The 144,179-nt window shown below is 42.9% G+C and overlaps 1 protein-coding gene and 1 long non-coding RNA gene across 2 annotated transcripts; one reads left to right on the top strand and one right to left on the bottom strand.

The window, feature by feature from the left end:
* Positions 1–61,013: 61,013 nt before the first annotated feature.
* Positions 61,014–100,294, bottom strand: IGF2 (insulin like growth factor 2). The gene is made up of 4 exons (XM_040410743.1): positions 99,968–100,294; positions 74,286–74,448; positions 64,430–64,596; positions 61,014–64,032 (listed from the first exon to the last, which is right to left on the bottom strand). The coding sequence occupies exons 1-4, from the start codon at positions 100,025–100,027 to the stop codon at positions 63,802–63,804; spliced, it is 621 nt and encodes a 206-aa protein (XP_040266677.1). The 5' UTR covers positions 100,028–100,294; the 3' UTR covers positions 61,014–63,801.
* Positions 92,016–118,989, top strand: LOC120981202. Its single transcript, XR_005774639.1, has 4 exons — positions 92,016–92,500; positions 92,604–92,652; positions 102,288–102,361; positions 118,936–118,989. It is a non-coding gene; the product is annotated as an uncharacterized LOC120981202 (long non-coding RNA).
* Positions 118,990–144,179: the final 25,190 nt, after the last annotated feature.

Raw genomic sequence — 144,179 nt, 5'->3', positions numbered from 1 at the left:
TGCTCTACGTCTAGCTGCTGGTGAGTAGTTTCTTCACTATGAGGGTGAAGAAAGCTGCTCATCAGCGACTCTAGACTCAGGCTGCTGCTGATGGAGCTGGTACTGCTCCTGCCACCCAACCCCTCCCCAGCAGCCATGGCAGTGGAACGTGCGCGCAGAGGGCCCCCCCGTTCATACCTGCGAGAGGATGGACTATGGCGCAGATAGTCAGCGGCCAACTGACTATATAGGATGTCTCTATAGTAGTTCAGTTTGTCCTCCCTTCCAGTGGGTGTAAAAAAGGCCCCCATTTTGGACTGGTAGCGAGGGTCCAACAAGGTGGAGAGCCAGAAGTCATCCCTCTGCCGAATGATGACAATTCAGCTGTCACTACTGTGGGGTTTTGCTCTGGTAGACAGGCTAGCGGATGCAGTATAGAGGCAATCACAAAGTCTTTAACTTAAACAGTTCAGTGTTTATTCACACATAAGGAAAAACAAAATGACCGTTCACAGTCTTGATGTTTGTTTACACCAAGCAATGTCCATAGAACAAAATCTTCACCTGGTTAGCAGTTTTCCATCCGCAGTCCACAGCAGGCTTTAGGGGCCTGTTTCCCGGCATGCAGCTCTCAGCCCTTTAGCACGGCACAAATTCGCTGTCCCAAAACACAGAAACTCCCCAGCTTCTCTGTCAGATGGAGGATAAACCACACCCAGCTGAGACTGCTGGCTGGGTTTTATATAGGCCAAAAAAGACCCGGCCTGGAGCATGGGAGCAGCCACCCAACCAGCACTGGCTACTCCCAGTAAGAGCCGGCCCAGATTTACAGCCATACTAACAACAAAACAGTGTCAGTCAGCACTAGCTACCGCTGACACTTAAGACTACCGGCTCTTACCTCACCGAGGCCAGGAATCTCGGGGACACATACCTTACATCAATGACGGCCCCTTGCGCCTTCCTACACTACCCAAGCAAGTGAGCATGCAGCGGGCCATTTGCGCGAGTGACTCAGAGGGACTCCATGCCTCCATTTCCACTGCCACGGTGTGTCTGGGTCCTCTGGCTCATCTTCTTCATCGCCCTGTAGCTCCTCTGGCTGGTCCTACTCCTCCTGCTCCTCCTCTCCTGTCACCTGTGTAGAAAAACCACCCATTTCGCTACACATTGCTTGTGCTCCAATGTCCTCCTCCTCCTCCAGTTCAGCCTCCACAGGGCTCATGTGGCCGTGAGATCTAGGCGCCACATCTCCATTCCTTTGATTAGCTAGATTTACCAGTATCTGTTCCAGGACATGAAGCAGTGGAATGATGTTGTTTATCGCGTAGTCCTGGCGACTGACAAATAACGTGGCCTCCTCAAAGGGCCTAAGCAAATGGCAGGTGTCACGCATGAGCTGCTAATGGCTGATGTTGAAGTTACGCAGGGGAGTACTCCTGTCCACTTGGATCATCAAGAAATCGTTTATGGCCTTTCTCTGTTCGTATAGTCGGTTCAACATATGAAGGGTGGAATTCCAACAGGTGAAAACGTCGCATATCAGCCTATGTTGGGCGATGCTGTTCTGCCGCTGCAGCTCAAGGAGGGTATGCTTTGCGGTGTACAAGTGGCTAAAGTGCATGCAAAGTTCCCTGGCCATTTTTTGGATGTCTTGCAGATGGGTGGAAGACTTTAGGAACCACTTGACAACCAGATTAAACACTTGTGCTATGAAGGGCGCATGGCTCAGCCCTCCTTGACACAGCACCGAAACCATATTCTTCCCGTTGTCGGTCACCATGGTTTCGATTTTGAGTTGTCGCAGAGAAAGCCAGGATTCTATTTCTGGCTGAAGGACACGGAGCAGTTCCTCCCCTGTGTGACTCTGTTTGCCCACGAAAACCAGGAGCAGAACAGCGTGACACCGCTAAACCCTGCACACAGGGTGTACATAGTAATCATGGGGTCCCATAGCAAAACTCAGAATTGGACCCCCCAAAAGGGTTAAAATGGCAGAACTGGAGTCAGTTTGAGCAATGTATCAGCTATATAGCTGACACCAAAAGGTGATCACTGTGTTACACATCTACGTAGCAGAGTAGGAAACAGTAAAAAAAAAAAAATAGTGTAAAGTAGAACTGGCTTAGTTGCCTTTGGCAATTTTCCAAAGGAGCTCTCCAAAATGAAAGGTGGAATCAGATCGGTTGCTATGGGCAACTAAGCCAGTTCTACTTTACACTAGTTTGGTAAATCTATATATATACACTGAATAAAAATATAAACCAAAAAACACTTTCAGTTTTGCTCCCATTTTGCATGAGCTGAACTCAAACATCTGAAACATTTTCTACATACACAAAAGACCAATTACTCTCTAATATTGTTCACAAATCTGTCTAAATCTGTGTTAGTGAGCACTTCTCCTTTGCAGAGATAATCTATCCCACCTCACAGGTGTGGCATATTAAGGTGCTGATCAGACAGCATGACTATTGCACAGGTGCGCCTTAGACTGCCCACAATAAAAGGACACTCTGAAATGTGCAGTTTGATCACACAGCACAATGCCACAGATGTCGCAACGTTTGAGGGAGATTGCAATTGGCATGCTGACTGCAGGAATGTCTACCAGACCTGTTGCCCGTGCAATGAATGTTCATTTCAGGGAAATGTAGCGTTGCCTGTTGCCGTCAGGGAAATGTAGCGTCCCTGGCCAAAAGCACTTGTCCATGTGTCAGTCGTTAGGTGGACCTTCCCAATAACTGCGTTGGTCAGGGCACGGCTGATGTTACGGAACACATGCTGGTGTAAGGTGGGGACGGCACACTGGGAAAAATAATGGCGCCAGTGTAGGCCTAAAGTAAATATATCTTTGCACAAAATGCCTGTATTTCAAATGGCTGTATTTCAAATGCCTGATTCAAACCCCTGTATGTAGAAGGGTATCTCACACGGTCTGAACCAGTATAGGCCTGAAGTAAATATATCTTTGCACAAAATGGCTGTATTTCAAATGGCTATATTTCAAATGGCTGTTCTTCAAATGGCTGAATCAAACCCCTGTATGTATGAGGGGGATATCACACGCCCTGAATCAGTGTAGGCCTGAATTAAAGATTTATTTGCACAAAATGGCTATATTTCAAATGGCTGTATTTCAAATGGCTGAATCAAACCCCTGTTTGTAGGGGGTATCTCACACGGTCTGAACCAGTGTAGGCCTGAAGTAAAAGTATCTTTGCATAAAATGGCTATGTTTCAAATGGCTGTATTTCAAATTGCTGAATCAAACCCCTGTATGTATAGGGGGATCACACACACCCTGAACCAGTGTAGGCCTGAAGTAAATATATCTTTGCACAAAATGGCTGTATTTCAAATGCCTGATTCAAACCACTGTATGTAGGGGGGTATCTCACACGGTCTGAAGCAGTGTAGGCCTGATGTAAATATATATTTGCACAAAATGGCTGCATTTCAAATGGCTGTATTTCAAATGGCTGAATCAAACCCCTGTATGTATAGGGGGGATCACACATGCCCTGAACCAGTGTAGGCCTGAAGTAAATATATCTTTGCACAAAATGGCTGTATTTCAAATGGCTGTATTTCAAATGGCTGAATCCAACCCCTGTATGTATAGGGGGGATCACACACGGTCTGAACTAGTGTAGGGCTGAAGTAAATATATCTTTGCACAAAATGGTTGTATTTCAAATGGCTGTATTTCAAATGGCTGAATCAAACCCCTGTATGTATAGGGGGGATTTCACATGCCCTGAATCAGTGTAGGCCTGAAGTAAATAAATCTTTGCACAAAATGGCTATATTTCAAATGGCTGTATTTCAAATGGCTGAATCAAACACCTGTATGTATAGGGGGGATCACACACGCCCTGAATCAGTGTAGGCCTGAAGTAAATATATCTTTGCACAAAATGGCTGTATTTCAAATGGCTGTATTTCAAATGGCTGTATTTCAAATGGCTGAATCAAACCTCTGTATGTATAGGGGGATCTCACACGCCCGGAATCAGTGTAGGCCTGAAGTAAATATATGTTTGCACAAAATGGCTATATTTCTAATGGCTGTATTTCAAATGGCTGTATTTCAAATGGCTGAATCAAACCCCTGTATGTATAGGGAGGATCTCACACGCCCTGAATCAGTGTAGGCCTGAATTAAAGATTTATTTGCACAAAATGGCTGTATTTCAAATGGCTGTATTTTAAATGCCTGATACAAACCCCTGTATGTAGGGGGGTATCTCACACAGTCAGAACCAGTGTAGGCCTGAAGTAAATATATCTTTGCACAAAATGGCTGTATTTCAAATTTCTGTATTTCAAATGGCTGAATCAAACCTCTGTATGTATAGGGGGGATCTCACACGCCCTGAATCAGTGTAGGTCGGAAGTAAATATACAGTTGCAAGAAAAAGTATGTGAACCCTTTGGAATTATATGGATTTCTGCACAAATTCGTCATAAAATGTGATCTGATCTTCATTTAAGTCACAACAATAGACAATCACAGTCTGCTTAAACTAATAACACACAAAGAATTAAATGTTACCATGTTTTTATTGAACACACCATGTAAACATTCACAGTGCAGGTGGAAAAAGTATGTGAAACCTTGGATTTAATAACTGGTTGAACCTCCTTTGGCAGCAATAACTTCAACCAAACATTTCCTGTAGTTGCAGATCAGACGTGCACAACGGTCAGGAGTAATTCTTGACCATTCCTCTTTACAGAACTGTTTCAGTTCAGCAATATTCTTGGGATGTCTGGTGTGAATCGCCTTCTAGAGGTCATGCCATAGCATCTTAATCAGGTTGAGGTCAGGACTGACTGGGCCACTCCAGAAGGCGTATTTTCTTCAGTTTAAGCCATTCTGCTGTTGATTTACATCTATGCTTTGGGTCGTTGTCCTGTTGCAACACCCATCTTCTGTTGAGCTTCAGCTGGTGGACAGATGGCCTTAATTTCTCTTGCAAAATGTCTTGATAAACTTGGGAATTCAAATTTCCTTCGATGATAGCAATCCGTCCAGGCACTGACATAGCAAAGCCGCCCCAAACCATGATGCCCCCACCACCATACTTCACAGTTGGGATGAGGTTTTGATGTTGGTGTGCTGTGCCTCTTTTTTTCCACACATAGTGTTGTGTGTTTCTTCCAAACAACTCAACTTTGGTTTAATCTGTCCACAGAATATTTTGCCAGTACTGCTGTGGAACATCCAGGTGCTCTTCTGCAAACTGTAAACGTACAGCAATGTTTTTTTGGACAGCAGTGGCTTCCTTTATGGTATCCTCTCATGAAATCCAATCTTGTTTAGTGTTTTACGTATCGTAGATTCGCTAACAGGGATGTTAGCATATGCCAGAGACTTTTGTAAGTCTTTAGCTGACACTCTAGAATTCTTCTTCACCTCATTGAGAAGTCTGCGCTGTGCTCTTGCAGTCATCTTTACAGGATGGCCACTCCTAGGGAGAGTAGCAGCAGTGCTCCATTTATAGACAATTTGGCTTACCATGGACTGATGAACAGCAAGGCTTTTGGAGATAATTTTATAACCCTTTCCAGCTTTATGCAAGTCAACAATTCTTAATCGTAGGTCTTCTGAGAGCTCTTTTGTGCGAGGCATCATTCACATCAGGCAATGCTTCTTGTGAAAAGCAAACCCAGAACTGGTGTGTGTTTTTTTTTATAGGGCAGGGCAGCTGTAACCAACACCTCCAATTTAATCTCATTGATTGGACTCCAGTTGGCTGACACCTCACTCCAATTAGCTCTTGGAGATGTCATTAGTCTAGGGGTTCACATACTTTTTCCACCTGCACTGTGAATGTTTACATGGTGTGTTCAATAAAAACATAGTAAAATGTAATTCTTTGTGTGTTATTAGTTTAAGCAGACTGTGATTGTCTATTGTTGTGACTTAGATGAAGATCAGATCACATTTTATGACCAATTTGTGCAGAAATCCATATCATTCTAAAGGGTTCATATACTTTTTCTTGCAACTGTATCTTTGCACAAAATGGCTATATTTCAAATGGCTGTATTTCAAATGTCTGTATTTCAAATGGCTGAATAAAAACCGCTGTATGTATACGGGGGATCTCACACGCCCTGAATCAGTGTAGGCCTGAAGTAAATATATATTTGGACAAAATGGCTATATTTCAAATGGCTCTATTTCGAATGGCTGAATCAAACCCCTGTATGTAGAGGGGGGATCTCACACGCCCTGAATCAGTGTAGGCCTGAAGTAAATATATCTTTGCACAAAATGGCTATATTTCAAATTGCTGTATTTCAAATGGCTGAATCAAACCCCTGTATGTATAGGGGGGATCACACACGCCCTGAACCAGTGTAGGCCTGAAGTAAATATATCTTTGCACAAAATGGCTGTATTTCAAATGGCTGTATTTCAAATGCCTGATTCAAACCCTTGTATGTAGGGGGGTATCTCACACGGTCGGAACCAGTGTAGGCCTGAAGTAAATATATCTTTGCACAAAATGGCTATATTTCAAATGGCTGTATTTCAAATGGCTGTATTTCAAATGGCTGAATCAAATTCCTGTATATATAGGGGGGATATCACATGCCCTGAATCAGTGTAGGCCTGAATTAATGATTTCTTTGCACAAAATGGCTATATTTCAAATGGCTGTATTTCAAATGGCTGAATACAACCCCTGTATGTATAGGGGGGATCTCACACGCCCTGAACCAGTGTACGCCTGAAGTAAATATATATTTTCACAAAATGGCTGTATTTCAAATGGCTGTATTTCAAATGGCTGAATCAAACCCCTGTATGTAGGGGGGTATCTCACACGGTCTGAACCAGTGTAGGCCTGAAGATAATATAGCTTTGCACACATCGGCTGTATTGCAATTGGCTGTATTTCAAATGGCTGTATTTCAAATGGCTGAATCAAACCCCTGTATGTATAAGGGGGATCTCACACGCCCTGAATCAGTGTAGGCCTGAAGTAAATATATCTTTGCACAAAATGGCTGTATTTCAAATGGCTATATTTCAAATGCCTGATTCCAACCCCTGTATGTAGGGGGGTATCTCACACGGTCTGAACCAGTGTAGGCCTGAAGTAAATATATCTTTGCACAAAATGGCTATATTTCAAATGGCTGTATTTCAAATGGCTGTATTTCAAATGGCTGAATTAAACCCCTGTATGTATAGGGGGGATATCACATGCCCTGAATCAGTGTAGGCCTGAATTAATAATTTCTTTGCACAAAATGGCTATATTTCAAATGGCTGTATTTCAAATGGCTGAATCAAACCCCTGTATGTATAGGGGGGATCTCACACGCCCTGAACCAGTGTACGCCTGAAGTAAATATATCTTTTCACAAAATGGCTGTATTTCAAATGGCTGTATTTCAAATGGCTGAATCAAACCCCTGTATGTAGGGGGGTATCTCACACGGTCTGAACCAGTGTAGGCCTGAAGATAATATATCTTTGCACACATTGGCTGTATTGCAATTGGCTGTATTTCAAATGGCTGTATTTCAAATGGTTTTTCAAACCCCAGAATATGATGGGTGTATTTCTACCTTAAATTGCACACTGACTAATACAGATGTTGTAGATTGCCAAAAAAGTCATTTTCTGCTAACAGAATATGAAAGCTGTATATATTAAACTTGAATTTAACACTTGCAGATCTGGAAAATACCGTTTTTTTGAAGAACAAATTTGTGTTTTTCAAACTTCAGAAAATGATGGATGTTTTTCTACCTTAAATTGCACACTGACTAATACAGATGTTGTAGATTGCCCAAAAAGTATTTTTTTGCTAACAGAATATGAATGCTGTATATATTAAACTTGAATTTAACACTTGCAGATCTGGAAAATACAGTTTTTTGAAGAAAAAAAAAGTGTGTTTTTTAAACCCTAGAAAATGATGGGTGTATTTCTACCTTAAATTGCACACTGACTAATACAGAAGTTGTAGATTGCCCAAAAAGTATTTTTTTGCTAACAGAATATGAATGCTGTATATTTTAAACTTGAATTTAACACTTGCAGATCTGGAAAATACTGTTTTTTGAAAAACAAAGTGTGTTTTTCAAACCACAGAAAATGATGGGTGTGTTTCTACCTTAAATTGCACACTGACTAATACAGATGTTGTAGTTTGCCCCAAAAAAATGGTGAATTGCAATGTCCCAAAAGCTCAGATGCAGTGCTGGTGCACTGAGCATGCATAAAATGGCCGCCGCCACCCACCTAACTAACAGAATTATAAAAGTTCTTTTTTTTTGGTCAATGGCCTCAGGGCAGGGTTAAACGATTGTGTCCTGCACCCACACAACTATTTCTAGGTAGATCGCAGAGTTAGATTCTCTCCTATTCAATCCCTGAAATCACAAGTCCAGCAGCATCATCTCCCTACACTTGTAACAGCAGAGTGACGTGCAGCGCTACGTGACTCAAGCTTATATAGAGCCTGGGTCACATGCTGCTCTAGCCGATCACAGTCATGCCATTAGTAGGCATGGCTGTGATGGCCTCTTGGGGCAAGTAGTATGACGCTTTTTGATTGGCTGCTGTGCAGCCTTTCAAAAAGCGCCAAGGAAGCGCAGAACACTGAACCGGAATTTTTACGGAAATGTTCGGGTCCGGGGTCCAAAAATCCTAAGGTTCGGTAGGAACCCGAACTTTATAGTTCGGGTTCGCTCAACCCTACCTATAATCTAACTGGCCAACAGTAAAATTGTTATATGGTGACAGCTTAATGTACCTCCATCCACATTATAAATTGTTCTTTTCTGTACGGTGAATGCATAATTTTTGGGGCCTGTAGTCCACTGGCCTGCAGTAAAATTGATATCAATTGACTGTCTAATATACCTCCGGCCACATAATCACTTGATCTTTTATGTATGGTGGAATGCATAATTTTTGGAGCCTGTAATCTAACTGGCCAACAGTAAAATTGTTATAGTAATGCCCTCTGTGCCCCCTCCAGAGTAGTAATTCCCTCTGTGCCCCCTCTATAGTAGAAATGCCCTCTGTGGCCCCTCTATAGTAATAAAGACCTCTGTGCCCCCTTTATAGTAATAATGTCCTCTGTGCCCCCTCCACAGTAACAAAGACCTCTGTGTCCCCTCCATAGTAATAAAGACCTTTGTGCCCCATTCATAGTAATAAAGTCCTCTTTGCCCCCTCCATAGTAATAAAGTCCTCTGTGCCCCCTCTGTATTAAAAACAAAAAAACACAGTAACTACTCACTTTGTCCCGTTCCTGAAGCTCACAGTCCTCTCTTCTCTGCAGGCACAGATTGCTCTGCAGCACTGTGTGGGCAGAGCTTATGTAGATTACTGGTCTGCAGGCTCCACCCACCAAGGCCGGAAGCGGGATCTGTGCCTGCAGACTGAATGGTGGAGTGGGAAGAATTCTTCCTGCTTCACCATTCAGATCGTTGGTTGCCTTATTCAGGGGAGGAGCGCGGGGAGTTGAGCGGTGAGTGACAGGACCCAGCTCCCTGCGCTCCAGCAATGAGCGCTTACATCTGTATTGATGGAAGCGCTCATTGCTTCTGGCCTCTGGCAGCTGTGCTGTGGGCCTCCGCAGGAGCTGTGGGCCCCGGCACTTGCCAGGGTATGCCGGGTGCTCACGCTGGCCTTGAGCACAGTGGGCATTACTACTATTAAGGGGGCACAATGGGCATTATTACTATAAAGGGGGCACAATGGGGATTATTACTATGAAGGGGACACAATGGGGATTATTATTATGAAGGGGGCACAATGGGATTATTACTGTGAAGGGGGCACAATGGGGATTATTACTGTGAAGGGGGCACAAAGAAGGCATTACAACTGTGAAAGGGCCACAGAGAGGGCATAACTACTGTGAGGGGGGCATAATGTAAGCATAACTACTGTGAGGGGGCACACATCAGTACAAAACTACTGTGAAGGTTGTACAATGAGTGCAATACTACTGTCAGGGGGTACAATTTTTATAAAGTATTGGGGGGGGTGCCATAGAAGGGACCCGCCCCGGGTGACAAACACTCTTTGCACACCACTGCTGCTGACAGATAGTTATGGACGAACATCAGGCGGGACGATTCGCGATCGCGCAAACGCAATCAAATGTTCGCGATCCGCAAGTTCACGGCGGGCCCCATTCACTTTAATGGCAGGTGAACCTGAAAAGCCTTCAGGTCATATTTGCAGGCACCAAATACTTACAAGAAGTGCACAAATCGTCCCACAACATGGACAGTGACATACCAGAGGGGGATCAATGGCAACAATTCCCCCCAAAAATATGTATTTTAATCAGGGGCCATTTTTATGCATCTTAAAGGGAAATTCTCAGAAATGTGCCCTGTTGGAGCCTAGAAAAATGTAATTTTAGGCCACGGGAGTATGGTCCTTAAAAATTAGGCATTCACCTGAAATAAAAGAAATTGTGATTATGTGGCACGAGGTACATTATGCGGTCAATGGATAAAAATTTTAATTCAGGCCACTGGAGTACAGGCCCCAAACATTAGGCATTCACCGGACAGAAAAGAACAAGTAATTATGTGGCTGGAGGTATATTAGACGGTCATTCGATATCAATTTTACTGCAGGCCAGTGGACTACAGGCCCCAAACATTAGGCATTTACCGAACAGAAAAGAACAAGTAATTATGTTGTGGCCGGAGGTATATTAGACGATCATTGGATATCAATTTTACTGCAGGCCAGTGGACTACAGGCCCCAAAAATATTTAATTTACCGTACAGAAAAGAACAATTGATAATGTGGCTGGAGGTAAATTAGCCGGTCACTGTATAGCAATTTTACTGTTGGCCAGTTAGATTAAAGGCCCCAAAAATTATGCATTTACCGTACATAAATGATCAAGTGATTATGTGGCTGGAGGTATATTAGACGGGCAACGGATATCAATTTTACTGCAGGCCAGTGGAGTACAGGCCCCAAACATTAGGCATTCACTGGACAGAAAAGAACAAGTAATTATGTGGCTGGAGGTATATTAGACGGTCATTGGATATCAATTTTACTGCAGGCCAGTACAAATAGATGTCAAATACATATGTTCAAAAGAACAAAAAATATAAAATTGGATTAAAAACATGGCTAACGAAATCCCCCGTCTTGAAAAACCCCAAAATGATAATAGTTGAAATTCGATAACACCTGGTCATCACAGGTGTTGAATTCCTCTGAGGTCCCAAACATAAGGCATTCACCGGACAGAAAAGAACAAGTAATTATGTGGCTGGAGGTATATATGTAGGTCATTCAATATTAATTATATTGCAGGCCAGTGTAGTACAGGCCCCAAACATTAGGCATTCACCGGACAGAAAAGAACAAGTAATTATGTGGATGGAGGTACATTAGGCGGTCACCGTATAACAATTTTACTGTTGGCCAGTTAGATTACAGGCCCCAAAAATTATGCATTCACCGTACATAAAAGATCAAGTGACTATGTGGCCGGAGGTATATTAGACAGTCAATTGATATCAATTTTACTGCAGGCCAGTGGACTACAGGCCCCAAAAATATTTAATTCACCGTACAGAAAAGAACAATTGATAATGTGGCTGGAGGTAAATTAGCCGGTCACTGTATAGCAATTTTACTGTTGGCCAGTTAGATTAAAGGCCCCAAAAATTATGCATTTACCGTACATAAATGATCAAGTGATTATGTGGCTGGAGGTATATTAGACGGGCAACGGATATCAATTTTACTGCAGGCCAGTGGAGTACAGGCCCAAAACATTAGGCATTCACTGGACAGAAAAGAACAAGTAATTATGTGGCTGGAGGTATATTAGACGGTCATTGGATATCAATTTTACTGCAGGCCAGTACAAATAGATGTCAAATACATATGTTCAAAAGAACAAAAAATATAAAATTGGATTAAAAACATGGCTAACGAAATCCCCCGTCTTGAAAAACCCCAAAATGATAATAGTTGAAATTCGATAACACCTGGTCATCACAGGTGTTGAATTCCTCTGAGGTCCCAAACATTAGGCATTCACCGGACAGAAAAGAACAAGTAATTATGTGGCTGGAGGTATATATGTAGGTCATTCAATATTAATTATACTGCAGGCCAGTGTAGTACAGGCCCCAAAAATTATTCATTCACCGTACAGAAAAGAACAATTGATAATGTGGCTGGAGGTACATTAGGCGGTCACCGTATAACAATTTTACTGTTGGCCAGTTAGATTACAGGCTCCAAAAATTATGCATTCCACCATACATAAAAGATCAAGTGATTATGTGGCCGGAGGTATATTAGACAGTCAATTGATATCAATTTTACTGCAGGCCAGTGGACTACAGGCCCCAAAAATTATGCATTCACCGTACAGAAAAGAACAATTTATAATGTGGATGGATGTACATTAGGCGGTCACTGTATAACAATTTTACTGTTGGCCAGTTAGATTATAGGCCCCAAAAGTTATGCATTCAATGTACATAAATGATCAAGGGATTATGTGGCCGGAGGTATATTAGACGGTCAATGGATATCAATTTTACAGCAGGCTAGTGTACTACAGGCCTCAAAGATTATTCATTCAACGTACAGAAAAGCACAATTGATAATGTGGCTGGAGGTAAATTAGGCGATCACCATATAACAATTTTACTGTTGGCCAGTTAGATTAAAGGCCCCAAAAATTTTGCATTCACCGTACATAAATGATCAAGTGATTATGTGGCTGGAGGTATATTAGAGGGCCATTCAATATCAATTTTACTGCAGGCCAGTGTAGTACAGGCCCCAAACATTAGGCATTCACCGAACATAAAAGAACAAGTAATTATGTGGCTGGAGGTAGATTACACAGTTATTGGATATCAATTTTCCTGCAGGCCAGTACAAATACATGTCAAATACATATGTTTAAAAGAACAAAAAATATAAAATTGGATTAAAAACATGGCTAACGAATACCCCCCGCTTGAAAAAAAACCAAATGATAATAGTCTAAATTCGATAACACGTGGTCGTCACAGGTGTTGAATTCCTCTGTGGCCCCAAACATTAGGCATTCACCGGACAGAAAAGGCCTTTTATGCCACTGTATTTACATAAAACAGAGACCATTATTTGTTCTGGGTGGTGGCGGATATGTGTGGGCTGGCTGTGAGGTAGTCCACACTGTCGTGAGCTAGGCGAGTGCGCTTATCGGTCACAATAACCTCCTGCTGCGCTGAACGTCCTTTCGGACAGGACACTTGACGAGGGGCAAACCAAGAGTTCCATGGCAAATTGTGCCAGCTCTGGCCACGGGTCAAGCCTTCACACCCAGTAGTCAAGGGGTTCCTTGCTTCTCAGAGCGTCCACATCGGCCGTTAACCCGATGTAGTCGGACACCTGTCGGTCTAGGCATTCCCTGAGGCTGGATCCGGAGGGCGGCTGTCGATGGGTTGGCTGCAAGAATTATCTCATATCCGAAGTGACCAACACATCTTCAAACCGCCCTCTTCTTGCATGCGCTGTAGGATTGGTACTCGCAACTAGAGATGGCCTTGCGGTTCGCCCGGAGGTCGTTTCGCGGCAAACTTTGCGTGTTCGCGATTCGCCGAACATGCGAACATATGGAGAAATTTGCGCCCGGCATATTCTTTTACATTGTGAAGAACTTTTACCCATGACACATCCATCAGGTGGTACAGTACAGCCAATTGAGACATTTCAGCACATGGACATACCTCCTACCTTATAAATAAACCTGATCTGGCCGCCATTTTACATTCAGTGTTTTGCCAGTGTAGGGAGAGGTTGCTGTGTGGAGCAGGGACAGGTTGTTAGGGACACCAAAACGCTAGCTAACAGGGCCACAAAAGTCATTTTAAGCACTAGTATAGGTGTGCTATCGATATGTGTGATACACAGAGGGGTGCGATATACTTATAATATACTTTTATAATGAGTCAAAAACACATAGATCTATATAGTGATCACCTGGAAGTCAGGGGCTAGGGCCTTACTAGGGCCATTTTTATATAGGGTAAGGTTCCGGACGGGGTAGCTCTTATCAGGGCAGGTGGTCTGTTGTTAGGCTATCAGGGCCAGAAAAGCACCCCCCTGTAGGGCAATATCAGGGACAGTTCTTTGCCCACCCTGTCCTTCAATACCACATCATCATCTAGCCCAGGGATTGATGTTTTTTTGCTTTCCCTCCTGGATTCATCGATGTGCACTGGAACCCCCGGATTGTGGTAGGACATATGGTTTCTGATTTCGTGCCGCCAAGGACCTGATTTAGTGCCGCCGAGCACTTGTTATTGCCTACCACATCTATGCTTTTTGGTTAACTTTAATAATTTCATTTATTTTCATTTTGAGGGATATCTTTTCCATTCACACATCCGCAAAATGAGTCCGCATCCGTTCCGCAATTTTGCGGAACGGGTTCAGACCCATTTATTTTCAATGGGGCCGGAATGTGCTGTCCGCATCCGCGGATCCGCACTTCCGCATCTGTGCTTCCGTTTCCGGCAAATAAATAGAACATGGCCTATTCTTGTCCGCAATTGCAGACAAGATTAGGCATTTTCTTTTATAGTGCCAGCGATGTGCAGTCCACAAATTGCAAAACACGGATCCGCAAAACACTTACGGACGTGTGAATGGACCCTCATAGTAAAATTATTAACGGTTACAGTTCTGCTGCGATACTGCAGGTATATAGAGGGACAAGCGTTATTGGAACAAATAATTTCTACTGGTGTAATATAGTCGTCCCAAAAAAAAACTGATTGAAGCAGGGTGTTATATACCAATATACTTTCTTTATAGTGCATTTGGGTGCTGTATAGTGCATTTGAGCATGCGCGTACGCGAAAATTATATTGCCGATATTTCGCATTGAAAACAAAAATGAATGGAGATCGCAAATTCGAATAATACATCTGATATGTCACTGTCCATGTTGTGGGACTTTTTGTGCACTTCTAGTAATTATTTCTTGGCTGCAAATATGAGCTGAAGGTTTTTCAGGTTCGCCTGCCATTAAAATGAATGGGACCCGCTGCGAACTTGCGGTTCGCGAACATTTGATCGCATTCGCACGATCGCATTTGCGAACCGCCTCGGCAGATGTTCGTCCATCACTACTCGCAACTGATTCTCTGTGGGTGGAAATTCCTCTGCCAGCGCCCGCAACAGCAGAATGCAGCATCTCTCGCAGCACGGCCTGGAAAATCTGCATTCTGACAGCCCTCTGTGATGCTGGTAACATGTCCTCTGTGATGCTGGTAACATGTGTTTGTACTGGAGGTCTAAGTACGTTGCCACCCAGTACTGGTCCTTGCTCTTTATGCTTTTTATATGGGGTCCCTCTTCAAACACTGGAGCAAGAAGGCCCCCATTTGCACTAAATTGGAAGTGGTGGAGCGGCCTGGCTCCTGCTCATCGCCCAGGAGAATGTTGTCCTCGGTCTCCTCCCCCCATCCATGAACAACACCAGGGATCCCAGAAAAGTTTAAACCCTGCTCTTCTTGCTTCTCCTCCTCCTCCTCCCCCCAGGCACCATCCTCCTCTGACTCCTCTTTAGACTACTGCTGACTCAGATGGAGTAGCCCCCCCTGGGAACACATTCAGCATTGCGACTTCCTCATCTTCCTGCTCCTGCTCCTCGACGGCTTGATCAATGACACAACGCAATGCACGCTCCAGAAATAAGGAGTAAGGTACGATGTCACTGATGGTGCCCTGTCTGTGATTGACCAGTTTAGTGATCTCATCGAATGGCTGCAGAAGTCTGCATGCATCGCACATGAGCAGCAACTGGCGCGGTGAAAAAAAAACAAGCTCCCAGAACCTGTCCTGCCGCAGAGTTCATACAGGTAGTCGTTAACGGCACGGATAAGCCTATGAAGCATATACAAGGTGGAGTTCCAGCGCATCGTGCAGTCACAAATCAGACGTCTGACGGGCAAGTGGTGCCGCTGAACTTCAGCAAGGCGAGCCATGGCCGTGTAAGATCTTCTAAAATGGCCAGAGATTTTCCTGGCCAGCCGCAAGACGTTTCAGCACGTTCAGCAGATTGGCACCGTTGTCGCACACCACTTTACCAACTGTCAAATTTAGTGGGGTTAGCCACTGATCGGCCTGTAACCGCAGAGCTGAAAGGAGTGTAGGACCGGTGTGACTCTTGGCTTCCAGGCACAACAGCCGCAGCACAGCATGGCAACGTCTCACCTGGCATGTCGACTAGGTTCTGTGGAGCTTGGGGGGTGCAGCAGAAGAGGCGGTAGCAGTGGAAAAGGAGGAGTCAGCCGAGGAGGAGACGGAGGATGGAGGAGGAGGAGGAGGAGAAGAAGAGGCAGGCCTGCATGCAATCCGTGGCGGTAACACCAAATCCACACGGGTGCCATGGATTACATGCTTGACGGCCGTCAGAAGGTTAACCCAGTGGGCAGTAAAAGTTATGCAGCTTCCCTGCCCGTGTTTGCTAGACCACGTGTCTGTGGTCAGATGTATCTTGGCACCGACACTGTATGCCAGAGATATATTCACTTGCCACTGAACGTGGCCATTTAGCTCTGAGATGCCCTTGTGGGAGAAATATTTCCTCTCGGGGACTTTACATTGCGGTGTGCCAATGGCCACAAATTTTCTAAAGGCCTACGAGTCCACCAGTTTATATAGCAGTAGTTGGTGGGCTAGCAGTTCCGACAAGCCAGCGGTCAGACGTTGGGCAAGAGGGTTATCCGGCGTCATAAACTTTTTACGCTTGAACATTTGGGCCACGGAAGCCTGCCTTCTGCCAGATGAACGCGACGACGGCACGGTGGAAGGTCGAGTTGAGGACAAATGGGAGGAGAGAGGAGAAGGAGAAGAGGCAGGATGTGGAGCACCAGGAGTGTGGCTTTGTGGGTTCTGACGGCGTTGCTCCCACTGGGCTCCGTGATGGGAGGTCAGGTACCTTCTTAAGGCAGTCGTCCCTAGGTGAGTGTTGGGCTTATGCATTGACAGCACAGGCTGCAGATGGAAACACTATTATCAGCAGCTGACACGTTAAAGAAAGCCCAAAACTGTGGAGCCATGTGCCGGCGTCCTGGGAGCTCAAGATGTGACCGTGCATGGTGGATGGCTCGCTCCAGATACATTTACATCTGCTTTTTGCCTCCTGTGCACTGCGAGTTCTGCCTGTTTCTCCTCCTTCTCCTCCCTATCTGCTGCTCCGTCTCTCCCTCTGAACACCCCTCCTCTTCCTCTCTTGTGGGCACCCACGTGACGTCCATCAACACGTCATCATCATCACCTTCACCAACACTGGCATTAGAGATTTCGGATTAGGCAGCAACAGTGGGGACCACCCTCCTTTTGCCGATCTGGGTACTGTCGTCAGACCGCTGGGTGGCGGCCGTTGCTACCTCCCCTTCCTCATCCGATGCCAAGAATGGCTGTGCATCGGTAAGGTCTGGAAATTGATGGGGAAATAATCCCTCTGACTCGAGTGGAGGTGCTATGGTGGTGGTGGTGGTGGTTATGTCTTTGGGTGTGCACACAGGAGAGAGTGAGGAGGGTGCTGATACAGAGGATGAGGAAGGGGGCAGAAGCGGAAGGCTGAGTGAGCCACTCAACCAACTCTGGTGCGTCCTTTGACGTAATCACACGCACCTTCTCCAAGGTGTCTGTGGTTGCATTCTTAGCTCTCAATTCACCTCTATGAGAAACGAGCTGAGCGCACTATATACAATGTGATCAGCTCTATAAAAGCAGAAGAGCATTTTCCTGGTCTGGAACATTCAGGAGTGTATTAACACAATGCCAAAGAGGAAAGACATCAGCAATGATCCTAGAGAAGCAATTGTTGATGCCCATAAATCTGGGAACGTTATCAGGCATTTCCAAACAAATTAAAGTTCGTCATTCTACAGTGAGAAAGATTACTGACAAATAGAAAACATTCAAGATAGTTGACAATTTTCCCAGGAGTGGATGTCCAAGCAAATTCACCCCAAGGCATGTTAAATGTTAAAGTTCATGACAGCACAATTAGGAAAACACTGAAAAAGTATGGCTTGTTTGGTAGGGTTACCAGGAGAAAGCGTCTTCTTTTTAAAAAGAATGTGGTTGGTCTGTCTTCTTACACATTCACACAGTGTGCAGTCTGAAATTCAGCATAAACCATTCCTGCCTACAAATAAGAGGACTGTTCTTTGAAGTCTAACTTGTTTATTGGTAAAACAGGATTATTTGATTGGTAAAACTACAAGAATACAAATAAAATGTATAAGTATAACGTATAGAATAGCATGTACTGTCACATTTGCACATGGTAAAATGTACTGAAGCACATGGTAAAATGGCTGCCTAACATAGGACTACATGTCTAACTAACAGTAGTAACAAGAAGGGTAAAAGGTTAGACCCACGCTGATAATGCAGTGTGAAAAGATGAGGCTTATATAAGTATGTGGTCTATATAAATATGTGGTCCCCCTGACTTAGGAGCCGTTAACAGTAATGATTGCCTTCATATAAATGTTAGCTTAGTTACAAGCACTCATACCACAAAGGTGGATCACTTGCCTGTTTCTGTTGTCGGCTGGTATTCTTGTTGAGTATAGGTGGTGGCGCTGTTTTGCTATAGAGTGCGTGAATCTTCAGCTTCCACTCCCAGCGCGCGTAGTCCCGGCTGGTAACTCGCGCGCGCGAGGAAAGCCGCGATTATAATCCTGTGAAGGAATTCTTCTGTGTGACGTCACACTGGATTTAGACTGAGTCTTATTTACAGTTTACTCCAACCTTTAGTACAGAAAAGGTACATTTTTTAGATCTGACAATTAACATTGAAAATAACCAGATCCAGACTCACGCTTGCACCTGCAGGACTTAATCAAGAAATTGCGTTTTCTTGAAGGCGATTTGGATAAATATACATTCATATATTGGACATAATAAATGAAGCTATAAATATTGATCATCTAGAGTCATACTGGCCCTTCTTAATAAGATACATTGAGATGGGGCATTTAGAATGGTGGACATAGAGATACTAAAGAGGCAGCTTTGCTATTGGGAGTAACGGTGAGAACAGGATTAGTAACCATAGAAACGGATGCCTGGATTATTATCGCGGCTTCCCTCGCGCGAGAGTTACCGGCTGGGACTACGCGCGCTGGGAGTGGAAGCTGAAGATTCACACACTCTATAGCAAAACAGCGCCACCACCTATAATCAACAAGAATTCCAGCCGACAACAGAAACAGGCAAGTGATCAACCTTTGTGGTATGAGCGCTTGTAACTAAGCTAACATTTATATGAAGGTAATGATTACTGTTAATGGCTCACATATTTATATAGACCACATACTTATATAAGCCTCATCTTATCACACTGCATTATCAGCACGGGTCTAACCTTTTACCCTTCTTGATTATTATTAAAATTTGAGGGGTTTTTTGGCAATTAACACTCCGTAGACCCAGCAGCGACACACTCTCACAATCAGTGCAGCATTGGCTCCTTCCTTATACGGCAGCGCGGGTTCCAGAACCTAATTATTTAACAGTAGTAACAACTTCCCTGAGTAACAATTATAACTAGCTGAACAGCTCTGCATAACATAATATCACTGAAACAAAGATAGATCTCTCACCAGATATGATTTTACAAGGATGGTGGAGTTTAAGAAGGAGATATTCAGAAGGACAGCTCTGCTGATGTGCCCTGGAGACTGGAGACTTCTCTTTCCCAGGATGCCTTGCACTCCCACAATGCTTTGCACCACCCACAATGCAGCAGTCTTTGTAATAGGAAAAAGTATAATACAACTTAACCCCGCTAGATGGTGCTATAACCACATTAACCACTTGAGAAATACCAAAACCCTGACAGAATGAATTAGAAAGATTCTCTAACTCTGCTGGGCAGAACACTCCCCGTCTGGCGTCAACAGACGCCACTACTGAATCTTTCTTTCTTAGCAACCGATTTTGGTCAATGATGGAATCAAGCTTATTCAAAGCGCTATCTTTGGAGAGTTTGGCCTTCGCTGAGGTAGTCTATTTCTTTAGCATAACATTTGTGTTGTATTGTGCAAATTTTTATGTACTTGGACCTTTCTAGATTAGCAGTGGTAAAGGCGTGTTTGCAGTGATGCCAACTTTTGCAGGGCTTCTGGCTCACAGGTAATGCCGACTTGTAAGATTGAGCTATATGAACTACACAGGCTATAGCACAAACGAGAAACATCCAGGTGGAGAACCTGTCAAAATGATGGGATTTGAGTTGGTGGTCCGAAGCCACCGTACGTAGAACAGATACTTCAGGTCAGACTTCTTCATCGGCATCTGGGTCTACCAATTCAAACGTGTCAGATCTGATACTGCAAGACGTTGAACGGTACAGGAATACAGGACCCGTAAACGATGTTGTGTCCTTAAGTTGGCTTGGTGCGACGGATATAGTCGCGTGGTCCGCAGGATTATGCTGTGTAGGCACGTAGTGCCTCTGTTTAGGACAAGTGTATCTCCTGATCCTTAGCACCCGATTGCTCTCATAGACATAAAAGTATCTAGTTTTGTTGCAAATATATCCTAGGACTACCTTGCTGTAAAACTTGACTTCTTCGATTTCCAGGTTAATTCCTGATGTTATAAGTTCAGCGCAAAGCTCCAGTCTGGGAATCGTGTGTTCGCGGAGTGGCGCCAGTTTGGTCCGGCTCATGACAAATCCTATATGGCATTGTTCTTTGACGTCAATGCTCTTTAGGTATGCTACGGCAGCATTTGCCTTGACTGACTCTGTGGTGAAGTCTCTTAACATCATTTTACCTTGGATGGTAACAGGCGCTACGAATCCCAGAGGATCATATAAGTTGTTTATGGCGGACAGGACTCCTCTGCGTGTGAAGGGCTTTTCTTCCTTGCTGATTTGGAAGGTGAATGTGTCTGCCTTTAAATCCCAGAGCAAACCGAGGCTCCGCTGCATGGGAAGGGAGTTGGTGCTAAGATCCAAGTCCGTTACATCACTTAAATGGTCTTAGGGTGAGAAGGCCTCCATTAACTAACGGCTGTTGGAGGCAATTTTGTACAACCTCAGATTAGATAGAACGAGCATCTCTTGAGCCCTTTTCAGGAGACTGATTGTGGTCTCATTCGTGAGTGTGGATTTCAAACAGTCGTCCACATAGAAATCTTTTTCTACAAAGGATCTGACATCTGACCCATACTTTGCTTTACCCTCTCGGGCTGAATGTCTGAGACTGTAGATAGCGACTGCAGGGAAAGGACTGTTTCCGAAGATTGTGCACTCTCATTCGGTACTCTACAATGTCTATATTGTGGTCATTGTTGTGGTACCAGAAGAACCTCAAGTAGTTTCTGTGGTCTTCCTTGACAAGGAAGCAGTGAAACATCTGTTGTATGTTGTAAATGCTACAGAATCTCTGCGGAAGCATAAAAGTACCTCCAGAAGTCTGTTGTTGAAGTCTGGACCAGACAGTAAGACATCATTTAGCGAGACGCCTTCGCACCTGGCGCTCGAGTCGAATACTACTCATATCCGCCCTGGTTTTTTAGGATGATACACTGCGAATATGGGTAAGTACCAACACTCCTCAGTCTTGGAGCGCGGGTGCCATTTCTGCATGGTTGTTCTGGAATATTCTTTCCTTGAAGGTAAAGAAATGTTCTTTCATCTCTGGTGTCCTCTGAAGTTTGTGCTTGAGGGAGATGAATCGACTGTAGACAAGTTCTTTGTTGTTAGGTAAGCGTTGTTTCCGGGGATTAAACGGTAAAGTTCCGACCAAGCTTTTTGACTTGTCTTTTACTATTCATTGATCCATGATATCCATGAACAGCCTGTCTTCTATGGACATTGCCACCCTGTTGTCGTCTCTTGTCCTATGAAAGACTGTGCACCCTAAGTGATCTTGCTCACCATTGCAGGCGTGGTCTTCACAGGAGGTATCTGCGAAAGGACAAGGCACAGGAGCACTGTGTGGCAGTTCTTTTTATCAGAAATCTACTGTGACATGGCTGGAATAGGAAAGGGCGTCCATTTTCAAGTGTGTTGGTGAGCATACTGTTGATTGAGGTCGGCTAGTGTTCTCCTCCTAGACAGACGTCTCCTATGATGACCCATCCTAGGTCAAGTCTCTGGGCGTATGGAGCATTTTGGGGACCGTTAATCTGTCCTCTAGCCTTATGAACTCGTAGTATGTCTCTTCCAAGGAGTAAGACTATCGGGGCTTTTGGGTCCAGTTCTGGTATCAGGTGAGCTATATGCAGGGCTCGAGTCCTGCAGGAACGTGTGGGAATGGCATTCCTGCACTTTTTTCATAGCAGGAACGCCATTCCCTTTCAGGGCCGTCTTTAACGCTGGGCAAAAGGACCAGGAAGCGGTGAAGGCTTTGTACTCACCGCTTCCTGGTCCTCGGCTGTCGGCTGTGCAGGGCTGCGCACAGGCATGAGGGCTGAGGCGCTCTGTGACATCACGCCGTGCGCAGCCTTCACAGCACAGCCGACAGCAGGATGCAGATAGCGTAGGAGGAGAGGAGCGGTGGCGTCCAGGAGCAGGAGAGGGTCAGTGTTTTTTTTATTTTATATTTTATGAGGCTGATGGAGAGACAATGACTGGGGGCTGATGGATAGACACTGGGGGGCCGCTGGTGAGAGGCACTGGGGGCTGATGGAGAGGTACTGGGAGCTGGTGGAGAGGGACTGGGGGCTGGTGAGAGGCACTGGGGCGCCGCTGGTTATAGGCACTGGGGGCTGATGGAGAGGTACTGGGAGCTGGTGGAGAGGCACTGGGGGCTGATGGAGAGGCACTGGGGCTGGTGAGAGGCACTGGGGGCTGATGGAGAGGCACTGGGGGCTGAAGGAGAGGCACTGGGGGTTGATAGAGAGGCACTGGGGGCTGGTGAGAGGCACTGGGGGTTGATGGAGAGGCACTGGCGGGTGGTGAGAGGCACTGGGGGCTGGTGAGAGGCACTGGGGCTGATGTAGAGGCACTGGGGGCTGGTGAGAGGCACTGGGGCTGATGGAGAGGCACTGGGGGCTGGTGGAGAGGCACTGGGGGCTGGTTAGAGACACTGGGAGCTGGTGAGAGGCACTGGGGGCTAATGGAGAGGCACTGGGGGCTGGTGAGATGCACTGGGGCTGGTGAGATGCACTGGGGGCTGATGGAGAGGCACTGGGGGCTGGTGAGAGGCACTGGGGCTGATGGAGAGGCAGTGGGGGCTGGTGAGATGCACTGGGGGCTGATGGAGAGGCACTGGGGGCTGGTGAGAGGCACTGGGGGCTGATGTAGAGGCACTGGGGCTGATGTAGAGGCACTGGGGGCTGGTGGAGAGGCACTGGGGGCTTATGGAGAGGCACTGGGGGCTGGTGAGAGACATTGGGGGCCGGTGAAAGGCACTGGGGGCTGATGGAGAGGCATTGGGGGCTGATGGAGAGGCATTGGGGGCTGGTGAGAGGCACTGGGGGCTGGTGAGAGGCATTGGGGGTTGATGGAGAGGCACTGGGGGCTGGTGAGAGGCACTGGGGGATGATGGAGAGGCACTGAGGGCTGGTGGAGAGGCACTGGGGGCTGGTGAGAGGCACTGGGGGCTGATGGAGAGGCACTGGGGGCTGGTGAGAGGCACTGGGGGCTTATGGAGAGGCACTGGGGGCTGATGGAGAGGCACTGGGGGCTGATGGAGAGGCTACTTGGGACTGCTATGAGGCTACTGGGGGCTGCTATGCAGCTACTGGGGGCTGATATATGGCTACTGGGGGCTGCTATAAGGCTATTGGGGGCTGCTAAAATGCTAATGGGGGCTGCTATGAGGCTACTGGGGGCTGCTATGAGGCTACTGGGGGCTGCTATGAGGCATGGGGCTCTTATCTGAGGAATGACTGGGGGTCATTCATATTGGCGTCTGAGCTGAGGTGTAATCTGAGGTCTTATTGGGGTCTTATTGGGGTCTTATTAACATTGGGGATCTTATTGGGGCTGTTAGCTGAGGTCTGATTAACCTTGGGGGTCTGATTGGTGGTCTGACCTGAGGTGTAATGAAAATTTTTTTTTTTCCGGAGCAGCTTGGAGGAAAAAGGCCTCACAGTCTCCCACACTCCTTCTGCCCGGCCAAGCCAGCCAGCACCCCTGAGGCCAAGCCTGTCAGCACCCAATTGCAAGTTGCAAGAATAAGTATGTGAACCCTTTGGAATTATATGGATTTCTGCACAAATTGGTCATAAAATGTGATCTGATCTTCATCTAAATCACAACAATAGACAATCATAGTCTGCTTAAACTAATAACACACAAAGAATTAAATGTTACCATGTTTTTATTGAACACACCATGTAAACATTCACAGTGCAGGTGTAAAAAGTATGTGAACCCTTGGATTTAATAACTGGTTGAACCTCCTTTGGCAGCAATAACTTCAACCAAACGTTTCCTGTAGTTGCAGATCAGACGTGCACAACGGTCAGGAGTAATTCTTGACCATTCCTCTTTACAGAACTGTTTCAGTTCAGCAATATTCTTGGGATGTCTGGTGTGAATCGCTTTCTTGAGGTCATGCACAGCATCTCAATCGGGTTGAGGTCAGGATCCTGACTGGGCCACTCCAGAAGGCGTATTTTCTTCTGTTTAAGCCATTCTGTTGTTAATTTATTCTATGCTTTCCGTTGTTGTCCTGTTGCAACACCCATCTTCTGTCGAGCTTCAGCTGGTGGACAGATGGCCTTAAGTTCTCCTGCAAAAGGTCTTGATAAACTTGGGAATTCATTTTTCCTTCGATGATAGCCATCCGTCCAGGCCCTGACGCAGCAAAGCAGCCCCAAACCATGATGCCCCCACCACCATACTTCACAGTTGGGATGAGGTTTTGATGTTGGTGTGCTGTGCCTCTTTTTCTCCACACATAGTGTTGTGTGCTTCTTCCAAACAACTCAACTTTGGTTTCATCTGTCCACAGAATATTTTGCCAGTACTGCTGTGGAACATCCAGGTGCTCTTGTGCAAACTGTAAACGTGCAGCAATGTTTTTTTTGCACAGCAGTGGCTTCCTCTGTGGTATCCTCCCATGAAATCCATTCTTGTTTAGTGTTTTACGTATCGTAGATTCGCTAACAGGGATGTTAGCATATGCCAGAGACTTTTGTAAGTCTTTAGCTGACACTCTAGGATTCTTCTTTACCTCATTGAGCAGTCTGCGCTGTACTCTTGCAGTCATCTTTACAGGACGGCCACTGCTAGGGAGAGTAGCAGCAGTGCTGAACTTTCTCCATTTATAGACAATTTGTCTTACTGTGGACTGATGAACATCAGGGCTTTTGGAGATACTTTTATAACCCTTTCCAGCTTTATGCAAGTCAACAATTCTTAATCGTAGGTCTTCTGAGAGCTCTTTTGTGCGAGGCATCATTCACATCAGGCAATGCTTCTTGTGAAAAGCAAACCCAGAACTGGTATGTGTTTTTTATAGGACAGGGCAGCTATAACCAACACCTCCAATCTCATCTCATTGATTGGACTCAAGTTGGCTGACACCTCACTCCAATTAGCTCTTGGAGATGTCATTAGTCTAGGGGTTCACATACTTTTTCCACCTGCACTGTGAATGTTTACATGGTGTGTTCAATAAAAACATGGTAAATTTTAATTCTTTGTGTGTTATTAGTTTAAGCAGACTGTCTATTGTTGTGACTTAGATGAAGATCAGATCACATTTTATGACCAATTTGTGCAGAAATCTATATCATTCCAAAGGGTTCACATACTTTTTCTTGCAACTGAATAAGGGGAGCTTATAAAATGAAAGAGACAAATTACGCCTGAACAGACATATAGCGCAATGTCCAGTTTTTGTTTACGTTTTGTTTGGATCACAACGTGTACATTTGGCTCAGTCCTTAAGGGGTTAAAAACACAGTCACTAAAGGGTGGCAAACAGAATCACAAACCATATGTAATTAAGGACACAACTTCTGGAATAAAAGGGAATAATGAGGGAATTATTATTATTTTATCTTTTTTGGGGGGGGGGGGGGGGTCGGGGTGGCAGTGGATCTTGGGTGAGTTCCCACACTTTTTTTTCCCAGGACTTGATTCCTGGCTATATGCCTCAATGCGGTTGCACTTCAGTATGGTTGGCAGGGACAATCAGGTCTGACCATCTACGGACTCTACCTTGTACCCAGTTGCCTTCCTCACTGCCGTCTCAACGGTACCTGCACATGTCCTTAACCACTTACCGTCACGCTAACGCCGAAAGGCGTCATTTCTGCGGCGCTCCCAGGTCACACTAACGCCGATTGGCGTCATCTCGCGTGAGCCGAGATTTCCTGTGAACGCGCGCACACAGGCGCGCGCGCTCACAGGAACGGAAGGTAAGAGAGTTGATCTCCAGCCTGCCAGCGGCGATCGTTCGCTGGCAGGCTGGAGATGTGATTTTTTTTTAACCCCTAACAGGTATATTAGACGCTGTTTTGATAACAGCGTCTAATATACCTGCTACCTGGTCCTCTGGTGGTCCCCTTTGTTTGGATCGACCACCAGAGTACACAGGTAGCTCAGTAAAGTAGCACCAAGCACCACTACACTACACTACACCCCCCCCCCGTCACTTATTAACCCCTTATTAGCCCCTGATCACCCCATATAGACTCCCTGATCACTCCCCTGTCATTGATTACCCCCCCTGTCATTGATCACACCCCTGTAAAGCTCCATTCAGATGTCCGCATGATTTTTACGGATCCACTGATAGATGGATCGGATCCGCAAAACGCACACGGACGTCTGAATGGAGCCTTACAGGGGCGTGATCAATGACTGTGGTGATCACCCCATATAGACTCCCTGATCACCCCCTGTCATTGATTACACCCCTGTCATTGATCACACCCCTGTAAAGCTCCATTCAGACGTCCGCATGATTTTTACGGATCCACTGATAGATGGATCGGATCCGCAAAACACATACAGGCGTCTCCCTGGAGCCTTCTAGGGGGGGTGATCACCCCATAAACACTCCCTGATCACCCCCCTGTCATTGATCACCCCCCCTGTCAGGCTGCATTCAGATGTCTGTATGATTTTTACGGATCCACGAATACATGGATCAGATCCGCAAAACACATACGGAGATCTGAATGGAGCCTTACAGGGGCATGATCAATGACTGTGGTGATCACCCCATATAGACTCCCTGATCACCCCCCTGTCATTGATCACACCCCTGTAAAGCTCCATTCAGACGTCCGCATGATTTTTACGGATCCACTGATAGATGGATCGGATCCGCAAAATGCATACGGACGTCTGAATGGAGCCTTACAGGGGCGTGATCAATGACTGTGGTGATCACCCCATATAGACTCCCTGATCACCCCCCTATCATTGATTACCCCCCTGTCATTGATAACCCCCTGTAAAGCTCCATTCAGACGTCCGCATGATTTTTACGGATCCACTGATAGATGGATCGGATCCGCAAAACGCATACGGACGTCTGAATGGAGCCTTACAGGGGCATGATCAATGACTGTGGTGATCACCCCATATAGACTCCCTGATCACCCCCCTGTCATTGATTACCCCCCTGTCATTGATCACCCCCCTGTAAAGCTCCATTCAGACGTCCGCATGATTTTTACGGATCCACTGATAGATGGATCGGATCCGCAAAACACATACAGGCGTCTCCCTGGAGCCTTCCAGAGGGGGTGATCACCCCATATAGACTCCCTGATCACCCCCCTGTCATTGATCACCCCCCTGTCAGGCTGCATTCAGATGTCTGTATGATTTTTACGGATCCACGGATACATGGATCGGATCCGCAAAACACATACGGACATCTGAATGGAGCCTTATAGGGGGGTGATCAATGACAGGGGGGTGATCACCCCATATAGACTCCCTGATCACCCCCCTGTCATTGATCACCCCCCTGTCATTGATCACCCCCCTATAAGGCTCCATTCAGATGTCCGTATGTGTTTTGCGGATCCGATCCATGTATCCGTGGATCTATTCAGACATTTTTTTGGCCCAAGTTAGCGGAATTTTTTATTTTTTTCTTACAAAGTCTCATATTCCACTAACTTGTGTCAAAAAATAAAATCTCACATGAACTCACCATACCCCTCACGGAATCCAAATGCGTAAAATTTTTTAGACATTTATATTCCAGACTTCTTCTCACGCTTTAGGGCCCCTAGAATGCCAGGGCAGTATAAATACCCCACATGTGACCCCATTTCGGAAAGAAGACACCCCCAGGTATTCCGTGAGGGGCATATTGAGTCCATGAAAGATTGAAATTTTTGTCCCAAGTTAGCGGAAAGGGAGACTTTGTGAGAAAAAAATAAAAAATATCAATTTCCGCTAACTTGTGCCAAAAAACAAAATTTCTATGAACTCGCCATGCCCCTCATTGAATACCTTGGGGTGTCTTCTTTCCAAAATGGGGTCACATGTGGGGTATTTATACTGCCCTGGCATTCTAGGGGCCCCAAAGCATGAGAAGAAGTCTGGTATCCAAATGTCTAAAAATGCCCTCCTAAAAGGAATTTGGGCACCTTTGCGCATCTAGGCTGCAAAAAAGTGTCACACATCTGGTATCGCCGTACTCAGGAGAAGTTGGGGAATGTGTTTTGGGGTGTCATTTTACATATACCCATGCTGGGTGAGAGAAATATCTTGGTCAAATGCCAACTTTGTATAAAAAAATGGGAAAAGTTGTCTTTTGCCAAGATATTTCTCTCACCCAGCATGGGTATATGTAAAATGACACCGCAAAACACATTCCTCAACTTCTCCTGAGTACGGAGATACCAGATGTGTGACACTTTTTTGCAGCCTAGGTGGGCAAAGGGGCCCATATTCCAAAGAGCACCTTTCGGATTTCACAGGTCATTTACCTACTTACCACACATTAGGGCCCCTGGAAAATGCCAGGGCAGTATAACTACCCCACAAGTGACCCCATTTTGGAAAGAAGACACCCCAAGGTATTCCGTGAGGGGCATGGCGAGTTCCTAGAATTTTTTATTTTTTGTCACAAGTTAGTGGAAAATGCTGATTTTTTTTTTTATTTTTTTTTCATACAAAGTCTCATATTCCATTAACTTGTGACAAATAATAAAAACTTCCATGAACTTACGATGCCCATCAGCGAATACCTTGGGGTCTCTTCTTTCCAAAATGGGGTCACTTGTGGGGTAGTTCTACTGCCCTGGCATTCTAGGGGCCCAAATGTGTGGTAAGGAGTTTGAAATCAAATTCTGTAAAAAATGACCAGTGAAATCCGAAAGGTGCTCTTTGGAATATGGGCCCCTTTGCCCACCTAGGCTGCAAAAAAGTGTCACACATCTGGTATCTCTGTATTCAGGAGAAGTTGAGGAATGTGTTTTGGGGTGTCTTTTTACATATACCCATGCTGGGTGAGATAAATATCTTGGTCAAATGCCAACTTTGTATAAAAAAATGGGAAAAGTTGTCTTTTGCCAAGATATTTCTCTCACCCAGCATGGGTATATGTAAAATGACACCCCAAAACACATTCCCCAACTTCTCCTGAGTACGGAGATACCAGATGTGTGACACTTTTTTGCAGCCTAGGTGGGCAAAGGGGCCCATATTCCAAAGAGCACCTTTCGGATTTCACAGGTCATTTACCTACTTACCACACATTAGGGCCCCTGGAAAATGTCAGGGCAGTATAACTACCCCACAAGTGACCCCATTTTGGAAAGAAGACACCCCAAGGTATTCCGTGAGGGGCATGGCGAGTTCCTAGAATTTTTTATTTTTTGTCACAAGTTAGTGGAAAATTATGATTTTTTTTTTTTTTTCATACAAAGTCTCATATTCCACTAACTTGTGACAAAAAATAAAAACTTCCATGAACTCACTATGCCCATCAGCGAATACCTTGGGGTCTCTTCTTTCCAAAATGGGGTCACTTGTGGGGTAGTTCTACTGCCCTGGCATTCTAGGGGCCCAAATGTGTGGTAAGGAGTTTGAAATCAAATTCTGTAAAAAATGACCAGTGAAATCCGAAAGGTGCTCTTTGGAATATGGGCCCCTTTGCCCACCTAGGCTGCAAAAAAGTGTCACACATCTGGTATCTCCGTACTCAGGAGAAGTTGGGGAATGTGTTTTGGGGTGTCATTTTACATATACCCATGCTGGGTGAGAGAAATATCTTGGCAAATGACAACTTTTCCCATTTTTTTATACAAAGTTGGCATTTGACCAAGATATTTATCTCACCCAGCATGGGTATATGTAAAAAGACACCCCAAAACACATTCCTCAACTTCTCCTGAATACAGAGATACCAGATGTGTGACACTTTTTTGCAGCCTAGGTGGGCAAAGGGGCCCATATTCCAAAGAGCACCTTTCGGATTTCACTGGTCATTTTTTACAGAATTTGATTTCAAACTCCTTACCACACATTTGGGCCCCTAGAATGCCAGGGCAGTAGAACTACCCCACAAGTGACCCCATTTTGGAAAGAAGAGACCCCAAGGTATTTCGTGATGGGCATAGTGAGTTCATAGAACTTTATATTTTTTGTCACAAGTTAGTGGAATATGAGACTTTGTAAGAAAAAAATAAAAATAAAAAAATCATCATTTTCCGCTAACTTGTGACAAAAAATAAAAAGTTCTATGAACTCACTATGCCCATCAGGGAATACCTTAGGGTGTCTACTTTCCGAGATGGGGTCATTTGTGGGGTGTTTGCACTGTCTGGCCATTGTAGAACCTCAGGAAACATGACAGGTGCTCAGAAAGTCAGAGCTGCTTCAAAAAGCGGAAATTCACATTTTTGTACCATAGTTTGTAAACGCTATAACTTTTACCCAAACCATTTTTTTTTTTACCCAAACATTTTTTTTTATCAAAGACATGTAGAACAATAAATTTAGAGCAAAATTTATATATGGATCTCGTTTTTTTTTGCAAAATTTTACAACTGAAAGTGAAAAATGTCATTTTTTTGCTAAAAAATCGTTAAATTTCGATTAATAACAAAAAAAGTAAAAATGTCAGCAGCAATGAAATACCACCAAATGAAAGCTCTATTAGTGAGAAGAAAAGGAGGTAAAATTCATTTGGGTGGTAAGTTGCATGACCGAGCAATAAACCGCTAAAGTCGTGGAGTGCCGATTTGTAAAAAAGGGCCTGGTCTTTAGGGGGGTATAAACCTGTGGTCCTTAAGTGGTTAAGGAGTAGGGAGAACTGGGCCCTACGATGTTGAAGGTGTCAAGGATTGCGTATACTTTGATCGCCTTATCTCGGTGGCTGACCGGATAAACTCTGACAAGGCAGAGTCCTTTACAGATCTCTGTACAGTGAGAAGTGACTACTGAGGTGTCTATGTCGGTGTCTATCTGCTTCCCGTCATCTTCCTCTGCTTGGGGTGATACCTGAGAGGGTGGTCCAGGGTGTAAAGCCGTGTTGTGTTCTGTGATACCACATTCCCTGCATGTCACACTGACCTTACAGTTCCTCGCGAAGTGCGATGTTGTAGTGCAGCACCTGAAGCAGATGTTGTTTTCTTTGAGGAATTCTTTGCGGTCTTCTAAAGAATTCTCCATGAAGGCTCTGCATTTTAGTAGAGAATGTGGTTTCTTGTGCAGGGGGCATTGTTTGGTAAGATCTTTGGGTATGTTCTTTTCTTGAAAAGACTTAAACGGCCTGTAAGGAGAACCTGTGGAGGAAACATTAGTTTTGTGGACTGCCACTGGTGTTTTATGAGGTTTGACACCAGGGGTAGTGGGACATGAGAGAGTAAAGTCAAAACTGGGATCATTTCTGATCCTTGCCTGTTCAGCAACAAAGTCTACAAACACCACGAACGGGGGAAATGGTACATTATGAACCTGCTTATATAACGGGAACCATGTGTGATCCACTTCTCCCGTAGGTTATAAGGGAGTTTTTGGGCAATCGGGTCGACACCTTTGACGGTGTCCAGGAATGCTAGCCCCGGCAGATCTCCTTTTGCCCAAGCAACCTGTGCCTCTATTAACAAGTTGCTGAGTTTCCTGAGCTTCTGGTAACCCCTACCCACTATTCTGGGAAAATTATCAATTCTCTTATATAAAGCATTTTCTATAGCTTCTATTGACCCATAACACTCATCAAGTCTTTCCCACACCATCTTTAGGCCTTTGCTCGGATAGTTTATGTTAATGTCTCTGATTCTTTTGGCTTGTTCAGCAGACTCGCTTCCAAGCCACTTTACCAAGAGATCTAACTCCTCACTACAGGAAAGATCTAAGTCCCTTATGCATTCTGGAAGGAGGCTCACCCTGCCCTGTAGTTCTCGGGGCGATCAGTGAACTTTATAAGTCCTTTGATAACTAGCTCCCGTTTAGCAAAGAACTTAGCAAAGTCCATGATGGCCTAGTTAGCGCCAATATTACCCAGTGTGTTGTTGTCATGCATGTATGGTGTATCACTATACCTTTTAGGGGTTTCTGGCTTAGGTAAGTCTGTATAATACTGTTCTGACATGAAGGTTGTTCCTTTAAGTCGAAGCAAAGGTTGTAGCTTTCGTTCTATAGGGCGGTAGTTGTGGTCAGCATTGCTTTCTCGCATACCGTCCAGCTCGAGGTACTGCAGTTCAAGGTAGGATCTTTGGCATTCTGTATAAGCTGTCTGATATTCTGGATCATAGTCATCTTCTGTCTTGGGATGCTGATGGACGTATTCTGATACATGCTGTGTTGGATCTTGTCCATCTAGATCTGGTCCAAGTACTTGGCTGTGTTTCTCGGATTTGGGGAACTCCGAGGCTTCTAGGAACTCTGCATTGGCCAGTGCAGCTGCCGCTTCTTTCTCTCCAGCGAGTTTTTCCAGTGAGGCTTGCAGGCATGCTGTCTCTTCTTCCAGTGATGCTTGCAGGCATGCTTTCTCCTATTCCAGTAACGCTCTCTCTTTTTCCTTTGACGCTTGCAGGCATGATCTCTGTTTTTCCCTTAATGCTCTCTCTTTCTTTAATTGCATTTCTTGTGCAGCAAAGGAAGACCTTACTTTTGCAGCCTCAGCTTCTGCATGGGCGAAAGCAGCATTTTCTTTTATTGAGAACTTGCTAGAGCAGCTTGCTCGTGACCTGGTCCTGTATGATGATGCCTGGCTAGCAGACATTGTGTGACTTTTGCTGGCTGCTTAATGTCTCTGTGCGGACTCAGTCTATGTAGATACGGACTTCAGCGTGGTCTGGATCATGCTGTACTTGCTTGGGGCTGCACTCTTACTTCTTGTGACTGTATGGTAGCCGCTACAACCTTGTACACAGGACCGCATGTGTGATGGCGTCTCCATATAGTCAGATCCACTATTGCTGGTGACAAGAATATCTGTTTTTATTGTTCTGTCTTCTTACACGTTCACACAGTGTGCAGTCTGACATTCAGCATAAACCATTCCTGTCTTCCAAATAAGAGGACTGTTCTTTGTAGTCTAACTTGTTTATTGGTAAAACAGGATTGTTTGATTGGTAAAACTGCAAGAATACAAATAGCGTGTATAAGTATAAAGTATAGAATAGCATGTACTGTAACATTTGCATTACACTGAAGCACATGGTAAAATGGCTGCCTAACATAGGACTACATGTCTAACTAACAATAGTAACAACTTCCCTGAATAACAATTATAACTAGCTGAACAGCTCTGCATAACATAATATCCCTGAAACAAAGGTAGATCTCTCACCAGATATGATTTTACAAGGATAGTGGAGTTTAAGAAGGAGATATTCAGAAGGACAGCTCTGCTGATGTGCCCTGGTGACTGGAGACTGAAGACTTCTCTTTCCTAGGATGCCTTGCACTCCCACAAAGCTTTGCACCACCCACAATGCAGCAGTCTTTGTAATAGGAAAAACAAAGTGTAATACAACTTAACACCGCTAGATGGTACTATAACCACATTAACAACTTGAGAAATACAAAACCCTGACAGAATGAATTAGAATGATTCTCTAACTCTGCTGGGCAGAACAGTGGTAGTGTGGCTTAAGTTTACAAAGTTGAAGCCAAACAAGCCGTTAGACTTTTGGAACAATGTTCTTTGGACAGAAAAGACCAAAGTGGAGATGTTTGGCCATGATGCACAGGAACAAGTTTGGTGAAAACCAAGCACAGCTTATCAACGCAAACACTTCATACGACTTGTCAAGCATGGTGGAGGTGGAGAGATTATTTGAGCTTGTTTTTAAGCCACAGGACCTGGGCGCCTTGAATTTATGGAGTTGATCATAAACTCCTCTGTAAATAAAAGGTATTCTAGAGTGAAATGTGAGGCCATCAATCCAACAGCTAACTCTTGGCCGAAACTGGATCATGGGGCAGGACAATGATCCCAAGCACACCAGCAAATCTACAACAGAATGGCTAAAAAGAAAAGAATCAAGGTGTTGCAATGGTCCCGTCAAAGTCCAGACCTCAACCCAATTGAAATTCCTTGGTGGGACACTAAGAGAAATGTGCATACATGAATGCCCACAAATCTCAATAAACTGAAGCAACGTTGTAAAGAAGAGTGGGCAAAAATTCCCCCAGAACAATGTGATAAAGTCGTACAGAAACTATTACTTCACCTTATTGCTGGTATTGGTGATTCTACAAGCTATTGATTCATAGGGTGTACTTTGTTTTTCAAACACAGATTGTGAATTTTTACCTAAACTGTGTTAAGTATATAATCATACAATGTAATTTGTGATACAGTCAGGTCCATAAATATTGGGACATATACACAATTCTACCATTTTTGGCTCTATACACCACCACAATGGATTTGAAATGAAACGAACAAGATGTGCTTTAACTGCAGACTGTCAGATTTAATTTGAGGGTATTTACATCCAAATCAGGTGAATAGTGTAGGAATTACAACAGTTTGCATATGTGCCTCCCACTTGTTAGGGGACAAAAAGTAATGGGACAATTGGCTTCTCACCTGTTCCATGGCCAGGTGTGTGTTATTCCCTCATTATCCCAATTACAATGAGCAGATAAAAGGTCCAGAGTTAATTTCAAGTGTGCTATTTGCATTTGGAACCTGTTGCTGTCAACTCTCAAGATGAGAGCCAAAGAGCTGTCACTATCAGTGAAGCAAGCCATCATTAGGCTGAAAAAACAAAACAAACTCATCAGAGAGATAGCAAAAACATTAGGTGTGGCCAAAACAACTGTTTGGAACATTCTTAAAAAGAAGGAACGCATCAGTGAGCTCGGCAACACCAAAAGACCCGGAAGACCACGGAAAACAACTGTGGTGGATGACCGAAGAATTCTTTCCCTGGTGAAGAAAACACCCTTCACAACAGTTGGCCAGATCAAGAACACTCTCCAGGAGGTAGGTGTATGTGTGTCAAAGTCAACAATCAAGAGAAGACTTCACCAGAGTGAATACAGAGGGTTCACCACAAAATGTAAACCATTGGTGAGCCTCAAAAACAGGAAGGCCAGATTAGAGTTTGCCAAACGACATCTAATAAAGGCCTTCACAGTTCTGGAACAACATCCTATGGACAGATGAGACCAAGATCAACTTGTACCAGAGTGATGGGAAGAGAAGAGTATGGAGAAGGAAAGGAACTGCTCATGATCCTAAGCATACCACCTCATCAGTGAAGCATGGTGGTGGTAGTGTCATGGCGTGGGCATGTATGGCTGCCAGTGGAACTGGTTCTCTTGTATTTATTGATGATGTGACTGCTGACAAAAGCAGCAGGATGAATTCTGAAGTGTTTCGGGCAATATTATCTGCTCATATTCAGCCAAATGCTTCAGAACTCATTGGACGGCGCTTCACAGTGCAAATGGACAATGACCCAAAGCATACTGCAAAAGCAACCAAAGAGTTTTTTAAGGGAAAGAAGTGGAATGTTATGCAATGGCCAAGTCAATCACCAGACCTGAATCCGATTGAGCATGCATTTCACTTGCTGAAGACAAAATTTACACCTGGTGATGTCTATGTGTTCCAGACTACAGGCTGTAATTAACTGCAAAGGATTTGCAACCAAGTATTAAAAAGTGAAAGTTTGATTTATGATTATTATTATGTCCCATTACTTTTGGTCCCTTAACAAGTGGGAGGCACATATGCAAACTGTTGTAATTCCTACACCGTTCACCTGATTTGTATGTAAATACCCTCAGATTAAAGCTGACAGTCTGCAGTTAAAGCACATCTTGTTCGTTTCATTTCAAATCCATTGTGGTGGTGTATAGAGCCAAAAATGTTAGAATTGTGTCGATGTCCCAATATTTATGGCACTACAATCTACTAAATCATCCAAAGGATGAGCTTAATGTGTGCCAAAATATTATAACACAACCAATTAGACAGGAGACACACATGTACAATTATGACAAATTATATTGGGTAATAAATATTATAACAAACCAGAGACAATTATAAAATGAGTAGCAGCAGCGATAAGCAGCTCGTCCACCAGACCCAGGGTATAAAAAATCCAAATCAAGGGGAAAATTCAAAGGATAACAAATGCCGCTGATAGCAGACAATATTGAACTACTCCCAGTACATATGAACCCCCCCCCCCCACAAAAACTGAACATGTGAAAACTACACAATGATAGGCCAACAAGAAGGCTAAATATACAGCACCTCAAGAGGGCTCACAAGCAGCATGGAGGAACAACCGTAGTAACTAAGACAAATTACCTAAAGTTGAGTGGAAGCACAAATGGATCAGACCCAGGTCCGGCAGGGAGCGCACCCCGATGCACGTTTTGCTCCGCTTTCTCAAGGGGCGTATGCATTTGTACCCACTGACACTCTACATATACCCTGGATAATTAACAATCAAGTAAGTTCACCTGACATCAGGCCAATGGCTATACAGCAAGACGGGACTAAGCAGGACCTGAGCCGGTCAATGATGACCGCGTCGTCTCGCGAGACAACACGTTGACGACGCCACTAGTCACATGACCTACAACAGCCCAATTAGGAGATGAAAAGAGAAGAAAATAAAATATCGCGAGTGCACACTGATCGCGCAAGAAGTCCGCCGCTGACGTTAGCCATCACATGACAGCTTCACATCAGATGCAGAGAACATCTGCGCGAGACAGGGGCCGGAGCTTGGATCGGATCGCGATCACATGATCGCATGTTGTTTCCTGTCTCACCATGGTAACCGGCAACCAACTGCAGATGCAAAGAACATCACGCGAGACCAGGGCCGCCGAAGCTAAAATCGGATCGCGATCACATGATCACACGTTGCTTCCCGTCTCACCATGGTAACCAGCGATCACTCGCTCATCATAACACCAATTTGGCTGCGGGGAAAAAGGAAGAAGTCCTGCTGTCCAAATTATTCAGGCATTAGGATAAATTCAACATAATAGTGTTTAAGCAACATAATGCCTTAACCAAGGTAAGTAACTACTGCCCAAGACGCTATAATAAAAGACCTAAAGGAGACCACCAAGGAAGATCATACCCATATGGAGAATATAAGCTATCTATAGACAATGTATATGTATTAAAAACGTGCTGAAAAATATATGCAATTAGGCATATTAAATATTAGAGTGATTACTCATTACAGTCCTCCTATACAAGCTCACACAATGTATAGCTGGACCAAGTCCTCTTTCAATTGTAGTGAACCATGAATGTATGCATATAATAATATAATAGAATAAATACGACTATAATAACCATATTAAAATACTTAAGTAATTCATATGATAAGAAGTGCATTCTGACAAAAAGACAACGAAAAAAATATAATAAAATAATAGTGCAGTGATGTGCAAGTGAACCGTGCAAGTGGCATGCAGTGATTGTAATAAATAAATCATAATAAATACACAACTATCATCTAATTCTACAGTGCATCAATTCGATAAAGGTATAAACTGCAATGGGCAATCGCCAAAGTATGTATCCAAAGGCTACCCCCTGAATAAATTAGAATGTCAGTCAAGGTATAGAAGTAACTCCAATGGTGCTGTCTTCTCTGTATTCTCATATCCACTATCCCAACACAAGGGTATATCCAACAGCCAAATGACGCAGGGCATATGCATGGTCTGTAGGTACCAAATCCCATATGTGTAAACCTGTTAAAAATTAAACAACAACAATGTTAATATAAAATGACAGTTAAAAACACATGAACGAGTGACTGGTTCGGAACCCGGGTAATAAGAGCGATGTAGCACCAGGGCGCCGAACGCAACAGAGAAAGAACACACCCCACAGGAAAAAAATCTAAAGGAATCTAAAGAAATGGGGCAAAGCTATTGCCCTCATTCAGACCACGAGGTGTAATGGTATCAAGGAGAAAAATCCATTTGGTTTCTCTTTGAGCCAATGTTTTTTTCCAATTACCACTTTGCGTGTCTATTATAATTCGGTCAATACCTCTTACCCGCAATAGGGACCCATCTGTCTCATGTTTTTCCTTGAAGTGTCTTGCCAGGGTTTTCAACTGTGTCTCATCTTCCTCATCTTTGGCTGCTATAATAGATAGCACATGTTCCCTAACTCTTCTCCTCAGTTGGCGGGATGTCATCCCTACATAAATCAAATTACATGGGCAAATAGCCCAGTATATGACCCCCATTGTCAAGCACTTGATGGAGTGTGGGATCCTAAAGGTCTTGTTATTTGCAGAATTGTGGAAATGTGTTGCTCTCTCCATGTTGGCACTGGCAACACACTTACCACAAGGCTTGCTCTCCCACAGGGCCCCCTTTGTCCCAAATAGCCCCACCTCTTTGCGGGTATAGTGGCTGCGGACCAACCGGTCACGCAGGTTTTTTGCCCTCCTGAAAGTAATCGAAGTGTGTGGGGGTATAACACCCTGTAGTTGGGGATCCTGCAATAGGATGTCCCAGTATTTCGTTGAGGCATCATTTACCTCCTTCCACTTGTTGTTATATCCAGTAATGAATCTCAGTTGTTGTGAGTCTTCCCGCATTGTTTTCTTGTGTAAGAGGTCTCTTCTCCTTCATGACCTAGCCCTCTGATAGGCCTTCTCAATACACCCCCTGCCGTATCCTCTCTGTTCAAACCTTTCCCTCAGGTCCCTTGCTTGGACTTCAAACATCTCATTGGAGGAGCAAACCCTTCGGGCTCGCAGGAATTGTCCCACTGGTATGCTTTTAATTAGATTGTCAGGGTGTGACGAATTTGCATGCAGGAGAGCATTTACTGATGTTTCCTTTCAATACAAGTTGGTCGTGATCCGTCCTCCTGCATCCACCCGGAACAGTACATCCAAAAACTCAATATTTGTGCGAGCGATCTTGTAGGTGAGCTTGATGTTCCTGTCATTCTCATTGAGCAAGCCAATGAATCGTCCAAACTCCTTTTCAGTCCCCTGCCAGATGATCAGAATGTCATCTATGTAACCTCCCCAATACTGGACGCCATTAGCCTCTGGCAGGGGATCTGTCTAGAGGACCTCCCTCTCCCACAGCCCCAGGAACAGATTGGCATACGAGGGCGCACAAGATGCCCCCATCGCTATCCCCCGCAGCTGCAGGTAGAAGGACCCCCCAAACAGAAAGAAGTTATGTGTCAGTATAAACTCCAACAAAGAAAGGACAAAATGACACTTATGCTTACCCATATTGGTACTGTTCAGGAAGAATGCTGCTGCTTCTAAACCATCTTTGTGTTTAATGGCTGTGTACATGTGGCAATAAGCATATCTGGTTCCAGATGGATGTCTTCCACCTTCCTTAGAATATCCATCGTATCCTTAAGATGTGAGGGTAATTCTTCCACCAAAGGTTGTAGAAAATAATCAACGTATTTGCAGATCGTGTCACTCAGGCTATTAATACCGGCAATGATGGGTCTGCCGGGTGGGTTTATCAGGTCTTTATGTACCTTGGGCAGCAGGTACAGTGTAGGGATTACTGGATACTCTGGAACCAAAAAAGAGCATTGTTTAGTTGTAATAATCCCCTCCTCAACTCCCATTTGGAGTATCATAGATAATTCCTGTTGAAATTTGGTAAGGGGGTTGAAAGTTAGCTTCTTGTAGCATTCAGTATCATGTAGTTGTCTACAGGCCTCTTTCTCGTACATGGTAGCTATCCATACTACAATGTTACCCCCCTTATCCGCCGGTTTGATAACCACATCCGACCACTTTTCCTTCTCTTTCAAGGCTTTTCTCTCCTGAATAGTACAATTGTCTCTGCCCCCATGTTTAGTTATTTTAGACAATTCCCTCTCTACCAGTTTAACAAACAAGTCTACATTGGGATATAGGGACACGGCCAGAAAGATTTTTGACTTGGGGATCAAAGTCTTAGGAAACTCACCAGGATGTTCTCCTTCTAATTCTTGTTCCTCCAATAAGGATGTTAGGGTCCTAAGAGCTTCCTGTTCAGATAGAGTGGTAAAATTGGGATCCATTCGTGAATTAAAAATCTTTTTAAAGGTCAGACGTCGGGCAAAAAGATGTAAATCTTTCACTGCTGAAAAATGATCAAAATTACAGGTAGGTGAGAAAGATAGACCCTTCCCTAAAATACACAATTGGTCCTCAGTGAGTGTCCTTTTGGACAGATTGATTACCTGCAATTTGTGGCCCCCATCCTGCCGTCTCTTGCTGCCCGGCTGGGCAGCCTCTCCCATCTTGCGTTTATTGAATCTTCTGGGAAATCTGCGTGTGTCCTGTCCGGATACACTCTCTGCCTCACTGATAGAGGTATGGGAGGATACTGATGCAGAGCGTGATCTCACTCCCAGTGTTTTATATTTCCACCGGTAGACCCTATTAGTTTCCTTATCCTGTAGATCACGTTGGAATTTGCTAGTCTTAACATAGCTTTGCCCCATTTCTTTAGATTCCTTTAGATTTGTTTTCCTGTGGGGTGTGTTCTTTCTCTGTTGCGTTCGGCGCCCTGGTGCTACATCGCTCTTATGACCCGGGTTCCGAACTAGTCACTCCTTCATGTGTTTTTAACTGTCATTTTATATTAACATTGTTGTTGTTTAATTTTTAACAGGTTTACACATATGGGATTTGGTACCTACAGACCATGCATATGCCCTGCGTCATTTGGCTGTTGGATATACCCTTGTGTTGGGATAGTGGATATGAGAATACAGAGAAGACAGCACCATTGGAGTTACTTCTATACCTTGACTGACATTCTAATTCATTTAGGGGGTAGTCTTTGGATACATACTTTGGCGATTGCCCATTGCAGTTTATACCTTTATCGAATTGATGCGCTGTAGAATTAGATGATAGTTGTGTATTTATTATGATATATTTATTACAATCACTGCATGCCACTTGCACGGTTCACTTGCACATCACTGCACTATTATTTTATTATATTTTTTTCGTTGTCTTTTTGTCACCATGCATGACTGTACATATAGCCTTCAGGTTCCATAGTGCTCTTGTTGGTGTCAGGCCCTTCCTGTTCTTTAATATGCCTATGATTCCATCACGCCTAGGGGTACTGATTCTCCCAATGGCATCTGCCGGTTGATGTAGGGAGTCTTACAGCCTAGGAAGTGCTCCCTGGGAAAAGAGTATGTCAATGAACTCTCATTGAGAAGGAAGAAAGCTTTCCCTTTAGTGCCATTGCTATCTATTGGAAGCAAATACCTTTTAAATTAATGTTCATCTCTTCAATAGGCCTTGCAACATGATGGGATCTAAGCCAAACCAGAATCTTTCCAATCTGCAGACAGCTGTTTTAACCCCTCTTCAGTGTAGAGCAAGGTAACTAGATGGCTGGGTGAGAGGCCTTTGCTGTACCTCTACAGGAATACTTGGCGAGACAGAGAGGCAATGTTCCACCCTTTATTTACACATGTGCAACACTGCCATTAGATTACTTTATGTATGGTAGCATTTGGGCATTGTGTGACACTACTACATAGTCACTGTACAGTCCATTAACCACCTTCCGACTAACCACTGACAATGTACGTCCTATCTACACATAGCTAATGCAGATATCACATATATAAATAGTCAGGCAGCGCTTTAATCCCATTTAATGGGATTAAAGCTGCTGCTCCTGCAATCTAGCAGGGGCTGGTCGGGTCCTGGCTATGAGACACAGCGGGGACCCTGAGGAGAAAACAGGAGTGGTTTATTACCGCTCTTGCCTTCTTCTGTGCCGGGAGGAGAGCGCTACACGAGCACAGGTAAGGAGAGCAGGAAGCGGCCGAACCGCTTAGAGTGGGTTCACACTAGCGTTAGGGATTCCATTTTGGCTTTCCGTTATAACATGGTTATAATGGAAAATAACGGAATGCCCAGACAGAATGCAAAGCGGAAGCCTTTAAAAGGCATTTTGTTTGCTTTCCGTCCTAATAGAAGTCTATGGGAAAGCATAACGGATCGTCTGGGTCCCGTTATGCAAGACGGAAAACAAAGTCCAAGACTTTGTTTTCTGTCTTGCATAACGGGACCCAGACAGATCCGTTTTGATTCCCATAGACTTCTATTAAGACGGAGCAAAACGGAATGCCTTTTAAAGGCTTCCGTTTTGCATTCCGTCATAATACAAGTCTATGGGCAGAAAAACTGATCTGTCCTTCCGTCTTATGGATTCCGTTATTTTCTGTTAGAACCATGTTATATCGGTAAGCCATAACAGAATCCCTAACGCTAGTGTGAACCCACCCTTACTCTGTTAGTCCCGACGGTCACGTGACCGCCAGGTGTCTCTGGGCAGGAGCAGAGCTGCAGGATCTAATTAGACCGTGATCAGCTCTACCTGTGTGTAATGCCCCCACAGGGGGCTGTTTCCCCTGTACCTGGGGCTCCTGTGGATGTCCCAGTTACAGTGGAAACAGTGGGGAAAAAAATGTCAGTGTCCTCTATTAATGACCTCACGGGGGACATATTATGTGCCAAAAATAAATAAAAATATAAGTCAACATTTTTTTTTTTAAATGCAAAAAAAAAATTGAAATGCCGTAGCTAACAGAAACATCACTATAGTAATATGTAGAGGATATGGTCGGCACTGCTGTAGGTGTGGGATTTAATTTGTTGCTGCACTGATCGAATGTGAGTAGTGGTGGTGCTCAGCATGAAAATCTAGTACAGTCAGGTCCATAAATATTGGGACATCGACACAATTCTAACATTTTTGGCTCTATACACCAACACAATGGATTTGAAACGAACGAGATGTGCTTTAACTACAGACTGTCAGCTTTAATTTGAGGGTATTTATATCCAAATCAGGTGAACGGTGTAGGAATTACAACAGTTTGCATATGTGCCTCCCACTTGTTAAGGGACCAAAAGTAATGGGACAGAATAATAATCATAAATTTAACTTTCACTTTTTAACCCCTTAAGGACTCTATTTCACCTTAAGGAATTGGCCATTTTTTGCAAATCTGACCAGTGTCACTTTAAGTGCTGATAACTTTAAAACGCTTTTACTTACCCAGGCCGTTCTGAGAATGTTTTTTCGTCACATATTGTACTTCATGACACTGCTAAAATTGGGCCAAAAAAGTAAAATTTTTTGCATAAAAAAATACCAAATTTACCAACAATTTGGAAAAATTAGCAAATTTCAAAGTTTCAGTTTCTCTACTTCTGTAATACATAGTAATACCCCCAAAAATTGTGATTACTTTACATTCCCCATATGTCTACTTCATGTTTGTATCATTTTGGGAATATTTTATTTTTTGGGGATGTAACATAGCTTTGAAGTTTAGAAACAAATTTAGAAATTTTTCCGAAATTTTCCAAATCCCACTTTTTATGGACCAGTTCAGGTTTGAAGTCACTTTGTGAGGCTTACATAATAGAAACCATCCAAAAATGACCCCATTCTAGAAACTACACCCCTCAAGGTATTCAAAACTGTTTTTACAAACTTTGTTAACCCTTTAGGTCTTCCACAAGACTTCATGGCAAATGGACATAAAATTAAAGAATTTCGATTTTTTTGGAAAATTTTCCAATATAATTAATTTTTTCCAGGAAAAAAACAAGGGTTAACTGCAAAACAAAACTCAATATGGGTTGCCCTGATTCTGTAGTTTGCAGAAACACCCCATATGTGGTCGTAAACTACTGTTTGGCCAAACGGGAGGACATAGAAGGAGGGGAACGCCATATGGGTTTTGGAAGGCAGATTTTGCAGGACTGGTTTTGTTTATCCCATGTCCCATTTTAAGCCCCCCGTTGCACCCCTAGAATAGAAATTTTAAAAAAGTGACTCCATCTAAGAAAGTACACCGCTCAAGGTATTCAAAACTGGGTTTACAAACTTTGTTAACCCTTTAGATGTTCCACAAGAGTTAATGGCAGATGGAGAAACAATTTTGAAATTTCAATTTTGGGGAAAATGTTCCATTTTAACCCATTTTTTCCAGTAATAAAGTAAGGGTTAACTGCCAAACAAAACTCAATATGGGTTGCCCTGATTCTGTAGTTTGCAAAAACACCCCATATGTGGTCGTAAACTACTGTTTGGCCAAACGGGAGGACATAAAAGGAGGGGAACGCCATATGGGTTTTGGAAGGCAGATTTTGCAGGACTGGTTTTGTTTATACCATGTCCCATTGCACCCCTAGAATAGAAATTTCAAAAAAGTGACTCCATCTAAGAAAGTACACCCCTCAAGGTATTCAAAACGGGGTTTGCAAACTTTGTTAACCCTTTAGGTGTTCCACAAGAGTTAATGGCAGATGGAGAAACAATTTTGAAATTTCTATTTTTTTGAAAATTTTCCATTTTAACCCTTACTTTATTACTGGAAAAAATGGGTTAACAGCCAAACAAAACTCAATATGGGTTGCCCTGATTCTGTAGTTTGCAGAAACACCCCATATGTGGTCGTAAACTACTATTTGGCTAAACGGCAGGACATAGAAGAAGGGGAACGCCATATGGTTTTTGGAAGGCAGATTTTGCTGGACTGGTTTATTTACACCATGTACCCTTTCAAGCTCCCTGATGCACCCCTAGAGTAGAAACTCCATAAAAGTGATCCCATCTAGGAAACTACGGGATAAGGTGGTTGTTTTGGGACTATTTTAGGGTAAATATGATTTTTGGTTGCTCTATATTACACTTTTTTGAGGCAAGGTAACAAAAAAATTTAATTCTAAAATTGTTTCTACATTCGCTATTTAGTTTTGTGGAACACCTAAAGGGTTAACAACGTTTGTAAAGTAACTTTTGAATACCTTGAGGGGTGAAGTTTCTTAGATGGGGTCACTTTTTTTGGAGTTTCTAGTCTATGCTACATCAGGGGGGGCTTCTAATGGGACATGGTGTAAAAAAAACAGTCTATCAAAATCTGTCTTCCAGAAACCATATGGAGTTCCCTTCGTTCTATGCCCTGCCGTGTGGCTATATAGCCATTTACAACCACATATGGGGTGTTTCTGCAAACTACAGAATCAGGGCAATAAATATTTAGTTTTGTTTGGCTGTTAACCCTTGCTTTATTACCGGAAAAAAAGGATTCAAATGGAAATTGTGCCAAAAAATTGGTGTTTTGGCACCGTTTTTATTTTATATTTTTAACGCTGTTCATCCGAGGGGTTTGGTCAAATGTTATTTTTATAGGGAAGATTCTTATGGACGCGGCGATACCTAATATGTCTACATTTAAAAATGTATTTAGATTTTACACTATATTATCATTTTAGGAACCCAAAAAATTATTTTAGTATCTCCATAGACTGGGAGCTACAGTTTTTTTTTTTTTTTGTTGGGCGACTATCTAATGTAGGGGCTCATTTTTTGCGGGATGAGATGGCGGTTTAATTGGCACTAATTGGGGGTGCATATGAAATTTTGATCGCTCGCTATTACACTTTTTGTGATGTTAGGTGACAAAAAAATTGCTTTTTTTACACGTTTTTTTTTTTTTTTTAACGCTGTTCATCCGGGGGGGTTGGGTTACATGTTACTTTTATAGACAAAGATTTTTACGGACACGACGATGCCCAATATGTATGGCTCTCAGACTTTGGAGACACTAAGCAGGCATCCTCAAACTGCGGCCCTCCAGATGTTGTAAAACTACAAATCCTGCGAATGTGGATCTGGCGGCAAGGGACCTGAACAAGGGAATGCTAGTATAAAAGTTATCCACGTAAAGGTGGTAACCCTTATCTAGCAGTGGGTACATAAGGTCCCACACGAGTTTCCCTCTAACACCCAGAGTGGGGGGACATTCTGGGGGTTCAATACGGGAATCTCGCCCCTCGTACACACAAAATTTGTAAGTGTACCCTGAGGCACTCTCACAAATTTTGTACATTTTCACGCCATACCTCGCCCGCTTAGTTGAACGCAACGAGAGACTCATCAACCGCGACCTCCCTTCCAGGTACGTAGGCCTGTACAAATTTGGCCCCGAAGTGATCGATGACCGGCCGTATGTTATACAGACGGTCATGGGCAGGATCACCTCGGGGGGGACATGCTGCATTATCTGAATAATGCAGACATTTCCGGATGGCCTCAAACTGGGGACGTGTCATGGCCATACTGTAGAGTGGGGTCTGGTAGAGGGCGTCCCCACTCCAGTATTGCCTGACACTGGGTTTTTGCACTAGACCCATGTGCAGCACGAGGCCCCAAAATGTCCTTATCTCGGCTGCACTGACCGGCGTCCAGCCACCGGGTCTAGCCAAAAATGAGCCCGGGTGCTGAGCAACGAACAGTTGGGCGTACAGGTTCGTCTGCTCCACCATCAGATTCACAAATGGGTTACTGAAAAAAAAACTAAAAAAGTTAATTTCAGTAAACCCCACTGTGGGAATCTGGATTCCTGGATTGCCAACAAAATCCGGAATCTCGGGCTCAAAATCCACTGGGGGACACCAGCTAAGTTCACCGGCAGGGGGCTCCGGTGGGCTTATTTGGTGGGCCGGGAAACCAGTACGAGCCCCAGGGCGGCTCGTACTGGGGTGGGCCACAGGGTCCCTAGCATGTGGGGCCCCTGGCTCCGCCTGGCAGCGTCTCCGCTGCCTTGGGGACTCATCGTCATCAGATGATGATGAGGAGGATGCGGATGACAAGAGGAACGTGGGGTCATCCTCATCCTCACTGGGGCTCTCGGAGTCGGAGGAGATCTGGGCGTATGCCTCCTCCATCGAGAACATCCGGCGGCCCATGGGTATGTGTGTGCGTGTGTATGTGCGTGTGTGCAAACCTTTATTGTATGTGCGTGTGTGTGGGGGCACGGGTGTTCGCGTACTAAAAAGTGAAAAAGAAAAAAATGGAGAAGGTCCAACTTGCTGATCAGCGGTACAACGCTGATCAGCGGTGGGGCGGGCGATGCGCTAACAGTGGCCGGACGCTAAGAGTGCCGGCCAGTCAGCGCACGCAGGGAAAAAAAAAGTGGTGGGGGGGCAAGTGGCAGGGGGGGTCTAGGGTCTGAAAGCTGAAACCCAAAAAAAGTTTAGATAAAAGTGATTTTTTTTTTTTTCCTAACTAACTTTTCCCTTCTATCCCTGGCTAACAGTGCCTCTCCCTCACTGACCCTAACCTACCTGGAGGGCGATGGGTGCAGGAGGGTGATGGGTGCCGATTAGGGGGGATCTCAGGAGCCTGGTGAGGACGGTGCTGCAGGGTGCTCATGCAGAACAGGAAGAGGAGTGGAGAGAGGAGCGCAGGAAGTTTGAATCTCGCGCCTCTCTCCCCGCACCAATCAGCACCCTGGACAGCAGGCATCAGCACCATGGCCAGCACCGCCTCTCCAAATCTTCGTACTGCGATTGGTGATGTGTAATCACGCCACCGATCGCAGTCTTTGTCCGGTTCATCGGGTCACCGGAGACCCGAATGGACCAGAAACGCAGCAAACCGCAGGTCTGAATTGACCTGCGGTTTTCTGCGATCGCCGATACGGGGGGTCACATGACCCCCCCTGGTGTTGTGACAGGATGCCGGCTGAATGATTTAAACTTAGGACGTGCCGGTACGCCCTGAGTCCTTAAGGATTCTGGAAATAGGGCGTACCGGTACGCCCTAAGTCCTTAAGGGGTTAATACTTCGTTGCAAATCCTTTGCAGTCAATTACAGCCTGAAGTCTGGAGCGCATAGACATCAACAGATGCTGGGTTTCATCCCTGGTGATGCTCTGCCAGGCCTCTACTGCAACTGTCTTCAGTTCCTGCTTGTTCTTGGGGCATTTTCCTTTCAGTTTTGTCTTCAGCAAGTTAACTGCATGCTCAATCGGATTCAGGTCATGTGATTGACTTGGCCATTGCATAACATTCCACTTCTTTCCTTTAAAAAACTCTTTGGTTGCTTTTGCAGTATGCTTTGGGTCATTGTCCATCTGCACTGTGAAGCGCCATCCAATGAGTTCTGAACCATTTGGCTGAATATGAGCAGATAATATTGCCCGACACACTTTAGAATTCATCCTGCTGCTTTTGTCAGCAGTCACATCATCAATAAATACAAGAGAACCAGTTCCATTGGCAGCCTTACATGCCCACGCCATGACACTGCCACCACCATGCTTCACTGATGAGGTGGTATGCTTAGGATCATGAGCAGTTCCTTTCCTTCTCCATACTCTTCTCTTCCCATCACTCTGGTACAAGTTGATCTTGGTCTCATCTGTCCATAGGATGTGGTTCCAGAACAGTGAAGGCTTTTTTAGATGTCGTTTGGCAAACTCTAATCTGGCCTTCCTGTTTTCGAGGAAACCCTCAGTATTCACTCTGGTGAAGTCTTCTCTTGATTGTTGACTTCGACACACATACACCTACCTCCTGGAGAGTGTTCTTGATCTGGCCAACTGTTGTGAAGGGTGTTTTCTTCACCAGGGAAAGAATTATTCAGTCATCCACCACAGTTGTTTTCTGTGCTCTTCCGGGTCTTTTGGTGTTGCTGAGCTCACCGATGCATTCCTTCTTTTTAAGAATGTTCCAAACAGTTGTTTTGGCCATGCCTAATGTTTTTGCTATCTCTCTGATGGTTTTGTTTTGTTTTTTCAGCCTAATGATGGATTGCTTCACTGATAGTGACAGCTCTTTGGATCTCATCTAGAGAGTTGACAGCAACAGATTCCAAATGCAAATAGCACACTGGAAATGAACTCTGGACCTTTTATCTGCTCATTGTAATTGGGATAATGAGGGAATAACACACACCTGGCCATGGAACAGCTGAGAAGCCAATTGGCCCATTACTTTGGTACCTTAACAAGTGGGAGGCACATATGCAAACAGTTGTAATTCCTACACCGTTCACCTGATTTGGATGTAAATACCCTCAAATTAAAGCTGACAGTCTGCAGTTAAAGCACATCTTGTTTGTTTAATTTCAAATCCATTGTGGTGGTGTATAGAGCCAAAAATGTTAGAATTGTGTCGATGTCCCAATATTTATGGACCTGACTGTATTTGCAAAGGCGAGAAAAGAAAAAAGAATGCGGCACTCACCAAAAAATACTCTTTGCAGCTTTAGGTTAGGTCTACACAATGACATTTGTCGCGCAACACTTTGTCGCACCAATGTCGCACAACAATTTTTATAATGATAGTCTATAGTGTCACACTGCGACATGCGACATGCTGCGACTGCGACATTACAGTCGCAAAAAATCCATGCAAGATGGATTTTTTGGCGACTGTTGCATCGCAGTCGCAGCATGTTGCATTGCGACACCATAGACTACCATTATAAAACTTGTCGCGCGACATTGGTGCGACAAAATGTAGTGCGAAAAATGTTGCAGTGTAGTTGTGCCCTATCTGTCACGCGACTTATTGTCGCGCGACACATGTCGTCATGTAGACCTAGCCATATTTCAAGTTTGAGAAAGCACGACAAGCGCGAAACGGCTGTTGCCTCCTAGCTGTGTTTGGCCCGCATGACGGTGAACTTTTTATGTGAATAAAGCTGCAAAGAGCATTTTTTGGTGAGTGCCGCATTCTTTTTTCTTTTCCCTCCTTTGTTAGAAACATCACTATAGTTGCCCTCTTCACTCAAACCTATACATGTTTACTAATATATATCAAAATGATGGTCACAAAATAGGGAACCTATTACAATAATACATTTTTGTGTCAGTTTTAATACTTAAAGAGGACCTTTCACCTGTATAAACTATGTGAACCGAGTATGCTGCCATATAGAGCGGCGCCCGGGGATCTCACTGCACTTACTATTATCCCCGGGCGCCGCTCCGTTCTCCCGTTATAGGCTCCGGTACCTTTGCTTTTTAAGTTATAGTAGGCGGGTCTTCCCTTGTCCTGTGAGCTGTGAGCTGTGAGCTGTGCGCTGCGATTGGCCAGCGCTGCAGCCTAGGAGAAGGAGACGCCCACAGGACAAGGGAAGACCCGCCTACTATAACTTAAAAAGCAAAGGTACCGGAGCCTATAACGGGAGAATGGAGCTGCGCCGCTCTATATGGCAGCATACTCGGTTCACATAGTTTATACAGGTGAAAGGTCCTCTTTAAGAAATAAAAAGCTATAATTAAAAAAAAATGACTTTTTAATAAAAATTTGCGGTTTTCCCCCAAATTAATCGTAAAATAGGGGGGAAAAATTCTCAAAAAAAAACATGCTAGTAAGAAGTTCTAAGTGTCAAGTAAAAAACATAAAACAACAGACAGAAAAGAGTCGTGGGGAGCACATGAGTATGTTTTTTTTTTCTCCACAAGTACAGCAGGTTGAAATAAAAAAAAAAAGTAAAAAAAAAAAGTTGGACAACTCCTTTAAGGTATTACTGTTGATGGTGTGGAATGACCTTGTCCTGTTCCAGTCAGAGCTAGGACTATTTCAAGTCACATGACGTACCTTATGTCATTAAAATATATACAGGGTAAGATGCTCCATATTTTTTGATAAAGCTGTGGCTGACTCTTATATTTACCCCAAAATTAGTTCCTGTCTCGTTATTGCACTAAGGGTGATTAACAGCCTTGCAGTGTTTTTTCCCAGCAGTCATGAATGGAGTGTACCTCTTTCCAATTTTTCCAATTATACTGATCCAATATGTCAACAGCAAACAAGTGAAATGTAATGTCACCAGCGACCTCCCTATCAAACCGTTTGCACAGACACATAGCTGTAGTTCACCTGACAAAAATTCAGTTTTTGTTTTTTGTTTTTTTGTTTTTGATCCAAGGCTCTGTTCTCACGTTTTGATACTTTTTAGTAATATGCAAATTAGTACTTTAGTGAAATGAAGGCATCACCATTGCTTTTGCTGAACCCAAGCATTTCTCCATTCTGTGGCCAGCTTCTCCTTGGCTGCTTTGATTGACAGGCCCAGGCAGAGGCAAAGCAGCGAGGGAAGGACTGACCACAGAAAGGAGCGAAACTTGGGTGCAACAAAAGAAATGGTGACGCCCTCAGTGTGCAGAACCCCAGAGCATGGAGAGGTCTGCAAATTGTTTATTCTATTATGCTATATAATGCAATGTTGTGTCATGCTATTTATAGCAGCCAGTATAGCCATGTATGGATTGTACAGCCATGGTTAACAATCCTCGCTCAACCCTTGCAGGTGGTTGGGTGGGCATCCAGAATCCGCCCCAGCTTAGTCAGTCTAGACTGGAGTTTGGAAGAAAGAGGAAGCTGTGACTTGTGTTCCCTTTTTCTTAGGCCCAAAAAAGCTACACAGACTCACCTATCTCTGCATGATCTACAGAAGGCGAGAAGGAGTAAGACAAAGGAGATAACTCCTATGCAAAAACTTAACATCACGAGCACCACAACTACTATCTGTCACTAGACCCAGAGCCAGGGTGTGCACAGCCATGAACATCAACGGTGTGTGGAAAACCACTGTGATAGACTGTAAAGCCAGAGTCATTACCACTCTGATCTTCCCGCTTTGGCTCCTCGGGGGCCTGCTGTGATTGCACCAAAGGCCTAATTTGCATATGAAAAATAAGTATCATAACTCAAGAATGGAGTGTAGTGTACAGGAACTGTAATGCCCGTCACTACAAAAGTGTCACTTGGTGTGCTGTCGTCCCCCCTTATTTATGGGGAAGTTGGTATAAGTTATCTTTATAAATTGTCATGTAATGTAATGCTATGTATTTCCCTGTTACTGTGACACTTGCATGTACAAGCCTGCTAGGGGTGTCATTCCAGCTTCTAGTCACTAGAGGGAGCTAGGGAGCCCTAGTTTATATAAGGCCCAGACAGGGAAGCAAAAGTCAGAAGTTTCTAGAGTGTTGAGAAGTTTCTAGAGTCTGAGGAAGCTGAGAGAGAGACAGGGGCAAGCTCAGAGAAGCAAGAGGTACTCAAGATAACAGAGGAGGTACTTTATAAAGAGAGAACCAAGGATATACGCCAGAGTTAAGGTATTGGGCCTTGGAGAAGATTTTCTATGTCCCAGGATCAGTCAGGAATAGAGTGCAAGCTCCTGTACTGCAAGTCCTGTGTTTCACACTCTGAAGTCACCTTGCTTAATCTGTATTGCCTGCATCGACCGTATTGAAAAATCAACTGTATGCAAAGGAACTGTGCTTCCGTTAATGTCTCTATATGGAAACTACTAAAGTTGGAGTTTTTTTTTAACATCACGTGGTTCCTCAGTTATTCCTGCTATCAGCAAACGGCGTGCCACCGTTTAATTGGCACTGGCGTCACAAACATTTTCCTACCATCACCTGCCTATGCAGAGAGTCAGCCGTCTCAGGTTAGTGTCTATTGCACTACTACACCCAGGAACACATTTCTACACACAACTTGAGTACGCTGCAGATCAACAAAAGAAAAACTGCTTTTATCAGGTGAACCAAACAGCTGGAGAGGGAGGTCGTTGGTGACAGTTTTCCTTTAAAGGGGTTGTCCATTTTGGACTATTCCTATTTGATAAAAAAAAATTGGATAATTTCAATTAATATATAAGGAAACCACACTTATAGTATAGTCATTGCCTTCAGAACCAGCATTGGACCACTGACAATAGTCTCCTCTTCTGTGACAGATTATGCCCTGCCAATATTTACAGTGCTGCCCATAATTATTCATACCCCAGGCAAATTTTGACTTAAAGTTACTTTTATTCAACCAGCAAGTAATTTTTTTGACGGGAAATGACATAGGTGTCTCCCAAAACATAATAAGACGATGTACAAGAGGCATTATTGTGGAAAAAAAAAACATTTCTCAGCTAATTTGCATTTGAGCAAAAAGTGTCCAGTCCAAAATTATTCATACACTTCACAAACTGTCACAGTCTGTGGGAAAATCAAAAGTTCTATAACATTCCAAATAGTCCAAGCTGTTCTAAAGCATCCTAATTACCCTGATTAATTGGGAACAGCTGTTTTAATCAACTCAACAGGTGAAAAACAGCAGCTCTCTGCAGTTGGTTTGTGGACAGTCATGGCTAAGACAAAGGAGATCAGTGAGGACCTGCGGCTGCGCATTGTGGCTGCTCACAAGACAGGAAAGGGCTACAAGGCCATTTTTAAATGTTTTCAAGTTCCAGTGGCTACAGTGCAAAGTATTATTAAAAAATACAAGATGTTCAGCACTGTGGAAAATCTCAGAGGACGTGGTCGGAAGCCAAAAGTGACACCTGTGCTGGCCAGGAGGATAGTTAGAGAGGATGCCCACTCTCAGGGGGGTGCTAGACGCAATGAGCTCTTCCATCAATACAGATGGAAGAGCTCATTGCTGGAGGGCAAGGGGGCTGGGTCCTGTCACTCTCCGCTCAGCTCCTGCGCTCCTCCCCTCCTTCAGGCCCGCGGCGCTCTGAATGGTGAAGCAGGAAGACTTCTTTCTGCTCCACCTTTTAGCCTGCAGGCACAGATCACACTGCCGGCCTGTGCGGGAGGAGCCTGCAGCCCGGAAATCTGCATAAGCTCTGCCCACACAGTGCTGCAGAGCGATCTGTGCCTGCAGGGAAGAGAGGTATGTGAGCTTTAGGAGCGGGACAAGGTGAGTAGTTAGTGTGGTTTTTTTTTGTTTGTTTTTTATTCAGAGGCACAGAGGGCTTTATTACTATGGAGGGGGCACAGAGGGCTTTATTACTATGGAGGGGGCACATAGGACTTTATTACTATCGAGGGGACACAGAGGACTTCATTACTATGGAAGAGGCACAGAGGGCATTTCTACTATGGAGGGGCACAGAGGGCATTACTACTATGGAGAGGGCACACAGGGCATTACTAATGTGAAGGTGGCACAATGGGCATTTCTACTCTGGAGGGGGCACAGAGCCAGAGGGCATTACTACAATGAAGGATTCACAGAGGGCATTATTACTGTGAAGGGGGCATAGTGGGAATTATTACTGTGAAGGGAGCACAATGTGGATTTCTACTATGGAGGGGGCACAGAGGGCATTACTAGCACAGTGGGCATTACTATTAAGGGGGCACAATTGGCATTATTACTGTGAAGGGAGCACAGAGGGCATTACTACTAGGTATTAAGGGGGCACAATGGGCATTATTACTGTGAAGGGGGCGCAATGGGCATTATTGCTATCAAGGGAGCACAGCGGACATAACTAGCACAGAGGGCAATACTACTATTAAGGGGGCACAATGGGCATTATTACTGTGAAGGGGGCACAATGGGCATTATTACTATGAAGGAAGCACAGTGAGCATTATTACTATGTAAAGGGCACAATGGGGATTATTACTATGAAGGGGACACAATTGGGATTATTACCATGAAGGGGGCACAATGGGGATTATTACTATGAAGGGGGCACAATGGGGATTATTACTGTGAAGGGGGCACAAAGAGGGCATTACAACTGTGAGGAGGCACAATGTGGGCATAACTACTGTGAGGGGGGACACATCTGTACAAAACTAATGTGAAGGTTGTACAGTGAAGGCAATACTACTGTGAGGGGGTACACTTTTTTTTTAAGTATTGGGGAAAGGAGTGCCAGAGAAAGGACCTGCCCCCGGTGCCAAACACCCTAGGCACGCCACTGGTCATCACTCATTCCCATCTTATCTTTTTGAAAGCTTAAAGGGTTGTTCAGTGGACATTACAGCGACCATCATAAATGATTGTTTCAAAGGATGTTAATGCAGACTGAGGGTAGGTCAACAATATGATATTGATGACGATCTATCCTGAGGATAGTTCAACAATCCTCAGGATAGATCGTCATCAATATCAGATGGTTAACCTAACCTCAGGATGGATCGTCATCAATATCAGATTTTTGAACTATCCTCAAGATGGATCGTCATCAATATCATATTGTTGACCTACCCTCAGTCTGCATTAACATCTTTTGAAACAATCATTTATGATGGTGGCTGTAATCTTTGTAATGTATTTCTTTAACCTTTATTGCCCCTAAGTCCAGTTTTGGGCAGTGGTCACATGACCATGTCCATGCAGCTGTTTCCCATTTCCTGTGATGTTATGTCCATGGGTGGGGCAGTGATAGGGGAGTATCTATGTAACTAGCTGGTAGGGAGTGACTATAAACTATCTGGGCGTTGTTAGGGGCAGTGATAGGGGAGTGTCTATGTACATTGCTGGGTGGGAGGGGATATAGACTAGCTAGACGTTGTTAGGGGCAGGGATAGGGCAGTGTCTATGTAACTAGCTGGTGGGAGGAGCTATAAATGAGCTGGTCATTATTAGGGGCAGTGATAGGGGAGAGTCTATGTAACTAGCTGGGTGGGAGGAGCTATAAACTAGCTGGGTGTTGTTAGAGGCAATGATAGGGGAGTGTGCATGTAACTAGCTGGGTGGGAGGAGCTATAAACTAGCTAGACATTGTTAGGGGAAGTAATAGGGGAGAGTCTATGTAACTAGCTGGGTAGGAGGAGCTATAGACTAGCTAGACATTGTTAGGGGCAGTGATAGGGGAGTGTCTATGTAACTAGCTGGGTGGGAGGAGCTATAAACTAGCTGGGTGTTGTTAGGGGCAGTGATAGGGGAGTGTCTATGTAACTAGCTGGGAGAAGGAGCTATAAACTAGCTGGGCGTTGTTAGGGGCGGCACTGGTCAAATGCATCATGGGTTTGGTTGGGTGAAGAAACAGGAAGTGCTGCAGAGAGGATGGAAACAAACCAGAGAGACTGGTTTACATGGTGAAGACGGGTCAGGAGGGTCCTAATGGGAAAAAAAAGCATGGGGAAGCATCCGCATGAGCATAAAAACCACGGTAATCCCAGAAAACCCCTTTAAAAATCGAACTATGGTAAATTAATACACAGACAACGTTATTTCCTCATAATATGGTAAATTTGCTTTATTGATATGATATTACAAAATAAAAAGGTACAATAGGTGCAGAATCTGGGCAGTTGTAAAGTTGCATATTATGCTGAGTGCACATAAAATTGGACAATCTATGACAAAGGTACCATAGCATTGCCTAAAAACAATCCATGAAAAGCCGACAGTCCACTGGCAGCACACGAGACAACGTATCCTTCATATAGTGCAGAGGCCACTCATTCCAACCACATCAACGTGGCTGTTCCAGTTCTACGAAAGCCTCTAAATTGGTGATTAAAAAAAAAAAATGCTGCACTTTGGCTCTTTAACATTATAGACCTTTTGCATCAGTAATTGCTTTGCTTTTTTAACCCCATAAGGCAGAAAGTGTATGATACAATATTGTGACAAGGTTCTGAATGGTTTACCAGAATCTAGGAAAATGCAAACATAAAATGCTCAATAAACCTAAGCCGACAGAGATACGTGTGCATGAATGATATTAAAGTCCTTTAACTGTCTTGTAACGTAATGTATAAGATATGGTGTGATATGGAGACATATGATCTATAATGAATGATGTGTATAGAGAGTGATGAAGTTGTGAAAAAAAACAAAAAACAACCTGCTGGCGAATCAAACAGACCCCAATGATATATATATTTAACAGTCCCTGCAATAAGACTCTGCCACGTAACGTGAGCGACAGCCTCCCTAACAGTGAATGCATATGAACGTGATATGAAATATCAAACCTGAAGAAAAGACATCAATTGCATTGCGTTTACATACTGAGACAAAAAACTTCACACAAAAAGCAGAGTTCTTACAATGAAATGGCTCAGACCTGCTACCCACACTTTTTTGTTTTTGCTTGTTTGTTGTAGATGTTTTTTTTATATACCAGTTGTTATGCTGTAAAAAGATTTTGTGAAAGGCAGCGAGCAGAATGATTTTCAATGTGTTTCTGGTTGTCTTTTTTTATTTTTTTATTTTTTTATTTATTTTTCATAATTATTTTTTTTATTTTTTACTCATTTTTTGGTAAAAAGCATTTACAAAGTTCTAAAAACTAATAGTATAAAATGTCAATAAAATGCTGCTCTCTTCTTCCTGATTTTATGTTGCACACCCTCAATTAAACTGCAATCGTCTTTGTTAAAAACCCTTCGGCGATTTTCATCATCAATAAATAATTTGTTCCTTTTCTTTTTCCTTCCTCGTGTCCATCGCATTGCAATGTAATTTTTTTTTTACCTTCGCTTTTTTTATCATTATTTTTTATTTTTATTTTTTTTACAAAATGTATCATGGCTCAACATTGCAAGGAAATAATATTAATATCATATAAAAATGATTACACGGTAAAAATACCTAATTACATCCTCCCATCTCCATTTCTGGAGCCCTCCCTATTCCCAACCCCCATATCTTCTCCTTTATATGAAATATTGTACAATTCAAGTAGTCTTCCCATTGTTTTTTATGGTACAGACAAAAAAAAAGGAAACTATAAAACAACCAATAAAGTGGCGGTGCCATCAAGTTGGTTGATAACGGTTTGGACATGAAACAACCAATAAAGTGGTGGTGCCATCAAGTTGGTTGATAACAATTTGGACATGAAACAACCAATAAAGTGGCGGTGCCATCAAGTTGGCTGATAACGGTTTGGACATGAAACAACCAATAAAGTGGCGGTGCCATCAAGTTGGTTGATAACGGTTTGGATAACATCAATATATTGCAGGGTTCAAAAACAATAAAAAAAAAGTAAAAATGGTAAAATTCTTATCTGAATGGAAATTGTGGAACCCAGTATTGCTGCCCTTTCTAAAATATGTCACATCAAGGATCAAACATTCTGACAACTTTATTGGTTTATGCCCTCTGGCAACTTTAATGTTTTTTTTCTTATTTTATAGCTGATTTTACACATAGGATACAAAACCCTCTTGCATACCACCGTATGGCTGTTTCAGTATTTTGCGGTACGTTTTTAATGGATCTGTTTTCCGGGTTTTTGTTTCAGTAGTGTTTCCATTTCCGTTCTGTTTTTCCGTTTGGCTTACGTTTGTGATCCGTTTTTTGTGGATCGCAAACGGAGATGGAAGCATACAATAATGTTTAAACAGTAAGTACATAAAAAAATTGGGCTGGACATAAAATTTTCAATAGATGGGTCCGCAAAAACGGAACCTATACATAAGACATATGGATGCATTCCGTATGCATTCCGTTTTTCTTGCGGAACTATTAACTTGAATGGAACCACGGAACGTGATTTGCGGGCAATAATAGGACATGTTCTATCTGTGAATGGAAAGGAAATACGGAAATGGAATGCATACGGAGTACCTTCCGTTGTTTTTGCGGACCCTTTGAAGTGAATAGTTCCGCATACGGACCGCAAACGGAACACAAATAAAAACAGAACAGAAACGGAAAAAAACGTACAGTACAGACCAAAAGTTTGGACACACCTCATTCAAAGAGTTTTCTTTAATTTCATGACTATGAAGGCATCAAAACTATGAATTAACACATGTGGAATTATATACATAACAAACAAGTGTGAAACAACTGAAAATATGTCATATTCTAGGTTCTTCAAAGTAGCCACCTTTTGCTTTGATTACTGCTTTGCACACTCTTGGCATTCACTTGATGAGCTTCAAGAGGTAGTCCCCTGAAATGGTCTTCCAACAGTCTTGAAGGAGTTCCCAGAGATGCTTAGTACTTGTTGGCCCTTTTGCCTTCACTCTGCAGTCCAGCTCACCCCAAACCATCTTGATTGGGTTCAGGTCCGGTGACTGTGGAGGCCAGGTCATCTGGCGCAGCACCCCATCACTCTCCTTCATGGTCAAATAGCCGTTACTTTCAAAGTTTTCCCAATTTTTCGGCTGACTGACTGACCTTCATTTCTTAAAGTAATGATGGCCACTCGTTTTTCTTTACTTAGCTGCTTTTTTCTTGCCATAATACAAATTCTAACAGTCTATTCAGTAGGACTATCAGCTGTGTATCCACCTGACTTCTCCTCAACGCAACTGATGGTCCCAACCCCATTTATAAGGCAAGAAATCCCACTTATTAAACCTGACAGGGCACACCTGTGAAGTGAAAACCATTTCAGGGGACTACCTCTTGAAGCTCATCAAGAGAATGCCGTGAGTGTGCAAAGCAGTAATCAAAGCAAAAGGTGGCTACTTTGAACAACCTAGAATATGACATATTTTCAGTTGTTTCACACTTGTTTGTTATGTATATAATTCCACATGTGTTAATTCATCGTTTTGATGCCTTCAGTGTGAATCTACAATTTTCATAGTCATGAAAATAAAGAAAACTCTTTGAATGAGAAGGTGTGTCCAAACTTTTGGTCTGTACTGTTCGTGTGCAAGAGGCCTAAAGGTATCTTCATCAAAAGCACAGGTATCTGGAATAAAACATACATATTTATCTCATAGATACAGAGGGCTTAAAGGGCTTTTTTTTTTTTAAGTTGCCAGGTGGTGTATACAAACCAATATATTAATGTTGTCTGATGGTGGTCATTGAACTAAAACATGACTTTAGAAAAAGTGGTTTATTCAGCACATTAGCCAACCCATTTGAGATCATTGTGTTGTCTCGAAGGAAGACATCCCTGAAAATTATTGGCATGGATCTTTTTTTTTTTATTAAAAAAAAATGACATCAATGCTCACTCGACTGTAAAGCGCTTTACAAAAATGGAGTAATCGCACAAAGATATTAACTGAGTGTAGCACTAGGATAAATACTAGCCATGATTAATTTAACTTGCCTGGGCTTATGTACCTACAGGTCGGGATATATTCTTGTGGGCCATCTCAGCCTCTCTCTCTCACCTCCTTTTTTATTATTCTGGGTAGGAATTCTAATAGTTAACGCAGGCAATGAAAATTAAAATGATTAAAAAAATATTGCTGTGCTGCTTTTTCCCCCAATATTTAGCAACCTGACTTTTATAGAGCCCAGCAGTTAACCTCGGCCCTATCTTGACATATAGCTCTTGCAGCTGGAAAATAACAGTAATCCTTAAGAAAAAAATCTAATTTAACATTGCAGTGGAATCTGAGCAATGACGTAGGGCGCTACAGACACATTCCACACTCAAAGGGTTTATTGCACCAGGTTTTGTTTTTTGCTAGAAGTCATGCTGTGAGTAGACACTAACCATTTTATATTGCAAATTGGACCCAAATGTTTGCACTGACTGCACAGAAAAACTTCTTGCAAGAATACGCATGTAAATCTCATAAAAACTAGATGCTAAAGAAGATGGTCACCAGCAGGAATGGATGCCTTTACTTTTTTCATGAAAAAATTGGGGACCTATTGTGTTGTACAGCTGACTGTATTATTTTACTGTGGAAATGCACTGCTATATCTTTCCAGTCTACTATTTAAAGGTGGCTACACATGTTAGATACAAGTAGATTAATGGCTGACCAACAAACATCATACACATTAATCTATAGTCTTTCAAACCATACATGGTCAATGACACAAGGCAAAGGACGAACAGCCTTGGAAAGATCATCCATGATTAAAAGACCTTTCTTGAACATTATGTCGGTTGGCTAAACCCATTGTTCATTGTTAAGGCTGAAATCCTGGATTTTCATCTACTTTAGTCTAATCCGTATAGGCAACTTTAGTAATACATGATGATAGAGTAAAGCCTTCAGGTCCATCCAAATTCTAGGACTAAGGACATACATAAGGACAAGGCCTCACGGGATCTAAGTTTCTAGCAATCCGCATAATCCACGATGCTTAACTAGTTAGGTTGGCCATTTTTTTCCTAGCAGCTGTAAATTGCACCATCCCTTGCCTATAGTGAAAATAGCCATTCAAGGATAAAGTCTACCGAAGGATCCTTGCAACATATGGGAGCTCAACCTCAGAGTTCTTATATTAGTCAAGGACTTTCTCAGTTGTGCCCCTTTATCCTGGTGAAGATACAGATTAGGTCTTTTTGAATTACGGTTGTAATGGCTACAGCTACTCCATTTTGGCATCAAGAACACTTCGATGGGACCCTGTCTTCTGAAATTACCATCATTATAGACTAATTGTATAAAAAAAATTATATATAGATAACGAGGCTAAAGTGCAGAAAAACTGCCATTGAACCAAAGTTCACAATCCCATCAAAAAGCTATTCCCAATAATGTCTTGGTAGAATTTTTAAGGATCAATGCTCAGGTGAGTATATAATGTATAGTGCAATCAGCGATGCAGTGCTATAAACTGTACAGTTAAACAGGATACTCAATATTTTTTTAATTGGTGTGCAAGTGCTTAGAAGATAGGTGAATGAAGTGAAGAAACCAATATGGAGAGATGTTCATTCAACAAAGAACATTTTTTTTAATTTTTTTTATTCATTTGTAAAATAGGTGCTGTGCTTTTATACGCAAAAAAAGGACTGGCTGGATAATCCCAAAACAGCACAACTCTTGTCTATAGCCTGTGTCTACAGCCCTAACCACTTCAAAGGAGTTAAGGATAGTTTCACATTAGCACTAAACTGTTCTGGCAGGTTGTTCCGGTAGAGGTACAGCCTGCCGGACTTCATTGTCTCTGGCACAGCCGGAAACTGCCGGAGCACCGCCAGGCCTCATGGACAATAATGGGCTCCGGGCGGGGACCCAGTCTGTTTTTGACATTAGTGCTGAGATTCGGCCAAATACGGGTCCCATAATAGTCAATGGGATCGAGCAGGGAAAGGTAGTATCGGCTATGCCGGATACAATGAACACCAGCAGGCTGTTTCAGTTTAGTGCTAATGTAAAACTACCTAAAGCTAAAATATCTGTTACAGCTTATGGACTAAAGTGTCCCTGTTTTTGCTTTTTTTTAAAGAAAAATTTCTAATCTTGGACAAACTCTTTAAGTAAAATCGGTATATTTATTTTTTTACAAATTTTTGTTTTAATTTCAGCAAGATGACCACATCCTATATTTTTCAGTAACTGCTGGGTCTGCTCGGATTTTTATTCGACCTGCATTATGTATATTCTTTCCTGAATACTGTAAATGGGAATTCGGTTGGCTTAGTTTTAGAATAACATTTAGAAGGAGGAGGATCTTTACTGTCATACAAAAGAAAAAAAAAGAAAAAATATTCAGTGCTGCATTTAATATAACCTAAATTAAAAGTCCATATGGCTATTTCAATAGGTGGAGGTGGTGGCTTCATAAACTATGTAGAATCAACAGACTATGGTATGTACTAAGCAAATTAGTTCTGCATGGGTGTGACTAACTGCAAATATAGCGATATTTTGTGATTCCCTTTTCCCTAGGTCTGTGAGGGACCACACAAACAGCATTCTATATTCTCATGAGTGTACAGTAGATGAATGGCTTCATTTTACATAACACCCTCTACACAATTCCAAGGAGGGAAAAAGATACTTTTCTTAAAACGAAAAGCATTTTTTTTCAAGTTCAATAGATAATCTATTATGTTCATTCTATGGTGAGGATTCATTCATCTATGGAAGCCAACACTGAATGATTTCAGTATTCTATGAACCCTAGGCTAAATCCGAAATTTCAGTCCAGCTCTTTCCCCTCATTATAACTTTAGCACCAAAAGGACATCATATTTAAAATACCATGCCCCCTTCTTTCATTGCTATACAAAAAATCCCATAAAAATAGTGCTTGACTTTTTTTTAACCTTTTTTTTGCAAAAAAAAAGTAATAGAATATATAGATATATTATACATATATAAAATCATTGTAATCTGTGGCATATGTGCAAAGCAGACAGCACTCCAACTCAAACTAAAAAAAAAAACATTCTGCCTACTTCCCCTTCATTCTTCCATAATGATTAAAAGGTGCAAATACATTTGGAATCTTGCGCTCGGCCCCCTAGGATACCAAAGACTGCAACATGCCGCTATGAATAATGTTGCAAAGCTTGGCGACACAGAGGAATCAAGTAAAAGAGAAACCCCAAAACCTTGCATGCCTTTGAAATTTCAGGCATAAAAAAGGTGCAAAAAAATTTGGACACATTAAATGCTACAGGCAAATAAAGAAGACATTAAGTAGTGTACAAACCAGGCATAAGAAACAGAGGAAAAACTTCCCCTTCTGCACTTATTTTGCCATTTCCAACCCTAAGGTAATTATCGGGATGGAATTATTACAACACTTCCATTGGTAGAATATTTTTGTTGCTTTCCTTAGTGGCACACTTAGGCCTTGATGTGCCATAACAGACATTTTTTTTTTTCTTGCATATTTGTGCGCGTGTATAGACAACTGCTTTTGCGTCTTTGCATACATGTTCACATACACACACATAGGGTTCTAGGTTGAAATGCAGTAAAACAAAAAATAAAAATAGAAAAGGACAAAAAAAATCCACAGAAATATTTCCCACCAAAAACAATGTTGTTCCTGCTTTGGCGTCTCTCATTTTGTCTCTTCTGTGAGGTGTCACATGGAGTTTTTAGGCTTTACTCCTGTTGATTAGCCTGTTCTCCTCCCATTCAGACACGTCAGAAGAAAAACAATCAAATTCTAGAAACAGAAAATGAAGGCAGTGGAATGTTCTTTAGTAGTGATTTCTGGCTCAATTGTGGGATGGCTCTGAGCCTTGATGAATGAGGTGAGGTTGCTTCACAGGTAACGTAGTTAGTGGCCGATGTGATAGAACCTGCTGAGATTCTTCAATCTGCTGTACCCGCCACCGATACTGGCGAGCACGGACAATAGCAGGAACCCCTCTTCGTAGACGCTGAGTGGATTTTCTTTGCCAGATGTCATATTTGGAGTACTTGTGAGAATGCTTGTGATAGATGTCCTACAAGATATACCACAGTCGTTATGGTTTATTCAAGCATAAAATATTAATTGTGACTGAAATTTTGCCCTCTCTGCTCATTCCCTCTCAGCAATCCTCACTCAGGTCCCCATTTTTTAGATAGGCTTTGCAATTGACCTTTCAGGGGAGCTCTAAATGACTATGGTTGTGTTCTCCTTCTGGCTATGAGCCTTCAGGCATTGCCCTAATGTTAAGTCCCTGCATCTGAACTTCTGCAGAAGTCTGAATGGTTAATAACACTTTGGCCAAACTGACTAAACCCTCATCGTCTGCACAATTTCACTTCAGTCAGTACTCCATTTTACTCTTTACTTTTTCCTCAGCAGATTTCTTGATCAGATTATGACAGCAGAAAACCTGACACCTTCACACTCACCTTGTTCAGAGATGGCATCGCTGTGGCAGGTGCAGTGGATAGATCTCTCTCATTTTTCATCGGCTTCGCACAGTATGTCTCCAATAAATCGAGGTCGCAACTTCGGAAGCAGCATTCTTCAACAATCCCTCGGTTATACCTACGATTGGTGCGGCCAATGGTCTTTTCTAGGAGAAGACAAAATGTTTGATTAAAATTAGGTAAAACGGATTAAATTTATTCAGACCTGTTTTAACTCATTTAAAATTGGTATGAATTACATATACTGTAACTATCATCTGCAGAAGACACATTGTTGACATAAGGGACCAGATTTCAGTACGTTAAAGCTAACACAACTGTTACTCGTTCAGCTGAATAGTCCTTTGGTTATGTGATTTCAGTTTCACAGCCCAGGCTGCTCTTGTCTCTTTAAACATTTCAACTCTTGTGGGGACAAGATTCCTGGAATCACAGACACCAGCAGTTTCTGGTGTCGGGCCAGTGCACCAGAAAGCTTGGGCAAAGCTAAAACAAGACTTTATGTATCTCAACAGTTGAAGTCTAACAAGGAAAATAGAGGGCATCCTAGATATAAATGAACTATAAGATATCCCAATACAAAACAGATTATATTGAACTCTAATGAAAGTACCCACATCCATACATGATCCTTTAAACATACGTTCTGGAACTTTAGTTCCTTTGGACACTTATCGTCCTATTCCTAAATGGGCCTGAAGATGTCAGATAAATATTCATGTCCCTCAGCTCAAATACCAGCAGAGTAAGCCATGTAAACAAGAGTCTTGGATTTCACTTCTGGATAGGGGGTGTCACACTAAGCTCGCTCAGCTCTTTTCCATTAATTCTGCTTCAGTATGTTAACCCTTCTATGATTCATGAGCTGCACTAGCGAATTACAGTTGGGTCATCACAAAAATAATGCATTGGGTAGAATTATCATGGTTAATTTAAAACAATCAAATGTCTCATGAACAAAGTGACCTACATATATCAAAGGACAAGTCTGTCCATTGTGAAAAACTGGATGTCACGGAGATCACCTATTTCAGGACAAACGTTGCATTTTCCACTCTAAATCAACTAAAGCTGGTCATACACATTAGATAAAAATAAGCCAAACCCATATATTATGGAACAATCAGTCAACAATTTCCTGTATATGGAAGACCCAAAGGTCCCCTGACGAGTGATGCCAGATGTTGGAGGAAAATGGACATGGCATACTGGACTTCAGCATTCCTGGTTTTGTGGGAGATAACCCGCCATCAGAGCTGAGCAGAGTATGCATGTTTAGAGTTTATGGTGGAGCCTAGAAAAATAGCTACAGTTAAGATATACAAGAAAGCCACCGAAAAGCCGGGTGGCTTTCTTGTTCATGGATTTCTACATGCAACTGGAATGTAGTGCATGCACAGAGGTTTGTCTCACACTCTAACTAGCTGGTCTTCCTTCTAGCTTCTACATTTTTCACGTGTCTGGCCACCTTAAAAGTGGCTTCTAGGAGCAAGACAGCCTATGGTCAGCTTATCTAAGAGGGATCCCGCTTGAAACAAGAGCAAGTTGACATCAAAACTAAGTTATTCAAACCAACCCAATCACCATTTCGTTTCATCATATGTCGTGGTCAACATTGGACTAAGACAAACTTTTTAAATTATCAGTCTGGCCCAAATGCTCATTTAAATAAATCCTTTTTATTTTCAGTGCTTTAATTTGCTGATTCCATTTCATCTGATCCAGAAGAAGACAATCATTGAGGTTTCCCACCAACTCAGTAGAGCAATACAGATTTGCATTTTTTATTTTATTTTTTTATTTTTTACAATTCAGGTCAATTCATGTGTCAATGTCTCAAGGACAGGTTGTTACAAAAGCAGAGATATCCTTGGAAATTATTAGGACTGGTTTTGTAGTATATTAGTCTATGGCCTACATAGTGAAAAAGAGGCTTTGTAGTAAGAATCAAAACGGACACCCTAGTAATGCTGGTTCCTACAATAACTAGGGATGAGAGAATTTATTACAATTAGTTTCAGGTCTGATTTGTCCGGATTGACCATTCAAGTCGATTTGGGGACAAACTGATGCTACCTAAATCAAAACTGTTCCTTCTTTTCCTGTCCCTCTCTCTTTCATAATCTGAAATCAAATCTAAAGGAATTCAGATTCTAACTAATCCAAATTTTATATAAAAAAATTCTGATCAAATATCAATTCTTAAGAATCGATTTGCTCTTCTCTTATTATAACCTAATATTCCAAAACCTCCTACAACCAATACCCAACACTGATAGAAGACAATATTTTCCTTCAACTGTGTGTGTAGTTCACACTTGTTTGATAAAGGTTGCCATGACTGTAGAGCAGTAAAGCCAAATGCAGGTTCCCACAACCCATAGGAAAGGGGGATTGGACTAAAGCTGGGCATATGAGTTCAATAGCTGTTGGTCGAATGATCATTCGACTAAACAGCTATCTCTCCCAACCCTCTCCTGGCTCCTCCATAGACATACAAACTTGGCTCCATATGTGTATTGTATAGGCAGAGCGGAGGAAGCCACTGTCAGACACCTCTGATCGCTAATTACCTCCTGGGAGAACAAAAGAATAGGGCAAACATATTTATTTCACCCTATCCTTGTCTCCCCTGACATCATCTATTAGTGGAGATTCGGACGCTCCTCATACACATTCTCGGTTGGTTCGGCTGACAGTACAATAATGTGTATGGGGGGCTGGGGGCCTTTACTATGGATCCATAGGAGCTGTATTGGCTGGGCATAATGTATAAATGTATGATTGTTTTCTTGTTTTCCTTCTCTTTTAACATGGGAATTAAAACGCAAAGGAAATATCACCATGATATACCAATAACAGTCTTCATTTGACCTGTACAGGTCTTAGGAAAGGCATGGTAAAATAAACAATTTATACAACGGATATCCCCTTTGCATATAAACCACTTTACTGTCTGCCTGCCAGCATTTACTGCACACTTACTTATCTATGAAATGTTGGCCTAAAGAGCTACATATTAATACATCTCAAAGTCAATAATTAATCTCCTAAAAGTATATCTAAGGTTGCTATGATATGTCTGTTTTGAAAGCTATGTTAAAAGCCTCCATGATAAACTCTGTAGTAGAGATGAGCGAATCGATTTTTTGGATTCTAAATTTGACCCAATTTTCTCCAAAAATTCAAATTAGTCATAATCAGAATTTGTTCAGGAAAAATGTGGGCGAATTTTGCTTCTGGAGAGAGAAAGAGTGAGAAGAGAAAGTGTTTCCAAGAATTTAAAGTACTTTTGATTCGGGTAGAATCGATTCTAATCCAAACTGAGTCTTTTGGTTGATTCAGATGAATCGACACAAAATGAATTTGAGGAAATTCACTAATCTGTACTCTTTGTTGTTTTCTATGGGAAAATAACATTGCATGCAGTACCATTTAACCTTTTTAAAATAATGGATACCTCAGAGGAACCTAATTGATCCTATTATAAGCCAACGATTTCCATCAGGCACTGCTGGTGTCCATCATGTGATGGATTCCAGCACAAAAGATGTGAACAGAGCCTTAAAAGGGTTGTCTGCTTTATTTATATTGATGACTTATCCTTCTCTTCATTGTTTACCTGCTCGCCATTGCAACTGCAGTGGTGAGCAGGTGTAATTACAAGTAAGTCGTCCCATTCACTTCTATGGGATCAGCTCTTTCCTATTCATTTAAATAGGAAGGAGCCGTCCCATAGACGTGAATGGGATGGCTGACTTGTTATTAAACCTACTCCCTGTTGCAGTTCCTGAGGATAGGTCTTCAATAAAAATAAAGCGGGCAACCCCTTTAGCAACACAATGCCCACCCACTATTTTATTGTTAAAGTTGAAGAATACTTAATTTAATAAGACTGCAATTTACCACTGAATATATAAACCAGGTTTGAAGAATAGGTCTCAAGACATTTTGGTGCTGGGAATTCTCAACCCTGCTCCAGCACACTGGGCTAAGCTACAACCTTTAAACATCTGTCTCAGGATGAAACCAAGGATAAACCTTCATGAGTATGGGCGATCACATATTGTCACAATTCTGGGGGCATAGATCAAACCGGGAATTACATGACCAAATAGTCTTTGAGATGATCACCCAGAAAAAAAGGGTCTTCTAGAAGGTTGGTCCTCTCAAAAAGAGGACAATCTACATACAATATAAAGGCATTGAAGTATTTTATAGAATGTCATTTTGTTCTAGATCAGGGGTGTATTCACAAAAAGGTGGTGTTTTCAGAGGGTTTTACTTAACATACAATACAATATCTACTGTCTATGACTAGCAGGAATTGTTGCTTTGTACAGATGTGTCCCACTTCGATGGATGAGGGTATATAATAAACAGTACTTTTCTGTGGAACCCACAGATTCACGGGACTCGTAATGTGCTGTGTATATATGCGCAGGCTTGATATGTTGATGTACTGAAGTGTTGATTCAGCATGTCCCCTACAGATGTTCCATGTCATGACACATTACAGAAAGAATCTATGTACATGTGCTTCACAGTATACTTCACCAAAGTGGCTTAAAACGTTCCTAAACTGGGAAATGGTTGTTAGAACTAAAGCTGTAGGGTCTGCACCACCTTACGATGCTTCCATTTACCAAGTGACTATGTTTGATCACAAGAGTTTTACAGTGTTTTACAGTGTGAAGGCTTACGTTTGCTTGCCTGGTTGCTATTTTTCCCATAGTACTTGGGAGAGTATGAATATAAGGACACTGAACAGACTTGGAATTTAAGGAGAAAATACACTTATAGCAGACCAGGATATATCTATAAAATCAACAGTAAAAATTGCTACGAAAAAAAAGAGATGCCTCTTTCCTGGTCCTAATATGCTGAACTTTCAAGCTTCTCCTACTTTAAGCATGGGCGGGATCTCTATCCAACTAGAATTTACTGACTTTGTTGAGGGGCATCTTCGACTTTTTAGGTATCTATAAACATTAATAGTACATAAATTGTATATACCATAAAGTGGTTCACAGGCCCACATTTGCACTGGAGTGGTCCCTATTCTACTAAATGGTACATATGTAACTCGCCATATATGTGACCCAGTGGAGTGCTGCTTGGGGAACACATCACCACTGAGGCTAGTCATTAGCTACGGTGGTTTTGATCCCTATCTGTACCGGAAGTTTAGAGGTAAGGACCAGAGTGTAGCAAATACAGCAGTCGACTGAAGGAGTCAGAACTAAGTAGGTATGCTTCTCTCCACAGATCTGCTGAGGAGGAGAGAAGAGTCAAAAAGTGTTAAAAATCTGGAGAACCCCTTAAAGAATCCATGCATCTTATATTCTTGTACACTCTCCAGCCTGAAGCCTCATGCACATGGCAGTGCCAAGCACACAAAGTCCCTATGGTTAAGTATTAACAATTCGTAGACGGTCATATGATGCCTCTGTGATTACACATGTAATACATCATGAAATGAAGCATGACACAAATTTTTTCTTGCTTATGGATTCCATATGTACCTAAAAAAAACTCTATGTGTCTCCATACCAAACCAGAGGCACACAGAAGTACAGTATGGCAGGCTATGAGCACAGTATTACAGTTCTTCATTGTATGGCAGGCACTCATTAACCATCACACAGATTTCTCCTGTTCATCTGAAGTGATTACTTAAAAGGAATGTGTCAGCTCCAAAACATTCCTCAAATTAGAGTAAGCAGTGTATAATTTAAGAGGTGCTGAGTTTTGTTATGTCATTTTTATCTTCATATTCACTTGTATTCTGAAACTATGCCCCAACAATTCATTGAAACTATGCATTGAAACTATGCCCCAACAATTACAATGCATTGAGAGGACTCCTCTTTAAGTCCTCTCCATTATGTGTGTGAGAACAGGAGTCCTCTCAACGCATTTTACTGCTAGGTTATGGGAGCACAGTATCAGAATGCAAGTGAGTATCAAGATAAAAATTACATCATCGGACTCGGCACCACTTACACTATACACCGTTTACTCTAGTTTGGGGGGGTCTTTTGGAACTGACAGATTCCCTTCAAGGTGCCCATACACCTTCAATAACTGACCGTCAAATTCTTGTTTGGTCGACAGCCCCCATACACATACATGCTCTGAGGAGGGGGTTCTCCAAGAGAACAAAAAGATTGGCTGTGGGAATTCAATTCTGATTCTACTAATTATTAATCGCGGGAGACTTGGGCCCTCCCCATAAACATAAGATGGACCATGGTCCTCCTAAAAAACAGCCAACAAAAGTCTAATGTGCATGGAGTGGCTTTAAGAATGAATGTTGATACAAGTTGGTGCCAACAAACAGTACAGGCCTCCACCCGGGCCTGCTCCACGCAAAGTAATCCTGAGATTTCTTGGTTGCAAGCATAGAAACAGTCCGTAAGCAATAAAAACTTCACTTGACTGTAAAACATTAAATCAACAGAAATTGAGTGTACTTTGTTAAGCTGTGTTTGGCACAAGTAATGGCACGGGCTTCAGGAGCTTATTTTAAAATGAAAAAGAGAAGAAAAAAACATTTTTGCGGAATGATTTTTTCCCCCACAAACAGAAACAATAACTCCCAGTGATTATATTTGGGCTTTCTACGAAACAGACAAAAAAAGATGAGAGCTACAATTACAGTACTGCGCAGTTTTTTTCAGGGACTTTAAGTAAGTCACTGTAATGGTGGGCAATATTAAGTTGCATTATCAACAATTTCCCTATTATAACGTTATTATGAGAATCACTCCCATGAAGACATCCTGTTTCCATATGTCCAATTAGCAAATAACAAGGTCATAGAGTGGGTCCCCTGCTCGGGACCCCTCTCTGTGAATCAGAGCGGAGAGCTTCTAACAAAGAACCTTTCCCTCTCTGGTGGACCCATCCCGGCCATGATTTATGCTGTCTTCTATTGATTTGTATAGCCGCCATCACCATGTGATATTACATAGTACTTTAAATTTAGGACCAGCTGCATATTTTGCTTCTTTTTGAGAATAGGCGATTGGCTTCCAAAACTGCATCAGGCAACCTGACCGTGTGGCCGTACCCTAAAAATACATATAATGTCCATGCTCTGTGTGACCGTATCCTAATAATACATATAAAGTCCATCTTACATGTCAAGGCTTTTAATTTAGTTTGATATTTGCAAAATCTGTAGTGCCCCAACTGTGTTTCTTGGGTCACACAAGAGCCCACTAGCCAGTAAGGCTGTATCGGCCTTTTGGACCGTACAGATTTCCTGCATTTCGTCTTTCTGTCTCACTAGACGTTTGCTGTAAATATGCTGCCAATTTCCTTTCAGCATCCTTCCCTTGTCCCCCTCTTACCTCAAACACCCTCCTTCCCTTTTCACCAAATCAATTAAACTGAGTTAAAGGGGAATTTGAAGTAAACAATCTCCCTCCTCCCTCCCATCTACTCTGCCGGAGGAATGCAGGAAGCAACAAAGAGGGTCTTTGTGGGACCAAGCTCACTGAACCCGCTGTCCCCCCTCCCCATTCTGCCTCCTGCCTGGATCTTCCTTTTCTCCACTGCCAATTTTACCGAGAAGGACACATAGGCCAAGAATGTGCATCGTCAGCACAAGTTACAGGGAACAAACTCTTATCAGCTGTTCAGGGAAAAAGCGCTTTCTCCTCTCATTGTCTATTGTACTATAGACAGCTGTCAAAGAATTACGCAAATGACGTGTGACATCACAAGTCATGGCTATATTTCATCAGGCGCAATTATAAGATCTAAGCCAGACACCCAGAACAGACTTATACTGTGTGTAAGGACACCCCAGGTACAGCTTGACATTTTTTTTTTATCTAAACCAAATTTGATATTCATATAAAAAGCATCTAAAAAAAAATATACTGGTCTTTGCAAGAAAAAAAAAAAGAACAGATACGGTTGTTTCCTTCTACTAAGGCAAACATGGTATTACATGCCAAATGTTGAAAAAAAATGGCTGACCATGGAATATATCAACGGGCCACGTCTGCCTATAACATCCACCTCGAGTGTCACCTTACACATGGAGAGGGGTCAGCTTCGTGAGACAACCCCTTTAATAGAGTGTATTAAGGTACAGCCACACGGTCAAGTTTCCTGATGCAATTTTGGAAGCCAAAATCAGGAGTGGATCATAAAAGGAAATAAAGTATAAAGGACAGATACCACTTACTCAGTTTTTTTTATTCACTCCTGGTTTTGGCTTCCAAAATTGCATTAAGAAACCCGAACTTGTGTCCGTACCCTTAATATGGAACATTCTGCTGTGTAGATATACAGATTTCAATGCAATTTTGGCAGTAAATCGGCTGCAAAATCTGCATGGTTTAAATTTAGATTTCACCCTATAAGGGTCCATTCACACATCCGCAAATGGGTCCTCATCCGTTCCACAATATTGGGATCGGGTGCGGACCCATTCATTCTCTATGGGGACGGAAAAGATGCGGAGAGCACCCTATGTGCTCTCTGTAACCGCATTCCTGGAGCGCGGCCCCGAACTTACGGGCTTCGGCCCCGAACTTCCGGGACGCGGCTCCACAAAAAAATAGAACATGTCCTATTCTTGTCCGCAATTGCGGACAAGAATAGGCAGTTCTATGGGGGGTGCCGGCCGGGTGTATTGCGGATCCGCAATACACTACGGATGTGTGAATGGACCCTTAGAAAGGATTTGAACAGCAGTTCTTCACCTGCGAGGGGTTTCACCCACTGCTGAAGAAGCGCCACTCTGCAGGTTCATTGACAGAGGCATACATCTTGCCTGGCCATGACAATCTTGCGCCTGTGCAACTGCTGTGAGTAGTGGCGCAAGCGCAGATGCTCTGCCTCTACTTCTGGAGCAGGGACTGTGCATACACCACTACCTGAAAGTGTAGTGGCGCATGCACAGTCACTGATCCGGTAGAGGAAGCAGGGCTTCTGTGCTTACACCAAAACTTGGAGTAGAACCATCACAGAATTATTGACTAGTCCTTTCAATCAAGTGGTGTTGGGGGCGGACGCTTGTTCAGCGCCCCTTCAGCTGAAAAACTCTTGTTGATTAGACCAATCGACTCATTTGAATTGATTTTCTCATCTCTCTACACCCTATGTAGTGCAATGAATGAAATCCGTTGTGAAAATCTACAAAAAGAATTGTCGCGCTGCGGATTTGAAATTCACATGCCATGACAATTTACACGTGGACATTTTTCCACAGTGCATGGATAAGATTTGTTACAACCTTTTCTTATTGTAATACATTGAGGAGCTTCTGGAAAAACCCGGACAGAAAATTAGCCTCTTCCCTACGTGTCGATGTAGCCAGAAGCATCTTACATTCTGATCTTCCAATTAGTGAGGTGAAAATATCTGTACATGTTAGGCTGTTGAAGAAGCCCCTCATCCAATCAGAAGCACCAAACCCCTTCATTAACATACCAACCTTCCGTGGCCAAGCTGCATTGGAAATAGCAATGACAACAATAGCAAAAATATAACACATAATATACAACTGAATGCTGATTCTCCAACATGAATGTTTTACACCTGGGTAGCACTTAATGTGTTAAGTGGTTATTGGAGGAAAATATGGAAACACTTGCCCGGCAATGCACTTGAGTATGTTTTTGATCCCCTCTGGCGACAACAGGCCTGTGTCTCCTTAGGGAGCAATGCTTGGAAACCCCACACCAGCAGCAGTTGTTGGTTACTGGCATTGCTTTCATGTTTCTATGTGTTTTGTTCTACGCGGCTATGAATTTATAACAATAATTTGGCATAAAAGTGAATGTTTTATATAACATTAAAATTGTTGACTTACCAAAATAGAATCCCCGATCCCCACAAACAAATTGCAGCGTGTCCACCAACTCTCCACCGCAGAGAGTCTCGGCCAGGCTGTAGGTTCGGGATGACTCTGCTGTGTATACTATAAAGGTGTAGAGGATGAACAGGGCTTGACGGTTGACTGAGATCCCTGGCAGCTAGAAAAAAATATGAAACAGTTCACATTAATGGCCGAAATAGGAATTTAGCCAACATCATTTCAAAGAAAACTTTTCTAGTAGTCCCACGCCACTGCTATGGGCCCCATGCTTGGAGCCTAGTGCTAAATGAACCTCCTCCAAGTACTGACTGCTGAATTTGAGCAGATTGACGCTTAAGCCAAGAAGAGGCTGTTGTCAGAGTGAAGGGCCATGGAACAAACTGACACCCAAAGGGGGATACCATATTAACATTGCTAAAATAATGCAAGTTGTTAGCAGTCCCATGAAGAACCACAAAACAATAATTGCAATGAACATAAAAAAAGGCTAAATTTACTAAATTATTCTATACCTATTAAAACATGCAGATGAAATCCCAAGTGATCAGCGAAGACCATAAAGTTATACTGCAGTGACACCACAGGCGAAATGTGGTATTACAAGGCACCAATTCAAATGAGTGAGCAACCATGAAGTACATGGTCTTGCTAAGTACACCAAAGCTGTGGCTAATAGAGGGAGGCCTCATAAAGCATATGCAAAGATAGGATGACCACTTCTAATTACACATAGTCCCTACAAATCATTAGAGAGGGTAGTTCCCAGATGTTCTCTGGATAGGCAGCACGGTGGCTTAGTGGTTAGCACTGGTGCCTAGCAGCGCTGGGGTCCTAGGTTTGAATCCGACCAAGGGCCACATCTGCATGGAGTTTGTATGTTCTCCCCGTGTTTGCGTGGGTTTTCCCCCGGGTACTCCTGTTTCCTCTCACACTCCAAAGACATAATGATAGGAACCTTAGATTGTGAGCCCCATTGTTGACAGTTGGATGCTAATGTCTGTAAATAGTGCTATATAAGTGCATAAAATAAAAAAATGATGTCCCACCTCTGGGACCTGCTCTTATCTCCAGAACACGAAGTAAAGAAGAGCACATGTGCATTGTGCTCTCTGTTCACAGCTATGGGAATGCTGGAAATGTTGCTTGACTAATTTTAGAAACCTCATAGCAGTGAATGGAGGGTGCTGATGCTACGGTGGGTTAAAGGGGTTTTACAAGATTATGGAAACATGACTGCTTGACTAAGATAAAGGGCCAACGTTGTCCACAGGCTGTGTCTGGTATTGCATCTCAGCTCCATTTACTTTGACAGAGCTGAGCTGCAATCCGGATACAACCCATGAAGTAAGCATCCATATTTCTTTTACCTCAAACAACCCCATTAAAAATTATACCATTCAGGAAAATCAGGGATGCATCTGGGAAGTTGTAGACTCTATTTAGGCAAGGTAAATTGACTTTAAATATCTCTAGACCCTAGATGGCCCATTAAAACATGCCCAATTATTTCCATCCCTTTTTAGCTACATCGTGGGATGTCTACCTCATCAAGGTTGTGTACACAAAGTGCTAAAAAAAAAAAGACTTCTTCAAGGTGACTGATGTTTCTCAGGCATACAATTTCTCATTAGAAGAAGAAAATGACTTCACTGGAAAAAATGCCACCAATTGCTTCCCTTCATGGAGGTTTTTTATCTTAGTCATTTGGCAATTGTCATCTCTGAAGTCAACAGTCGTAACGCAGCAGTAAACTGAGGAAGCAGGAAACACAGCAGCTAGCGCCGTCTCCTGTGTACAAGTGACATTCTTCCTTTATTTATAGTATTGGCTTCACAAACCAATCTGCAAGCTTCTGCACCCAGAGTAATAAATTTAGCACCTTCTATTAATACCCATAGACAATGCAAATCTCCCCAAGTGCTTGAGCAAACATTTACATTGCAGTCAAACCATAAATCTGAGATGTCAACCTGTTAGTAAGTATTGTGATACATTGTAATTCCCTTGTAACCATCTGGAAGTCTTTTAAAAGGCCAAATTCACACATATACATAGAGCTGTCCTCAAGATGTCATTTCTGGGGTTTTTAAAGTCAAAATATAAATCTATGTATGAAGTACATGCTGTTACAGCAGTGGTTGTGAAACTACTGTATCAACCGAAAATTTTTACTTTGACCTATTCCTAAAGGCGTTATCCTGGCTGTCTCCTGTTTTTCACCTCTTAACCCCTGTAAGCGATCTGGACTTCACTACATGGGAACCTTCCAGGCCACTACCACTTAGATTAGTCTCTCTATGATTGACAGATGACTCATGGGGGTCAGAGACACAAGTTCAGAGCACCGAGGGGTCAGGCAAAATTGTAGTCAGTGATAGGCTGAGATTACGGCAGGTAGAGTATGTGCTATATGGTAAAGGGTTGGAGGTCAGGACAGGAAGCAAAGGGTCAGGCACATGTCAAGTCAGGCAGCTGAGGGTCATAATCTAGTAAAGAGGCAGAGATTGGTACATGGGCAGACAATGTGATATAGCACACCTTTTCAGGAGCTAGAGGACTAAGAACCTTATTGCTCAGGCACCTCCACACAGGGGAAAGTGCTTTAAAGGGGTTCTCTGGGAATTAAGAAAATGAAAATACTTAAATATTACTGCATTATGAATGTATTCCCAAATCCCTTACATTACTTATAATGGCTCGTTTTGTCTGGGGAGCAATCATAAGGAGAATAAAATTGCTGCTGTCCTATTAGTACACACAGAACCTGTCCTAATCACACAGGAGGACAAGTTACTTCAGAACACTGAGCTAAAGAGCGGTCTCATCCTTATCTCGGCTTGTCAGGGATTATGATCCTGAATAAAGATGATAATATCTTCAGCTGAATCTCTGTTGAAATTGAGTTCAGGAGCAGATGTGGACAATGAGCAGCAGCACTTGTGTGCAGTCTCCATTACCACAGTCTGTCCTGTCCGTCCTCTCTGTATTTCATGTCTCCTCCTGACCTCCATTCCTACAAAGATTCAGCTAAATATCATATTAAACTGTATTCAGGATCATAATCCTTGACAAGCAGAGCAGAAATGAAGATGAGGCAGCTCTTTAGCTCTATAGTGTTGTGAAGTAACTTGTCTTCCTGTGTGATTAGGACAGGTTCTGTGTATACTAATAGGACGGCAGCCATTTTATTCTCCTAATGATTGCTCCCCAGACAAAACGAGCCATTATAACTAATGAAAGGTGTGACGGACTCCCTGGTACCCCGACTGGGCCCCTCCGTCAGTGATATGGCTTCCAAAATGGAATGTATTCCAACCGCTGTTACCATTACCCCAAGAATCAGGCGGCACTCATTTTGAAGTAGGCAGAATGACAATAGCCTTTATTAGGCCTCTTTCACACTTGCGTTGTTGGGATCCGGCATGCACTTCCGTTGCCGGAGGTGCCTGCCGGATCCGGAAAAACGCAAGTGTACTGAAAGCATTTGAAGACGGAACCGTCTTCCAAATGCTTTCAGTGTTACTATGGCACCCAGGACGCTATTAAAGTCCTGGTTGCCATAGTAGGAGCGGGGAGCGGGGGAGCGGTATACTTACAGTCCGTGCGGCTCCCGGGGCGCTCCAGAATGACGTCAGAGCGCCCCATGCGCATGGATGATGTGCTTGGGGCGCCCTGACGTCACTCTGGAGCGCCCGGGGAGCCGCACGGACGGTAAGTATGCTGCTCCCCCGCTCCCCGCTACACTTTACCATGGCTGTCAGGACTTTAGCGTCCCGGCAGCCATGGTAACCACTCTGAAAAAGCTAAATGTCGGCTCCGGCAATGCGCCGAAACGACGTTTAGCTTAAGGCCGGATCCGGATCAATGCCTTCCAATGGGCATTAATTCCGGATCCGGCCTTGCGGCAAGTGTTCCGGATTTTTGGCCGGAGCAAAAAGCGCAGCATGCTGCGGTATTTTCTTCGGCCAACAAACGTTCCGTACCGGAACTGAAGACATCCTGATGCATCCTGAACGGATTACTCTCCATTCAGAATGCATTAGGATAATCCTGATCAGGATTCTTCCGGCATAGAGCCCCGACGACGGAACTCTATGCCGGAAGACAATAACGCAGGTGTGAAAGAGCCCTTAACACAAAGCATTTGAGTTTTATAGAAAGAAACCCACCCCCTTCCGGTAAAAAAAAAACACGTTATCAATGTCTTTGTAGGAGTCTGATTTGTCCCAATACACATTTCGAGTTAACAGGGCAAACATCATGGCACAGAGTATAACAATGGGCTGATTAGTTTAACAGATAGGTGGGGATAGGGGATGGCAAGATAAACAAAGAGACATAAACACAGTGCGTTCCACCGCACCCACAATAAACTGCATTGGCAATACACAGCCTGGATTTATCACAAAAGGGATTTGGGAATATATTTATAATAAAGTAATATTTAAGTATTTTCATTTTCTTAATTCTTGGAGAACCCCTTTAATTACCCCAGGGTAGTTAATAATCTCGTACAGCCCCATTAGCAGTTGGTTTATACTTTTGGTCAGGTTTCCAACTGGCATGAGATATAAGACATTTGTTATTGCCGTCGGCTGCATGAAAGTTGACTCCTACTGTTGTATTAAAATGGTCTTATATAAAATGTGGACAAGATAGCCAGTTGGGTGAACGCCTTAGGTCCTAGTGGGTGTATGTGGAAATTACCATGATCCAAAAACAATTCAAGAGATCCAAATACTGATGCATAAATGATAGAAAATGCATATAAAATAAGCATAGAAATAAATCTGTACTCTTCATCATTGGCGTTCTTTCATCTATTGCTGGCTCCTCCAGATTATGTTACAAGCAAGGATATCCCTGATTAATCACAGATGAATTTATATAACAGATGGAGTCACTGATTAGTCCATGTGAACATATGCAGAATGGCCTCACCGTGCACTGTGCCCTGAGTGGTGAACCTTATCTGCTAGGTTCCTCCATTTCCAACACATTTCATTCCAACAACTCCATTTTTAGGTTCTACCTGAAAAAGGACTACATGGAGAAATCTTTATAAACTATGTTTGGTTTACATGTATCCTTCTACCTCCGCATACTAATGCAAGCTTCATGGTAAGTATTCATGGTAAACAGGCCAGCAGAAGTGATCCCAATAAAACAAGTCTTCCAATTTCAAGAACTTATGGATAAGGCATAAATGTCTGATAGGTGCGGCTACTGGACCCCTGTTCATTGATTCATGGATGCATCGCTGGAGTCCAGCCAGCAGTGCCCCAATTCTATTCTACTGACCCCTATTCTCTTTTAGGTCTGTTATTCAATCATATAGATGTATGCTTAAAGGGGTTTTCCAAGTGTTTTATGCTGATCCTCAGGATACATCATCATCAACATCTGATCAGTGGGGGTCTCACACCCCTGCCGATAAGCTGTTTGAAGCGGCTGTGGCAGAGCGGCTCAGTCCCACTCACTTGAATGGGACTGAGCTGTGTCTAGGCCATGTGACCGATAAACGTGACATGACCGGTCTAGTAAGAGACCGCAGCCGCCGCAGTCTCTTCAAACGACCCTCACTGATCAGGTACTAAGGACCTATGTTGAGGTCATCAGTTTAAAACACTCAGACAACACCTTTAAGGATTTTTCAATCCGAGACACATACAGTAAGGTATTCTAGCTCACTATACACCACGCTGGACTATGTTTTAAATTTAAGGAATAAGGTCAAAATTTTACCGGACCCTCTTGCAATGCTGGATCTGTTTGTGCAACTTGTCTCCAAGTTTTTCTATGCACCAGTGCGGAAGGTGAGGTGGACTTTTGACTTTTAATACAGCTTTAACTGAAATTGCAATTTCTGACATTGCTACTGCACATTGCTTTAGTTGAAGTAAGTGATACTATTATGGCTGGCAGAATAATGTGAACATTCGTACATTATGCTTCAGCGGCATCTACTTAGGGCACAGAGGTGACATAACATCTATGGTGACATAATCTTTTATACTGTAGCAAAATATCTTTACATGTGTATACAAAATATTTGTCAAAATATTGACAAAATCGAAATGGTCAGCATATCTTTATGTACACACCTACTATGCCATGTTTTAGAAGCATCTGCCCAAAAGTGGTGGAGGTTCTAGTAATGGCAGGTGGGAATATTTACTCTTTACTTCTTTAATGTGAAGTCTAAGTAAAGGTCCTCATCAATCAGTGGTGGCCACTGTCCGAGAAGCTCCATGAAGGCTCCAGGACTTCAGGCTTGTAAAACTTGTGGTTAAAGCTATTTACTAACATTACACTTAGGTGTAAATTTGTATTATGCTATAACATCTGATATTTGCTTGTACGGGCTATTGTACTGTAGGCAAATAAAGCCTAATTCTTCTATGGTTGCTATGGATTTGTGAGAATGTTCCCATGGTTGCAATTTTTGACTATAAGATTTTTTTCAACCTTTCATTCGGAAAATATGGCATTAATAGGTTTTGGTTCTTGGAACAGGAACAGCTAAGGCATTGGAATAATTGATTACAGGGGGTTGTTTTTATTAGAAAACCTGAGAACCTTATTAGAAAATTCCCAGAGGTAAATCCCAGCCACAGTGGACACTGATTGCAAACAGCACCTTTTGCTCTGGAGCACCCGACACCCAAGGAAAACATATAAGCATCCCAAGTGACTTCAATGGGAAATGCGCACTGATTCATTTCTCCGTGCAGTGAGACTTGCTGCCAAGTTCCTTGACAGATTACAGCTGATTGCTTGGAGTCCTAGCAACAAGACAGCCTGTGATAGCTCATCCTAGGGGGGAGAGCGACTGCCAGAGACAATCCCTTTAATTGTGCAATCCCTTTAAATTGTAGGAATTGTTTTACAAGCTAAATTGACCCCCTGCTTATGGCAGTCTGGATACTATTAATGGATTATTCGGAGGGGTCATTGCAATGTGTTATTAGACGACGGCCCCTCTGGACAGGATCCTGCCTGATGTAGGTGGCACTGGTGTCCTGCTGACACTGCCTGCTGGGCACAGCTGGGAATACGAATTCTTGACAGCCCAGAAGAGTTGTCATTAGATTGATGATAAAGGGAAAAAAACAACACTTCATGATGTAAACCATCTGTGTTTTCAGGTTGCCCCAGACATTGTGCTGGGACTAGGTACCAGCAAATGTTAACTTAGGGCAGCATGGCGGCTCAGTGGTTAGGAGTGGTGCCTTGCAGCATCAGGATTCTGATTATGACTCTGACCAAGGGCAACATCTGCATGGAGTTTGTAGGATCTGCACGTGTTTGTAAGGGTTTCCTCCTACATTAAAATAATACTGCAAGGTTAATTGGCTTACTACGAAATTAACCCCAGTGTGTAGGTCTCTTAGAACTGATGTGAATTTTGACAGCCTCTGCATAGCACTGCGGAATATGTTGGCCGCATATAAGCAATGAGAATGAAATAGCATAACTTGACCACTATGCCATCTGTTGCAGACAATACATTTCTAGGTGCTACAAGGCCACACTGTGCCTGCAGTTTATCACTCGGGTAGCATTAGACTAAGGGCTCATGCACACGAACGTATTTTGTTTCCGTGTCCGTCTCGTTTTTTTTTTTTTTTTGCAGCCTGTATGCGGAACCATTCACTTCAATGGGGCCGCAAAAAAAAAACGGAAATGACTCTGTGTGCATTCCGTTTCTGTATCGGACATACAGAAACGGAATGCACACAGAACATGTCCTATTATTCTGCACATTACAGACAAGGATAGGACTGTTCTATTAGGCGCCAGCCGTTCCGTTCCGCAAAATACGCAATGCACACGGACATCATCAGTATTTTTTGCAGACCGCAAAATATATACGGTCGTGTGCATGAGCCCTAAAGGCGCTTTTACATAGGCTAATGATCAGGAACGAAAAAAAGGTAATTTCTGAGCACTGCCCCATGTAATTGTGCCGCCATTTACCCGACAAAGGAGTGTTTGTCGGGTGATTGCATCTATCACGCAGCACTAAAAATCGTAAATCGTTGTTTGTTGGCAGTACATCTCCCCGTGTAAACAGGTTGTGTACTACTGACAATATGCCACTCAATGTGGGACATACGTAGTAGTGATCATTCGTTTCCATTGAGTCTGCATTAGACCATGTAAAAATGATCGACTTATCAAATATTATTGATGGGTGCTGCTGGTTCAGGGGTGACACTGGCCATATAAAAGGACCCTTGGGGAACAGTCGCAGGGCTGTGCCACAATTGCGACGCAGTCGGTTTGCAGCAAAGAACCACATGGCCACTAGAGCCACAGCAGGCTCAAATTAACAGATTAGGATGGCATAGTTTAACCGGTCTTTATTGTTAATGGCTGCGCAGTGACTGCAAATCAAGGGGGTTTTCCAAGTGTTTTATACTAATGACCTTTCCTTAGGATAGGTCATCAATATCAGATTGGTGGAGGTCTGACTCCTGGCGCACCCACCGATCAGCTGACTGAAGAGGCCACAGTGTTCTGGTGATTGCTACAGCCTCTTCCAAGGCCAGTGACGTCCCGTTTATTGGTCACATAGCCTTTAAGTGAATGGGACTGAGCTTCAATACCAAGCCCAGCCACTATAAAATGGATGGCGCTGTAGTTGGTAAGCTGCAAGGAGGCTTCCGCGCTCCCAAGACTTCCGCAACCTCTTCAAACAGCTGATCGTGGGAGTCAGACTCCCCTCCAATCATATATTGATGACCTATCCTGAGGAAAGATCATCAGTCAACACTCGGAAAACCAACAACGCAGTTCTAATTGGTTAATTTGTGCCCACTGCGGCTCATATGGCTGTGCAGTATTCGGCTGTAACGCAAACACACCGCAATCACATCACAGCTGTACCGTGTGACCATACCCATAGGCTGTAAACATAGATAAAACGACATAACAAACAGAAGTGTGACGCGTGACTACACAATATCTTTAGGCACAATCTGCAATAAAAATAAAAAAAGACAGAAAACATTTTTTGGCATCCCTGCAAAGTAGCGTAGATAAGAACAATAGGCATAAGAAAAGATTAGCTTTGTGTCGAAGCGCTGAAATGTGCGTAGGCAGCTAAAGATATTTTTCAAAAGACATCTGCTAGCGTGCACTTTTATATAGTCAGCATGCACCTTTAAGCACTTAGAAGCATTATTCAGTTCTCAGCAGAAGTGAGTGACTGCAGGTTTAAATCAACAGAACCATGTCCCACTAGGATAGGAGGCCTGAAATTACTTCCTTACATCAATATCCATGATGCGAAATAAAATCTATGGAGGATTCCAAACTAATATATGTGACCCTGGACAAAATGTAAATAAACTCACTTAAAATATTGCTCAAACCAAGTAAATGACCTCCAGGACTTCTGAATAACATGTTTGCAAATGGTATGGTTAAACATTGCAGTAATGTACTGTATAGAAGACTAAACATACATTTCGCAAATGTTCATGCAGATCGAGCTGTCGCCAATGGATTTAGTGTTGACCTTATTTTTATGTTTTCCTTATCTGGTTTACTAGTGTATATGTCTAAGAGATGGGAGCTCTACAGTCATCAACTGAATCTGAACATACTGTAAATAAAACCATGGTCTACTACTTTTTAGATACCCCATTATTGATGCACTAAGGGGCACAGCTACACAATGCTCAGTGTTCCTAAGGCAAGTAGCCCCCTACTAAAATAAATTACATCAAAGTACCCCAAAGCTATGATCATACATTGTGATGTTTATTAAAAGAAAAGCAGGAACATGGCATGAGTACTGTTTCTTCTAGAGACAAGGCATGGAGACAGAGGAACTCGCTGATTTCAACGTGACAAGTTGGTCATCTAAGATATATGGGGGCCTCCCAATTCTTTTTCCAGCTGCAGATGTTGGGGGAGTTATGGATCAGCAAATTGGATTTCAACTGGCCAAATTTTCTCAGATTTTTCTATTCAGGACACATACACACTCAACCGAGCATGCATTTCTACAGAGGGTTTGGGTGAGATTGTTGTGGGCTGAAGGAACATTTTGCCGTCCGCCGTCTGATGTGTATGGCTAGCTTAAGCAATATTTTGCCATTATTTCAAGAGTTCAAGCTGCTCAGTAGCCTACATGGCCTTCTAGTAGGAAGAGGGTGCTCTTGACCAGAATTTTGCAAACTGTTTAGATGGGGCAATTGGGCCTGGCGGTTTACAAATAATAGGATATAAATAGGCCTGTGTCCTATTCCATTTATGATTCTACTGCAGAGGATAACACTGGGTAAAAGTACTAAGCTACAAGACTAGCTAAAGGTGGGATGCATTTATACCATATGACCTCAAATCCAATCTTGGATGATCCTGATTGTGGACAATTTTGCAAGAACAGACATTTAAAATTTCCATTTGTTTTTGTGAAAGATGTCACTTGATGAATTTAGTTCGAGAGTTTACTAACCATACCCATAATCCATTTTAAGCTCAACCAGTTACTTCTTGAAAGTGTGGCAAATGTGATTTGGACAATGTTCAAGAAAAACTGTCCCTGTTCAGTTGGCAAAATGGTGAGATGGGTACCAATTACAGGAGCAAACACAATATAACTCAGCATTTATAGAAAAGAAGAAATGTTTGCTTTGAAAGAATAGACTTAGTACACGTTTTAATTATATCAATATTGGCTGGTCAAGTAGGTGGTCGCCTTCCTTGACAGGTCTAGTCAGCCTTGCCATTAACCATGAGAAGCCAGACGTAATTGAAGTCCCAAAACTGCTGAGTTCAAACAGGGTTATGCTTCAGTCCTGCCCTAACCTCTGTACCTTTACTGTTTGAGGAGCCTGGAATTCACTTCTAGCACTAAGATTTGAGAACAAACAAAGTTTTAGGAGGTCTCTGCTGCCACCTTGGAATCATATGTGCTTCTCATAATTACAACAATCAAATCCTTTCGAAAGTGAAAGGTTATGGACTCAGTTTCCTCATAGATGTTGTTGTTTCTGCAAATTCCATAATTGACTGGTTTTAAATTATATTAAAGAAAAGCAAAAAGGAAAAAAAGGGCCCAATTGGGACTCTAGAGGGATTTTATTCTTTGAAATGAAAGGAATTTTAGGTCAGGGCAACTGCAAACAATTAGCCATTACCTACAGTTTTTCCATTCCTGGATGCATGGTTGTGAGGCAGAGGCGACTATTATTTTAGGTGTTATTTTTAAACTGTATGAGGGATGACTTCATAAAAAATGAACTTGGATCCTACACAAACTGAGGACGAAGAATGTGTTGGGTGAACATGAGTTGCATATAAGGGGTGCTTGGCCTTCGAAACCAATGTGCCGATGCCGGTATAAACCAATAAGATTATTCTATAACTCCCCTCATGGACCTTGTAGCCATAAATACCTAAAACTTTCCATTCCATTCCAAAGTTTTTCATAACCCATGACTATATGAAGAGGCTGGAGACCACTGCACTAAGAAGCTCTAAGCAGTTCTTGAAATCCTTCCAGACCAGTTATGAAACATTCCTTCTGTTGGCTTGAGAGCTTCAGGATAAAAGTTCATCATGGGGCCATGAGATCTAACTGGTTTGGTGTTAACATGCTTTGACCTATCCTCGCGTCACATGGCTGTGATAGTCTCCTTGGAAAAAGACTATACACATATGCCAACAGAGGTCATCGATAGTCCTCTTCTCACTACAGTCATTAACATACCTGATAATGATGTTATAGATTATGTTTGCATTATGGGGGGGTGTTAGAGATGCTCTGACCTTGTCCTACAAGTTTGCCCATGGTAATCTTTTGCTGCCACGTAGGCTAATATTTGGGAGTGCTGAAGGTTGCAGTGATATGCACATGACAACAACAGGGAAGATCATCCCAGTTAATGAGGAAGCCATGCTTTCCTTTTCTTTCTGCATGCTGTCATTCCGCTCAGACGTCAGAACCATGCGGCAGCGACTGTCATTACTTAATCTTTACTTAATAGGCATATAAAAGACTATGAATCACATTGATGCTGACTATGCATTAAACACAGGTATAATGACGTAAGGAGGTTGTCTGAAATGTGAGCGTTCGCATAAAAAAACTTTTCTGAAAGCAGCTTAATGTAATTAGCGTCCTTAACCCTTTGATGGAACACAAAGCAGTAGCTTTTGAATCTCAAAGCAACGTTGGACACAATGACCACAGAAAGAGGGAGATGAATACAGAGGGATCTGGCAAATCTACAGGTCTTTCTGCGAAACCTGGTCTACTGTCCTACAGGTGTCGCCCAAGAATATATAGAGAAGGTATGTAATAAAACTAAGGTAACTTAATGATCAAGTGGATCATTATCAACCATGTTGATGAAAAGATGCAATTTAGTGTGCGCTGCGCCGGCTCACTTTACATTCACTTGGCGTAGTATGCCCTCTACCGGCTCAGCATGCTATAACTACACATAATACTTTACCTGTATGTAATCTCTTTACACAACAACAAACTTTAATTGGTGTGAATAGTGCCCCTAATTGGCATGGATGGTGTCCATATATGGCGTTGGCAAGGTCCCTAATTGGTGTGGATAGGATCCATATTTGGCCTTGACAGGGTCCCTAATTGGGGTGGATAGTATCTCTAATTAGCCTGGATAGTGTCCCTAATTAATGTGGATAGTGTCCCAAATTGGCATGGATAGTGTCCATATTTGGCATTGATAGGGTCCCTAATTGAAGTGGATAGTTTCCCTATTTGGCATGGATTGTTTCCCTAATTTACATGAATATGGTTCCTAATTGGGGGTTAAAACTGTCCCTAATTGGTGTGGATAAGGACCCTAATTTGCATAGATAGTGTCCCTAATTGGTGTGGATGGGCATCTTAATTGACATGGATAGGGTTCCTAATTGGGGTAGATAGTGTCCCTTTTTGGTGTGGATAGGGTGCCTAATTGTGGTGGATAGTGTCCCTTTTTGGTGTGGATAGGGGGCCTAATTGGCATGGATAGTCTCCCTAATTTACATGGATATGGTTCCTAATTGGGGGTTAAAACTGTCCCTAATTGGTGTGGTTAAGGACCCTAATTGGCATAGACAGTGTCCCTAATTGGTGTGGATAGGGATTTTAATTGACATGGATGGGGTTCCTAATTGGGGTAGATAGTGTCCCTCCATGGTGTAAATAATGTCCCTAATTGACGTGGATATGGTCCCTAATTGACGTGGATAGTGTCCCAATTGGTGTAGACAGGGTCCCTAATTGACATGGATAGTGCCCCTAATTTGCATGGACAGCTAATCAAGGACACTATCCATGTTAATTTGGGACACTATAACCACACCAATTACAGATAGTATCCACATGGCTTTACTACCTTAAAGTTAGGTTTTGTTGTGTGGAGAGTATTAATTACAGGCAGTTAAAGGATTACGTTTAGTTAAAGTATACTGAGCCGATGCAGCACACGCTAAAGGAGCACCAGTCTCCATCTGAGTTCATAATCAGGGCACAGTTCAGGCCTCTGGTCTGCCTTTGTAAAACTACAACTCCTAGCATACCCTGACAGCGACAGGCTGTAGTCCATTGGTGTATGCAGATATACAACTGTGCTGGAAACTTGAGGGCTTTGTTCCCTTGACGTGCAGCCAAAGTAAAAGTTATGGTGCGGCCTACTATGTCAACATCTGAAACGTCAAGTTCTGCACATACAGCATATGACAATGCAAGGCTATGTTGAATCTACATATACGACAGAAGCGAGGTGATAATTTATATAGTGACAGCTCCATCTAGTGTGCTGAATTCTGCCTGTACCCCCTTCAAAGAGCTTATGGTAGGAGAACATGTAGGGCACCAGGTGCACCTGAAGCTTTAGCCTCCAACTCAACTTCAACTCACAAGTCCTTTGCCTATTGACATGGAGAGATAGGTATTCCCAGACCTTGGTCCATTCTCCTGTAAAAGGTAGAGCAAAACATGAGAGGGGGCAGGCAATGAACGGGTGTGAAGCTTGCTTCATTGCTTCACCGCACCCAGCTGAGGAGGAAGATGAAATCACAGCCCATCCACTAATGCGGTTATTAAGATTACAGTTCTGGGTCATTTACAGCTTAATGACAATTAGTGGAGAAGAAGGGGAAAAAAGCACACAAGTCATGCGGGTTATGGTGGCAAGACAAAGTCACTGACGTCAAGAGCAGTCCCTTAATTACAGAGCCCTGTGTAAATGCTGCTCCTCTCTCCATATATTTAATCATATAATGGCATCCAAAATGTAATAAAAGGCGCATTCTCTATCATTAGGAGGATGCACTGAGAAATGAATGTTTTCTTGGTTCCCAGCATACCTCATCCCTCTATCTTCCCCTATAGCCAGTAATCAAAATGAATCTTTGTTAGCATCTCTTCGCTCGGGCTCGCAGAGGGGGGTCTTGAGTAGAGGACCTCCTCTAGAATGTCCATGTCCAAACAGGATATAGTCAAAAGGGTTTTCTTCATTTACTGATATATTTTCTTTCTGCGCTTCTCATGCTTCCAGTTGTTTCAATGGGAAGGATTTAAAAAGCGCTCATCTACAACAGACAGGAAGTTGTGCAGTAGACAGGACTTCCTGAGTCACCTTCAGTGCAGCTACTGTACATGCAGGAAACAGACTAGCAGTTGCTGGAAAACTGAACTAACAAATCTTACACCAAACATTAAAGGGGTTGTTCACTTTTTACTATTGATGACCTCAGGACATCAATATCAGATCGACGGGGGTCAGACTCCGCTGATCAGCTGTTTGAAGAGAAGGCAGTGCTCACTTCTATGGAACACTATTCACTTGAACAGACAAAACCGCCATCCCATAGAAGTAAATCGGGAGGCTTCAAAAAGAAAAGACAAAGGGGTAAATTTATCAAAACTGGTATCAAGGAAAACTGGCTTAGTTGCCAATAGCAACCAATCACATTTTGTCTTTCATTCTTCAGAGCTTCTTTGGAAAATGAAAGGTGGAATCTGATTGGTTGCTATGGGCAACTAAGCTAGTTTTCCTTTACACCAGTTTTGATAAATCTCCCCCAAGATTGTTTCTGCAGAGATACATAATACTGGATGTATTGGTCTTTTTGTTTACCTTTACTGCAGTTAACCTTAGAGGGATTTTCCAACTTCTAGCAACATCTTTTAAAATAATAATTTAGGAAGGTAGCTGTAATTCTGCGATGTATTTCTTTCACCTTTATTACTCCTATCTCCCGTTCTGGGCTGTGGTCACACGACCATGTCCATGTAGCTTTTTCCTATTTCCTGTGATGTTATGTCCATGGGCGGGGCAGTGATAGGGGAGTGTCTCTGTAACTAGCTGGGTGAGAGGAGCTATAAACTAGCTGAGAATTATTATAGGTGGTGCTGGAGAAGTGCATCATGGGTTTGGTTGGATGCAGCAACAGGAAGTGCTACATACAGGATGGAAAGAGGTTTACATGGTGAAAACAGGTCAGGAGTCCAAATAAATAAAAAAAAGAATGAGGAAGATGTACATGAGGAAAGAAACTACATGATCATATCTCTTAAAATGACAGTAATCCCATAAAACCCCTTAAAAGTGCTCATACACCTTCAACAGCTGTTGGCCAAGCGCTGGCCCAGCAAACTGCTACACTTTCTGAGTCTCCAAGTCGCCATACGTATCTGGCCGGGCATGTATGTGTTTTCAAAAGTGAGAGGCGAGCCGGCCCCTACTAGCAACCTTTTGCAGCAGATAATCTCTTCATGTTCAATCCTTCTATTCTCCTGACATCATATGTCAGGAGTACCCCGATACACATACGATAGTCAGCCAGTCCTGGTGAAAGTGGTGTGTTCGGACTTTTCTTAAGTGTATGGAAGTCTTTAGGCTTTGTTCACATCTGTGTTAGAAGCTCTGTTTGGAGACTCTTTCGCAAATTTGTGCAGATGACCCCATTATAAGTCAATAGGGTCCATTGCCCAGCGGTATGTGTCCATAGTAATCCCTAAAAAAAACTTTAAAGTGCCCATATACTTTATACCTTCAACAGGTATAAACCATGCAATATTACAGTCATCTATGCCAGCTAAAAAAAACAACCTAGGGGTTACCTGAGAATACTTCTGAGCAGAAGCTAGACGTCTAGTATGACAATTATCCAATCAAAGAAAGCCCTTGGGGAAGTATAACGACTGTGCACTGTGTATACAACTGTCAAAACTTAAAAATAAATTACTATTATTATTATTTCACTTTTTTCCTGGGAAATTAATCTGACACACATTTTCCTTTTAAATTGCTGACTTCACTTATTGCAGAAGATCTTCAGTTCTGCAATAGAATAAAGCGGAAGGTAAAGAAAAAAGCCCCTGACTAAAGTTCACACTGTTGTTCCTTTTAAGAGCAAAGAGTGACAGGGTTTCCTTTCCTTTCTACAAATGAAGCAAAAAAAAAAAAAAAGTTGTTTCTTAAGAAAGCTGGATGCTCTGGTCCACACCAGACCCTGCCATCTAATATGGGGAGTAATGCTGTAAATTCTTTATTATTTTGATTCAGAGATTGAACACTCCGGGCAAAATTGCACACCATGTTAGGAGGCGGAGCATAATAAAATTTTAAATGGAACTGCATGTTGAAGGTGATGTTATTTACGTGGGACTGTATTTTGGAGGAGGCTGTAGCTAGAGAGGGATGTTATTTACATGGGACTCTATGGCGGAGGAGGGCGAGGCTAAGAAAAGTTGTCCGGACCGAATGGAGAAGATAATGACAGAGAAGATCTACATCAGAGGAGAGGTCACCTGGGAGGCACTGGATGTCAAAGGTATGTGCTACTGTATAGCTGTTTAGCAAGTACAGTAAAATGTCTTCAGTGCTAGCGTTTTGCAGGGGGAGCTGTTGGGGGGGGGGCGATTGGTTGAATTAGAGAATTGGGCAATATTCATTGGAGCTTCGGCCCCGGATTTTTTGAGACCCTAGCAATGACCTCGGGTGAAGTCCTATCTTCGGTCGTATCTGGCGGATGCGGACCCAGACCCACGGTCTGCAATATGGGCACTGAGCAAGTATGCTTATGGGCATGAGCCCTTATGCTGTGAACTTTCAACATGAAAGTCATCGTGGAAAATCCATATTGTTTGCATGAGGCCTTATAAGGACGTCCCCATGGCAGTGAGTGGCTGCTGCGGGCACAGTATGGAAAGCAGGTGACTGGTGGCACCAGGTTTCAAGATCAGTCCCTTTATCTTGGGAGAAGTGTAAGTTCACAGGAACCCTTTCTTGGGAGTCAGAAAAGTCCTTTAAACTGACTCCAAAAGCGGAGCTCCACTTTATCAGAAAGACATGGTAGATCTTTGCTTTGTCAACTCAGTAATACATAACCTCCTATGAATCTTGTATCTGATTTATGGAAGGCTGCCACCGCCAGGAGCTGTTTCTTATGTTTCTTACAAGGATTTCCATCGATCATTTAAATTGAGACTAAAATGAATCCCCCCCCCCCCCCCCTACTACCTGCCTGTTGCCTTCAGCTGACTTAGTCATGCACATCATCTGTTTTCCTCCAACATTTTTTACCTCCTAGCAGCCCTAAACTTTCTCTGGATCAAATCACCCCGTCTGTGTTTTGCTTCACAATTAGGCCGGTAAAAAAAAAAAAAAAAGGGGGGGGTGGGGGAGGGAGGGGGATTTTAAAGGTATAGAAGGCAAAAATGGAAGGGGAGTCAGCAACATCTGCTCTCTTGCTGCTGCTCCTTCATGTTAAAGGTTCCCTCATATGCCCCTTATTCCCTGTTGCTCAACAATGCAGAAGCCTTTCCAACTCCGCTCGCTCGCTCTCTCCTTCTCCAAACAATCACTGCAGAGAGAAGGCAACTGGGAGAGAAAGAGGAAGAAAAACAGAATGAAACAAGCAAACAACAGACTTTTTCAGCTGGCAAGGAGCCATCCCTTCGCTCGCTATTCTGGCTGCTTTCACTTGTTTTGCCTGAATATTCTCTCCTTGGGGACACTAATATCATGAAGGGGTGTTTTTGTTTCCAAAGTAGCATTTACGGTTTGTCTCCCCTTCCCTTCTTTTTTTTTTTTTCACTCTTCGTTGTGCCTCCAGTTCCCTAAAAGACGTACCGTCCCATCAAAATCCCCTCGAGGGCCAGAAGTTTCAATTTGGGGCTGCGAACTTCAGCACCGGGCGAAGGCAGCCGGTAGAAGGAGGTGAGGTATCCACAGTGTCATTCGTGCATACTCGTTTGATGCAGAATATGGCAACATTAACGAGATCGTTTCTCTTTTTTCCTTTTCTTTTTTTTACATTTAGCAAGCAACATGAACCGGAGTTAAAGCTCGTTCAACTGGTCCAGCCTGTGGTATGTGAGCGCTATTTGGCTTAATGAGCTGACACACATTTTTTTCTACCATGGGCCGATTGATACATGACCAGGCTGGCAGGGGCTTTGGGGACACGCAGTTCCACAACAGCTGGAGAGATGTTGGCCGCCTACCACGGCATTATTTCAGGCTGACTACATTGGGAAGTTACTGGAAAAAAAAAACTAGTACAGTGCGATGATAACACATATAGAGAAAACATGGCAAGGGTTATAGTTGGTGCTTACAATGTTACTGCACTAATCCCCGTGGTGCTCTGCTCTGGAACAGAACAGGCCTTGACTCCTCCATTTAGAAGGAGGTATGTGCTGTTCTAGAAGACACAGAACTTGCTGTGATTACTGATGAATTTCCCCCTCCAGTGACATATATCCATTACAATTCTCGGGATACCAAAGAAAATGAAGAGATGTCCCGATTCCTGGCCAACTTTCTTAACTCTTTAAATGAGAATTTTATCCTTCTGCTCTTCTCAGCCAAAATCCACCATGCACCTTCGATTTGATCACCTTTGAACCCTATATGTTCGGTCAAGAGTTACAAGCAAAAGCTCAGGCAGCCGGTCTAATAAGAAGCAATACTCACCCCTTTATTCCTCTGTCCTGTACTCTATTCCTCTTTGGTGCTAGTTGCTTTCCTGACTGATGTTCTGTGTGCGCTATGTCAACGTGCAGCCAATCACTGGCCTCAGCAGTGACGTCCCGTATACCGCTGAGACCAGCGATTGGATGCCTGGTGACCTCTGTACATGGAAACCCACCGCGGCAGCCAGGGAGATGACATCGGAGGTGCATGACCGGAGAACAATGCTGAAAGCAGCAGGGGAGAAAAGGGGGGAGTATCTATCCTTTTGTTATTTTACCCCATTTACAGTGACTCAGACAACCCCTTTAACGATTAAACTTAGCTAATATTCGTGGTAATCAGATTTACTTACCGAATGACTGTTCTTCAACCACTAACTGGAAAAACATTGGGTAGAGCTAGAGAAGAAACTCATTCGCAAGAGACTGTAAGTTAAAGGAGTTGTCCCATTATGACAATGTGTCATCTATCCATGTTGGGATTCCAACTACTGGACCTTCCCAGTGATCATAAGAACAGGGGTCCTAGTGTCCCTAAAGTGAATGGGGCGACAGTCAGCAATGCACACTGCTGATCCATTCATGTTCTGCAGAAAGGGAATCTGAGTACAGCACTTGGCCATCTCCGGCAGTGCCATAAAGAAAAATGGAGTGGCAGAGCATATGCATTGACGCTCCATTCAGTTGGGGAACTCAGGGATCCAAGCAGTCAGACCCCCACTTGTTGGGTAATTATCACTTATTCTGTAGATAGGGGATAAGTTGTTATGGTGGGACAACCACTTTAAAGGAGTTGTGCAAGAATGGGTGGGGTGGTGTAAAACTTCCCCACTTGGCAGGACATGTAGAGGGGAGCTTACTTACCTGCTTCCTGGTGCTGGCTCCCCTTATGTCATGACAAAGGATCATGATGACGTGAGTTGATCTGCCACAGCCAGTGATTGGCTGCAGGTGATGAAACCGGATGTTTTAAGCAAGGGATCCCAGTAGAGAATCACAGGCCAAAAGGAGAAGGGGAGCGCAGCGCAGCGCTAGGAAGCAGGTAAGTAACGCCCCCCTCCTATTCTTGCACAACCACCAACTAGAACTAGAACTATAAACCTCTAACTAGAAATGCCTTCTTAATAGTGTTGAGCTGTGGATAGTTGTACACATTGGCCTAGGCATGATTCTACCAGCTTCTTCTTTTGAGGCTATCTGACGAGTTGGTAATGACATGACTCACTGGATGTGTTAAACTCAGATATAATTATAGAAGGACTAACAGATAGACAAGTTCTTGACTTTAAGATGTCTTCTGACAAGTCATTGAGATACATCAGAAGAGAATGGTCCATGAGCTTAGAATCCCGTCAGTTCCCACAATTTAGGGACATTAGAACCTGGCAATGCACCTGAGTATCCATATTTAACAGCAACACACTGCAGTAGAGATGAAAAAATTGGCAAATTTGGCAAATCTTCAATTACTGCACTGAACGTTGGTATATTTAAGGCTATACAGCTCAGTGAACCGCAGAACTTGTTCCTCTATACCTCATAGCCCTATTGCTCATGCACAGCAAGGTTCTAGCGGTTTTCTGAGGTTTCCGAAATCGTGAGTTGCAGAAATCTCTAAGAAGCAACATAACGTAAGGATAGGATTCATTAGATTAGCACTCTGACCTGTGCCAAGATTTAAGGAGTCATTTTAGACAATTTTGAGAAGACTATGGGTCCAAAGCTTAGATAAATTAAAAATCGCAACATGCATTCTTGCAAATGTCTCCAAAAACCTGGACGCCGATGAACTACCTGTTGGACAACTCCATGAGAATGCAAATATGTGCCCCCCTCAGTCTTCTCAATACACAATTTAACCTATAAATAAAGGCCTCCCATAAAAGTTTTTGCTTTCACCAAAATAAACCTTTGTGGTTATTCTATCGCCAAGACATTTGTGAATCCACATTCCAACACACCCTTTACCCTGACAAAGCTAAAGTGAATATGACTAGGTAAGGATTGCATTTCACTAAAGGAGTCTGTGTAAGCAAGAAACTATGCACATGCCGCACATGATCTTACTTCTTATGTGCCAAAATAATAACCCGGGCAAGTCTGCTGTAAATGCTATGTTGGGCTCATAATGAAATAACTTTATGCTTGGAGTATTTGGCAGCCGAGCGCATGTTGTAAATTGTAATGTAAAGGACGGGAACTCCATGTTGTTCTGAGTGCCTGCCTAAGTGGTAAAACAGACTGCAACCTCCAGGAGCCAGGTATATTTTATGCCGTAAAACAACGCCCAGCCATCTGACACTTTGCCCGCGAGGATCCCTGACAACGTACATAGTAGCACCAAATAGTAGCAGGGAGGCCCACGACTGGAGTCAGGGGCATAATCCAAGAAATAATCAAGAGCCTTCATCTTGATCTTTACCTAACAGGCTTCATCTACCTCATACTCGCATATTGGCTAATTCTGTGAATTTATAATATGGGAGAAACTCTGAATTGTTGCCATTTCCCATAATCCTCTACTTCCATTAAAGGTGTTTTCAAAGTGTTTAATATTGACGACCTACCCTCAGACGGGCAGGGGTCCGACGCACAGGGCGAGGTCTTTTTCACTAGATCCGGTGACTTACCGCGTCTCTGTATGGGAATGCAAGGTGGAGGCTTCAGCCTGGTGATGTCATCGGCACTAATGTAAAACAGGCTAGGGCAGCGCTAAAGCCCGGCCATTTGTGTCGGTGACATCATCGGGAACATTGCTAGGCGGAAGCCTCTGCCTAGCAGTATGAAAACAGAAACAAAACAGCCCTTGCCCTGCGCAAATGCTCCAATGCTCCACTCAGAGGGGGCTGTCTGGGTGAAGAAGGGGATATGTCCGGTTCAGAGTAGAACCCCTTTGATGGAGACAGAGGTTCACTAAGGATGGTCTGGACAATAGGGGAATGAGTCCTATACCAACCACTATGGTCATGGCACACCTGAGCCATGTTAAAGACATTGTCCTACAATAATAACATAAGGACAGATGTAGTATCTGATAAGTGGGGGTCTATCTGCTGGGAGCCCTATCTCTCACAAGAACAGGGGTTCACTCATCCATTCAACTATATGGGACTGCTGGCGATAGCAGAATACAGTGTTAAGCAATCTCTGGCAGTCCCACAGTGGGCGTCATTCCATTCATTCACCCTTGTTCTTCTGATCGGTGAGGGTCCCAGGGGTCAGACCCCTCAATACTTCTTACCTATCCTGTGAGCAGTTGCTAAGTTAATGGTAGGTCCCATCCTGTAAGGGGGTGCGGAGCCCTTCTGACCATGGGCCCTCATTTAATGGCCTTATGCCCCCGATGATCAGTCCACCCTTAGATGGGGCAATTGTGGCTCTATGATGTTTGGAAGGAAAAGACATTCTAGCAAAAAAATCTCTGTATTGTTATATTAGAATGAATATCTGAAACCGTAATGTCAAATACACAGGTTTTATGATGTACAACTATACACCTCTCAGCATCTCTAGCCACATCAGGCTCATTCCTTGCTTTCCTCCCATTTCACATCCAGTTTCTCAAGACCACCTACAAGCTCAGCAAAACAGGTAGACGTGGGCTTGCAATAAGTCCTGGGTTTGAAGTCCCAAACCCCAGAAAGCTCGAGAAAAAAAATGATCTACATTTACGTTTTACCTTCAATTCCACCCCTCCCCTTTTGCCGTTCATGCGTGAAAAGACGGGAATTGCGATATATGGAAGGGCAGGGGTTAAACGATGGCTGCAGGCAGGGCATCTATACACGCCATAGACAGATCTGCGCCATGTGTTCAGTGTCTGTGTGGGAAGAGCTCCCCACTAGGAATCTTGAGTCAGCAGTCAGCAGAATCTGTGCGTGCATGTTTTATCGGTGACACTGGAAGAAGCGTGCTCCGCGAGACACGTCACAATCCTTGTACAAAGCATCACTTCAAAGGGCAGCGAAAACAAGCGCTTTCCTAGAAATGAATTAGCCAAGGGGCCCTGAATACACACACAGACTCGCAGATCATCTGCAGTTCACGTTACACGCAGCCGCAGGGATGTAGACAGAGTAAGCAGAGGTTCATTCACAGGGGAAGAGGTGGGGAACCCGACATTTCCTACCTGCCTGCTGCTATACAATGCATGTGTGTCAGCAATACATCCTTCAGACTTCAAGAAGCGGCTGGTAACAATTCTGCAACGGTTATTCATCAGTAACACATGCAATGCGACACACCAGATAACACCGAATAAGTGTCACCGCGAAGCCAGGATTTTAAAACGTGTCCTTTAAATCTTCCTAAAAGGTTCTAAGGCTACATTCACACGACAGTAAAAAAAAAAGGCCATTAAAAACCAGCAAAGCGATCCGTTTTTAATGGTAGATTTTTTCACTGCCACCTTTCAGAGGTGGTTAAAAACAGTCCCCTTCAATGGTAGGGAGACTGTTGGTCAGTGAAAACATGTAAAATGGGACATGTCCTATTTTTTGACAGCCATCCTTCATGGGCAGTCAAAAAAACGGCCATGTGAATAACCCCATTGGCGCGTGAATGTAGCCTTGAGCGAAAAAACCAGGAGCGAATTCAAAAAAGAGGAGAAGTTGTATCTGTCCTTCGGTCCAACTCCTGATTCTGGCTTCCAAAACTGCATCAGGAAACCTGATCGTGTGGCCGTACCCTGAACTGATCATGTCTGATCCTTCTGGTTCCACAGAGCTAAGGACTTTGTGAAAACCCACTCCTGTCTGTTTCCGAATTCAAAGGGTAGTACCGGGATAGACGTCAGTGACAGATCACTAGAAAGCAATGTGCCACTTCGTCTTCTGCCGGCTCCGCTCGGGTTCCTTCAGAAGTGGGGTGGTCAGTCTATTACAGCTACCGCCTCTGGGGGGGAAAAAGCTGAGTGGATCTGGACGGAGACAAAGTGACACTAGCGCCTTCCTAGCCGCCCCGCCGCCACTTTGCTCTGTGCAGGACTCCCACAGTTCAGGGCGCATCCTTGTAATCTGCCACCAATGGATATGCAGAACTAATGTACAGTATAAGGATACATTTACACATTTATTATATATATATAATTACAGTATATATATATATATAACGACTATATATATATATATATTTTTTTTTACTATATATATATATAATAAAATGAATATAATATAATGACTATATATATATATATACACACACACGCTATAGTGAATTATTATCACTATTCTAACTAAAATTATCATTAAAACAAGAAAAATTTCCAAATGCACTGATATATTTTGCATAAATCCAGTTGGGCTACTTTCACACGCGCGTTTTGTGCGGATCACACATGGACCGATCCGTTCAGATAATACAACCGTTTGCATCCGTTCAGAACGGATCCGTTTGTATTATCTTTAACATAGCCAACACTGATCCGTCTTGAACACCATTGAAAGTCTATGGAGGACGGATCCGTTTTCTATTGTGCCAGATTGTGTCCGTGAAAACGGATCCGTCCCCATGGACTTACATTGTGTGCCAGGACGGATCAGTTTGGCTCAGTTTCATCAGACGGACACCAAAACGCTGCAAGCAGCGTTTTGGTGTCCGTCTCCAAAGCGGAATGGAGACTGAACTGATCGGATCCTTTTCCATTCAGAATGCATTAGAATGCAAACTAATCCGTTTTGGACCGCTTGTGAGAGCCCTGAACGGATCTTACAAACGGAAAGCCAAAATGTGAGTGTGAAAGTAGACTTAAGAGTTAAAATTGTGCAAACTCTCTACCCTATAATCCCCCTGTTGCGTTACCTGTAGGTATAATTTACTCACATTCACTATTGGCTAAGCTCAGCAGTTAAGCCAGATTTAGCTGAAATGCCCTTTACTCTGACGCCCTCTAGTGGCAATACGCGATAATCATTACAGTCAGATTTTGCATATTCCATTCCTTTTTTTTTTTTTTTCCTTTCTCCACTTTTCTTTCCCAAGGTTTAGGTCACACATTTTTCTGCTTCTCCCCATCCAGCTTCAGTTCCTGTCCCCATTTTCAGACAGCACCTGGCATCAGAAACCACCACTGGCTGCCCCTGTCATTTATTACATCACTAATTAAGAAGAAGTGGCAAAGGCAGCTCCAAAAAAATACACAAAACATCCTCAGACCCCCCAACCACCATTAACCCTCACCACCAGAGCATCACCATGCACCACTAATCCACCAAAACCCTTCTTTCTGCAACTGCAGTGGAACTACAACTCCCAGCAGCTTGAAAACCTACTTTAACTTCAGCCTAAATTGCACCCACAAAGGGTTAACCCATCACAATAAATGAAGCCATGCGCTGGCTATCAGAATGAGGGCAGTTTAGGCATGATGACGTCACCGCCTGCAGTCCATGACGTCACATAACCATTGACTGCAAGACTGTCATGGGTGATCATGGCATGTCACTTTATTCAACCATCATCTATGCACTTGCAATGATCCATCACTCCAGCTTTTAGAGTGCATAGGGCTTGCTATGATGTCATGGTTGTGGAGATGACGTCACCCATCCCTTGCAGGCTGACACTTTCTGGTACAGAATGAGCAACAACAACTTGTATCTTGTCAGCAGCCAGGACTGCACCACTTATGATTGTTATCTATGGAAACACCCTTACCCCCCCCCCCCCCCACCCTCTCCACCCCACCAGAGACCCCATAGAGTAGAGTTACCTGTAGACCCCTCCAGGACTGGGCTGTGCAGCTTCTATTCTTGCATCTTAGTTGCTCCATGTCTTTGCCTATTGTGATTGACTTAGCAGCTCCTGTAGGTTTGGAGGGTACAACAACTTTTTCTCCTTGGCATATAACTGTATGGGATGCTGTAGGTGGTGTCTCCAGGCTGCTGGTACTGGTGTATACTGGTGCTGCTGGAATTATGCTGCTTTATGAAAGTTGCAGGGTGGGATGGAGAGAGACTCTGGTGGTTACATGCATTGAGTAGTCTTCTCACTCAGGCTACAATAATATTCTTGTTAGCTGCTCCAGTCCTAGGGAGACAGACTGAGGAGGCAGCCTGCCCTTTCTTTTATACACCCTACCTCCCCCTCTTCTCCCCCTCCAGTGGGCATGTTCCTGTTCATCCACACCCCTTCCACCCCCACCCCAAAAAAATGAGGATACGTGAAAGTGTCTAATCAAGAACACAGCGCCTAGGAGGCATTGTGCTTGATTTCATTCACAAGTTTACTTGATACTGTTGTGCTGTGCTGGGAGAGGTAGCAGCCCCCTGCCCTGGGCTGTGCTGCACTCCTCTGGCAGCTCCTGGGCACTCCATGGGTCTGCCACCCTCACAGCAGCCTTCTGGTGGCACTAGAAGAGACCAGAGCAGGTTAAATGCCAGCAGCTGTTAGGTAACTGCAGACATTGTAGATCTAATTATTATTATTATTCAGAATAAAGATAATTAGAAGTAAATAATATATATGCATTTTATCTATCTATCTATATATCTATCTATATATGTATCTATCTATCTATCTATATATGTATCTATCTATCTATATATCTATCTATATATGTATCTATCTCTCTGTATATGTATCTATATATCTATATATCTATCTATCTATGTATCTATGTCTATCTATATCTATGTATCTATGTATCTATCTATCTATGTATCTATATCTATGTATCTATCTATCTATCTATCTATCTATATCTATGTATCTATCTATCTATCTATGTATCTATCTATCTATCTATGTATGTATCTATATCTATATATCTATCTATCTATCTATGTATCTATCTATCTATGTATCTATCTATCTATCTATCTATGTATCTATATCTATGTATCTATATCTATGTATCTATCTATCTATCTATCTATCTATCTATATCTATGTATCTATCTATCTATGTATCTATATCTATGTATCTATCTATGTATCTATCTATCTATGTATCTATCTATCTATCTATCTATAGTATCTATATCTATCTATCTATCTATCTATCTATCTATGTATCTATGTATCTATCTATCTATGTATCTATCTATCTATCTATCTATTATCTATCTATCTATGTATCTATGTATCTATGTATCTATCTACAGTATATATTCTTTATTTCAGAATAAAGATAATTAGAAGTAAATAATATATATGCATTTTATCTATGTCTATCTATCTATCTATCTATGTATCTATCTATGTATCTATATATCTATATCTATGTATCTATCTATATCTATCTATGTATCTATATCTATCTATATATCTATCTATCTATATATCTATCTATCTATGTATCTATCTATATCTATCTATGTATCTATATCTATCTATATATCTATCTATCTATATATCTATCTATCTATATATCTATCTATATATCTATATATCTATGTATCTATCTACAGTATATATTCTTTCTTTCAGAATAAAGATAATTAGAAGTAAATAATATATATGCATTCTATCTATCTATGTATCTATCTATATCTATCTATGTATATATCTATATCTATGTATCTATCTATCTATCTATCTATCTATCTATCTATCTATAGTGTCTATTCTTTCTTTCAGAATAAAGATAATTAGAAGTAAATAATATATATGCATTCTATCTATGTATCTATCTATATCTATCTATCTATATCTATCATCTATGTATCTATCTATCTATCTATCTACAGTGTCTATTCTTTCTTTCTTTCTTTCTTTCATCAATATTCCATGCATAACAGGTATCTTTGTAAAGCAGTATCTATCTATCTATCTATCTATTATCTATCTATTATCTATCTATTATCTATCTATCTATCTATCTATCTATCTATCTATCTATCTATATCTATTATCTATCTATTATCTATCTATCTATCAATCAATCAATCTATCTATCTATCTATATATCTATTTATCTATCTATCTATCTATCTATCTACAGTATCTATTATTTCTTTCTTTCTCTCTTTCGTTCTTTCATCAATATTCCATGCATAACAGGTAAAAACTAAAAAAAATATGTCTTTTAGGATTTGATGATTGCATTTTCACGCTATGAGAACTTGACATGCAAGTGGAGATGAGAAATACAAATTATCACAAGGTATGCAACTAAAAACAGAAACATATTTAATATATTTAGAGAAAAATGAATAGCGGAACAGATGACAAAGGACAATTTCATGAAATGGACGTTATATTGATGGTTTTCACAATTTTTTATTTCAATGTCCAGTTATAAAAACACTCAGAGAGTAGAGGTGTAAAAATGAATTTACCGGTAAATATTTTCTATAAGTATTATATATTAAATAATCTCATAAAAATAATCGAATTAATGCATGGCATTATTTTAGTCTTGGTTTTTTCCCCTGCTACTGTCACATTGATAATTACAGGCATCATTTAATCTATGCTGCATTTTCTCCATTTGTTGATTTATGAGACCTCCTAAGGAAGAGCAGGGGTTCTTGAAAAACGAATTAAACCAATAACTGAGTTTTATAAATTGACATCGGCTCACTTGGCAGTGAGTATGGCAGTACATATAGATTACAAGGCAAGGCAGTAAAGAAATGGAAATGTGGGGTCATCAAGAGGATTGACTCTGAAATTGTGAAATATCGCTATCTATCTATCTCTCTATCATCTAAATTTATATACTGTAATATATATATATATATATATATATATTATTTCCGATAAACATGAAGCCTAAATTATTTTGTGTACTTTTTTCCCTTGTAATAGCTTCTTTTCTTGTCCCCAATTAGACTGCTGTAAAATTTTTGATATTTGTAATAAGCATAATTTTAGACCATCGACGTAAAAAATAAAATAAAAGAATCTATGAACCCATAAGCTAATGTGTAATTTACTATTAGTTTACTTACTTTATATTATTGGGTTGTCCCCCTGCTATGATCTATAGTTGGCCACTTAGCCTATAGATTCGTTTATATATATATATATAATTTTATGGATCACTGTAGCTAAAATTAATTATTATTCAATCTCAAAAACCATGATAAAGAATAATTTCCTGAGAAGTACTGACAGATTATGGTAGATGATCCAGTGTATCCTGAATAGATGCTATCAATTAGTCATATTGTTAACTGCAATTCACTTGTTTTTTACATAAATGTACCTGAATCAAACATACATTGGATTAGGTGTTAATTTAGAAAAGAAACGATACATTTATGCTCATCTTTACTGTACCTCATTACTTATAGCAGTTAGTAAGGTCATCTCCAGTCTATCCTGGGCCACATCAAGACATAAATATGTCCATGACCAGTCATGGAACCATCCCAAGCACAATGTCACATATAGAAAACATTTGTAGGGAACTGAACAAAAAATAATAATATTTTTTCACAAAAATCCTTTCAAACGTTTATTGATGTGACATGGTTCTGTGTTAAAAAGAACAGAGTCAATTTAAAGTCCATAGTTCATAGGTCCATTTCACTGAGCACTCATCAGCATGAACAACTGCATTTTACCAGTATGGAAAATAAAAAATCTGTGGAATATTACCAAATGAATAGAGAAAAATAAAAATAAATATAAAACTAGAAAAAAATGAAAATTAAAACATGCAATTAAATATTATTGGATCATCAAGAGTTTAAATAACAACTGTGAAAAATAATCTGTAGAATACTACCAAATGAATAGAGAAAAAAATAAAATAGTATAATATATATATATATATATATATATAATTTTCTTATTTATTTCACAAAGAGTAATTGATATTGTAGCCTTATATAACATTTCCTAATTTGTACATTTTCTTAAAACAGGTATATTTCAGTCACCAAAGCCGAGTAATATTGTATTTGTTTTCTTGCTACGAACCTTTACATATATATAGTTTTAAGCACCACACACATACTCTATTTTTCTATTTACTGTTTATATATATATATATATATATATATATATATAATTTTATCTTATTAAATTTTTTTACATTTAATTTTAAAAAATAATAATGATTGACCATAACTAGATAAAGCTATTTGGATCATAATTTAAGTGTAACAATTATTGTTAATAATCCAATGATTTGATTTGCTAAAATTGATTGACTACAAGTGTTGGCATTCTACCCTACAAGTTAGAACACACATAATAATCTTTCAGAAAAAAAAAAATCCTGTCCGTTAGTGACAGAATCTATCTAATGATAGAATTTGCTTTTACTACACATGTCGGACAATGGAAATACACAATATTTTTCTAGGGAAAAATTGTTCCTATTGTGGAAAAGTTTATGTGTTCCACTTCCCCAAAAAACATTCTGGCAAAATAAAGACATACTGGCATTGGAGGAAATCTTTACATCAATGGCTGCTTTTCATCTGGTCTTGTTTGATTGATGAGATTACTGGTCACCCTGCCCATTTTTCCTTATGTTAAATAAATGAATACATTGTTATTTATTCCTTGATCGTGCTTATATAATGCCAACACATTCCGCAGCACTGTACTGAGAATGTCATCAATGCCTACATTAGTCCCCACGATCTAGTCTCCTTTTCAGGCAGTCACAAATGCTAACTTTTTACAAAATATAACTGTAATAGCATTCCCTAGTCACGAGTAACGCTTTCAGCATATTGCTTATTCCCTTTAAGTCCATAAATAGGTTTGTTATTAGGATACTTTAAAAAAGAAGTGATGAGTAATTCATATGTGTGCAATACTTGATATGAATCAGTTGCTTATGGCTCGTCATACTGCTGATTGAGCCACAAAATCATTCAAGAAAGGTCAACAGCTTCCATAAAATTGCAACCAAATGCTCTCTAGATCATAGTTCATGTGGTAAGTATTTAGCCACGACAATAATATGCAAAAAAAAATTATTTCAATTTTATGCTTTGTTAACAAATTTGAAATTGTAAAAAAGTCTATCCGGACTTTTTGGATTCATTCTTCATTTTTTTTCATATGAATCTTCTATGTAAATATAATTATGAAAATAAATGAAGTTCTGATAGGTGAGTGGAAATGAAAAGAGCTTCCAAGTGTTCCAGGTGTTCATGGACTTTGACCCTTACCAATTTCAACAGAAAGAGGTTTTCCAAAATTTCCCAAGTTCTATTAGTGGACTTGTGAGTGGATTTGAAAAGGACTCCCACGTGTTCCAGGTGTTCATAGATTTTGACCCTTACCAATGTCAACAGGAGGATATTTACCAAAATGTGTTTTAGGTGTTCATAGTCTTTGACCCTTACCAATGTCAACAGAAGGAGGTTTTCCAAAAACCTCCCCAGTTCTATTGGTGGACTTTCTATTTAATGGGGTTTGCCAGGTTACCAATTTTGATGGCTTATACAGGATAGGCCATCAACATCAGGTTGTTTGGCATCTGATTCTCTGCACCTCCACCGATCAGCTGTCTGAAGCAGCCACAAAGCTCAGGTAAATGCTGCTGCCCCATGCTGCTTAGCACTGGTTGCGCAGCTTTGTCCTATCAATGTGAACAATTCGACAGACAATTTCAATCAGGTATCTACTTCGGCCTACCTGAAGCAAGGAATCATAAAATATTGGCTTAATTGCATACAAAGTGTTTTTGAATGTTTACAGCCTCTAGTAGCTGACAATAAGTGACCTTCTATCCCACTGTCTTGAATCATAATATGCTGAATATAACTATATGAAAACTATTATAGATAAGATTAAATGATAATTTGATTTCATTTTCAAAAGCTCAAGGTGCAGTATACTCACTGACTTTCAAAGCTAATGAAAAAGCACAGAAAAGGATCTGTGGCATGCCACCCTCCAGGGCTGATCGGGTCCCAGAGTTAGGAATGCCGAGTGGTATGTTGTGGCTCTAATAGTTTGTGTCACGGTGCTCCTACCTGGGTACTGCTGCTTCCCAGGGTTAGGCTCCGCAGCAACAAAGAAGTTGTAGTAGGCGGAGTAAGTAGAGTCAAGAATTGGGGAATTTTATTGATTTTTACTTGAAAAAACTTGCAATAAACTTGCGTCATCCAAACAATATTTGATATTTCTCTTGGATCCAGCAGACTAAGGGTAAACTGGCAAGTAAACTTAAATACTTTGCCTCATCTCTCTGCTGCTGTGCTAATCTCTTACTTCAGTCTGGTTCCTATCAGCTTCAGTTACTGTTTCTTATGAGAGTGAGGTATCCTGTTACTCATTTTGCTCAGTAATGTGTCTTGTGCTCCGTTTTGCCTCTTAGAGGTACTAAGTCCTTTTATATATCAGGAATGGACTGCTCTCTGAGCTGCTTTCCCAAAGCTCCTGAACCAGTGAGGGGAAACACTCCCTCACCACACCATGCTACTTCACTCTCTTGCTCGACCTCTCAAATTCACTTCTTCACTTCTCCACTCTCGACTCCCCTATATCTTTATCCAACCCTTCCCTTGGTAGGAAGCAGGACTGGCCTACTTCTCCCCAAAGGGTGAGAATGAAATGGTAAGTTCCATTCTATATAATGGTACTCCCTGCCAGATACGCTGCCACCTACTAAACAACCAGGCACAGTGTATGAAATACAATACATAACAGTTACATAGCAATATTAGGCACAGTATCAGAGGACCTGGAATGTTAGATGACATTCTCTGCTAGTCATTAGAGACAGTAGCTAGGTGTAAGAATGGTAGTGCTCCCTCTGGGGTACTACAGATCATTTTAAATCTAAGACAGTAGTGAAGGGCAAATTCCCTGCCTGATACAGTCCTGATCAAAAGTTTAAGACCACTTGAAAAATTGCAAAAAATCATATTTTACATTGTTGGATCTTAACAGGGTTCCAAGAAGAGCTTCAACATGCAACTACAAGAAATGAGAGTGAGTAAAACATTTTTTGAGCATTCAATTAATTGAAAATAACGATTAAACTGAAACAGGCTGTTTTTCAGCTGATCCAAATTTTAGAACCTCATGCCTTTAAAAGGCCAAATCTGTGCAAAGATGTGGATTCATTGTCATTTTCTGTCAGGTAGTCACACGTTGTGATGGCAAAGGCAAAAAAAGTCTCCCTTTTTGAACATAGTCGGGTTGTTGAACTGCAAAAGCAGGGTCTCTCACAGGGTGCCATCGCTGCTGAGGTGGGACGCAGTAAGACAGTCATTTGGAATTTCTTAAATGATCCTGAGGGTTATGGAACAAAAAAGTCAAGCGGAAGACCCAAAAAAATTTCACCAGCACTGAGCCGGAGGATCCAATTGGCTGTCTGTCAAGACACTGGACGATCCTCGACCCAAATTAAGGCCCTTACTGGTGCTGACTGCAGCCCCATAACCATCAGACGGCATCTGAGACTAAAGGGATTCAAAAACAAAAAACGTCTTCAAAGACCTCGTCTCCTTGAACGCCACAGAACTGCTCGTTTGGACTTTGCAAGAGAGCACCAAACATGGGACATTCAAAGTTGGAAGAATGTTTTTTTCTCTGATGAGAAAAAATTTAACCTTGATGGTCCTGATGGTTTCCAACGTTACTGGCATGACAAGCAGATCCCACCTGAGATGTTTTCTACGCGCCACAGTGGAGGGGGTGCCATAATGGTCTGGGGTGCTTTTTCCTTCAGTGGAACAATGGAGCTTCAGGAAGTGCAGGGGCGTCAAACGGCCGCTGGCTATGTCCAGATGTTGCAGAGAGCATTCCTCATGACTGAGGGCCCTTGTCTGTGTGGTAACGACTGGGTTTTTCAACAGGACAGCGCTACAGTACACAATGCCCGCAGGACAGGGGACTTCTTCCAGGAGAATAACATCACTCTTTTGGCCCATCCTGCGTGTTCCCCTGATCTAAATCCAATTGAGAACCTTTGGGGATGGATGGCAAGGGAAGTTTACAAAAATGGACAACAGTTCCAGACAGTAGATGGCCTTTGTGCGGCCGTCTTCACCACTTGGAGAAATGTTCCCACTCACATGGAAACGCTTGCATCAAGCATGCCGAAACGAATTTTTTAAGTGATCAACAATATCGGCGGAGCTACTCATTACTGAGTTCATGTTTGGAAGTTTGGGGGGGTTTAGTTTAGTTGTTTTTTTGGAGGTGTGGTCCTAAACTTTTGATCAGCTGAAAAACATCCTGTTTCAGTTTATTCATTGTTTTCATTAAATTGAATGCTCAAAAAATGTTTTGTCTCACTCCCATTTCTTCTTGTTGCGTGTTGAAGCTCTATTTGGAACCTTGTTAAGATCCAGCCATGCTAAATATGATTTTTTGCCATTTTTCAAGTGGTCTTAAACTTTTGATCAGGACTGTATGAGCAGGTGGCAGGTGCCTACATTGTCCACAAAATGCAAGAAGCAAAAAAGCCTAACTGAGAGGTCATCAATACATTCAGTTAGCCATTAAAAAGTAGCAACCACAAAGGAATCTCATTTTTATATCTTCTAACTGAGAGCCATTAATTTTGCCCTCAAAAAACATTTAATGGGTTTGCCCAAAATTTTCTTTTTAAGGTGTGATCAATTGACCCAATAATCCTGCACTATATTGTCTTGTAAAATGCTGGAATCTCTGTTTGGGTCTGGACCAGAGCTTCCTTTATGTTCAATGTTCTGCTCCCATCACCTGACGTTGCTCAGAAGTGAACAAACCCTATTTCCATATAAATAAAATTAAGAACAAACATGATATACATACCGTAATACAAATATTTAATCAATGAAGGAGAAATACAGCCCATGACACTGATATGATGCCTACAAAATGATCTGTGTCCTAGGAAAAACGTACACACATTTTGTGCTATTTGTATCTGCAACTAAGGTATTCCAAGTAACCTTGTACTTACTGATGGACCAAACATCGCTATGAAATAAAGTTGTTTTTCATTTTGTGTCCTGATCCCTTATCACTTATGTAAATTCCCTTTGTTCACACAGTTCTTTAAAAAAATTGATAAGGAGGCACATTAACACCATCTCTAAAATGCACAGACCCCCCCAAAAAAAGAAGTACAAATGATTAAATCAGTCCCTTCAATTAGTATATTTGAATTGAAAAGTAGTAATGTTAAAAAGGTTGTCAGACCATGACAACCCGTTTCAATATTGAAGTCAGTCGGATACCAACTGATTGTCACGGGTCCGGTTTCCTGAATTCAAAGTTTATCTGCAATATGCGGGCTGCTTTCAACAGAGCAAGAGTGATTCTTTGTCTGCAGATTTCTGCTCTTTCACATAAGGGGGTCCTGATTGAAAGATTCCCTCTATAAGGTCCATATGCCTTAACAGGACATATGGTCAGTGGTTCCATTAGTAAAATGTTATTAAAAGGGTTGTCCAATATTTTTATATTGATGGCCTATCCTCAAGATAGGCCATCAATATGTGATTGGTGGGGGTCTGGCTCCCGGCACTCCTACCAATCAGCTGTTTGAAGCGGCCTCTCCCTAGGCCAGTGACATCACGTTCATCGATTGGTCACAATGCCTTGACATAGCTCAACCTCATTGAGTGGGGCTGAGCTGCAACACCAAGCGCAGCCACTATCTAATGAACGGTGCTTTGGTAGGTAAGCTGCAAGAAAGCTGTGAAAGCTGCAACCTCCTGAAAGTGCTGATCGACAGGGATGCAGGGAGTTGGAGCCCTACTAATCTAATATTGATGACCTATGCTGAGGATAGAAATTTTATATTGCAAGAGTACTAGACTTTCAACCCAATTTTCTATTTGGAAAAGCAAAATCAGTCCTCAGTTTGTGCACCTTTTCTATTTGGAGGTGAACTGATTCTTTTGCTTTTTTTCTGGACTTATGTTGAGGATAGGTAATCAATATTAAACACCTGGACAACCCCTTTAATCTCCCTAAAACTTTTTTAGACAGTTACTGTCACGATGCGCTCTGTGCCTGGTTCCAAGAGGCGGGGACGGCCGAGGCGCACTCACGTCATCAGCCACACTGGTAACTCAGGAGTCATGTGACGCTGGCCATGTCACATGACTCCACTAGCGCCCTATTTAAACAGGCAATCTGCTGGACACAGATTGCCTGTTATTGAGGTCCTTCCTGCGATATACTTACCTGGTTTGTTGGTCTTGCTTGTCTTCTGATTACCCGTCCGTCTCATCCCTTGGTCTTGGCGTTTCCTCCTGGTTCTGACTTCGGCTTCTCTTGACCATCCTCCGCTTGCTCCTCTGGTATTGTGATGCTCTCTTGGTTTCTTACTCGGCTTGTTTGATTTCTCTGTTGCATGTATTGTCTGTCTTCCCTGCACTAGCTGAGGGTTTGTTGACCAGTTTTCCCTTGTCACTAGGACTTGCGAGGCAAGTAGGCAGGGACAGGTGCGCGGGTTGAGAATAGGACAGGTGATATTTTTTTGCGGACCACGGAACAGAGCAACGGATGCGGACAGAACACGGATGCGGACCAAAACAGCGTTCGTGTGCATGAGGCCCAAGAGTCCATTTTAGCCACATGTGCACAGTTTTAAAGTGAATAAGGTCCATATGTTCTGTCCTGTATTGAGGCAACCAAGAACTAGTTGTTGCGGCTTCACAATATCTTACTTTGCCAGCTCATGTAAGTCTTCTACATTCATCATACTAGCACATCCACCAAAATGTTAAAGGGTATATTCTTTCTTTTTGACTGCAAGTTAGAACACTGCAAGTACTATATATGAAATCAATTCTATTCTATTGCCTTCTATCTTCCAAGCATAGAATGTTATCTTATGAAATTATAACCTGCAGTATTCATAAATCCAAGATAAGCACAACTACCTTCCTTGTCCACAAGATAGACGTATGGTATATGAAATACAGGAGTGAGCTTCTGAACATTTTTCACAAACCACATATTCAGCCCCAATCCGAAGTCAACTTTTGATTGCTGTTTTAAAATGTATTTAAAGTTGTTGAATTGAATGCCAAAGTTCTTCACCAAGGTCTCGCAAGACTTCAGACTTAACAAAATTTGGTCTACGTACAGCAGTAAAACAAAGTTGGGCAACTAATCGACTTTGGATTTTAGATCTGAGGCGTGATTCGCTCACCCCTACTTATTACTGCTGATATACCATGACCTGAATGAATGAGAAATTTCAAAGACGATGGAGGGAGAGACTCAAGGGGCAGGTTTTAACCTCCATGAGTCACATTCAGGGCCGTCTCCAGGTTCATGTGGGCCCTTGGGCGATAAATCTCAGTGAGCCCCCTTGTGGGGTGTTAAAAACGGAAAACACAGGCTTCCTGCTCAGACGCGCCTTCCCCCAGCGGAGATCGGGGAAAGCACCATGTTTTAAAAATGAGCCGCAGCCTGTACTAGGCTACCAGGCTCATTATTAGTATATCCTAGTTAAGGCCACTAGGTAGCAGCACTAAACTGTGACATAGTGATTTCTACATTATTCTGTATAAGTTGCAATCTGATGAAAAGTAATTAAAAAAAGTTTTAAAAAAAGTTTTGAAAATATAAAAAAACGTAAAAAGTTAAATCACCCCATTTTCCCCAAAATAAAAATAAACAAAAAAAGAATAACATTATGGGCATCGTTGCATTCGAACACACCCATACTATTAAAATATAAAAAAAGTTAGCCCATATGGTGAAGGATGTAACAAAAAAAAAAAAAGCCTGATCAAGTCATACACACCCCATAGACATTAACTATAAAAAAAAGTTATGGGGGTCTGTTAGGGTTGCCACCTTTCCTAACAAAAAATAATAGTTACACAAATTAAAAAGGTTGGTGTGTCTATTTAAGTTTCATTTAGCCTCTATTTTTTAAATCATTCTACTTGGATTTGAACTCACAGCCTTCTACATTTAAGTCAAGAACCTTAACCACTGAGCTATAGCTGTTCATATTAACATGCTGTAACTATATTATGGCTAAAAACCTCAGTAGTAGTTTCCTACATATTATGCATTCATATATATCAGAGGTATGATTTTTTTTTTTTTTTTTTTGTAATTACACATTTATTTTGTGCCATACATTTTTTTACAATTACTAATAAAAAATTAAATGATGTTTTTCTTCTATCACAGCTTAGCATTGAGCTCAATAGATCAGTGTTTAAGATTCTTGCCTTTAATATAGAAGGTTGTGAGTTCAAATCCTAGCAGGAAGATCTTAGAAAGAGAGGGTAATTAGACTTACATACACAGGGTGTCACCAAGCATACTAACAATGCTTGGGGATACCCCCTTCATAGTCATAGCACTGATTCCATATATGGAGTCAGAGCAGGGACTCCTAAGCCAGGAAGAGTCCAGACTCTTTGGGATTCCCCTCTGTTCAGACCTGAGTGCCCCCCCCCCCAAGAGCAGTGGGCCCCGGAACTTGCCCTGCTTTGCCAGGTGCTGACGCCAGCCCTGGTCACGTTTACACCTGTTTGCCCTGGAAAATATCCTAACGTCAATTTTAGACTACAGACAGGAGATCTGGCATTTTTCATTAAGTTATGCTTTAAAGGGGTTGTCCAAATATTTTATACTGATGACCTATTTTCAGGATAGAAAATCTGTATGTGATCGGTGGGGGTTCAAACAGCGATCAGCTATTTGAAGAGACTTAAAAACTCTGCTGAGTGCCATGGCCTCTTCCTAGGCCGGTGACATCGCGTTCATCAATCACATGGCCTAGGTGCAGCTCAGTCCCATCCAAGTGAATTGGGCTGAGCTGTGATACCAAACGCAACTGATGGTGATGTGCTTGGCAAGCTGTGAGGCGGCAGTGGCACTCACTGGCAGTTGTTCCATTTATAGGCAACTAGTTCCTGAATACATATTTCATTATTCTCATTACTCATCTATGATTGAATGGTATTTGCAGGAGAGCAAGCCATCTAAAAATCTAACTATTAGACAGAAGAAGTCATTACTAGAAGGTAAAAGCTGTGTGACGTTTTCTGTTCAAAGCAAATTCACATACATTTGTTAAAGGGGTTATACAGTGGGGTAAACTTTTTAAAGCACTGTTGCTGTTCCAGGGCTTATCAGAACCTCCTGGTGTTCACTTCCTGAGCTAGGCTGACACACAGGAAGTGGCAGGAGATGACAGGTCATTGGCTACAGCATTGACCTAAATCAGTGATTGGCTGAGTGGGCCTTTCTTGGGATTTCCAGCATATTGAGAATAGACCAGGAAGGAAAGACCAATAGGGACCTGGTAAGCTTTGAAAAAGGAGCCGTGGGGGATTGATGAGTAATAAGTCATTGATATTTTTAAACCTCTTGATCTAACAATCTTGCCCTGCTGGACAATCCCTTTAAAGTCAATGTAATACAGGTGCTAACATGTTGCCAACTCTTATCAAAGTCATGTGAGTGTTGAAGGCAACAGTTATACCCAATAATGGTGCTTTTGGAAAAAGAGACAATGTTATTGAAGACATCATATCAACATCAATGGAAATTCCATGAGCAAAATTAGCCAGTTATATTCAGCAGGGGTATACAGAGAGAAGACAATGTCCATATAGCAACAGTTAAAATAGATCCCGCTTCTGATGTTAGTTGACACCTGTTAACATCTTGGACAGCAAAATGTGATGCTTGTTGGACACCATATTTCTTTTTCATGATTAAGGGGTTGATTGCACATTTTGTAGGACCTGGGGGTGGAGGTGTCACTACATAGGTTCTCACCAACTATTAAAATAAGGGATGAGTCCAATTTAATTTTGACCACTCTACTACAGGACATCTTCACAGATGCCTTTAGAGTTTTTCAGGCATATGTGCAACACATTAAAATTGCTAGAGCACCCATAACCAGAGTGACATTCATATAGGTCAGAACAGAAACAACCAGCATGACTCCACATGAACTGCTGCTACACTGTTATAAGTAGTGTTGAGCACGAATATTCGAAAAGCAAATTTTTATCTCGACTATTGCCACTTTGAGAATTCGCAAATATTTAGAATATACAGTCAGGTCCACAAATATTGGGACATCGACACAATTCTAGCATTTTTGGCTCTATACACCACCACAATGGAGTTGAAATGAAATGAACAAGATGCGCTTTAACTGCAGACTGTCAGCTTTAATTTGAGGGTATTTACATCCAAATCAGGTGAACGGTGTAGGAATTACAACAGTTTGCATATGTGCCTCCCACTTGTTAAGGGACCAAAAGTAATAGGACAGAATAATAATCATAAATCAAACTTTCACTTTTTAATACTTGGTTGCAAATCCTTTGCAGTCAACTACAGCCTGAAGTCTGGAACGCATAGACATCACCAGATGCTGGGTTTCATCCTGGTGATGCTCTGCCAGGCCTCTACTGCAACTGTCTTCAGTTCCTGCTTGTTCTTGGGGCATTTTCCCTTTAGTTTTGTCTTCAGCAAGGGAAATGCATGCTGAATCGGATTCAGGTCAGGTGATTGACTTGGCCACTGCATAACATTCCACTTCTTTCAGGTGAACGGTGTGGGAATTACAACAGTTTGCATATGTGCCTCCCACTTGTTAAGGGACCAAAAGTAATGGGACAGAATAATAATCATAAATCCTGACTGTAGTTCTATATACAGTATTTGTTTTTTGAATATTCGTCATTTTTTCGAAAAACAAATATATAGCACTATATTGAATATAGTGATATATATTTTTTTTTTAGAATATTCCAATTTTTTTTCCATCTGAAGTCATGATTCCTCCCTGCTTCTTTCTTGTGGGCCAATGACTCATTTGCCCAAAAGCAATTTAAGCAGGGAGGAATCATGACTTCAGATGGAAAAAAATGACGAATATTCTAAAAAACAAATATATATCACTATATTCAATATAGTGCTATATATTCATTTTTTAGAATATTTGTAATTTTTTTCCATCTAAAGTCATGATTCCTCCCTGCTTAAATTGCTTTTGGGCCAATGACTCATTGGCCCACAAACAAGAAGCAGAGAGGAATCATGTGTTCAGATGGAAAAAATGTCGAATATTCTAAAAACAAATATATAGCACTATATTCTATAGTGCTATATATTCGTTTTTGACCCACGCCTGTATTGATCGCATAATATTCGCATTACCTTTCCGATTTTCGAGTAAAAAAAAAAGAATGTAGAATATAACAAATATTCGAATTCATGAATATTCGACGGATATTCTACAAAATATTCGCGAAGTATCACGAATTCGAATATGACCCCAGCCGCTCATCACTAGTCATAAAGGGAGTGTTTTCTACTGTATTTCTTTCTTTTTTTTTTACACATTAATTGTCTTGGTTGTTTTTTTATGTCCTTTCTGTGACATAAAATCTCCAAAATAAGACCCTCTGAACAAAAACTTGTTCAGGAATGCACAAGTCAATGAAATTTGCAGAGTAATGATTGGTAAATATGCTGAGCAAAGTAAAGTTCTACTGCGGAGATGTTACTTGAGGGTTTTAGTACAGGAATAGTTTCAGTCTATTCCAAAGTTCAAGTTAACAAACCTCAGTTAAAGTTGTTAAACATTTCCTGAAAAGCAGCAGCACCGAGTTCAACAGAAGGGTTCAGTTTCTGCACAAGCTCACGGGGGTCATATATTAAATTTTTTACATCTGCTTATCAATGTAATATAAATTACATGTATATGTTTGTCTAGGGGAAAATATGCTGTTGATATTAGCATGCTTTTAGACATAAATTCAGTAACATTTTACAAATTCCCTTATCTCTCAATCCTTTTCTGGGAAAAATTTTACTCTGAATCACGCTGGCTGCACACGTTTAAAATAACTGTGCCAAAATGGGTTTTTTTGCAACTAGACAACCAATGACTTTCCATTAGTTTGTCATTCAAGTCACTCGGACATTCTCAGATGTGTATGCCTCTAATCTCATGGGCCCGCTACTGTTGATCCTAGCAGCAAAAATGGAGGATGGTCAAGTCAACAGTTATGTACTTACTGTGGGACCAGCCAAGAAGATAATGTCATCAGTACAACCATGGCCTTCGGCAATGCTGAGGTTTGGTACAGCCAGGAAACTTCTCAGGGGATTCAGTCGGTGTTGCACAGTTTCTCTTACAGCTTTTCCTCTCAGAGCTGACATGCACCAGACACTACAATTTCAGCCGTCTTAGCTCCTCTATGCACACCAGCTGCGCATTACTTCCACCATTCGAACTGCCTTGGTGGAGTGCGTGAATCCAGCCACTGCAAATGGGTCACAATTTGCAATGGCCAGGTTTGGATGGCCCCAACGCTCTGATGGGTCCTCAGAACATTGTAGAGGTGTCACCACATGTTGCTACCCTCTGGAAGGGATGATAAGGCCTGGTACACCCCTATGGGAAATAAGCCCAGAGAGTCAGGGTCTGCCGTTAAACCAGTGCTTCTTTACTGGAGGAACTCAAGTGCAAAACAGTACAGGCAAGGCATTGAGCTGGTTTCTCTAGTCTCCTGCCTGACAGAAGGTTTCATGCTGAGAAAAGACCTGTGCCTCTCTCTCTTAGAAAGCTGGTAACTTGGCAAAAGGTTGGTGGCCTAGGGTCTGTGTTTCAGTCACCCGATCATCTGGTCAATGGAAACCTGGAGTTTGTGGCTGAGTATCCCCATCTCAGCATCTTCTTCTAGTCACACAAGCAGTCTGGCAGAGTCTCTCCTATTAAACATCGCAGACAAGTAGGGGCTTTGACTGTTCTCCTTATATATAGTTTCTAGCTGAACAGCAGGGCAGAGATGCACCTAATTTAGAGTCAGGTGCAAGTGCCAGTGCAGGGAGATAAAGACTGGCATATGGATATGACAATTTTGATAAATGTATCTCATTGCCTTTATTTAGGAGGTCAGGACGGGTTTAGAAATACCAAATTGTCTTCCTTTCTGTTGCTTTAATACTTTTAAAAAATTAAAGAAAAAAACTTGCATTACCATATTCTAACACCCATAACTTTTAAAAATGTACATTTATGGAGTTGTTTAGGTAAAGAGCTCTTTTTGTAAGGGGGGACCTATAGTTTTGATTGGTACAATTTTCTACATATGATATACCTCCATATTGCTCCATAAGTACCTAGGATATAGAGGAGGAAAATAAGAAAAATAATATTTTTCATCGGACCTCAGATCAGACCCCCAAGCTCCAACAGACCTCAGATCAGACCCCCATTCCTTCTTAAATCTCAGATCAGTTCCCCTTTAGACACCCATTCCTCTACAGAACGCAGATCAGACCACCAAGATACATCAAATAAAATAAGTGAACTTACCTCTCCTGGTCTGGATGGTGCTGACACTCACTCCTTCCTGGTCTTCATCCAGCCTGTGCTGCACTGTAACCTGACATTGCACAGCATTAGGTCATAGTGTGTGCCTACGTGCACTATATCCTGACACTGTACGCATTCAGGACACATGCAGTGCGGCGCCAAGAAGAAGACCAGGGAATGGTAAATACAGCCAGTGCAGCACTCCCTGGACCTTCTGCATACTAATGGCCATTTCCATAATTTAAGCAGTCATTAGCATTCACACCATAAGACGCATTGACAATTTCCCCCTGCTTTTCGGGAAAAAAAGTGTGTCTGTGGCACCCCAGACCTGGGGGCACTACAAATTGTATATAGTTGTTCATTGTGTATTTTAATGTTTGTTTCTGGCCGTTACTATCAGCAAGAAAGCAGGGCCGGCGCCACCCATATGCAGAGTAGGCCACCGCGTAGAGCACACTTTTGCTGGGGGCGCCGGCGCTCTGGAGTCTGGCCGCCAGTGGCGTTGAGATGTGGGTGCGGCGGGTGCGGGCCGCACCGAGTGACACCAGTCTGATGGGGTGTCACCCGCCGGACCCAAGTTCTCAACACCACTAACACCCGCCACCTTGTACTTGTGTCGCTGATCTGATCCTGTACTTGCCGGCTGCACGGACATGAGTTCATTCACTTCTGTGTGCAATCCCGTGAGACCCGTGACCTCCCGAGGTGGGTCTCACGGGATCACGCGCCGCAGGACGGGATTGCGCGCCGAAGACACTGAACTTAACTGAACTCATGCTCGCGCAGCCGGCAAGTACAGACTGTACAGGATCAGCAACACAAGTACGGGGGGGAAGGGCAAACTACATAATGGAGGACAGTCTGGGGGAAAAATTAACTTGTGTGGGGGCAAAATTACTTAGTGGGGGCAAATTACATAATGGAGGGCAGTGTGGGAGCAAAATTACTTAGTGTGGGGGCAAATTACATAATGGAGGGCAGTGTGGGGGTCAAACAACATAATGTGGGGCAGTGTGGGGGGCAAATTAATGTGAGGCAGTGTGGGGGGCAAATTACATAATGTGGGGAAGTGTGGGGGGCAAATTACTTAATGTGAGGCAGTGCAGTGGCTAATTACATAATGTGGGGCAGTGTGGGGGCAAATTACATAATGTGAGGCAGTGTGGTGGGCAAATTACTTAATGTGGGGCAGTGTGGGGGCAAATTACTTAATGTGGGGCAGTGTGGGGGGCAAATTACTTAATGTGAGGCAGTGTGGGGGGCATATTACACAATATGTCGCAGTGTAGGGGGCAGTATTACTAATGAGGGCATTCTAGAAGGGAATTACTATTGATGGAACTATGAGGAGCACTATTACTATGGGGGCACTATTATTTCTTCAGGATAGTATTTGTGGTATTGGGGGGCACAGCGAGCAGCAGGATAACACTGTGGGGACTCCACTTTGGGGGATGATGATGGAAACGATGTCTGTGTGTCACACTCTGCAGAGACGAGGTGGCTGAGAGAAGGGTCCGGACCGAATGGAGAAGATGATAACAGAGAAGATCTGCATTGGAGGAGACATCACCTGGAGGCCCTGGATGTGAGAGGTATGTGCTGCTGTATATGTGCAATGCTGCTATTTTATGTTTTGCATATAAGAAAATGTTTACAATTAAAATGTTTTAATTAAATGTTCTATTTTACTATATTTATTATTTGTTTAAAAGGCTGATTTTTGTAACGGGACTGCTGCAGAATATCTAAAATTAGCTGGTCAAGTAAAATGCTGCATGCAACAATCATTAAATAGGTGGCCGACAAAAAAGGGGCAGGTCAAAGGGCGTGGTCAATGGGCAAAGTCAAGGGGGTGGCAAAATGATCTTTTGCCTAGGGTGGCAAAAATCCTTGCACCAGCCCTGCAAGGAAGGTATGGCAAAGTGTGGCAGGAACCACCCTGTTCCTCCCCTCGTGGTAGGAGTGGGCTGTTCCTGCTTACTGCCAGGAGGGGGAGTTCCTGTGTCGCTACAATGTGGAAATTAAGCAGGTTTCACTGCTCCTGTTACCTAATCTCCAGAGGGAACCATTCCAAAAAACGTGAGGTAAAGCCTTGAGATTCGAGACAGCAGAGTGACCTGCTACTTCAGCATCTACAGACACTGCTGTAAGGTGAGGGAATACAGCTAAGCCACCCATCACCATATAACTACTAGGCCAATATGTCCTAAGTGCTAAACTGCAACCAACCAGCCTGCCTCCATATCCTTGCTGGTGACAGAGAAGAATTGCACTAAAGCCTGCTGCTACTGTATGTATTTCAAATTCTATGTTGCACTTACTAAAAAAGACTTTGTTATGTTTAACTCTGGCCTCATTCTTCGGTACTATAACTTCTAACTTTGACCTAAGGTAGAACACCGTGACACAACACTTCATCAGGGCCACTACCACTCCTCTACCTCAGCTTCTCAGGGGGTCAGTGCACATATTATAGTCCAAAAAATATGTTAAGTACTATATTGTCACGAGGGTGTCAAGAGCCACGTCTGACTCCGTTATACCCGGGGTCAGGAAGTCGCAGCGGGTGGCTGCGCGCTCTATTTATAAAGATAGTGCTGTTTCTTAATGGTAGCTTCCTGGGTTTGCCTTGCAACCCTTTTTGGCTCACTCAGGGATCCGTAGCTCCTTCTCCTCAGCTGTTTCTTGTCCAGCACTCCCAACCTCCTTATATTCCCCTCTCCCACTTCTCTGGTTGCCAGATATAGAGCTTCCTGCCTGGACTTCTATACTGACCCACTGGAGCTGAGTAGCTGAGATCCCTGGTTGTTGTTCCAGAGCGTTACCGTCCGGATCCCTGTCAGGCTTTTGTTGTCTGCTGTTTTCGCCCACCTGGGATTATATGTTTTGTCTGTATTGTCTGTCCTCTCCTTGGTATTTTCCTTTAGTGTCAGTGGTGCGGACTAGTGTTCCCACCGCCCTGTTCACTACGTAGGGCTCATCTTAGGAAAAGCCAGGGTTTAGGCACGTGATCGGCGTACGGGTGAGGAACCCGTCTAGGGACGTCAGGGCAGTCAGGTGCCAGCCTCAAGGTGAGTCAGGGGTCACCACCCTTCCCTCTCCCTTGGACAGGGCCTTCCCATTTCCCTCCCTTTGCGTGACGCCGGTCATGACATTATATCTGGCCCTTATTTTGTGTAGGTATAAAAAAAAAAACTACTTTTTTCTTTTTCTGCCTATTTAGAATCCAGTATGGATCCAATTGCTGCTTTGTCTTTGGAGGTGGCAGGATTGAAGGCGTTGGTCCTCCAGCAACAGCAGCAATTGCAACAGACCGCAAGCCCAGCGGTTGCTACGGGTAACCAGGTTGTTGCGGAACCCAAGGTTGTTCTTCCTGACAGATTTTCTGGGGGAAGGGACAAATTTGTGACGTTCCGTGAGGCCTGTAAGTTATATTTTAAGCTGCGCCCTTACTCCTCTGGTAATGAAGAACAGCGGGTGGGGATTGTTATTTCCCTGCTTCAGGGGGACCCGCAATCCTGGGCGTTCTCTTTACCCACTGATTCCCAGGCTCTCCGGTCAGTGGATGAATTTTTTGGGGCTTTGGGTCTCATATATGATGACCCTGACCGAGTCGCTCTGGCTGAATCAAAATTACGGAGACTCCTACAGGGAGAGCGGCCAGCAGAGGAGTATTGCTCGGAGTTCCGTAGGTGGGCTACGGATACCCAGTGGAACGACCCGGCTCTCAGGAGTCAGTTCTGCTCTGGGTTATCCGAAAGGGTTAAGGATGCGCTTGCGCTGTATGAGACCCCCTTTTCCCTTGATGCTGTTATGTCCCTTTCTATCAGAATAGATAGACATCTGAGGGACAGATTGAAAAATCCTGAGCAATTGGCAACCCCTCCGAAGCAGCAGTTAGTCTGTACGGACTTAGACGAGCCTATGCAGCTAGGAGGAACTACTCGTCAGGTCCGTCCTCCTGAGGCTCGCCGTAGGCGTGGGGTTTGTTTTTTCTGTGGGGGGAGGGGTCATTTCATTAATGTCTGTCCTTCCTTTCCCAAAAACAAGAGACCGTCGGAAAACTACTAACCCCAGGCTGTGTGGAGGATGTCAGCCGGGGGTATACGTTTCCTCCATACGAACATCTCAATTTGTGTTGCCAGCGGTTGTTGTTTTTGGTGTTAAGACGGAGACTATTTCTTTCTTTCTAGACAGTGGAGCAGGGGTAAATTTGATAGATGCCCATTTTGCCCACACTATGGGTTTGTCTCTCTGTACGCTACAGAGACCTATTCCCCTATTCGCTATTGATTCTGCTCCTCTGTCTCAGAGAAACCTCACTCACATTGTCCATAACTTACAGCTTCGGGTAGGGGACCACCATAACGAGTGTCTTTCATGTTATGTTCTGGAGGGGCTTCCCACTCCTGTGGTATTGGGTCTTCCCTGGTTGGTAGCGCACAATTCAGTGGTGGATTGGCAGGCCAGGGAGATATTGGAGTGGAGTGAGCATTGCAGAGAAAATTGCTTAAATAGCAATTGCTTAGTCGCCTCCTTAGCTACTCTACCTACATTTGTTTCGGACTTTGAGGACGTTTTTTCTGAAAAGGGTTGCCAGAAGTTACCACCTCACCGTCCTTATGATTGCCCGGTTAATCTGATTCCCGGTGCAAAATTACCCAAGACCAGGTTATATAATCTTTCAGGTCCGGAGAGACAAGCCATGAAAGATTAAATCTCGGAGAGCTTGGCTAAGGGACACATCAGACCCTCTTCTTCACCCATGGCTGCAGGGTTTTTCTTCGTTAAAGATGGGGGCCTGCGTCCTTGCCTAGATTTCCGCAAACTAAACCGGATAACCATCCGAGACCCATACCCTCTTCCTCTCATTCCTGACCTGTTCAATCAGATTGTGGGTGCTAGGTGGTTCTCCAAACTTGATCTTAGGGGGGCCTACAATCTGATTCGTATCAAGGAAGGGGATGAGTGGAAGACAGCCTTTAACACCCCTGAGGGGCATTATGAAAATCTAGTCATGCCTTTCGGTCTGACCAATGCTCCTGCTGTCTTCCAACATTTCGTTAATTACATTTTTAGTCATCTTATCGGCAGGTTTGTGGTGATATACCTAGATGATATTTTAATTTATTCGTCTGATCTGAAAACACATGAGGTGCATGTCAGACAGGTACTGCAGGTCCTACGGACGAATAAATTATATGCGAAAATTGAAAAGTGTGTCTTCGCCGTTCAGGAAATACAGTTCCTAGGTTATTTATTATCTGCTTCAGATTTCCGTATGGATCCTAGGAAGGTCCAGGCAATTTTAGATTGGGATCTTTCTGAGAACCTCAAAGCACTGCAACGGTTCTTGGGCTTCGCAAATTTCTACAGAAAGTTCATTAAAAATTATTCGGTGATTGTCAAACCCCTTACTGACATGACTAGGAAGGGGACTGATTTTTCTAAATGGTCTGACGCCGCTAAAATTGCATTTTCCTCTCTAAAAGAGAGGTTTACCTCGGCACCTGTACTAATCCAACCTGATGTCTCCCAGCCTTTTATTGTTGAAGTAGATGCGTCAGAGGTGGGAGTGGGGGCTGTACTGTCTCAGGGTCCGTCTCCTGGCAAATGGCGTCCTTGTTCTTTCTTTTCTAAAAAACTATCTGCAGCGGAGAAGAACTACGATATTGGCAAAAGGGAACTATCAGCTATTAAACTAGCGTTTGAAGAATGGCGTCACTTTTTAGAGGGGGCAATCCACCCCGTCACGGTGATTACAGACCACAAAAACCTTCTGTACCTCGAATCAGCTAAGCGTCTCACCCCTAGACAAGCTAGGTGGTCGCTATTTTTTACCAGGTTTAACTTTTTTATTACCTATCGTCCTGGGGCAAAAAATACCAAGGCAGATGCATTATCTCGTTGTTTCCCTGGAGGGGGTAATGTGAGTGATCCGGTACCCATTCTACAACGAGGAGTGGTTGTCTCTGCGGTACACTCTGTTCTGGAGGGGAAGGTGTTAGAGGCCCAGGGGGACGCCCCCGTCTTTTGCTCCTCAGAGAAATTGTTTGTACCGTTAAACCTGCCTCTCGAATTATTAAAGGAACATCATAATTCAGCACTTGCTGGGCACCCGGGTAGTAAAGCAACCTTGGAACTATTGTCTCGTCGTTTTTGGTGGCCAAGGTTGCGTCAGGATTTAATGGATTTTGTGTCTACTTGTTCTACTTGTGCGCTCGCGCGCGAAAGTCTCTCATACACGTCCTGCAGGGTCTTTATTGCCACTTGTCATTCCCAATAGGCCATGGACACATCTGTCAATGGATTTTATTACTGACTTACCTTTGTCTGTGGGTAAAACAGTTATCTTGGTAGTAGTAGACAGGTTTAGCAAGATGGTACACTTCATTGCGTTACCCGCACTACCTAATGCTAAGACTCTGGCTCAGGTATTCATCAGTAAAATCGTGAAGCTTCACAGGGTCCCTTCCGATGTTGTTTCGGATCGGGGAACCCAGTTTATTTCTAAGTTTTGGAAAGCTTTTTGTTCCCGTTTGGGGGTCCTTTTCCTCAGCTTTCCATCCTCAGTCGAACGGACAGACTGAGCGTACCAACCAAAACCTTGAGACATATCTAAGGTGTTTTGTGTCTGAAAACCAAGAGGTGTGGTCATCATATTTACCGTTAGCCGAGTTTGCCATAAATAATCGCCGTCAGGAATCCACTGGCAAGTCACCATTTCTTGGTGCATATGGTTTTCATCCCTAATTCTGTACTTTCAAAGAGGGGGGGTCTTCTGGGGTTCCCGAAGAGGAACGGTTTTCGTCATCTCTTTCATCTGTATGGCAGAAAGTGCAAGCTAATTTGAAAAATATGGGAGGTAAATATGAAAGCATGGCTGATAAGAAACGGTCGCTAGGTCCGGACCTAGGTGTGAATGACTATGTGTGGTTATCTACTAGGAATATTAAATTAAAGGTTCCCTCTTGGAAACTGGGTCCTAGGTTCATTGGTCCTTAGAAAATAATAGCCATCATTAACCCCGTGGCTTTTCGCCTGGAGCTACCTCAGACTTTTAAAATTCATAACGTCTTCCATAAGTCGCTACTCAAAAAGTATGTTCCACCTCTAGAACCATCACCGCTGCCACCCCCTCCTGTTATTATGGATGGTAATCTAGAGTTTCAAATATCCAAAATTTATGATTCTCGTCGGGTCCGCCGCTCTCTTCAATATTTGGTGCATTGGAGGGGTTACGGCCCCGAGGAAAGAATGTGGGTTCCAGCGTCTGAGGTAAACGCCGACAGGTTAGTTCGGGCTTTTCATGCCTCTCATCCTGAGAGACCTAGTCCTGAGTGTCCGGAGGCCCCTCGTGGAAAGGGGGGTACTGTCACGAGGGTGTCAAGAGCCACGTCTGACTCCCGTTATACCCGGGGTCAGGAAGTCGCAGCGGGTGGCTGCGCGCTCTATGTATATAGATAGTGCTGTTTCTTAATGGTAGCTTTCTGGGTTTGCCTTGCAACCCTTTTTGGCTCACTCAGGGATCCGTAGCTTCTTCTCCTCAGCTGTTTCTTGTCCAGCACTCCCAACCTCCTTATATTCCCCTCTCCCACTTCTCTGGTTGCCAGATATAGAGCTTCCTGCCTGGACTTCTATACTGACCCACTGGAGCTGAGTCGCTGTGATTCCTGGTTGTTGTTCCAGAGCATTACCCTCCGGATCCCTGTCGGGCTTTTGTTGTCTGCTGTTTTCGCCCACCTGGGATTATATGTTTTGTCTGTATTGTCTGTCCTCTCCTTGGTGTTTTCCTTTAGTGTCAGTGGTGCGGACTAGTGTTCCCACCGCCCTGTTCACTACGTAGGGCTCATCTTAGGGAAAGCCAGGGTTTAGGCACGTGATCAGCGTACGGGTGAGGAACCCGTCTAGGGATGTCAGGGCAGTCAGGTGCCAGCCTCAAGGTGAGTCAGGGGTCACCACCTTTCCCTCTCCCTTGGACAGGGCCTTCCCATTTCCCTCCCTTTGCGTGACGCCGGTCATGACATATATATCATATTTTACCAGTTTGAGCATTTATAGACTGTGTGATGCCACTTACTTTTTTGTTTTTCTATTTTATTTTTAAAAAGAGGAAAGGGAGCGATTTATATTTTTTTGTGTTTTTATATTTTTAAAAACTTTTCAAATGTATGTTCTTTATTTTTATCCCTTAAGGAGACTTGAACATGTGATCATTGGATTGCTTAGCAGAATCACTGTGTAGCTATTAAGGGTTTAAAGCACTATTTTTCCCCAGAACTTCGATATTTCTGACCTATCCCATGCCAGGTTACTGCAGTTCAATCCTCATTCTAGTGAGTGGGAGCCGAGCTGCAGGAATCTGGCATGGACACTACACAGTGTACAAAGCTGTCTGCTTCCAGCTCTGTACACTATGTTAGTTTTGGTGGTAGTGGCTCCTGCTAGTGTAACACCCCAGAGAGGCATTACCACTCTTTCTGCGCCCCCACTATCCTTAAGGGTGTACCCCGTTTATTTATCCTAGGTCCGGCACACTGTTTAAAAGTATTTATGGTTTAGTAACTGGTTTACATGTAATGTGCCTGGTTCATCAGCGGGTGGCGGCATTTCTGGCAGAGCTGAATTACTTAGAATGGAACCATTTCCATTCTAATCCCCTCTCTAGAGAGGCAGGAGTTAGTTACTTAGGATGCAGTTGAGAGTAGCCCCTGTATGGGAAAGCAGCAGGCTCTCATCCCTCCTAGATGAGTCTGCAGGAAGCAGTTGAGAGTAGCCCCTGTATGGGGAAGCAGCAGGCTCTCGTCCCTACTGGACAAGCCTGCAGGAAGCGGTTGAGAGCAGCCCCTGTAAGGGGAAGGCTGTGTATCAGCCAGCAGAGCACGGTCTGCTCTGCTGGGACCAGAGGCCCCAGCTACAAGCCCCTGAAGCCAGGAGGAAAGTTTCCCTGGATCAAGATCAAGTAAGAGACAGACTACAAGAAGTTAGGTTATAGTTACAGCAGAAGAGGAAAAGTTTCCTATTTAATCCAGCTAACATAGCAGAGCTGAGAAAGCTACAGTATAGTAGAGCTGAGATTGTTGCAGAAGTGTTAGCCTGCCAGAACTCAAGCCAAAAACCTGCTGATGACCAAGATAAAGCTTGGAAGATTGTTCCTTGATGAAAGTTTATGCAAAGTAAAGCTGTGAGGTTTGCCAGTTGTCTCTGATCACGGACACTGGTGGCGGATATCTGTTGTTTAAAACAGCAGGCACCCGTCGGCTATGGCGCCGATCAACTCCTGATCTGCGCCATGTTTGAAGACCCAACATACAGTACAAGTATAGCAGATGTTGAGAAATGGTTAATATTACAAGTCACCAATTGGACAGTAGTTGTGTCCCTATTACTCTGACCTTATCTACAAGCAATTATGACCAAAGTAATGTTCTAAACTTGAGCCAGTAATGTTCTAAACTTGAGCCAGTAACACAACTTGTTCATCTCTGAAGACGACTACAGACAAGCACAATTTGTTATAGCTTTTGCCGGCAGAATATGAAATTCCTAGAACGTGAACTTGCTTTTTGGTAAACAAAACATGATTTACTCCATGGAATGGTATCCTTGAAACTTAAATCTAGTTTAATGTATACCATATTTCCCTTAATTACCTATTAACAAGACGCCTAACTTGCAAAATACATAAAATTATATTATTATTATTTTTTTTTACATAGTTTTACATTTAATCGTGTATGTTGTAGTCTTTTTTTTTTTTTTTTTTACAAAGTGTTATTAGAATTCAAGCTTATTTTTTTGTGATGACTCAAATATATAGTTACCCCCCTAAGGGTTCAAGAATAACAGGAAACACAATGAGTGCAGCACAGTATAATGTAAGCCCCTAATACATTGTGTAATGGATGTGTGCATGGGACTATGTTTGCCTCTGTACAGAGTCTGCACACAGCAATGCCATGAGCATGGGATTTCAGATTTATTTGAGTATAAGATATATTTTATGGAATATAAAAATTTGAAGTTTATTAAATAAAATAATTAGTTTAAAGGGGTTCTCTGAAACTGAGAACCCCTTATCATGTATGCAGACTGGGTGCAAGTGCAAAGAATAAAGACTTACCTGTCACTAGTGCTCTGGTTCCAGTGCCATGCTCATTTCTCCTTCCCTTCCAGTCCTCGTTGGACCAGAAGGGTGACATGCTGTCTACACACACGTCACTGCGGTCGACCATTCATTGGCAGAGAGTGATGAGCGTGTAGCTCTGGAGCAGAGCGAGCACCATAGCTAGCAGGTGCCTGCCGTTTCATACAGCAGACACTCACAGCTAATGTCTGTGATCGGCATTACTGCCGATCGTGAACATTTATCACCTTAGATGCCATGGTCCAATGTGACCACAACATCTGAGAAGCCTGAAACCCCTAAGTACACGTTTCACGGGCAGAAATGCCTCCCCCGGTGGAGATCGGGGAAGGTGTTCCACTGCAGTAATGAGCCTGAGCCTGTACTAGGCCTCCAGGCTCATTACTTGTATATTACAATTCAGGCAAGCAGGTAGCAGCACTGAATTTTAAATTGCAGTGTGATGATTGCATCTTGTGGTCCACTTGGGGACCTAACAAAAAGTAAAAAAAGAAAAAAGTTTAAAAAAATATAAAATAAAAAAATATATATTAAAATTCACATCACCCCCTTTCAAAATACTTAAACAATAAAAACAAAATCAACATGATGGGCAATGCCTATACTATTAAAATATTTAAAAAATCCCATACGGTGAATGACAAAATGGCGGATTTGCTGTTTTTTCATCCCTTTACCTCAGAATTTTTTTTATAAAAAGTTATCAAAAAGTCATACACACCCCAAAATGGTATTAACAAAAACTACAGTTTGTCCTGCAGAAAAAGTTTTTTTTTCAGTATTAAAAAAACAATAAAAAAAAAAACATGTGGCATCGCCATAATCATACTGACCTGGAAAATGAAGAGTACAAGTCAGTTTTATCACATAGTGAACACAAAACCCATAAAATTGTGGCGGAATTGCTCTTTTTTCCAGTTCCACCCCATTTGGAATTTTTTCCAGCTTCCCACTACATTCTAGGTGAGATTAAATGGTGCCATTAGAAACTTTTTCCCACAAAAAACAAGCTCTCATATGGCTATGTGAACGGAAAAATAAAAGTTATGGCTCCGGCAAGGCAGGGAGTGAAAAACAAAAACGCAAAAACAGAAATTGCTACATCAGGAAGGGGTTAATCCCTAGGAGGAAAATTGTGGTGTCGCCTTAGCAGCTCAGCATACATACACTTTAGTAACAATGTATTGTTCAATAACTAAACAAGCATCAAAGAATACAAGGCAATCAAACAAAGCAAAAAGAAAACAGAAGAAAACTAAAAATGTAGGTATAAAAAAACAAAAGGGAAGAAATTTGGTTTGCATACATTGGCCCTAGTAACTATATGATATGGTCGACCTTATTTCTAGTCTCACTGGCTTCTTTAAGGGGCAGGTTCAGCATTCAATCTATGTGATCTCAGTCAGCTCCTCCCCATATCGGCTTGTGTGATAGCTACCGGTACAAATGATTTCCTGAATCTCTCCGTATTGCACTTCAGCTGAATGAGCCTGTCACTGAAGTTACTCTTCTGGTTTTCAAATAATGAGTGTAGTGGCGAGGACTGGTTACCAGTCATCTATTTTAGCTGTATTAGTATTCTTTCCTCCATCACACACTCAAATTCTGGTAGCAGGGTTGAAGAAGAAGAAGTTGAAGAAGTTGATGCAGTTGGTCACTCTCTCTCTCCCAATACATTAATGTCTCCTGGCCCCACAGCCCTGCACAGTATAGTCCAGTCAGTGATTTTAAAACAAACCCTCAGTTACTCAAGGACCTCTTTGGTCCATCTTCTCATGTTTGTTTTCAACTGGGCTCTGAAGAAAAGCCAGTTGGTAGGACGGTTTCAGTTACATCAGGTTGTAGTCGGATCTGCTCAGTGGGGGCAGTCTCATTGAGGTATAGGTGTTTTTAATATTTGCAAATATCCGGTCGATCACTTTGTTTTTGCGCATCACTCAATTTACGTATTGTTGAAATTTAGGTAGTGCAATCCTGCTAGAGGCATGGTTGAAGTCTCCTTAGACAATCACTAGCCCGTTTGGGTGTTGTGTTTGCATCTTTGCGATTGTGTCCCCTACCTGTTCACATGCCATGGCCGCGTCCGCAGTTGGTGGTATGTATACGAGAACTGTGATGACTAGGTTGAATTCTCTCGGTAAGTGGTAAGGCCGAAAACCTGCTACCAACATCTCTATATCCCTGTAGCTGTGGTGACTCTTTGCAGTGATGTGTTTTTTCCTGCTCTATTGTTGGTTAACAAGCAATGCTAGCCCTCCAACTTTCTGCTTTCCGCTTGTGACCTGGTCCCTGTCCTCTCTTATTAACTAGAAACCCAGGACAGATACTGTATATTTGAGTCCTGAAGACTTTCATGTAGCCTTGTTAGCCTTGTTCCTCTTATTGGTATCATACTACAATTCCTGAAGACCTCCTAAGTCAGGACCAACCCTTGAAGCTCATCAATCTTATTCCAAATGGACTGTAAATTCCTCATTAAAATTGATGGTATGAGCGGCTTAACTCGCTTACTTTTAAGCCTCTATAGAGGATGCATTATTTATCTCAGCACTGGTGCCTTAAAGGGATTCTGTCATCAATATTTTTGATATGGAGCTGTTCATATCATCCTCTCAGTCTCCATTGTCTAATGAAAAATATACTAGTTTTACCCCCACCTGTCCTTTCATTTTGGATAAAAATCGGTTTTATTAATATTCTAATTACCTTACTAACATGCCCAAGGGGCTGTCCCTCCGGCCGTTTGTGCCCAGCCGCGCCCCTTATCTCGTAGACCAGCGCCGCCCCACTGCTAATTATGCACTCCTCTCATCGCCGATGGTGCACCGTAATCTCGCACATGCGCCCTAAATCCACTGGTCAGCGCCCGCGGGCGAAGTGTGCAGACAGCTGGTGCATGCGCGCTTCGTTCGCTGAGGCTGCTGCCAGGACACCGCGCGGGCGCTGACCAGTGGATTGAGGGCGCATGCCCAAGATTACGGCGCACCATCAGCGATGAGAGGAGTGCATAATTAGCAGTGGGGCGGCGCTGGGCTACGAGTTAAGGGGCGCGGCTGGGCATAAACGGCCGGAGGACAGGTGGGGGTAAAACTAATATATTTTTAATTAGATAATGGAGACTGAGAGGATGATATGAACAGCTCCATATCGAAAATCTTGATGACAGAATCCCTTTAACTCTTGCTGTACCCTTACTCAAGCCCTCCAGTTGGCTCTTTGAGCATGTGATTCTGCCAGGTGATTTTCCAACCAGGTGCGTTTCAGCGGGATCCCACTGCTGTGTCGGTGATCTATCCTCTCCTCCCTAAAAAATAATTGCTGTAAATGATTTTAAATGGATTATATGTACCCTGAAATGGTGCCATTAAAAAAAAAAACTTGTTCTACCAAAAACAAGCCCTCAGACTATGTTGACAGAAAAATAAAAAAGTTATAGCTCTTGGAATGGGAGGATAAAAAAAATAGAATTGATGGTTGTCCACACGGAGCCCCATCCATGTGTTGAGGCAGCCCCATCTCAGCAGATAAGCTTACCATTTGAACCAGTTTCATCTATGTAATTATAAAAAAAAAAAGGCTCATCCCCAGTGTGTTGCGGGTCTGAAAAGAAGGTCTGGGTAAGACCAAAATTTCCCTGGAATAGGCCACAATTTCTTTGGATGTATTAAACTAAACTATAATGAATGCATTGAACATGTAACTAGCATCGATTTGGAGATTGATGTGACTTCTTGAATATTGTAGTGGAGTTCACTCCATTCATTAAGCCACTACCCTTCTCCTTCCCAAAGTGCAACCCAAGATGTACCATTAACCAAATAAATTCTTCGACCTGATGGTTGATTTTCTTTAAAAATAGTGCACGGCGACAATAGTAAAAATAACTTGAATATTTTTTGTTGCTTCTTCTTTTGATGCTATAACATTGTTAAATTTTGGCTTGATTAATATAAGTTAAATCTGTTCCCAATGAACCATATTACATCAAATATGCATACACATTTTATTAAAAAAAAATATAAAATTTTTATCTTGGAGTCCATCTGCAGTTTAAAGGTCATATCTCCAAGTATGATGAAATATCTTATACTTTCTTTTGTCTTGAAATCATTAAAGTCATTTATATTAGCAGACTGAAGTATTCTGAAGAACCAGACACATTAAAAAATCACATATCAGTGCCATAGTTACATAACTGTGCTGGCTATTAAAAGATCAACCAAAAACATTTTTATAGTGTTAAGATGATCCCACATATTCATCCAAAGAGCCAAAAATGTGTTACTAAGCAGATGTGGATCATCTGTGTCACTTGAACAGGTTTAGGGCTACTCCTAAGGGTACTTTCACATTAGCGTTTTTCATTTCCGGCATAGATTCCGTCACAGGGGCCATTCTGAATGGAGAGTAATCCGTTCAGGATGCATCAGGATGTCTTCAGTTCAGTCATTTTGACTGATCAGGCAAAAGAGAAAACCGTAGCATGCTACGGTTTTATCTCCGGCGAAAAAAAACTGAAGACTTGCCTGAATGCCGGATCCATCATTTTTTCCCATAGTAATGTATTAGTGCCAGATCCGGCATTCAGAATACCGGAATGTTGGATCCATCCTTCCGGTCTGCGCATGCGCAGACTGAAAAAAATAAATGCCGGATCCGTTTTGCCGGATGACACCGGAAAGACGGATCCGGCATTTCAATGCATTTTTTCGACTGATCAGGCATTTTTAAGACTGATAAGGATCCTGATCAGTCTAACTAATGCCATCAGTTGGCATACGTTTTGCCTGATGCGGCAGGCAGTTCCGGCGACGGAACTGCTTGCCGGATTTCTCTGCCGCAAGTGTGAAAGTACCCTAAGGGCTCTTTCACACCTGCGTTCTTTTCTTCCGGCATAGAGTTCCGTCGTCGGGGCTCTATGCTGGAAGACTCCTGATCAGGATTATCCCCATGCATTCTGAATGGAGTGAAATCCGTTCAGGATGCATCAGGATGTCTTCAGTTCCGGAACGGAACGTTTTTTGGCCGGAGAAAATACCGCAGCATGCTGCGCTTTTTGCTCCGGCCAAAAATCCGGAACACTTGCCGCAAGGCCGGATCCGGAATTAATGCCCATTGAAAGGCATTGATTCGGATCCGGCCTTAAGCTAAACGTCGTTTCGGCGCATTGCCGGAGCCGACATTTAGCTTTTTCTGAATGGTTACCATGGCTGCCGGGACGCTAAAGTCCTGGCAGCCATGGTAAAGTGTAGCGGGGAGCGGGGGAGCTGTATACTTACCGTCCGTGCAGCTCCCGGGGCGCTCCAGAGTGACGTCAGGGCGCCCCAAGCGCATGGATCATGTGATCGCATTGGACACGTCATCCATGCGCATGGGGCGCCCTGACGTCACTCTGGAGCGCCCCGGGAGCCGCACGGACTGTAAGTATACCGCTTCCCCGCTCCCTGCTCCTACTATGGCAACCAGGACTTTAATAGCGTCCTGGGTGCCATAATAACACTGAACGCATTTTGAAGACGGTTCCGTCTTCAAATGCTTTCAGTACACTTGCGTTTTTCCGGATCCGGAGTGTAATTCCGGCAAGTGGAGTACACGCCGGATCCGGACAACGCAAGTGTGAAAGAGCCCTTAGGTAGTTATTAGTGTTGATCGAGCACCAAAGTGCTCGGGTGTTCAGGTGCTCGGGTCGAACACCTCGGAATGCTCGGGTGCTCGAGCACAATGGAAGTCAATAGGAGAACTTGAGCATTAAACCAGACACCCCCTGCTCTGAAGAGGGGAGGGTGTCAGTTTCATAAGAAAAGGTCAGAAATTGATGGAAACACCACCGAAATGGTTCGTGAACAGCATGGGGAGGATGCCTGGATGCATCTTGGACTCCCAGGTCGCTGCTGGGAACGATGTTGTCAGAGTAGTACACCACTTTTACAGACTGACAATAATACGCACAAAACCAAAGATAAAATCGATTTTAGAGGAAAAATTGTTAGGAAACATTCTTTCCTGTATATTTACTTGTATATAAAGTGCAAGTGCTGCCAAAAAATACAAGGAAGAGGCCCTCCGATACAACCTGTATATCACATAATGGAGGGCCTCATTCACACTGTGGTACAATTGTTCAGGTAGTGGGACTCCTACACTCATAAAGCCTATGCACTAAGTGAAATGGCTTCCAAAAATTACAGGGAAACGGCACTCCAATACACCCTTTATTACACATAAAGGAGGGCATCATACACCCTTGGAAAATTATGATTGATGGCCTGCTGGTGACCCTCAAAAACATTAGGAGCAAGGTCCTGCTGGTGACCCTCTAAAACATTACGGGCGAGGGCCTGCTGCTGAGCTGACCATCCAAAACATTAGGGGTGAGGGTCTGCTGCAGAGCTGACTCTCTAAAACATTAGGGGCGAGTGCCTGCTGCTGATCTGAGCATCGAAAAAATTATGGGCGAGTGCCTGCTGCTGAGCTGACCATTGAAAAAATTATGGGCGAGTGACTGCTGCTGAGCTGACCATTGAAAAAATTATGGGCGAGTGCCTGCTGGTGAGCTGACCCTGTAAAACATTATGGTTGAGGGCTTGCTGGTGACCTGACCCTCTAAAAGATTATATGTAAGGGCCTGCTGGTGACCTGACCCTCTAAAAGATAGTAGGTGAGGGCCTGCTGGTGAGCTGACCCTGTAGAACATTATGGTTGAGGGCCTGCTGGTGAGCTGAGCCTCAAAAACATTATATGCGAGTGCCTGCAGGTGAGTTGACCCTCTAAAAGATTGTAGGTGAGGGCCTGCTGGTGAGCTGACCCTTTAAAACATTATATGAGAGGGCCTGCAAGTGAGCTGATCCTCTACAACATTAGGAGCGAGGGCAGACTAATAAGCATGTTGATATGATGGAGGAGGAGGAGGACGAGAAAAGGAAGATTGAACCATATACCCTTTTTTGTGGTGGAAGGGGTACACTATTCAATACACCATAAAAGCCACATTTAAAGTGCCTTTATGTTCAGCCGCTTTCCTCTGGTGGAGTAGAGAAGTCAGGGGCAATCCAGGCCTTTTTATAAGAGTCAACCTGTCAGCGTTTTAAGTTGACAGGCGGATGCGCTTATCAGTTATTATGCCCCCAGCAGCACTAAATACCCGCTCTGAAAAAACACTGGCGGCAGGGCAGGCCAGCACCTCCAAGGTGTAGAGCGCCAGTTCGTGCCACATGTACACCTTGGACACCCAATAGTTGTAAGGCACAGAGGGATAATTGAGGATGCTGACATGGTCTGCTACGTACTTCACCATCTTCCAAAAATTTTCCCTCCTTGTGACACTAGGCCGTGCATCAGGGTGAGGGTGCTGGCGGGGTGTCATGAAACTGTCCCAGGCTTTGGAGAGTGTTGCCCTGCCTCTGTTGGAACTGCTGTGTGTTCCCCTCATCTCCCCTCCTCGGTTGCCCAAGGAACTACATGCTCTGCTGCCAGCGTTGTCAGCTGGAAAATTTTGGAGCAATTTTTCCACAAGGACCTTCTGGTATTGCACCACTTTGCTTGTCCTCTCCACCACAGTTATGAGAGATGAGAAGTTCTATTTGTAGCGGGAGTCGAGAAGGGTGAACAACCAGTAATCGGTGTTGTCCAAAATGCATAAAATGCGTGGGTCACGGGAAAGGCAGCATAACATAAAGTCAGCCATGTGTGCCAGAGTCCCAACAGGCAAGACTTCGCTGTCCTCATCAGGAGGATGACTCTCAATCTCCTCATCCTCTTCCTCCTTTTCTGCCCATCCTCGCTGAACAGATGGAAATTAACTTCCATGGGTACTACCCTCTGTAGCGGAGGCAACCGTCTCCTGCTCCTCCTTCTCCTCCTCATCATCATCCAGTTTGCGCTGAAAAGACGAACTGAGGGTGGTCTGGCTATTAACCTGTGTAGTGTCTTCCTCCTCTAACACATGCAAAGCGTCGGCCTTAATTGTGAGCAGTGAGCATTTGAGTAGACACAGAAGTGGGATGGTGATGCTGATAATAGCGTTATCACCGCTCACCATCTGTGCTGATTCCGCAAAGTTTCTTAAAACCTCACAGAGGTCAGACATCCATGTCCACTTGTCGCTTGTGAAGAGCGGAAGCTGACTGGAAAGGCGAAGACCATGTTGCAGCTGGTATTCCACTACTGCCCTCTGCTGCTCACAAACCCTGGCCAACATGTGGAACGTCGAGTTCCAGCGCGTGCTCACGTCGCACAACAGTCGTTGAGCTGGCAATTGTAAGCGCTACTGCAGCGTTGACAGACCGGCGGAAGCTGTTGATGACTTGCGGAAATGGGCACACGCGCAGCGCACCTTCACCAGTAGCTCAGACAAATTGGGGTAGGTTTTGAGAAACCACTGAACCACTAAGTTGAAGACGTGGGCTAGGCATGGGATGTGTGTGAGCTTGCTGAGCTCCAAAGCCGCCACCAAGTTACGGCCATTATCAGACACAACCATGCCTGGTTCTAGGTTGAGTGGCGAGAGCCACAGCTTAGTCTGGTCTCTTATCCCCTGTCACAGCTCTGTGGCAGTGTGCTGTTTGTCACCTAAGCAGATCATCTTAAGCACGGCCTGTTGAGGCTTCTCCACTGCAGTGCTACACTGCTTCCAGCTATCGACTAATGGCTGACTGGTGCTGCAAGAGGATAATTCTGAGGTGGAAGTGGAGGAGGAGGCGGAGGAGGAGAAGTGGGGGTTGGAGCCACTAACGTAGGTGGTGGCGGAAACCCTGATGGAATTAGCTGTGGAAGAAAAGGATGCACATGCACTGGCCTTTCAAGACCCTGAGGGAGTGAGCTCTACTGGTAGAGAGAGCCCTAGCTGGCAAGAGGCAGGCTGCAGCCTTGAAGAGGGGAGAGTGGACAGCAAGTCTAAGTCTCTGGGATCCACAAGTGACTGAGCAAGTGAGCAGCAGTGTCCACGGGCCCCAGCTATACCAAAATGTAACTGTGTAGCAGCATCTTTTAGATACTAATTGATAGAATTTGCACTGCCAGTGAATCAAAAGAAGTGAAGGGCTCAAGATGCCTCTTAATTGTAAACTTTCTAAATTAGACTTCAGTTTCAAAATAACTCCAGACAGTCACGGTCCACCTACAGGGCAAAGCTATTTCTTGCTAACTTGCAAATTAATAATTTACTGTAGAGTACCAGAAATGCAAGTTCATGTGTCTGTTCAGCCATGAGCTACAATGTCCAACTCTGGCTTCAGTTTGTATTGCAATGAGAATGTCTCTACATGCTGCAAACTAATATAGTTGTTTTGACATTTCTTTATGGTATTTGACTTCATCACTGAATTACTTCATCACAAAGCGCATTTCTTTGTAAGTAGTGGGTGCAATGACAGGGAGCGGCGATCGCATTCATACATGATCGCGGCATCTGATAGTAATAACAGAGTGTAAAATTTAAAAAAATAAAAAATAAATACCTGATCTATTTGTTCGCGACGGGCTGGCCTCCGCCATCTTGCTTGAAGGTCTGGAATGAAATCTTGCAAGGCCTGACATGACGTCTTCCCGCCAGCCGTGAAATGGCAGAGACCATGCTGGATGAGGCTTTTTATAGGGCTGTGACATCACAGGAGATGGCTATCTGCTGATTGGCTGGCTGCCTGGCGTTATGAGTCATAGTGCATTCCCTGGCTTCTTACTTTCACTTTGTAATGTGCAGCAGCCATTTTTGAAAAAAATCAGACTTGTTACCATGAAGCGTGAGGAAATTTGGCCTCGCGGCATATACAATTTTTCCTAAACTTCGGATTGAATTCCCCTTTGGATGTTTTGATTCGCTCAACACTACCCGTCACATTTGTCGGTCACATGGCCTAGTTATCAAGAGAATGGGCCTGAGCTGAAACACCAAGTACATACAAGATAAAATTGATATGCTTGGTATGCTGCAAGAAGGCTGCAGTGCTCAAGAGGCCCATAGCCTCTTCAAATGGCAGATTATACCCCCCTGATCAGATATTGATGACCTATTCTAAGAACATGAGATTGAGGTATTGAAGTGTGGGTTTCACTGGTGCTTGTCCATTAAAGGCACATGGTTAGCATGAACCACTCCTTTGCTAAAGACCTGAGTGTACATCAGTCCATGGCTGAACAAGTTATCTGCCACTGAAGAAAATTCAGGACTGTTGCTGAACTCCCTAGATGTGGGTATCCTGTTAAGTTCATTCCAAGTGCACAACGGGCAATCCTGAAAAAGGTGAGAAAGAACCCAAGGTTAACAGCAAAACACCTACAGAAGACTCTACAAACTACAAAAAACTTTGTTTATAGGTCCACTATTAGAAGAACACTGAACATGTATGGTGCTCATGGAAAGACACCACAATAGAAGCTACTTCTTTCTAAAAAAAAAAAAAAGATGTGGCCCAACTTTGATTTTTCTGAGACCACTTGAATGGTCCACAATGTTTCTGGAAAAATTTTATTTTGGCAGATGAGATTAAGGTGGAACTTTTTAGAACAAATGTATTACTATTAGAGATGAGTGAATTTAAAAAAAAAAAATGTATTCACCGGTTCGCCGAATTTTTTGGGAAAAATTCGGTTTGATCCGAATAAATTTGCGGCGAATTAAGTTAAAACGGCTAATTCCTGGCTACAGAGAACCTTTATAGTGGTGTAGAACACTGTGCCTTGCAGTAACACGCATAGGGAGTCTGCTGTGGTAGTGAAATAATACTGTGAGGCCATATGACATGCAGATGACAGGCGTGCTCTTAGAATCACTGCACACTTCACTTATTTGGGCAGTCACGGGGCCAAAACTGACCAAATAACTCAAGTATGAACTCAGCCTTACAGGTCGATGTTAGCGCCAAGAAGAAGTGCACTCCTTTTATACCGTCATCAGCTGATTCCACATAGATATTAACAGAACCTGTTCTATTAAATGCTTATACAAGTAGAGCCCCCCTGACAGAATGGAGAGGGTGTCAGCAGTAGGTTTGTGTGGACGTCACTGATTATTTTGCCTTTCCTCTGATCCATCAGAACAATTACCCACAAAAAACGGATCCTGTCTGTGGAGCATCCGCCTTCACTCAGTCAGCATCAGTTCAAAAATTCATCAGTATTGCTAATGCCAAAATAAACAGGAGTGGATCTAAAACAGAGATGACACGTGAATGGTCTTCTGTGTTTTGTACCCACTCCTGCTTTTGGCTACCAAATCATAAGCCAATTCTGATGGGACCATACAGGCCTTACAACTGCTACACAGACAGGATCCGTTGTGTGTCTCATTTTTCCTTCCTTCTGACAGATCAGAAGAAAGGTCAAATAAATGATGATGTCAGCCAGGCCGAAAGCCAAAATAGTGGACCAGTCATGAAGTGGGGAGGGTGGGAACAGCATGAGAAGTCCACACAGTGGACCTATGACATAGTGGTGAGGTGGAAGCAGCATGAGGAGACCACAGAGTGGCCCAATGACAGGGTCTGGAGTTGGCAGTAGTATGAGGAGGCCACCGAGTGGCTGTCACGATCCCTTCAATGACAGAGGTGAGAAGATCTGAGAGACTGTTGTAGAATATTGTAGAATATTCATCGAATATTCGCGAATTAGAATATTCGTTATATTCTACATTCTTTTTTTTTCACTCGAAAATCGGCAAGGTAATGATTGCGTAATATACGAATATTATGCGATCAATACAGGCGTGGGTCAAAAACGAATATATAGCACTATAGAATATAGTGCTATATAATAGCTTTTAGAATATTCGTCATTTTTTCCATCTGAACACATGATTCCTCCCTGCTTCTTGCTTGTGGGCCAATGAGTCATTGGCCCACAAGCAACTTAAGCAGGGAGGAATCATGACTTCAGATGGAAAAAAATTACGAATATTCTAAAAAATGAATATATAGCACTATATTAAATATAGTGCTATATATTTGTTTTTTAGAATATTCGTCATTTTTTTCCATCTGAAGTGAACAGGGTTCAGTGTTCACTTCAAATGAATTGTCCCTGACCGTAGTTACAGTTCCACACGTCGCTGCTGCCGTGCACTTTGGCAGACACCCACAGGCTCAAGGACTGGTCCACCTTCTGTTCTACATTTTTGTGCAGGGCTGGTACTGCCTTTTTCGAAAAGAAATGACTACTTGGAACTCTCCACCTTGGCTTGGCACAAGCCATCAGTACTCAGAAAGGTGCAGAGTCCACCACTTGGAAAAGGAGGGACTGCAGTAGCAGCAACTTGGACAGAAGCACGTTCAGCTTCTGCTCCATTGGTTGCATGCACGCATACTGCTGTCTCTTGGCAATCGCTTCGGTGATCAATTGCTGACGGAATGACTGACGAGGAGTAGGAGGACCAGGAGCATCTGGACCAGCAGAAGATGGGAATGACAGACAGGTCCCTTCAGCTGAGGTGGTGGAGCCTTGACTGCCTGAAATCGGCTGCATGCCACTGGGTGATGCAGCGGTTGCAGCTGCAGGCTGGACCACCACATCGGAGCCACATTCTCCCAGGCCACTGTATGGCTACGCTGCGTATGTTCACGCAGGGCCGTAGTGCCAACATTGGCACCCTGGCCACGCTTCACCTTCTGCCCACAGAATCTACATATGGCCATGTTCACCTACTCAGGCGGCTTAACAAAAACTGCTGCCTCTGTGAACCCCTGCACCACTACTTCCCGGGCAGGTAGGCTGGAGCGAAGCAGGTGGTCTACCCCGGGCACGTTTGGCTCCCGACCTACAACTGCTGCCACCCTGCTGACTCCCGGCCACGCTAACAACTTGCTGGCTCCGCTGATGCCTCATGGGCAACCTGCCACCCTCTTCTCCCAATGATGATGAAGCCCCTAATTCACCCGGCTCCTAAGTGCGATCAGCTACATCATCATCATTGAGTACTGTCTGCACGTTACTGATGTCCTCCTCAACGGTCTCTGGGTCAGGAGCCTGACCACTTGCAACACAAGCTCCCACGCCACTCTCTTCATCACTACTTGCCCGCCTACCGGAGGAAGCGGCGGATGTTTCCTCCACCTCTTGGCTGGCCAGTAGCTGCTGACTGTCCTCTAGTAGCTCGTTCTCGTTGTATAGTGGAGCTAAGCCCACAGCATATAATACTTGTCTGGCTGAGGGAACAGAAAAACTAAGGGTTGTATCTGACAAACCCACCGACTTGGGATGAAGTGGATGACCGAGTTCACCAATCAAGAACCGCTGGGTTGCTGGTCAAGACACGACCGCTATATGAGATTGGGAGCTCAGGCCTCTCACTGCGACTCCTGCTGCCACACCCCCTTACTCTGCTGTGACCTGTGCCTGCGCCAGAAACATTTATGCTTTTGCCCCTCCTCTGTGCATGGCCTGGCACTTCTCTGTCTGACATACTTTTAGCTGAACTAAATAAATTAAAAGCAAATAAAAACACCCCTAAAAGTGACCAAAATATATATTTTTTTGTACTGAAATAGGCCCACACCACTAATAACTGCAACAGTGAAGTGCGTATATATTTTTCGTTCTGTAATGAAATAGGCCACTAAACGCTTTTACCGCAAATAACTGCACCAGTGAAGTGCGTATATATTTTTGTTCTGTACTGAAATAGACCACTAAACGCTTTTAACACAAATAACTGCAACAGTGAAGTGCGTATATATTTTTCTTTTTGTACTGAAATAGGCCACTAAACGCTTTTACCACAGATAAATGCAACAGTGAAGTGCGTATATATTTTTCTTTCTGTACTGAAATAGGCCACTAAATGCTTTTACCACAAATAACTGCACCAGTGAACTGCGTATATATTTTTCTTTTTGTACTGAAATACGCCACTAAACGCTTTCACCACATATAACTGCAGAAGTGAACTGCGCATATATTTTTATTTTTCCACAGATATAAGCCTCTAAAGGCTTTTCAACATAGCACTTGCACCCCAAGAACAAATTGCTTGAATGACAGAGCTGTATAATGGCTATTTGGATCCACAAATAATCTTTCCCTGCACCTTTTCTAGCACTGTCCCTAGCGCCTTCTGACGTCTCTCCCTGCACTAAGATGCTGTGAAATGATTCCTCCCTATCCTTTCCCTGCACTTATGAATCGTTTTTTCAGTTTCTTTGTTCACAATGAGGTTTTTCCTATTGCTGTCCCTAGCACCTTCTCACTCTGCCCCTGCACTCAGAACGCTGGAAAATTGCAGAATCTAAAATGGCTGCCGTATTTATAGGGCTGTGACATCACAGGGCTGGCTGCTGATTGGCTGCATGCATGCATGTCAATCTGGGTGATCTCGCCTTCCCAGAGTTCCTTGCCCCATGTCCTCAGTCCTCAAACGTGTAGCTGCCATTTTAGGAAAGCGCGAGGAAATTCACATTCATTGCAATTCGAATTTTTCCTGAAATTCGGATCGAATTCCATTTTGCCTGCTTCGATTCGCTCATCTCTGATTACTATGTTTGGAGGAAAAAATAGGGGTAGCTTAAACGGTACCGTCAGATACAGTCTTGAAAAGGCACCTGTGTACCCCAAACGGCCATAGGCTGTATCTGATTGTACCACTTGAGCTACCCCTTAGCACTGTTTTAATGGATTGAAATAAAATAAACTTTTACGGACTGGTGAGCGCCGTGGATCTATTTTTCTCTTTCTATAGGATTCTGCTTACATCCTCTTCGTTCAACTGAGCCCCACCAGAGTGAAAACCAACACAGCTTTGCTGCTTCACCTGACATGTGGTGCCGACCATGGTTTTTTGATTGGACAGTATATGAGAATGTCGAGATGGCTGATCTGTTCAAGTGCCATTCTTAAAGGTAAAAAGATTGTAGGTTATGGGTACTAGATTTCAGGAAATAGGACCAGGGGTTTATTCTGAGTCACGAAAAATTTTCTCTTTTGATATGGGGCAAATGCCATCTGCCTCTTATTTTTATTTTTTTCTGCCTTCCTCTGGATCAAGAGGGTAGAATTATAGGTTGGACTTGATGGACCTTTGTTTTTTTTTGAACAGCGTAACTATGTACAGTCCTGACCTTAACCCTATTGAGATGCTGTGGCATGACCTAAAGAGGGCTGTGCTTGCCAAGCATCCCAGAAATATTGACTGAAAACACATTTGCAGGGAGGAATGATCCAAAATTCATTCCCAACATTGTGCAAATCTTACTTGCAGCTATGTATAACATTTGGTGGAGATGGTCACTGCTAAAAGGGGGATTTACAGGTTACTTATTTGAAGGGTTCACTTACTTTTTTCCTTGCACTTTGGAAGATCACTCAATGTACTCAATAGAATATGCGAACGATACAACTGTTCATTTGTTATCTGTCTAGGCTACTTTCACACTAGCGTTAAAGTTTTCCGGTATTGAGTTCCGTCATAGGGGCTCAATACCGGAAAAAAAGGCTTCAGTTTTGTCCCAATGCATTCTGAATGGAGAGCAATCCGTTCGGTATGTATCAGGATGTCTTCAGTTCAGTCCCTTTTACGGTATTTGACCGGAGAAAATACCGGAGCATGCTGCGGTATTTTCTCCCGCCAAAATTCTGGAACACTTGCCAGATTGCTGGATCCGGTACCAAGTGTTCTGGAAAAACGGATCCGGTATCCCGGTCTGCGCATGCGCAGACCTTTAGGGGGCCATTCACACGTCCGTAAGTGTTTTGCGAATCCGCAAATTGCAGATCCGCAAAACACGGACACCTGCAATGTGCGATCTGCAATTTGCGGACCACACATCACAGACACTATAATAGAAAATGCCTTTTCTGGTCCGCAATTGAGGACAAGAATAGGACATGTTCTATATTTTTTTCAGGAACGGAATTGCGGATCCCGAAAAAACGGATCCCAACAAAACGGATGTGGATCCCGAAAATGCTAATGCGGATCCCGGAAATGTGGATTCGCATCCATTCCAGCCCCATTGAAAGTGAACGGGTCCATAAATTGCGGAACAAATGTGGACCCAAATTACAGACGTGTGAATGGACCATAAGGCCCCCTGCACACGAACGTGTGCACCCCGTGGTCGTGCTGCGGCCCACAAAATGCGGGCCGCAATGCACGAACACAGTCCGTGGGGCAGCCGCAGCGGATCGCGGACCCATTCACTTGAATGGGTCCGCGATCCGGCTGTTCCGCAAAAAGATTGGACGTGTTCTATCTTTTTGCGGAATGGAAGTACAGGATGAAACCCCACGGGAGCACTCTGTAGTGCTTCCGTAGGGTTCCGTTCCGTGCTTCCATTCCGTACCATTCCACATTTCCGGATTTGCGGACCCATTCAAGTGAATGGGTCCGCATCCGTGATGCGGAATGCCCACGGAACGGCACCCGTGTATTGCGGATCCGCAAATGCGGTCCGCAACACGGCAACGGGAAGCACACGTTCGTGTGCAGGGGGCCTAAATCTGTGAAAAAGATAAATACCAGATCCGTTTTTCCGGATGACACCGGGGAGACGGATCCAGTATTGCAATGCATTTGTCAGACGGATCCGCTTCCAGATCCGGAAACATATGATATCCGTTTGCATACGCATATCCGGATCCGGCAGGCAGTTCCATCAATGGAAC

Source organism: Bufo bufo, chromosome 10, assembly GCF_905171765.1.
Source record: "Bufo bufo chromosome 10, aBufBuf1.1, whole genome shotgun sequence".
NCBI classification, from domain to species: Eukaryota; Metazoa; Chordata; class Amphibia; order Anura; family Bufonidae; genus Bufo; species Bufo bufo.
The sequence above is the reverse complement of the archived record's forward strand: the minus strand, read 5'-3'. Positions and strand labels throughout refer to the sequence as shown.

Coding starts and splice junctions, on each gene's coding strand:
- IGF2 (XM_040410743.1), bottom strand. CDS start 100,027: ATGGAGCAACTAAGATGCAAGAATAGAAGCTGCACAGCCCAGTCCTGG. Junction 64,597..74,285: donor GGATCGGGGATTCTATTTTG/GTAAGTCAACAA, acceptor GTCTTCTCCTAG/AAAAGACCATTGGCCGCACC. Junction 64,033..64,429: donor CGATGCCATCTCTGAACAAG/GTGAGTGTGAAG, acceptor TATATCTTGTAG/GACATCTATCACAAGCATTC.